The 144,179-nt window shown below is 36.8% G+C and overlaps 1 protein-coding gene across 1 annotated transcript; it reads right to left on the minus strand.

Moving 5' to 3' along the window:
• Window positions 1–20,908: 20,908 nt before the first annotated feature.
• On the minus strand, window positions 20,909–64,712 carry LOC143242921 (uncharacterized). Its single transcript, XM_076486532.1, has 8 exons — window positions 64,521–64,712; window positions 47,207–47,899; window positions 45,951–46,067; window positions 41,240–41,369; window positions 40,308–40,433; window positions 39,010–39,141; window positions 21,417–21,554; window positions 20,909–21,055 (listed from the first exon to the last, which is right to left on the minus strand). The coding sequence occupies exons 1-5, from the start codon at window positions 64,594–64,596 to the stop codon at window positions 40,421–40,423; spliced, it is 1,029 nt and encodes a 342-aa protein (XP_076342647.1). The 5' UTR covers window positions 64,597–64,712; the 3' UTR covers window positions 20,909–21,055; window positions 21,417–21,554; window positions 39,010–39,141; window positions 40,308–40,420.
• Window positions 64,713–144,179: the final 79,467 nt, after the last annotated feature.

Here is a 144,179-nt window from a genome sequence, read left to right on the forward strand (position 1 = left end):
ACCAGAGACCAGAAGCACAGAGAGCGGCAAACTGTGAAGCCGAAGCACAGACAGAGAGCGGCAAACTGTGACCGAAGCACAGAGAGCGGCAACTGTGACACACAGAGCGGCAAACTGTGCCCGAAGCACAGAGAGCGGCAAACCGTGACCGAAGCACAGAGAGCGGCAAGTGCCCGACACAGAGAGCGGCAAAGAGCTGTGACCGAAGCACAGAGAGCGGCAAACTGTTCCCGAAGCACAGAGAGCGGCAACCGTGACCGAAGCACAGAGAGCGGCAAACTGTGACCGAAGCACAGAGAGCGGCAAACCGTGACCGAAGCACAGAGAGCGGCAAACCGTGACCGAAGCACAGAGAGCGGCAAGCACTGTGAAACCGAACCGAAGCACAGAGAGCGGCAACCGTGACCGAAGCACAGAGAGCGGCAAACTGTGACCGAAGCACAGAGAGCGGCAAACTGTGACCGAAGCACAGAGAGCGGCAACCGTGCCCGAAGCACAGAGAGCGGCAAACTGTGACCGAAGCACAGAGAGCGGCAAACCTGCCGAAGCACAGAGAGCGGCAAACTGCCGAAGCACAGAGAGCGGCAACCGTGACCGAAGCACAGAGAGCGGCAAACTGTGACCGAAGCACAGAGAGCGGCAAACTGTGACCGAAGCACAGAGAGCGGCAAACTGTGACCGAAGCACAGAGAGCGGCAACCCGAAGCACCGAAGCACACAGAGAGCGGCAACCTGTGCCCGAAGCACAGAGAGCGGCAACCTGTGAAAGCACAGAGAGCGGCAAACTGTGCCCGAAGCACAGAGAGCGGCAAACCGTGACCGAAGCACAGAGAGCGGCAAACTGTGACCGAAGCACAGAGAGCGGCAAACAAGCACAGAGCGGCAAACCGTGACCGAAGCACAGAGAGCGGCAAACTGTGACCGAAGCACAAAGAGCGGCAAACTGTGACAGAAGCACACAGAGAGCGGCAAACCTGTGACCGAAGCACAGAGAGCGGCAAACTGTGACCGAAGCACAGAGAGCGGCAAACTGTGACCGAAGCACAGAGAGCGGCAAACTGTGACCGAAGCACAGAGAGCGGCAAACCGTGACCGAAGCACAGAGAGCGGCAAACTGTGACCGAAGCACAGAGAGCGGCAAACTGTGACCGAAGCACAGAGAGCGGCAAACTGTGCCCGAAGCACAGAGAGCGGCAAACTGTGACCGAAGCACAGAGAGCGGCAAACTGTGACCGAAGCACAGAGACAGAGAGCGGCAAACTGTGACCGAAGCACAGAGAGCGGCAAAGTGTGCCCGAAGCACAGAGAGCGGCAAACTGTGACCGAAGCACAGAGAGCGGCAAACTGTGCCCGAAGCACAGAGAGCGGCAAACTGTGACCGAAGCACAGAGAGCGGCAACCGTGACCGAAGCACAGAGAGCGGCAAACTGTGACCGAAGCACAGAGAGCGGCAAACTGTGACCGAAGCACAGAGAGCGGCAAACTGTGACCGAAGCACAGAAAGCGGCAAACTGTGACCGAAGCACAGAGAGCGGCAAACTGTGACCGAAGCACAGAGAGCGGCAAACTGTGACCGAAGCACAGAGAGCGGCAACTGTGACCGAAGCACAGAGAGCGGCAAACTGTGACCGAAGCACAGAGAGCGGCAACCGTGACCGAAGCACAGAGAGCGGCAACCCGAAGCACAGAGAGCGGCAACCTGTGACCGAAGCACAGAGAGCGGCAAACTGTGACCGAAGCACAGAGAGCGGCAAACTGTGACCGAAGCACAGAGAGCGGCAAACTGTGACCGAAGCACAGAGAGCGGCAAACTGTGCCCGAAGCACAGAGAGCGGCAAACTGTGACCGAAGCACAGAGAGCCAACCGTGACCGAAGCACAGAGAGCGGCAAACTGTGACCGAAGCACAGAGAGCGGCAAACTGTGACCGAAGCACAGAGAGCGGCAAACCGTGACCGAAGCACAGAGAGCGGCAAACCTGACCGAAGCACAGAGAGCGGCAAACTGTGACCGAAGCACAGAGAGCGGCAAACTGTGACCGAAGCACAGAGAGCGGCAAACTGTGACCGAAGCACAGAGAGCGGCAAACTGTGACCGAAGCACAGAGAGCGGCAAACCGTGACCGAAGCACAGAGAGCGGCAAACGTGACCGAAGCACAGAGAGCGGCAAACTGTGACCGAAGCACAGAGAGCGGCAACTGTGACCGAAGCACAGAGAGCGGCAACCTGTGACCGAAGCACAGAGAGCGGCAAACCAGACCGAAGCACAGAGAGCGGCAACCGTGACCGAAGCACAGAGAGCGGCAAACTGTGCCCGAAGCACAGAGAGCGGCAACCGTGACCGAAGCACAGAGAGCGGCAAAACGTGACCGAAGCACAAGCACAGAGAGCGCAGAGCGAAGCACAGAGAGCGGCAACCAGTGCCGTGACCGAAGCACAGAGAGCGGCAACCGTGACCGAAGCACAGAAAGCGGCAAACTGTGACCGAAGCACAGAGAGCGGCAACCTGACCGAAGCACAGAGAGCGGCAAACCACAGAAGCAAGCAGAGAAGCAAAGGCAAGCACTGTGACCGAAGCACAGAGAGCGGCAACCGTGACCGAAGCACAGAGAGCGGCAACCTGTGACCGAAGCACAGAGAGCGGCAACCGTGACCGAAGCACAGAGAGCGGCAAACGTGACCGAAGCACAGAGAGCGGCAAACTGTGACCGAAGCACAGAGAGCGGCAAACTGTGACCGAAGCACAGAGAGCGGCAAACCGTGAACGAAGCACAGAGAGCGGCAAACTGTGACCGAAGCACAGAGAGCGGCAAACTGTGCCGAAGCACAGAGAGCGGCAAACTGTGACCGAAGCACAGAGAGCGGCAACCTGACCGAAGCAGAGAGCGGCAAACCGTGACCGAAGCACAGAGAGCGGCAAACCGTGCCCGAAGCACAGAAAGCGGCAAACCGAAGCACAGAGAGCGGCAAACTGTGACCGAAGCACAGAGAGCGGCAAACCGTGACCGAAGCACAGAGAGCGGCAAACCGTGACCGAAGCACAGAGAGCGGCAAGAGCGGCAACCTGTGAACCGAAGCACAGAGAGCGGCAACCTGACCGAAGCACAGAGAGCGGCAAACTGTGACCGAAGCACAGAGAGCGGCAAACTGTGACCGAAGCACAGAGAGCGGCAAACTGTGACCGAAGCACAGAGAGCGGCAAACTGTGACCGAAGCACAGAGAGCGGCAAACTGTGACCGAAGCACAGAGAGCGGCAAACTGTGACCGAAGCACAGAGAGCGGCAACCAGACCGAAGCACAGAGAGCGGCAAACTGTGACCGAAGCACAGAGAGCGGCAACCGTGACCGAAGCACAGAGAGCGGCAAACTGTGCCGAAGCACAGAGAGCGGCAACTGTGACCGAAGCAACCTGACAGAGAGCGGCAACCGTGACCGAAGCACAGAGAGCGGCAACCGTGACCGAAGCACAGAGAGCGGCAACCAGAGAAGCACAGAGAGCGGCAAACTGTGACCGAAGCACAGAGAGCGGCAAACTGTGCCCGAAGCACAGAGAGCGGCAACCGTGACCGAAGCACAGAGAGCGGCAACCGTGACCGAAGCACAGAGAGCGGCAAACTGTGACCGAAGCACAGAGAGCGGCAAACTGTGACCGAAGCACAGAGAGCGGCAAACTGTGACCGAAGCACAGAGAGCGGCAAACTGTGACCGAAGCACAGAGAGCGGCAAACTGTGACCGAAGCACAGAGAGCGGCAAACTGTGCCCGAAGCACAGAGAGCGGCAAACTGTGACCGAAGCACAGAGAGCGGCAAACTGTGACCGAAGCACAGAGAGCGGCAACTGTGACCGAAGCACAGAGAGCGGCAAACTGTGACCGAAGCACAGAGAGCGGCAACCGTGAAGCACAGAGCGGCAAACCGTGACCGAAGCACAGAGAGCGGCAAACTGTGACCGAAGCACAGAGAGCGGCAAACTGTGACCGAAGCACAGAGAGCGGCAAACTGTGACCGAAGCACAGAGAGCGGCAAACTGTGACCGAAGCACAGAGAGCGGCAAACTGTGACCGAAGCACAGAGAGCGGCAAACTGTGACCGAAGCACAGAGAGCGGCAAACTGTGACCGAAGCACAGAAAGCGGCAAACTGTGCCCGAAGCACAGAGAGCGGCAAACTGTGACCGAAGCACAGAGAGCGGCAAACTGTGACCGAAGCACAGAGAGCGGCAAACCAGTGACCGAAGCACAGAGAGCGGCAAACTGTGACCGAAGCACAGAGAGCGGCAAACTGTGACCGAAGCACAGAGAGCGGCAAACTGTGACCGAAGCACAGAGAGCGGCAAACTGTGACCGAAGCACAGAGAGCGGCAAACTGTGACCGAAGCACAGAGAGCGGCAAACTGTGCCCGAAGCACAGAGAGCGGCAACCTGTGACCGAAGCACAGAGAGCGGCAAACTGTGACCGAAGCACAGAGAGCGGCAAACCGTGCCCGAAGCACAGAGAGCGGCAAACTGTGACCGAAGCACAGAGAGCGGCAAACCGTGACCGAAGCACAGAGAGCGGCAAACTGTGACCGAAGCACAGAGAGCGGCAAACTGTGACCGAAGCACAGAGAGCGGCAAACTGTGACCGAAGCACAGAGAGCGGCAAACTGTGACCGAAGCACAGAGAGCGGCAAACTGTGACCGAAGCACAGAGAGCGGCAAACCGTGACCGAAGCACAGAGAGCGGCAAACTGTGACCGAAGCACAGAGAGCGGCAAACTGTGACCGAAGCACAGAGAGCGGCAAACCGTGACCGAAGCACAGAGAGCGGCAAACTGTGACCGAAGCACAGAGAGCGGCAAACTGTGACCGAAGCACAGAGAGCGGCAACTGTGACCGAAGCACAGAGAGCGGCAACCGTGCCCGAAGCACAGAGAGCGGCAAACCGTGACCGAAGCACAGAGAGCGGCAACCGTGACCGAAGCACAGAGAGCGGCAAACTGTGACCGAAGCACAGAGAGCGGCAAACTGTGACCGAAGCACAGAGAGCGGCAAACTGTGACCGAAGCACAGAGAGCGGCAAACCGTGACCGAAGCACAGAGAGCGGCAAACTGTGACCGAAGCACAGAGAGCGGCAAACCGTGACCGAAGCACAGAGAGCGGCAACTGTGACCGAAGCACAGAGAGCGGCAAACTGTGACCGAAGCACAGAGAGCGGCAAACTGTGACCGAAGCACAGAGAGCGGCAAACTGTGACCGAAGCACAGAGAGCGGCAAACTGTGACCGAAGCACAGAGAGCGGCAAACTGTGACCGAAGCACAGAGAGCGGCAAACTGTGACCGAAGCACAGAGAGCGGCAAACTGTGACCGAAGCACAGAGAGCGGCAAACTGTGACCGAAGCACAGAGAGCGGCAAACTGTGACCGAAGCACAGAGAGCGGCAAACCGTGACCGAAGCACAGAGAGCGGCAAACTGTGACCGAAGCACAGAGAGCGGCAAACTGTGACCGAAGCACAGAGAGCGGCAAACTGTGACCGAAGCACAGAGAGCGGCAAACTGTGACCGAAGCACAGAGAGCGGCAAACTGTGACCGAAGCACAGAGAGCGGCAAACTGTGACCGAAGCACAGAGAGCGGCAAACTGTGACCGAAGCACAGAGAGCGGCAAACCGTGACCGAAGCACAGAGAGCGGCAACTGTGACCGAAGCACAGAGAGCGGCAACCACCGAAGCACAGAGAGCGGCAAACCGTGACCGAAGCACAGAGAGCGGCAAACTGTGACCGAAGCAAGCACAGAGAGCGGCAAACTGTGACCGAAGCACAGAGAGCGGCAAACCGTGACCGAAGCACAGAGAGCGGCAAACTGTGACCGAAGCACAGAGAGCAAACACCGAAGCACAGAGAGCGGCAAACCGTGACCGAAGCACAGAGAGCGGCAAACCAGCGGAAGCACAGAGAGCGGCAAACTGTGACCGAAGCACAGAGAGCGGCAAACTGTGACCGAAGCACAGAGAGCGGCAACCTGTGACAAGCACAGAGAGCGGCAACCTGTGACCGAAGCACACAGAGCGGCAAACCGTGACCGAAGCACAGAAAGCGGCAAACTGTGCCCGAAGCACAGAGAGCGGCAAACTGTGACCGAAGCACAGAGAGCGGCAAACTGTGACCGAAGCACAGAGAGCGGCAAACTGTGACCGAAGCACAGAAAGCGGCAAACCGTGACCGAAGCACAGAGAGCGGCAAACTGTGCCCGAAGCACAGAGAGCGCGGCAAACTGTGACCGAAGCACAGAGAGCGGCAAACTGCCGAAGCAAGAGAGCGGCAAACTGTGTGCCCGAAGCACAGAGAGCGGCAAACTGTGACCGAAGCACAGAGAGCGGCAAACTGTGACCGAAGCACAGAGAGCGGCAAACCGTGACCGAAGCACAGAGAGCGGCAACCGTGACCGAAGCACAGAGAGCGGCAAACCGTGACCGAAGCACAGAGAGCGGCAAACTGTGACCGAAGCACAGAGAGCGGCAAACTGTGACCGAAGCACAGAGAGCGGCAAACCGTGAACCGAAGCACAGAGAGGCAAACCGTGACCGAAGCACAGAGAGCGGCAAACGTGACCGAAGCACAGAGAGCGGCAAACTGTGACCGAAGCACAGAGAGCGGCAAACTGTGACCGAAGCACAGAGAGCGGCAAACTGTGACCGATGCACAGAGATCGTCAAACTGTGACCGAAGCACAGAGAGCGGCAACCGTGACCGAAGCACAGAGAGCGGCAAACCGTGACCGAAGCACAGAGAGCGGCAAACCGTGAAGCACAGAGAGCGGCAAACTGTGAAGCACAGAGAGCGGCAAACTGTGACCGAAGCACAGAGAGCGGCAAACTGTGACCGAAGCACAGAGAGCGGCAAACAAGCACAGAGAGCGGCAAACTGTGCCCGAAGCACAGAGAGCGGCAACCGTGACCGAAGCACAGAGAGCGGCAAACTGTGCCCGAAGCACAGAGAGCGGCAAACGTGCCGAAGCACAGAGAGCCGAAAGCACAGAGAGCGGCAAACTGTGACCGAAGCACAGAGAGCGGCAAACTGTGCCCGAAGCACAGAGAGCGGCAAACTGTGACCGAAGCACAGAGAGCGGCAAACCGTGACCGAAGCACAGAGAGCGGCAAACTGTGCCGGCAGAGAGCGGCAACCGTGACCGAAGCACAGAGAGCGGCAAACTGTGGCCAAAGCACACAGAGCGGCAAACCGTGACCGAAGCACAGAGAGCGGCAAACTGTGACCGAAGCACAGAGAGCGGCAAACTGTGACCGAAGCACAGAGATCGGCAAACCAGACCGAAGCACAGAGAGCGGCAAACTGTGACCGAAGCACAGAGAGCGGCAAACTGTGACCGAAGCACAGAGAGCGGCAAACTGTGCCCGAAGCACAGAGAGCGGCAAACTGTGACCGAAGCACAGAGAGCGGCAAACTGTGCCCGAAGCACAGAGAGCGGCAAACCGTGACCGAAGCACAGAGAGCGGCAAACTGTGACCGAAGCACAGAGAGCGGCAAACTGTGACCGAAGCACAGAGAGCGGCAACCAGACCGAAGCACAGAGAGCGGCAAACTGTGACCGAAGCACAGAGAGCGGCAAACTGTGACCGAAGCACAGAGAGCGGCAAACCGTGACCGAAGCACAGAGAGCGGCAAACTGTGACCGAAGCACAGAGAGCGGCAACCGTGACCGAAGCACAGAGAGCGGCAAACTGTGACCGAAGCACAGAGAGCGGCAAACTGTGACCGAAGCACAAAGAGCGGCAAACCGTGACCGAAGCACAGAGAGCGGCAAACTGTGACCGAAGCAACAGAGAGCGGCAACTGTGACCGAAGCACAGAGAGCGGCAAACTGTGACCGAAGCACAGAGAGCGGCAACCGTGACCGAAGCACAGAGAGCGGCAAACTGTGACCGAAGCACAGAGAGCGGCAAACTGTGACCGAAGCACAGAGAGCGGCAAACCAGACCGAAGCACAGAGAGCGGCAAACTGTGACCGAAGCACAGAGAGCGGCAAACCGTGACCGAAGCACAGAGAGCGGCAAACTGTGACCGAAGCACAGAGAGCGGCAAACTGTGACCGAAGCACAGAGAGCGGCAAACTGTGACCGAAGCACAGAGAGCGGCAAACTGTGACCGAAGCACAGAGAGCGGCAAACTGTGACCGAAGCACAGAGAGCGGCAAACTGTGACCGAAGCACAGAGAGCGGCAAACTGTGACCGAAGCACAGAGAGCGGCAAACTGTGACCGAAGCACAGAGAGCGGCAAACTGTGACCGAAGCACAGAGAGCGGCAAACTGTGCCCGAAGCACAGAGAGCGGCAAACCGTGACCGAAGCACAGAGAGCGGCAACCGTGACCGAAGCACAGAGAGCGGCAAACTGTGACCGAAGCACAGAGAGCGGCAACCGTGACCGAAGCACAGAGAGCGGCAAACTGTGACCGAAGCACAGAGAGCGGCAAACTGTGCCCGAAGCACAGAGAGCGGCAAACTGTGACCGAAGCACAGAGAGCGGCAAACTGTGACCGAAGCACAGAGAGCGGCAAACTGTGACCGAAGCACAGAGAGCGGCAAACTGTGACCGAAGCACAGAGAGCGGCAAACTGTGACCGAAGCACAGAGAGCGGCAAACCGTGACCGAAGCACAGAGAGCGGCAAACCGTGACCGAAGCACAGAGAGCGGCAAACTGTGACCGAAGCACAGAGAGCGGCAAACTGTGCCCGAAGCACAGAGAGCGGCAAACTGTGACCGAAGCACAGAGAGCGGCAACCGTGACCGAAGCACAGAGAGCGGCAAACTGTGACCGAAGCACAGAGAGCGGCAAACTGTGACCGAAGCACAGAGAGCGGCAAACTGTGACCGAAGCACAGAGAGCGGCAAACTGTGACCGAAGCACAGAGAGCGGCAAACTGTGACCGAAGCACAGAGAGCGGCAAACTGTGACCGAAGCACAGAGAGCGGCAAACGAAGCACAGAGAGCGGCAAACCGTGACCGAAGCACAGAGAGCGGCAAACCGTGACCGAAGCACAGAGAGCGGCAACCGTGACCGAAGCACAACCTGTGAAGCAGAGAGCGGCAAACTGTGACCGAAGCACAGAGAGCGGCAAACCGTGACCGAAGCACAGAGAGCGGCAAACTGTGACCGAAGCACAGAGAGCGGCAAACTGTGACCGAAGCACAGAGAGCGGCAAACTGTGCCGAAGCACAGAGAGCGGCAAGCCAGAGCGACAGAGAGCGGCAAACTGTGACCGAAGCTCAGAGAGCGGCAAACTGTGTCCGAAGCACAGAGAGCGGCAAACTGTGCCCGAAGACAGAGAGCGGCAAACCGTGACCGAAGCACAGAGAGCGGCAAACTGTGTGACCGAAGCACAGAAGCACAAGCACAGAGCGGCAAACTGTGACCGAAGCACAGAGAGCGGCAAACTGTGACCGAAGCACAGAGAGCGGCAAACTGTGACCGAAGCACAGAGAGCGGCAAACTGTGACCGAAGCACAGAGAGCGGCAAACTGTGCCCGAAGCACAGAGAGCGGCAAACTGTGACCGAAGCACAGAGAGCGGCAAACCGTGACCGAAGCACAGAGAGCGGCAAACTGTGCCGAAGCACAGAGAGCGGCAAACTGTGACCGAAGCACAGAGAGCGGCAAACTGTGACCGAAGCACAGAGAGCGGCAAACTGTGACCGAAGCACAGAGCGCGGCAAACTGTGCCCGAAGCACAGAGAGCGGCAAACTGTGACCGAAGCACAGAGAGCGGCAAACTGTGACCGAAGCACAGAGAGCGGCAAACTGTGCCCGAAGCACAGAGAGCGGCAAACTGTGACCGAAGCACAGAGAGCGGCAAACTGTGCCCGAAGCACAGAGAGCGGCAAACCGTGACCGAAGCACAGAGAGCGGCAAACTGTGACCGAAGCACAGAGAGCGGCAAACTGTGACCGAAGCACAGAAGCAGAGAGCGGCAAACTGTGACCGAACCACAAAGAGCGGCAAAGTGTGCCCGAAGCACACAGAGCGGCAAATGTACCCGAAGCACAGAGAGCGGCAAACTGTGACCGAAGCACAGAGAGCGGCAAACCGAAGCACAGAGAGCGGCAAACTGTGACCGAAGCACAGAGAGCGGCAAACTGTGACCGAAGCACAGAGAGCGGCAAACTGTGACCGAAGCACAAAGAGCGGCAAAGTGTGCCCAAAGCAAGCAGAGCGGCAAACCGTGACCGAAGCACAGAGAGCGGCAAAGTGTGACCGAAGCACAGAGAGCGGCAAACTGTGCCGAAGCACAGAGAGCGGCAAACTGTGACCGAAGCACAGAGAGCGGCAAACCGTGACCGAAGCACAGAGAGCGGCAAACCGTGCCGAAGCACAGAGAGCGGCAAACCGTGACCGAAGCACAGAAGCGGCAAACTGTGACCGAAGCACAGAGAGCGGCAACCGTGACCGAAGCACAGAGAGCGGCAAACTGTGACCGAAGCACAGAGAGCGGCAAACTGTGACCGAAGCACAGAGAGCGGCAAACTGTGACCGAAGCACAGAGAGCGGCAAACTGTGACCGAAGCACAGAGAGCGGCAAACTGTTGCCGAAGCACAGAGAGCGGCAACCGTGACCGAAGCACAGAGAGCGGCAAACCGTGACCGAAGCACAGAGAGCGGCAAACACAGTGAGCCAAACCAGAAGCACAGAGAGCGGCAAACTGTGACCGAAGCACAGAGAGCGGCAACCGTGCCCGAAGCACAGAGAGCGACCGAAGCACAGAGAGCGGCAAACTGTGACACAGAGAGCAAACTGAGAAGCACAGAGAGCGGCAAAGAGCTGTGACCGAAACAGAGAGCGGCAAACCGAACCGACCGAAGCACAGAGAGCGGCAACCGTGACCGAAGCACAGAGAGCGGCAAACTGTGACCGAAGCACAGAGAGCGGCAAACCGTGACCGCACAGAGAGCGGCAAACTGAGAGCGGCAAACCGTGACCGAAGCACAGAGAGCGGCAACCGTGACCGAAGCACAGAGAGCGGCAAACCGTGACCGAAGCACAGAGAGCGGCAAACTGTGACCGAAGCACAGAGAGCGGCAAACTGTGACCGAAGCACAGAGAGCGGCAACCCGTGACCGAAGCACAGAGAGCGGCAAACCGTGACCGAAGCACAGAGAGCGTGCAAGCACAGAGTGGCAAACCGTGAAGCACAGAGAGCGGCAAACTGTGACCGAAGCACAGAGAGCGGCAACCTGTGACCGAAGCACAGAGAGCGGCAAACCGTGACCGAAGCACAGAGAGCGGCAAACTGTGACCGAAGCACAGAGAGCGGCAAACTGTGACCGAAGCACAGAGAGCGGCAAACTGTGACCGAAGCACAGAGAGCGGCAAACTGTGCCCGAAGCACAGAGAGCGGCAAACCGTGACCGAAGCACAGAGAGCGGCAAACCGTGACCGAAGCACAGAGAGCGGCAAACTGTGACCGAAGCACAGAGAGCGGCAAACTGTGACCGAAGCACAGAGAGCGGCAAACTGTGCCCGAAGCACAGAGAGCGGCAACCTGTGCCGAAGCACAGAGCGGCAAACTGTGACCGAAGCACAGAGAGCGGAGCGGCAAACTGTGACCGAAGCACAGAGAGCGGCAAACTGTGCCCGAAGCACAGAGAGCGGCAAACTGTGACCGAAGCACAGAGAGCGGCAAACCGTGACCGAAGCACAGAGAGCGGCAACCGTGACCGAAGCACAGAGAGCGGCAAACCGTGACCGAAGCACAGAGAGCGGCAAACTGTGACCGAAGCACAGAGAGCGGCAACCGTGACCGAAGCACAGAGAGCGGCAAACCGTGACCGAAGCACAGAGAGCGGCAAACCGTGACCGAAGCACAGAGAGCGGCAAACTGTGACCGAAGCACAGAGAGCGGCAAACTGTGACCGAAGCACAGAGAGCGGCAAACTGTGCCCGAAGCACAGAGAGCGGCAAACCGTGACCGAAGCACAGAGAGCGGCAAACCGTGACCGAAGCACAGAGAGCGGCAACCAGACCGAAGCACAGAGAGCGGCAACAGAAGCAGAGAGGCAAACCGTGACCGAAGCACAGAGAGCGGCAAACTGTGACCGAAGCACAGAGAGCGGCAAACTGTGACCGAAGCACAGAGAGCGGCAAACTGTGAACCGAAGCACAGAGAGCGGCAAACCGTGACGAAGCACAGAGAGCGGCAAACTGTGACCGAAGCACAGAGAAGCGGCAACCAGTGACCGAAGCACAGAGAGCGGCAAACTGTGACCGAAGCACAGAGAGCGGCAAACTGTGACCGAAGCACAGAGAGCGGCAAACCAGCCCGAAGCACAGAGAGCGGCAACCGTGACCGAAGCACAGAGAGCGGCAAACCGTGACCGAAGCACAGAGAGCGGCAAACTGTGCCCGAAGCACAGAGAGCGGCAAACCGTGACCGAAGCACAGAGAGCGGCAAACTGTGACCGAAGCACAGAGAGCGGCAAACCGTGACCGAAGCACAGAGAGCGGCAAACTGTGCCCGAAGCACAGAGAGCGGCAAACCGTGACCGAAGCACAGAGAGCGGCAAACTGTGACCGAAGCACAGAGAGCGGCAACCTGTGACCGAAGCACAGAGAGCGGCAAACTGTGCCCACAGAGAGCGGCAAACGTGACCGAAGCAGAGAGCGGCAAACCGTGACCGAAGCACAGAGAGCGGCAACCGTGACCGAAGCACAGAGAGCGGCAAACCAGACCGAAGCACAGAGAGCGGCAAACTGTGACCGAAGCACAGAGAGCGGCAAACCAGACCGAAGCACAGAGAGCGGCAAACTGTGACCGAAGCACAGAGAGCGGCAACCGTGACCGAAGCACAGAGAGCGGCAAACCGTGACCGAAGCACAGAGAGCGGCAAACTGTGACCGAAGCACAGAGAGCGGCAAACCTGTGACCGAAGCACAGAGAGCGGCAAACTGTGACCGAAGCACAGAGAGCGGCAAACCGTGACCGAAGCACAGAGAGCGGCAAACCGTGACCGAAGCACAGAGAGCGGCAAACTGTGACCGAAGCACAGAGAGCGGCAAACTGTGACCGAAGCACAGAGAGCGGCAAACCGTGACCGAAGCACAGAGAGCGGCAACCTGTGCCCGAAGCACAGAGCGGCAAACTGGCACAGAGAGCGGCAAACTGTGACCGAAGCACAGAGAGCGGCAAACCAGACCGAAGCACAGAGAGCGGCAAACCGTGACCGAAGCACAGAGAGCGGCAAACTGTGACCGAAGCACAGAGAGCGGCAACCGTGCCGAAGCACAGAGAGCGGCAACCTGAACCCGAAGCACAGAGAGCGGCAACCAGTGACCGAAGCACAGAGAGCGGCAAACTGTGACCGAAGCACAGAGAGCGGCAAACTGTGCAAGCAGAGAGCGGCAAACTGTGACCGAAGCACAGAGAGCGGCAAACTGTGACCGAAGCACAGAGAGCGGCAACCGTGACCGAAGCAGAGAGCGGCAAACCGTGACCGAAGCACAGAGAGCGGCAACCTGTGACCGAAGCACAGAGAGAGCGGCAACACAGTGAAACGAAGCACAGAGAGCGGCAAACTGTGACCGAAGCACAGAGAGCGGCAAACCGTGACCGAAGCACAGAGAGCGGCAAACCGTGACCGAAGCACAGAGAGCGGCAAACTGTGACCGAAGCACAGAGAGCGGCAAACTGTGACCGAAGCACAGAGAGCGGCAAACTGTGAACGAAGCACAGAGAGCGGCAAACTGTGACCGAAGCACAGAGAGCGGCAAACTGTGACCGAAGCACAGAGAGCGGCAAACTGTGAACGAAGCACAGAGAGCGGCAAACCAGAACGAAGCACAGAAGCGGCAAACTGTGACAGAGAGCGGCAAACTGTGACCGAAGCACAGAGAGCGGCAACCTGTGACCGAAGCACAGAGAGCGGCAAACCGTGACCGAAGCACAGAGAGCGGCAAACTGTGACCGAAGCACAGAGAGCGGCAAACTGTGACCGAAGCACAGAGAGCGGCAAACTGTGACCGAAGCACAGAGAGCGGCAAACTGTGACCGAAGCACAGAGAGCGGCAAACTGTGACCGAAGCACAGAGAGCGGCAAACGGCAACCAGACCGAAGCACAGAGAGCGGCAAACCGTGACCGAAGCACAGAGAGCGGCAAACTGTGCCGAAGCACAGAGAGCGGCAACCTGTGAGAGCACAGAGAGGCGGCAACCGAAGCACAGAGAGCGGCAAACCGTGACCGAAGCACAGAGAGCGGCAAATTGTGACCGAAGCACAGCGAGCGGCAAACCGTGACCGAAGCACAGAGAGCGGCAAACTGTGCCCGAAGCACAGAGAGCGGCAAACTGTGACCGAAGCACAGAGAGCGGCAAACCGTGACCGAAGCACAGAGAGCGGCAAACTGTGACCGAAGCACAGAGAGCGGCAAACCGTGACCGAAGCACAGAGAGCGGCAAACTGTGACCGAAGCACAGAGAGCGGCAAACTGTGACCGAAGCACAGAGAGCGGCAAACCGTGACCGAAGCACAGAGAGCGGCAACCAGTGACCGAAGCACAGAGAGCGGCAAACTGTGACCGAAGCACAGAGAGCGGCAAACCGTGACCGAAGCACAGAGAGCGGCAACCAAACTGTGACCGAAGCACAGAGAGCGGCAACCGTGACCGAAGCACAGAGAGCGGCAAACTGTGACCGAAGCACAGAGAGCGGCAAACTGTGACCGAAGCACAGAGAGCGGCAAACTGTGACCGAAGCACAGAGAGCGGCAAACGTGTGACCGAAGCACAGAGAGCGGCAAACCGTGACCGAAGCACAGAGAGCGGCAAACCGTGACCACAGAGAGCGGCAAACCGTGACCGAAGCACAGAGAGCGGCAAACCTGTGACCGAAGCACAGAGAGCGGCAAACTGTGACCGAAGCACAGAGAGCGGCAAACTGTGACCGAAGCACAGAGAGCGGCAAACTGTGACCGAAGCACAGAGAGCGGCAACCTGTGACCGAAGCACAGAGAGCGGCAAACCGTGACCGAAGCACAGAGAGCGGCAAACTGTGACCGAGAGCACCGGCAACCTGTGACCGAAGCACAGAGAGCGGCAACCTGTGACCGAAGCACAGAGAGCGGCAACCGTGACCGAAGCACAGAGAGCGGCAAACCGTGACCGAAGCACAGAGAGCGGCAAACTGTGACCGAAGCACAGAGAGCGGCAAACCGTGACCGAAGCACAGAGAGCGGCAAACCGTGACCGAAGCACAGAGAGCGGCAAACCGTGACCGAAGCACAGAGAGCGGCAAACCGTGACCGAAGCACAGAGAGCGGCAAACTGTGACCGAAGCACAGAGAGCGGCAACCGTGACCGAAGCACAGAGAGCGGCAAACCGTGACCGAAGCACAGAGAGCGGCAAACCTGACCGAAGCACAGAGAGCGGCAAACTGTGACCGAAGCACAGAGAGCGGCAACCAGACCGAAGCACAGAGAGCGGCAAACTGTGCCCGAAGCACAGAGAGCGGCAAACTGTGACCGAAGCACAGAGAGCGGCAAACTGTGACCGAAGCACAGAGAGCGGCAAACTGTGACCGAAGCACAGAGAGCGGCAAACTGTGACCGAAGCACAGAGAGCGGCAAACTGTGACCGAAGCACAGAGAGCGGCAAACCGTGACCGAAGCACAGAGAGCGGCAAACTGTGACCGAAGCACAGAGAGCGGCAAACCGTGACCGAAGCACAGAGAGCGGCAAACGTGACCGAAGCACAGAGAGCGGCAAACTGTGCCCGAAGCACAGAGAGCGGCAAACCGTGACCGAAGCACAGAGAGCGGCAACCTGTGACCGAAGCACAGAGCGGCAACTGTGCTGAAGCCAGAGAGAGCGGCAAACGCAAGCACAGAGAGCGGCAAACCGTGACCGAAGCACAGAGAGCGGCAAACTGTGACCGAAGCACAGAGAGCGGCAAACTGTGACCGAAGCACAGAGAGCGGCAAACTGTGACCGAAGCACAGAGAGCGGCAAACTGTGACCGAAGCACAGAGAGCGGCAAACTGTTCCCGAAGCACAGAGAGCGGCAAACTGTGACCGAAGCACAGAGAGCGGCAAACTGTGACCGAAGCACAGAGAGCGGCAAACTGTGCCCGAAGCACAGAGAGCGGCAAACTGTGACCGAAGCACAGAGAGCGGCAAACTGTGCCCGAAGCACAGAGAGCGGCAAACCGTGACCGAAGCACAGAGAGCGGCAAACTGTGACCGAAGCACAGAGAGCGGCAAACTGTGCCCGAAGCACAGAGAGCGGCAAACCGTGACCGAAGCACAGAGAGCGGCAAACTGTGACCGAAGCACAGAGAGCGGCAAACTGTGACCGAAGCACAGAGAGCGGCAACCTGTGACCGAAGCACAGAGAGCGGCAACCGTGAACGAAGCACAGAGAGCGGCAACCGTGACCGAAGCACAGAGAGCGGCAAACTGTGCCCGAAGCACAGAGAGCGGCAAACTGTGACCGAAGCACAGAGAGCGGCAAACTGTGAACGAAGCACAGAGAGCGGCAAGCTGTGAACGAAGCACAGAGAGCGGCAAACTGTGAACGAAGCACAGAGAGCGGCAAACTGTGACCGAAGCACAGAGAGCGGCAAACTGTGACCGAAGCACAGAGAGCGGCAAACTGTGACCGAAGCACAGAGAGCGGCAAACTGTGACCGAAGCACAGAGAGCGGCAAACTGTGACCGAAGCACAGAGAGCGGCAAACCTGTGACCGAAGCACAGAGAGCGGCAAACCGTGACCGAAGCACAGAGAGCGGCAAACTGTGACCGAAGCACAGAGAGCGGCAACCTGTGACCGAAGCACAGAGAGCGGCAAACTGTGACCGAAGCACAGAGAGCGGCAACCTGTGACCGAAGCACAGAGAGCGGCAACTGTGACCGTGACCGAAGCACAGAGAGCGGCAAACTGTGACCGAAGCACAGAGAGCGGCAAACCGTGACCGAAGCACAGAGAGCGGCAAACTGTGAACGAAGCACAGAAGCGGCAAACAGTGACCGAGCAGAGAGCGGCAACCGTGACCGAAGCACAGAGAGCGGCAAACCGTGACCGAAGCACAGAGAGCGGCAAACTGTGCCCGAAGCACAGAGAGCGGCAAACTGTGACCGAAGCACAGAGAGCGGCAAACCGTGACCGAAGCACAGAGAGCGGCAAACCGTGACCGAAGCACAGAGAGCGGCAAACTGTGCCCGAAGCACAGAGAGCGGCAAACTGTGACCGAAGCACAGAGAGCGGCAACCGTGAACAGAGAGCGGCAAGCACACAGAGAGCGGCAAACCGTGACCGAAGCACAGAGAGCGGCAAACTGTGACCGAAGCACAGAGAGCGGCAAACCAGACCGAAGCACAGAGAGCGGCAACCGTGACCGAAGCACAGAGAGCGGCAAACCGTGACCGAAGCACAGAGAGCGGCAAACTGTGACCGAAGCACAGAGAGCGGCAAACTGTGACCGAAGCACAGAGAGCGGCAAACTGTGACCGAAGCACAGAGAGCGGCAAACTGTGAACGAAGCACAGAGAGCGGCAAACTGTGAACGAAGCACAGAGAGCGGCAAACTGTGAACGAAGCACAGAGAGCGGCAAACTGTGAACGAAGCACAGAGAGCGGCAAACTGTGAACGAAGCACAGAGAGCGGCAAACTGTGAACGAAGCACAGAGAGCGGCAAACTGTGACCGAAGCACAGAGAGCGGCAAACTGTGACCGAAGCACAGAGAGCGGCAAACTGTGACCGAAGCACAGAGAGCGGCAAACTGTGACCGAAGCACAGAGAGCGGCAAACCGTGCCCGAAGCACAGAGAGCGGCAAACCGTGACCGAAGCACAGAGAGCGGCAAACTGTGCCCGAAGCACAGAGAGCGGCAAACTGTGACCGAAGCACAGAGAGGCAAACCGTGACCGAAGCACAGAGAGCGGCAAACGTGACCGAAGCACAGAGAGCGGCAACCGTGACCGAAGCACAGAGAGCGGCAACTGTGACCGAAGCACAGAGAGCGGCAAACCGTGAACGAAGCACAGAGAGCGGCAAACTGTGACCGAAGCACAGAGAGCGGCAAACTGTGCCCGAAGCACAGAGAGCGGCAAACTGTGAACGAAGCACAGAGAGCGGCAAACTGTGAACGAAGCACAGAGAGCGGCAAACTGTGAACGAAGCACAGAGAGCGGCAAACTGTGACCGAAGCACAGAGAGCGGCAAACTGTGACCGAAGCACAGAGAGCGGCAACCATGAACGAAGCACAGAGAGCGGCAAACCGTGAACCGAAGCACAGAGAGCGGCAAACCGTGACCGAAGCACAGAGAGCGGCAAACTGTGTCCGAAGCACAGAGAGCGGCAAACTGTGCCCGAAGCACACAGAGCGGCAAACCGTGACCGAAGCACAGAGAGCGGCAAAGTGTGCCCAAAGCACAGAGAGCGGCAAACCGTGGCCGAAGCACAGAGAGCGACAAACTGTTGCCGAAGCACAGAGAGCGGCAACCTGTGACCGAAGCACAGAGAGCGGCAACCGTGCCCGAAGCACAGAGAGCGGCAAACTGTGACCGAAGCACAGAGAGCGGCAAACTGTGAACGAAGCACAGAGAGCGGCAAACTGTGACCGAAGCACAGAGAGCGGCAAACTGTGACCGAAGCACAGAGAGCGGCAAACTGTGAACGAAGCACAGAGAGCGGCAAACTGTGAACGAAGCACAGAGAGCGGCAACCTGTGAACGAAGCACAGAGAGCGGCAAACCGTGAACCGAAGCACAGAGAGCGGCAAACCGTGAACGAAGCACAGAGAGCGGCAAACCGTGAGCCGAAGCACAGAGAGCGGCAAACTGTGACCGAAGCACAGAGAGCGGCAAACCGTGAACGAAGCACAGAGAGCGGCAAACCGTGACCGAAGCACAGAGAGCGGCAAACCGTGAACGAAGCACAGAGAGCGGCAAACTGTGACCGAAGCACAGAGAGCGGCAAACTGTGAACGAAGCACAGAGAGCGGCAAACTGTGACCGAAGCACAGAGAGCGGCAAACTGTGACCGAAGCACAGAGAGCGGCAAACTGTGCCCGAAGCACAGAGAGCGGCAAACTGTGAACGAAGCACAGAGAGCGGCAAACTGTGACCGAAGCACAGAGAGCGGCAAACTGTGACCGAAGCACAGAGAGCGGCAAACTGTGACCGAAGCACAGAGAGCGGCAAACCCTTGCCGAAGCACAGAGAGCGGCAAACTGTGACCGAAGCACAGAGAGCAAAGATGCAAACTGTGCCCGAAGCACAGAGAGCGGCAAACTGTGAACGAAGCACAGAGAGCGGCAAACTGTGACCGAAGCACAGAGAGCGGCAAACTGTGACCGAAGCACAGAGAGCGGCAAACTGTGACCGAAGCACAGAGAGCGGCAAACTGTGACCGAAGCACAGAGAGCGGCAAACTGTGCCCGAAGCACAGAGAGCGGCAACTGTGCCCGAAGCACAGAGAGCGGCAAACTGTGACCGAAGCACAGAGAGCGGCAAACTGTGACCGAAGCACAGAGAGCGGCAAACTGTGACCGAAGCACAGAGAGCGGCAAACTGTGAACGAAGCACAGAGAGCGGCAAACTGTGACCGAAGCACAGAGAGCGGCAAACTGTGCCGAAGCACAGAGAGCGGCAAACTGTGACCGAAGCACAGAGAGCGGCAAACTGTGACCGAAGCACAGAGATCGGCAAACTGTGAACGAAGCACAGAGAGCGGCAAACTGTGACCGAAGCACAGAGAGCTGCAAACTCTGACCGAAGCACAGAAAGCTTCAAACCGTGCCCGAAGCACAGAGAGCGGCAAACTGTGGCCGAAGCACAGAGAGCGGCAAACTGTGACCGAATCACAGAGAGCGGCAAACTGTGCTTGAAGTAGAGAGAGCGGCAAAGGATGCCCAAAGCACACAGATATTGGAGTTTGGAGTAGTGGAAACGAGTTCTCTGGAGTGATGAATCACGCTTCACTATCTGGCAGTCTGAAGAAGGAACTTGGGTTCGTCGGATGCCAGGAATTTGCATGAATGCATTGTACCAACTGTAATGTTTTGTAGAGGATGAATAATGGTATAGGACGTTTTTCTTATGGTTTGGGGTTTTAGTTCCACTGAAGGGAAATCTTAATGCTACAGCATACAATAACATTCATGTGCTTCCAACTTCGTAAGAACAGATTGGGTTAGGATCTTTTTTGTTTCAACGTGACAATGTCTCGTGCACAAAGCGAGGTCCATAAATACATGGTTTGCCGAGGTTGGTGTGAAAGAACTTGACTGGCTTGCACAGATTCTTCACCTCTACCCCATGGAACACCTTTGAGATAAATTGGGAGACCGTCTGCGAACCAGTTCTTCTCGCCCAACCTCACTGATGCTCTTATGACTGAATAGGAGAAAATCCCCGAAGTCACGTTCCAAAATCTCGTGAAAAGCCTTCCGAGAAGAGTAGTGTTTGTTACAGCAGCAAAGGGGGGAGGGGACGAACTCCATATTAATATCCATGGTTTCGGAATAAAATGTTTAAGAAGCATGGGTCTGATGACTGGGTGTCCACATACATTTGGCTATGTAGCGTATATACATATACACATACATATATATACATGTTGCATATTTACAGTATTCTATTCTGGTATATAATATTTCACCTATACTGTACTTTAAAATACAAATGTTAGGCTGTTCTACTCTTGACGTGTTTCAGTTTAAACTGATATAAGAAAGTCCACGTTTCGAGCCGCGATATATTATTAAACATGCACTGCGCTTATTAACGCCATCTGGATAACCGACTGATGAGCATTTTTAAATTAGGGAAGTATATTCCCGAACCTTAACGGTCTTTGACGTCATATGTTATACCAGGTGGCGTTTATACTGAAAATACCAAATATGATTTGTATCGTCACCTTCACATTTTCCACTTTCATCTTTCATTGTTCCGAAGCGACATCTACAACTGTAACCTTCAGTCGCAGATTCGTTCAACTCACATTCCGCATTCTGTTTGGTGCACGCGATATATCCCGTCTTACCCGGACTGCATAGCGGTTTCACTGTTATAGAGAAAACAAACAAATATTTATATTTGCATCAACGTAAAAACATGTCGTTTGGTAAGAAAAACTTCAGTAATTTGAAACAATAAAGAATTGTAGGTTTGTGGGAATATGTTTTAAAATTAGACGAAAAAAAATGTAATAGTCATTTTTCATTTAAACAAATCCAATAAAAAAACGTCTTATATTTTTGGAGAGATAAGGTTCGGCAAGTATCTGTAATTAAATCACGCTTTTATTGAATAAACTATAAATATCATGTGTCCGAAAGCATTACTCTAATAAAAATAAATGTTTAATAAGAAAAAAGTAACTGTGTTGATTTTTCACATAAATATTGAACGTTAACACTACTAACATTGGCAGCCAAAACCGTCTTGTTCCCAAATCCCGTCACACTTGCACTTGATACTTCCATCAGCAATCTCTTCGCACTGTTCATCCGGACAAACTTGTCGCAGTGGGTTATTTAGCCAAGAAGAACTTTTGCAGTATTCTATTAGAGAATAGTGAAGTGTTAATAACTACAGTAGGCCTAACAATATTCTATTAAAAAATAGTGAAGTGTTAACAAACACAACAGACCTAACGGTGTTCTATTAGAGAATAATGAAATGTTGTTAACAAACACAGCTGACTTAACGGTGTTCTATTAGAGAATAGTGAAGTGTTAACAAACACAGACCTAACGGTGTTCTATTAGAGAATAGTGAAGTGTTAACAAACACAGCAGACCTAACGGTGTTCTATTAGAGAATAGTGAAGTGTTAACAAACACAACAGACCTAACGGTGTTCTATTAGAGAATAGTGAAGTGTGTAACAAACACAACAGACCTAACGGTGTTCTATTAGAGAATAGTGAAGTGTTAACAAACACAGCAGACCTAACGGTGTTTTATAACGGTGTTCTATTAGAGAATAGTGAAGTGTTAACAAACAAAGCAGACCTAACGGTGTTCTATTAGAGAATAGTGAAGTGTTAACAAACACAGCAGACCTAACGGTGTTCTATTAGAGAATAGTGAAGTGTTAACAAACACAGCAGACCTAACGGTGTTCTATTAGAGAATAGTGAAGTGTTAACAAACACAGCAGACCTAACGGTGTTCTATTAGAGAATAGTGAAGTGTTAACAAACACAGCAGACCTAACGGTGTTCTATTAGAGAATAGTGAAGTGTTAACAAACACAGCAGACCTAACGGTGTTCTATTAGAGAATAGTGAAGTGTTAACAAACACAGCAGACCTAACGGTGTTCTATTAGAGAATAGTGAAGTGTTAACAAACACAGCAGACCTAACGGTGTTCTATTAGAGAATAGTGAAGTGTTAACAAACACAGCAGACCTAACGGTGTTCTATTAGAGAATAGTGAAGTGTTAACAAACACAGCAGACCTAACGGTGTTCTATTAGAGAATAGTGAAGTGTTAACAAACACAGCAGACCTAACGGTGTTCTATTAGAGAATAGTGAAGTGTTAACAAACACAGCAGACCTAACGGTGTTCTATTAGAGAATAGTGAAGTGTTAACAAACACAGCAGACCTAACGGTGTTCTATTAGAGAATAGTGAAGTGTTAACAAACACAGCAGACCTAACGGTGTTCTATTAGAGAATAGTGAAGTGTTAACAAACACAGCAGACCTAACGGTGTTCTATTAGAGAATAGTGAAGTGTTAACAAACACAGCAGACCTAACGGTGTTCTATTAGAGAATAGTGAAGTGTTAACAAACACAGCAGACCTAACGGTGTTCTATTAGAGAATAGTGAAGTGTTAACAAACACAGCAGACCTAACGGTGTTCTATTAGAGAATAGTGAAGTGTTAACAAACACAGCAGACCTAACGGTGTTCTATTAGAGAATAGTGAAGTGTTAACAAACACAGCAGACCTAACGGTGTTCTATTAGAGAATAGTGAAGTGTTAACAAACACAGCAGACCTAACGGTGTTCTATTAGAGAATAGTGAAGTGTTAACAAACACAGCAGACCTAACGGTGTTCTATTAGAGAATAGTGAAGTGTTAACAAACACAGCAGACCTAACGGTGTTCTATTAGAGAATAGTGAAGTGTTAACAAACACAGCAGACCTAACGGTGTTCTATTAGAGAATAGTGAAGTGTTAACAAACACAGCAGACCTAACGGTGTTCTATTAGAGAATAGTGAAGTGTTAACAAACACAGCAGACCTAACGGTGTTCTATTAGAGAATAGTGAAGTGTTAACAAACACAGCAGACCTAACGGTGTTCTATTAGAGAATAGTGAAGTGTTAACAAACACAGCAGACCTAACGGTGTTCTATTAGAGAATAGTGAAGTGTTAACAAACACAGCAGACCTAACGGTGTTCTATTAGAGAATAGTGAAGTGTTAACAAACACAGCAGACCTAACGGTGTTCTATTAGAGAATAGTGAAGTGTTAACAAACACAGCAGACCTAACGGTGTTCTATTAGAGAATAGTGAAGTGTTAACAAACACAGCAGACCTAACGGTGTTCTATTAGAGAATAGTGAAGTGTTAACAAACACAGCAGACCTAACGGTGTTCTATTAGAGAATAGTGAAGTGTTAACAAACACAGCAGACCTAACGGTGTTCTATTAGAGAATAGTGAAGTGTTAACAAACACAGCAGACCTAACGGTGTTCTATTAGAGAATAGTGAAGTGTTAACAAACAAAGACAGCAGACCTAACGGTGTTCTATTAGAGAATAGTGAAGTGTTAACAAACACAGCAGACCTAACGGTGTTCTATTAGAGAATAGTGAAGTGTTAACAAACACAGCAGACCTAACGGTGTTCTATTAGAGAATAGTGAAGTGTTAACAAACACAGCAGACCTAACGGTGTTCTATTAGAGAATAGTGAAGTGTTAACAAACAACAGCAGACCTAACGGTGTTCTATTAGAGAATAGTGAAGTGTTAACAAACACAGCAGACCTAACGGTGTTCTATTAGAGAATAGTGAAGTGTTAACAAACACAGCAGACCTAACGGTGTTCTATTAGAGAATAGTGAAGTGTTAACAAACACAGCAGACCTAACGGTGTTCTATTAGAGAATAGTGAAGTGTTAACAAACACAGCAGACCTAACGGTGTTCTATTAGAGAATAGTGAAGTGTTAACAAACACAGCAGACCTAACGGTGTTCTATTAGAGAATAGTGAAGTGTTAACAAACACAGCAGACCTAACGGTGTTCTATTAGAGAATAGTGAAGTGTTAACAAACACAGCAGACCTAACGGTGTTCTATTAGAGAATAGTGAAGTGTTAACAAACAGACCTAACGGTGTTCTATTAGAGAATAGTGAAGTGTTAACAGACCTAACGGTGTTCTATTAGAGAATAGTGAAGTGTTAACAAACACAGCAGACCTAACGGTGTTCTATTAGAGAATAGTGAAGTGTTAACAAACACAGCAGACCTAACGGTGTTCTATTAGAGAATAGTGAAGTGTTAACAAACACAAGCAGACCTAACGGTGTTCTATTAGAGAATAGTGAAGTGTTAACAAACACAGCAGACCTAACGGTGTTCTATTAGAGAATAGTGAAGTGTTAACAAACACAGCAGACCTAACGGTGTTCTATTAGAGAATAGTGAAGTGTTAACAAACACAGCAGACCTAACGGTGTTCTATTAGAGAATAGTGAAGTGTTAACAAACACAGCAGACCTAACGGTGTTCTATTAGAGAATAGTGAAGTGTTAACAAACACAGCAGACCTAACGGTGTTCTATTAGAGAATAGTGAAGTGTTAACAAACACAGCAGACCTAACGGTGTTCTATTAGAGAATAGTGAAGTGTTAACAAACACAGCAGACCTAACGGTGTTCTATTAGAGAATAGTGAAGTGTTAACAAACACAGCAGACCTAACGGTGTTCTATTAGAGAATAGTGAAGTGTTAACAAACACAGCAGACCTAACGGTGTTCTATTAGAGAATAGTGAAGTGTTAACAAACACAGCAGACCTAACGGTGTTCTATTAGAGAATAGTGAAGTGTTAACAAACACAGCAGACCTAACGGTGTTCTATTAGAGAATAGTGAAGTGTTAACAAACACAGCAGACCTAACGGTGTTCTATTAGAGAATAGTGAAGTGTTAACAAACACAGCAGACCTAACGGTGTTCTATTAGAGAATAGTGAAGTGTTAACAAACACAGCAGACCTAACGGTGTTCTATTAGAGAATAGTGAAGTGTTAACAAACACAGCAGACCTAACGGTGTTCTATTAGAGAATAGTGAAGTGTTAACAAACACAGCAGACCTAACGGTGTTCTATTAGAGAATAGTGAAGTGTTAACAAACACAGACCTAACGGTCTATTAGAGAATAGTGAAGTGTTAACAAACACAGCAGACCTAACGGTGTTCTATTAGAGAATAGTGAAGTGTTAACAAACACAGCAGACCTAACGGTGTTCTATTAGAGAATAGTGAAGTGTTAACAAACACAGCAGACCTAACGGTGTTCTATTAGAGAATAGTGAAGTGTTAACAAACACAGCAGACCTAACGGTGTTCTATTAGAGAATAGTGAAGTGTTAACAAACACAGCAGACCTAACGGTGTTCTATTAGAGAATAGTGAAGTGTTAACAAACACAGCAGACCTAACGGTGTTCTATTAGAGAATAGTGAAGTGTTAACAAACACAGCAGACCTAACGGTGTTCTATTAGAGAATAGTGAAGTGTTAACAAACACAGCAGACCTAACGGTGTTCTATTAGAGAATAGTGAAGTGTTAACAAACACAGCAGACCTAACGGTGTTCTATTAGAGAATAGTGAAGTGTTAACAAACACAGCAGACCTAACGGTGTTCTATTAGAGAATAGTGAAGTGTTAACAAACACAGCAGACCTAACGGTGTTCTATTAGAGAATAGTGAAGTGTTAACAAACACAGCAGACCTAACGGTGTTCTATTAGAGAATAGTGAAGTGTTAACAAACACAGCAGACCTAACGGTGTTCTATTAGAGAATAGTGAAGTGTTAACAAACACAGCAGACCTAACGGTGTTCTATTAGAGAATAGTGAAGTGTTAACAAACACAGCAGACCTAACGGTGTTCTATTAGAGAATAGTGAAGTGTTAACAAACACAGCAGACCTAACGGTGTTCTATTAGAGAATAGTGAAGTGTTAACAAACACAGCAGACCTAACGGTGTTCTATTAGAGAATAGTGAAGTGTTAACAAACACAGCAGACCTAACGGTGTTCTATTAGAGAATAGTGAAGTGTTAACAAACACAGCAGACCTAACGGTGTTCTATTAGAGAATAGTGAAGTGTTAACAAACACAGTGGTGTTCTATTAGAGAATAGTGAAGTGTTAACAAACACAGTAACGTTAACAAACACAGCAGACCTAACGGTGTTCTATTAGAGAATAGTGAAGTGTTAACAAACACAGCAGACCTAACGGTGTTCTATTAGAGAATAGTGAAGTGTTAACAAACACAGCAGACCTAACGGTGTTCTATTAGAGAATAGTGAAGTGTTAACAAACACAGCAGACCTAACGGTGTTCTAGAGAATTAGAGAATAGTGAAGTGTTAACAAACAGCACAGCAGACCTAACGGTGTTCTATTAGAGAATAGTGAAGTGTTAACAAACACAGCAGACCTAACGGTGTTCTATTAGAGAATAGTGTTAACAAACACAGCAGACACAGCATTAGAGAATAGTGAGTGTTAACAAACGGTGAAGAATAGTGAAGTGTTAACAAACACAGTTGTTCTATTAGAGAATAGTGAAGTGTTAACAAACACAGCAGACCTAACGGTGTTCTATTAGAGAATAGTGAAGTGTTAACAAACACAGCAGCAGACCTAACGGTGTTCTATTAGAGAATAGTGAAGTGTTAACAAACACAGCAGACCTAACGGTGTTCTATTAGAGAATAGTGAAGTGTTAACAAACACAGCAGACCTAACGGTGTTCTATTAGAGAATAGTGAAGTGTTAACAAACACAGCAGACCTAACGGTGTTCTATTAGAGAATAGTGAAGTGTTAACAAACACAGCAGACCTAACGGTGTTCTATTAGAGAATAGTGAAGTGTTAACAAACACAGCAGACCTAACGGTGTTCTATTAGAGAATAGTGAAGTGTTAACAAACACAGCAGACCTAACGGTGTTCTATTAGAGAATAGTGAAGTGTTAACAAACACAGCAGACCTAACGGTGTTCTATTAGAGAATAGTGAAGTGTTAACAAACACAGCAGACCTAACGGTGTTCTATTAGAGAATAGTGAAGTGTTAACAAACACAGCAGACCTAACGGTGTTCTATTAGAGAATAGTGAAGTGTTAACAAACACAGCAGACCTAACGGTGTTCTATTAGAGAATAGTGAAGTGTTAACAAACACAGCAGACCTAACGGTGTTCTATTAGAGAATAGTGAAGTGTTAACAAACACAGCAGACCTAACGGTGTTCTATTAGAGAATAGTGAAGTGTTAACAAACACAGCAGACCTAACGGTGTTCTATTAGAGAATAGTGAAGTGTTAACAAACACAGCAGACCTAACGGTGTTCTATTAGAGAATAGTGAAGTGTTAACAAACACAGCAGACCTAACGGTGTTCTATTAGAGAATAGTGAAGTGTTAACAAACACAGCAGACCTAACGGTGTTCTATTAGAGAATAGTGAAGTGTTAACAAACACAGCAGACCTAACGGTGTTCTATTAGAGAATAGTGAAGTGTTAACAAACACAGCAGACCTGTTCTATTAGAGAATAGTGAAGTGTTAACAAACACAGGACCTGGTGTTCTATTAGAGAATAGTGAAGTGTTAACAAACACAGCAGACCTGTTCTATTACAAACACAGGTGTTCTATTAGAGAATAGTGAAGTGTTAACAAACACAGCAGACCTAACGGTGTTCTATTAGAGAATAGTGAAGTGTTAACAAACACAGCAGACCTAACGGTGTTCTATTAGAGAATAGTGAAGTGTTAACAAACACAGCAGACCTAACGGTGTTCTATTAGAGAATAGTGAAGTGTTAACAAACACAGCAGACCTAACGGTGTTCTATTAGAGAATAGTGAAGTGTTAACAAACACAGCAGACCTAACGGTGTTCTATTAGAGAATAGTGAAGTGTTAACAAACACAGCAGACCTAACGGTGTTCTATTAGAGAATAGTGAAGTGTTAACAAACACAGCAGACCTAACGGTGTTCTATTAGAGAATAGTGAAGTGTTAACAAACACAGCAGACCTAACGGTGTTCTATTAGAGAATAGTGAAGTGTTAACAAACACAGCAGACCTAACGGTGTTCTATTAGAGAATAGTGAAGTGTTAACAAACACAGCAGACCTAACGGTGTTCTATTAGAGAATAGTGAAGTGTTAACAAACACAGCAGACCTAACGGTGTTCTATTAGAGAATAGTGAAGTGTTAACAAACACAGCAGACCTAACGGTGTTCTATTAGAGAATAGTGAAGTGTTAACAAACACAGCAGACCTAACGGTGTTCTATTAGAGAATAGTGAAGTGTTAACAAACACAGCAGACCTAACGGTGTTCTATTAGAGAATAGTGAAGTGTTAACAAACACAGCAGACCTAACGGTGTTCTATTAGAGAATAGTGAAGTGTTAACAAACACAGCAGACCTAACGGTGTTCTATTAGAGAATAGTGAAGTGTTAACAAACACAGCAGACCTAACGGTGTTCTATTAGAGAATAGTGAAGTGTTAACAAACACAGCAGACCTAACGGTGTTCTATTAGAGAATAGTGAAGTGTTAACAAACACAGCAGACCTAACGGTGTTCTATTAGAGAATAGTGAAGTGTTAACAAACACAGCAGACCTAACGGTGTTCTATTAGAGAATAGTGAAGTGTTAACAAACACAGCAGACCTAACGGTGTTCTATTAGAGAATAGTGAAGTGTTAACAAACACAGCAGACCTAACGGTGTTCTATTAGAGAATAGTGAAGTGTTAACAAACACAGCAGACCTAACGGTGTTCTATTAGAGAATAGTGAAGTGTTAACAAACACAGCAGACCTAACGGTGTTCTATTAGAGAATAGTGAAGTGTTAACAAACACAGCAGACCTAACGGTGTTCTATTAGAGAATAGTGAAGTGTTAACAAACACAGCAGACCTAACGGTGTTCTATTAGAGAATAGTGAAGTGTTAACAAACACAGCAGACCTAACGGTGTTCTATTAGAGAATAGTGAAGTGTTAACAAACACAGCAGACCTAACGGTGTTCTATTAGAGAATAGTGAAGTGTTAACAAACACAGCAGACCTAACGGTGTTCTATTAGAGAATAGTGAAGTGTTAACAAACACAGCAGACCTAACGGTGTTCTATTAGAGAATAGTGAAGTGTTAACAAACACAGCAGACCTAACGGTGTTCTATTAGAGAATAGTGAAGTGTTAACAAACACAGCAGACCTAACGGTGTTCTATTAGAGAATAGTGAAGTGTTAACAAACACAGCAGTGTAACGGTGTTCTATTAGAGAATAGTGAAGTGTTAACAAACACAGCAGACCTAACGGTGTTCTATTAGAGAATAGTGAAGTGTTAACAAACACAGCAGACCTAACGGTGTTCTATTAGAGAATAGTGAAGTGTTAACAAACACAGCAGACCTAACGGTGTTCTATTAGAGAATAGTGAAGTGTTAACAAACACAGCAGACCTAACGGTGTTCTATTAGAGAATAGTGAAGTGTTAACAAACACAGCAGACCTAACGGTGTTCTATTAGAGAATAGTGAAGTGTTAACAAACACAGCAGACCTAACGGTGTTCTATTAGAGAATAGTGAAGTGTTAACAAACACAGCAGACCTAACGGTGTTCTATTAGAGAATAGTGAAGTGTTAACAAACACAGCAGACCTAACGGTGTTCTATTAGAGAATAGTGAAGTGTTAACAAACACAGCAGACCTAACGGTGTTCTATTAGAGAATAGTGAAGTGTTAACAAACACAGCAGACCTAACGGTGTTCTATTAGAGAATAGTGAAGTGTTAACAAACACAGCAGACCTAACGGTGTTCTATTAGAGAATAGTGAAGTGTTAACAAACACAGCAGACCTAACGGTGTTCTATTAGAGAATAGTGAAGTGTTAACAAACACAGCAGACCTAACGGTGTTCTATTAGAGAATAGTGAAGTGTTAACAAACACAGCAGACCTAACGGTGTTCTATTAGAGAATAGTGAAGTGTTAACAAACACAGCAGACCTAACGGTGTTCTATTAGAGAATAGTGAAGTGTTAACAAACACAGCAGACCTAACGGTGTTCTATTAGAGAATAGTGAAGTGTTAACAAACACAGCAGACCTAACGGTGTTCTATTAGAGAATAGTGAAGTGTTAACAAACACAGCAGACCTAACGGTGTTCTATTAGAGAATAGTGAAGTGTTAACAAACACAGCAGACCTAACGGTGTTCTATTAGAGAATAGTGAAGTGTTAACAAACACAGCAGACCTAACGGTGTTCTATTAGAGAATAGTGAAGTGTTAACAAACACAGCAGACCTAACGGTGTTCTATTAGAGAATAGTGAAGTGTTAACAAACACAGCAGACCTAACGGTGTTCTATTAGAGAATAGTGAAGTGTTAACAAACACAGCAGACCTAACGGTGTTCTATTAGAGAATAGTGAAGTGTTAACAAACAGACCTAACGGTGTTCTATTAGAGAATAGTGAAGTGTTAACAAACACAGCAGACCTAACGGTGTTCTATTAGAGAATAGTGAAGTGTTAACAAACACAGCAGACCAAACACAGCAGACCTAACGGTGTTCTATTAGAGAATAGTGAAGTGTTAACAAACAACAGCAGACCTAACGGTGTTCTATTAGAGAATAGTGAAGTGTTAACAAACACAGCAGACCTAACGGTGTTCTATTAGAGAATAGTGAAGTGTTAACAAACACAGCAGACCTAACGGTGTTCTATTAGAGAATAGTGAAGTGTTAACAAACACAGCAGACCTAACGGTGTTCTATTAGAGAATAGTGAAGTGTTAACAAACACAGCAGACCTAACGGTGTTCTATTAGAGAATAGTGAAGTGTTAACAAACACAGCAGACCTAACGGTGTTCTATTAGAGAATAGTGAAGTGTTAACAAACACAGCAGACCTAACGGTGTTCTATTAGAGAATAGTGAAGTGTTAACAAACACAGCAGACCTAACGGTGTTCTATTAGAGAATAGTGAAGTGTTAACAAACACAGCAGACCTAACGGTGTTCTATTAGAGAATAGTGAATAGTGAAGTGTTTAACAAACACAGCAGACCTAACGGTGTTCTATTAGAGAATAGTAAGTGTTCTAAGTGTTAACAAACACAGCAGACCTAACGGTGTTCTATTAGAGAATAGTGAAGTGTTAACAAACACAGCAGACCTAACGGTGTTCTATTAGAGAATAGTGAAGTGTTAACAAACACAGCAGACCTAACGGTGTTCTATTAGAGAATAGTGAAGTGTTAACAAACACAGCAGACCTAACGGTGTTCTATTAGAGAATAGTGAAGTGTTAACAAACACAGCAGACCTAACGGTGTTCTATTAGAGAATAGTGAAGTGTTAACAAACACAGCAGACCTAACGGTGTTCTATTAGAGAATAGTGAAGTGTTAACAAACACAGCAGACCTAACGGTGTTCTATTAGAGAATAGTGAAGTGTTAACAAACACAGCAGACCTAACGGTGTTCTATTAGAGAATAGTGAAGTGTTAACAAACACAGCAGACCTAACGGTGTTCTATTAGAGAATAGTGAAGTGTTAACAAACACAGCAGACCTAACGGTGTTCTATTAGAGAATAGTGAAGTGTTAACAAACACAGCAGACCTAACGGTGTTCTATTAGAGAATAGTGAAGTGTTAACAAACACAGCAGACCTAACGGTGTTCTATTAGAGAATAGTTTAACAAACACAGCAGACCTAACGGTGTTCTATTAGAGAATAGTGAAGTGTTAACAAACACAGCAGACCTAACGGTGTTCTATTAGAGAATAGTGAAGTGTTAACAAACACAGCAGACCTAACGGTGTTCTATTAGAGAATAGTGAAGTGTTAACAAACACAGCAGACCTAACGGTGTTCTATTAGAGAATAGTGAAGTGTTAACAAACACAGCAGACCTAACGGTGTTCTATTAGAGAATAGTGAAGTGTTAACAAACACAGCAGACCTAACGGTGTTCTATTAGAGAATAGTGAAGTGTTAACAAACACAGCAGACCTAACGGTGTTCTATTAGAGAATAGTGAAGTGTTAACAAACACAGCAGACCTAACGGTGTTCTAGAGAATAGTGAAGTGTTAACAAACACAGCAGACAGACCTAACGGGTGTTCTATTAGAGAATAGTGAAGTGTTAACAAACACAGCAGACCTAACGGTGTTCTATTAGAGAATAGTGAAGTGTTAACAAACACAGCAGACCTAACGGTGTTCTATTAGAGAATAGTGAAGTGTTAACAAACACAGCAGACCTAACGGTGTTCTATTAGAGAATAGTGAAGTGTTAACAAACACAGCAGACCTAACGGTGTTCTATTAGAGAATAGTGAAGTGTTAACAAACACAGCAGACCTAACGGTGTTCTATTAGAGAATAGTGAAGTGTTAACAAACACAGCAGACCTAACGGTGTTCTATTAGAGAATAGTGAAGTGTTAACAAACACAGCAGACCTAACGGTGTTCTATTAGAGAATAGTGAAGTGTTAACAAACACAGCAGACCTAACGGTGTTCTATTAGAGAATAGTGAAGTGTTAACAAACACAGCAGACCTAACGGTGTTCTATTAGAGAATATTAGAGACCTAACGGTGTTCTATTAGAGAATAGTGAAGTGTTAACAAACACAGCAGACCTAACGGTGTTCTATTAGAGAATAGTGAAGTGTTAACAAACACAGCAGACCTAACGGTGTTCTATTAGAGAATAGTGAAGTGTTAACAAACACAGCAGACCTAACGGTGTTCTATTAGAGAATAGTGAAGTGTTAACAAACACAGCAGACCTAACGGTGTTCTATTAGAGAATAGTGAAGTGTTAACAAACACAGCAGACCTAACGGTGTTCTATTAGAGAATAGTGAAGTGTTAACAAACACAGACCTAACGGTGTTCTACCAGCAGACCTAACGGTGTTCTATTAGAGAATAGTGAAGTGTTAACAAACACAGCAGACCTAACGGTGTTCTATTAGAGAATAGTGAAGTGTTAACAAACACAGCAGACCTAACGGTGTTCTATTAGAGAATAGTGAAGTGCAGACCTTGTTCTATTACAAACACAGCAGACCTAACGGTGTTCTATTAGAGAATAGTGAAGTGTTAACAAACACACTAGACCTAACGGTGTTCTATTAGAGAATAGTGAAGTGTTAACAAACACAGCAGACCTAACGGTGTTCTATTAGAGAATAGTGAAGTGTTAACAAACACAGCAGACCTAACGGTGTTCTATTAGAGAATAGTGAAGTGTTAACAAACACAGCAGACCTAACGGTGTTCTATTAGAGAATAGTGAAGTGTTAACAAACACAGCAGACCTAACGGTGTTCTATTAGAGAATAGTGAAGTGTTAACAAACACAGCAGACCTAACGGTGTTCTATTAGAGAATAGTGAAGTGTTAACAAACACAGCAGACCTAACGGTGTTCTATTAGAGAATAGTGAAGTGTTAACAAACACAGCAGACCTAACGGTGTTCTATTAGAGAATAGTGAAGTGTTAACAAACACAGCAGACCTAACGGTGTTCTATTAGAGAATAGTGAAGTGTTAACAAACACAGCAGACCTAACGGTGTTCTATTAGAGAATAGTGAAGTGTTAACAAACACAGCAGACCTAACGGTGTTCTATTAGAGAATAGTGAAGTGTTAACAAACACAGCAGACCTAACGGTGTTCTATTAGAGAATAGGTGAAGTGTTAACAAACAAACACAGCAGCAGACCTAACGGTGTTCTATTAGAGAATAGTGAAGTGTTAACAAACACAGCAGACCTAACGGTGTTCTATTAGAGAATAGTGAAGTGTTAACAAACACAGCAGACCTAACGGTGTTCTATTAGAGAATAGTGAAGTGTTAACAAACACAGCAGACCTAACGGTGTTCTATTAGAGAATAGTGAAGTGTTAACAAACACAGCAGACCTAACGGTGTTCTATTAGAGAATAGTGAAGTGTTAACAGACCTAACGGTGTTCTATTAGAGAATAGTGAAGTGTTAACAAACACAGCAGACCTAACGGTGTTCTATTAGAGAATAGTGAAGTGTTAACAAACACAGCAGACCTAACGGTGTTCTATTAGAGAATAGTGAAGTGTTAACAAACACAGCAGACCTAACGGTGTTCTATTAGAGAATAGTGAAGTGTTAACAAACACAGCAGACCTAACGGTGTTCTATTAGAGAATAGTGAAGTGTTAACAAACACAGCAGACCTAACGGTGTTCTATTAGAGAATAGTGAAGTGTTAACAAACACAGCAGACCTAACGGTGTTCTATTAGAGAATAGTGAAGTGTTAACAAACACAGCAGACCTAACGGTGTTCTATTAGAGAATAGTGAAGTGTTAACAAACACAGCAGACCTAACGGTGTTCTATTAGAGAATAGTGAAGTGTTAACAAACACAGCAGACCTAACGGTGTTCTATTAGAGAATAGTGAAGTGTTAACAAACACAGCAGACCTAACGGTGTTCTATTAGAGAATAGTGAAGTGTTAACAAACACAGCAGACCTAACGGTGTTCTATTAGAGAATAGTGAAGTGTTAACAAACACAGCAGACCTAACGGTGTTCTATTAGAGAATAGTGAAGTGTTAACAAACACAGCAGACCTAACGGTGTTCTATTAGAGAATAGTGAAGTGTTAACAAACACAGCAGACCTAACGGTGTTCTATTAGAGAATAGTGAAGTGTTAACAAACAAACCAGACCTAACGGTGTTCTATTAGAGAATAGTGAAGTGTTAACAAACACAGCAGACCTAACGGTGTTCTATTAGAGAATAGTGAAGTGTTAACAAACACAGTGTTCTATTAGAGAATAGTGAAGTGTTAACAAACACAGCAGACCTAACGGTGTTCTATTAGAGAATAGTGAAGTGTTAACAAACACAGCAGCAGACCTAACGGTGTTCTATTAGAGAATAGTGAAGTGTTAACAAACACAGCAGACCTAACGGTGTTCTATTAGAGAATAGTGAAGTGTTAACAAACACAACAGACCTAACGGTGTTCTATTAGAGAATAGTGAAGTGTTAACAAACACAGCAGACCTAACGGTGTTCTATTAGAGAATAGTGAAGTGTTAACAAACACAGCAGACCTAACGGTGTTCTATTAGAGAATAGTGAAGTGTTAACAAACACAGCAGACCTAACGGTGTTCTATTAGAGAATAGTGAAGTGTTAACAAACACAGCAGACCTAACGGTGTTCTATTAGAGAATAGTGAAGTGTTAACAAACACAGCAGACCTAACGGTGTTCTATTAGAGAATAGTGAAGTGTTAACAAACAAAGACCTAACGGTGTTCTATTAGAGAATGTTCTATTAGAGAATAGTGAAGTGTTAACAAACACAGCAGACCTAACGGTGTTCTATTAGAGAATAGTGAAGTGTTAACAAACACAGCAGACCTAACGGTGTTCTATTAGAGAATAGTGAAGTGTTAACAAACACAGCAGACCTAACGGTGTTCTATTAGAGAATAGTGAAGTGTTAACAAACACAGCAGACCTAACGGTGTTAACTATTAGAGAATAGTGAATAGTGTGTTAACAAACACAGCAGACCTAACGGTGTTCTATTAGAGAATAGTGAAGTGTTAACAAACACAGCAGACCTAACGGTGTTCTATTAGAGAATAGTGAAGTGTTAACAAACACAGCAGACCTAACGGTGTTCTATTAGAGAATAGTGAAGTGTTAACAAACACAGCAGACCTAACGGTGTTCTATTAGAGAATAGTGAAGTGTTAACAAACACAGCAGACCTAACGGTGTTCTATTAGAGAATCTTTTCCTAGAATGCTTTATTTGGTTTACGCCAAACATGTCCTCTGTTTGGCAGGAGCACACCAAACTAAATATCTGAGTTTTAAATGGGACAAGCCTCATTCAAAATGCTGAGTAACGATCTTCTAATCATGTGCACCTGGTGTGATACACCTGTGTGTGAGTTGAGCCATTTTATGTGGATATAAATATGGGGTGTCCTAAATTTTTCCTCAGAATATGCATTTTTGTAGAATTACATTTACAGAAGATCTTGAAAAGTCTTTTCTTCAGTTTTAATTGTTTAGTTATATTCCTATAATCTCTCAGTATTGTTGAAATTGATATTAAATATCTATATATCCAAAAATGTTACACAAATACACAGGTTTTCATAGGGTGTCCTAACTTTTTCACGTGACTGTATATCTCAAACTTAAGTGTTCCATATAAAGCAGTGAGAACACTTAAATAATAACAATATAGTTACGTACTCTAAAATATTTAACTCCCTTTTCATAATCGTAATTAATAATTAAATAAATACTTTGATAACTAGTTTGAACTCTTTATAAAACGGTTATCACTCCTGGCTTTTTTTTAATTACAAGTTAAACTATTTATTAGCCAGTTATATAATTGTTTCCTTAATTATGGAACTAAATACATATATAATTTTAACTAGTTAATGCCTAAAATTTCAGTTTAAAATGTGTAATATAAAACAAATCTCCTAACTTATTAGCTTATTTAAAATTAAGTTGACCAGCGACAGTGATTTATGGTGTTATATCTTTACAGAGATCTTCACGCTTTGTTACTTGGAGAAATTGGACAGACGACAAACGAGCCAGAAAGCAGAACAGCGACAAGATGGCTTCTCAAAATCAGCGAATGTGGTGCGTATTTCTCGCACAGAAACAGTAGATGCAAAAATTGTGCAGATAAATAAAGTGCTGTTATTAATTTTTATCAAAATATTGAAGTGGAGACATCTGTTGACCAAAAGGTACTTAACTGCTCGAGCTTGCACTGGCACTTAAGTACCTCGCTTGTTTTTAGGATCAAAGTCAGTAAAATGTTTCTTGAAGCAAGGAGTGAAAACAAAACTGAAACAAACCGTGGTATAGTTCTAAGGCATGTTTGGTACAAACCCTGATAAAGTTCTAAACCATACAAATATTATAAACTATTGTACAGTTTTAAGATATGTATAGTTCAAACACTGATAAAGTTCTAACTCATATAAATGTTATAAACTATTCTACATATCTAACGTATGTATAGTACAAACCCTGATACAGTTATAAACCATACGAATATTATAAACTATTGTACAGTTTTAAGATATGTATAGTTCAAACCCTGAAAAAGTTCTAACTCATATAAATGTTATAAACTATTGTACATATCTAACGTATGTATAGTACAAACCCTGATACAGTTATAAACCATATAAATATTATAAACTATCGTACAGTTTTAAGATATGTATGTTACTATTATTGTTGGATGAAGGTCTGAGTCCGTGTTGATATTATTACTATTATTGTTGGAGAAAGGTCTGAGACTGTGTTGATATTATTACTATTATTGCTGGACTAAGGTCTGAGTCTGTGTTGATATTATTACTACTATTGTTGGATGAAAGTCTGAGTCTGTGTTGATATTGTTACTACTATTGTTGGATGAAGGTCTGAGTCTGTGTTGATATTATTACTACTATTGTTGGATGAAGGTCTAAGTCTGTGTTGATATTGTTACTATTATTGTTGGATGAAGGTTTGAGTCTGTGTTGATATTGTTACTATTATTGTTGGATGAAGGTCTGAGTCTGTGTTGATATTATTACTATTATTGTTGGATGAAGGTCTGAGTCTGTGTTGATATTGTTACTACTATTGTTGGATGAAGGTCTGAGTCTGTGTTGATATTATTACTATTGTTGGATGAAGGTCTGAGTCTGTGTTGATATTATTACTATTAATGTTGGATGAAGGTCTGAGTTTGTGTTGATATTATTACAATTATTGTTGGATAAAGGTCTGAGTCTGTGTTGATATTGTTACTACTATTGTTGGATGAAGGCCTGAGTCTGTGTTGATATTATTACTATTATTGTGGGATGAAGGTCTGAGTCTGTGTTGATATTATTACAATTATTGTTGGATGAAGGTTTAAGTCTGTGTTGATATTGTTACTATTATTGTTGGATGAAGGTCTGAGTCTGTGTTGATATTATTACTATTATTGTGGGATGAAGGTCTGAGTCTGTGTTGATATTATTACTATTATTATTGGATGAAGGTCTGAGTCTGTGTTGATATTATTACTACTTTTTTTGAATGAAGGTCTGAGTCTTTGTTGATATTATTACTATTATTGTTGGATGAAGGTCTGAGTCTGTGTTGATATTATTACTACTATTGTTGGATGAAGGTCTGAGTCTGTGTTGATATTATTACTATTATTGTTGGATAAAGATCTGAGTCTGTATTGATATTATTACTATTGTTGTTGGATGAAGGTCTGAGTCTGTGTTGATATTATTACTATTATTGTTGAATGAAGGTCTGAGTCAATGTTGATATTATTACTATTATTGTTGAATGAAGGTCTGAGTCTGTGTTGATATTGTTACTATTATTGTTGGATGAAGATCTGAGTCTGTGTTGATATTATTACTATTATTGTGGGATGAAGGTCTGAGTTTGTGTTGATATTATTACTATTATTGTTGGATAAAGATCTGAGTCTGTATTGATATTATTACTATTGTTGTTGGATGAACGTCTGTCTCTCTGTCTCAATATATTTTGAAGTTGCTATCTATCGCTTTAATATACTTAACGTCACTGAAATATATAATTCAACACATTTAATTTTTAAACTTACCCACGCACGTGTTATTATGTAGAATGTATCCCTTGTTGCATATGCACCATTCTTTATTTTCAACCTGTTTACATTGGCCACCTTTTCCACAGTTAAGGTTTGAGTTTGTACACTCACCTTCATTTTGCAGTCCTGAGAATGAAAATAATTATCCGAGTATGAAGACCGCGGAATGATACATAAAAAATATTGTTATGAGATATTAATATCAATGAAATTAGACAAAAACACAGTAGATGGCACTGTTGTTCTCTCTTTATAATTGCTATCAAATCAGATATTTCACATATCTGTGCTTTGAACGCTACAGTTAACATGTGATTAGAGTTATTGAACCAGCAACTGTTAAAACACATAACATGTGGTTGCGTCAAGAGAAACGAAACCTTTGAGTGACAGAGTGAAAACTAATTTTTCGTTAGGGTTAGACCTATATATTCATTGAGGTGTTTGTTTCTATTATAAGATAACCTTTAATGTGTTTATTATAAGATAATCATCAAAGTGTATGATTTTATTATGAGATAATAATGAAAGTGTTTGTTTTTATTATCAGATAACCTTTAAGGTTCTTGTCATATGTTAATCATCAGAGTGTTTGTTTATATTACAAGATAACCTTTAAGGTTCTTGTCATAAGATAATCATCAAAGTGTTTGTTTCTATTATAAGATAACCTTTAAGGTATTTATTATAAGATAATAATGAAAGTGTATGATTTTATTATAAGATCTTTAAGGTGTTATTATAAGATAATAATGAAAGTGTATGATTTTATTATAAGATCTTTAAGGTGTTTATTATAAAATAATAATGAAAGTGTATGATTTTATTATAAGATCTTTAAGGTGTTTATTATAAAATAATAATGAAAGTGTATGATTTTATTATAAGATCTTTAAGGTGTTATTATAAGATAATAATGAAAGTGTATGATTTTATTATAAGATCTTTAAGGTGTTTATTATAAGATAATAATGAAAGTGTATGATTTTATTATAAGATCTTTAAGGTGTTTATTATAAGATAATAATGAAAGTGTATGATTTTATTATAAGATCTTTAAGGTGTTTATTATAAAATAATAATGAAAGTGTACGATTTTATTATAAGATTTTTAAGGTGTTTATTATAAGATAATAATGAAAGTGTATGATTTTATTATAAGATCTTTAAGGTGTTTATTATAATATAATAATGAAAGTGTATGATTTTATTATAAGATCTTTAAGGTGTTTATTATAAGATAATAATGAAAGTGTATGATTTTATTATAAGATCTTTAAGGTGTTTATTACCACAGCTCTGATTTGTTACTGTGAATGGTTTTTCACACACACATGAGTAACCACTGCTCAAAGTCGAATTCTTCTTACATTGTTCATTCTTCGAACAGTTGTGGTTTCCACTTTCACAGAATGTTGCTGGAAATACAAATAATTCCCTAGTTATTGTTCAGTTCTCTGTAGTTTTCTACATAATTCACTAATTTTTACTATAATTATTGTGAATAATATGTTCAAGAAAACTGAAAATGATGACTTGACAAAAAGCACGCGCCAACATGAAAATTCTGATTTATACTTAAACCCTCTTTAAATCTGTTGAACTTCCTAAAGGATCTATAACTTTCTAGAAATCATGAATTAAAAAGGTAGGGAAAACAGGAAATGAGGTATACTTCCGGTCACCAAGTGGCTTTGAATATAATGTACATATTTGAACATTAAATGGTAACACTCATTCATTCAAACTAATAATAAATGTTAGTTTTTATGGCACCATGATGGATGCAACATTACTTTATAATTCGACAGAACTGAAGTCGTAGTAATGTGTCGCTGACGTTCAGCCACTGTTAAGGTCATGAGGCTAGGGCCCTTTAAAATTATTAATTGGCCACTAGGTGTATCTAGTTTTCACGAATTATGGAATTAGTGACAGAAACACGTGTTTTTTAATATTTGTTTTAATAGTATTATCTGTAAAATACATTTTAATTATTAGAAAGGTTTTGGGCGGATACTTTAGTATGTAAAATTAGGATGAACGTAAGTCGGCTGAAACTCGTTAGCTATTGTTAGGATTACGGCCACTAACATCACCAACAATCTATTAATTATCTACATTTATTGACTGGTCAGATATATTATTATTTTTAACAACATGCAACTTGTAAATACAAGGACATACAAAGAGTGTTTTGTGGCTGTTTCGAAATGAAACTTACCTTCGCAGTCTCCGTTTTGTTTTTGCGTAGTTTGTTACACACTTGCAGTCAATATTCTTTGGGTTATCTTCGGGTCCCCGCGTACAGACTGTATTTAAGCCTTTACAGTTTTCCGCACAAAAATCCTTAGCTGTTAAAAATAAGTTGATTTTTGTTGAGAATTTAAAAAGTGACAAACAAATCCAACAAACAAGAAGTTTCATTTTCGCTCTTTTTCCCCAACATATTTAGTTTGATGACTTAAAGGATTTTTACTAAAACGAACCAGTAAAATTATTAACACATTTATAAATAGAACTTGAAACAAATCTGTATAACTTAAGCTCTAATGAAGTTCGTTTGATTTCGTTTTCAACTTTAATTAGAAAGAATTCTTCTCAGTTTAAAAAATAATAACTGAAGTGAATGTTTTGATGTCCTTGTTTTCACTCCAGAAACAACACGTTTGTATTTGTTTAAGAAACACAAGTGAAATGAATGTTTTGATGTCTTTGTCTTCACTCCAGAAACAGCACGTGTGTATTTGTTTAAGAAAACAAGTGAAGTGAATGTTTTGATGTCCTTGTCTTCACTCCAGAAACAACACGTTTGTATTTCTTTAAGAAACACAAGTGAAGTGAATGTTTTGATGTCCTTGTTTTCACTCCAGAAACAACACGTGTGTATTTGTTTAAGATACACAAGTGAAGTGAATGTTTTGATGTCCTTGTTTTCACTCCAGAAACAACACGTGTGTATTTGTTTAAGAAACACAAGTGAAATGAATGTTTTGATGTCCTTGTCTTCACTCCAGAAACAACACGTTTGTATTTGTTTAAGATACACAAGTGAAGTGAATGTTTTGTGCCCTTGTTTTCACTCCAGAAACACCACGTTTGTATTTGTTTAAGAAACACAAGTGAAGTAAATGTTTTGATGTCCTTGTTTTCAGTCCAGAAAGAACACGTGTGTATTTGTTTAAGAAACACAAGTGAAGTGAATGTTTTGATGTCCTTGTTTTCAGTCCAGAAAGAACACGTGTGTATTTGTTTAAGAAACACAAGTGAAGTGAATGTTTTGATGTCCTTGTTTTCAGTCCAGAAACACCACGTTTGTATTTGTTTAAGAAACACAAGTGAAGTGAATGTTTTGATGTCCTTGTTTTCAGTCCAGAGAGAACACGTGTGTATTTGTTTAAGAAACACAAGTGAAGTGAATGTTTTGATGTCCTTGTTTTCAGTCCAGAGAAAACACGTGTGTATTTGTTTAAGAGACACAAGTGAAGTGAATGTTTTGATGTCCTTGTTTTCACTCCAGAAAGAACACGTGTGTATTTGTTTAGTTTTATTTTCAATGATTATTTAATGAAGTTAGACAATTATTTCGGGTGGAATACAACAACATGAAACTAGTGGTCTTTACCGTTAGAGACACAAGAATACAACAACATGAAACTAGTGGTCTTTACCGTTAGAGACACAAGAATACAACAACATGAAACCAGTGGTCTTTACCGTTAGAGACACAAGAATACAACAACATGAAACTAGTGGTCTTTACCGTTAGAGACACAAGAATACAACAACATGAAACTAGTGGTCTTTACCGATAGAGACACAAGAATACAACAACATGAAACTAGTGGTCTTTACCGTTAGAGACACAAGAATACAACAACATGAAACTAGTGGTCTTTACCGTTAGAGACACAAGAATACAACAACATGAAACTAGTGGTCTTTACCGTTAGAGACACAAGAATACAACAACATGAAACTAGTGGTCTTTACCGTTAGAGAACAAGAATACAACAACATGAAACCAGTGGTCTTTACCGTTAGAGACACAATAATACAACAACATGAAACCAGTGGTCTTTACCGTTAGAGACACAAGAATACAACAACATGAAACTAGTGGTCTTTATCGTTAGAGACACAATAATACAACAACATGAAACTAGTGGTCTTTACCGTTAGAGACACGAGAATACAACAACATGAAACCAGTGGTCTTTACCGTTAGAGACACAATAATACAACAACATGAAACCAGTGGTCTTTACCGTTAGAGACACAATAATACAACAACATGAAACCAGTGGTCTTTACCGTTAGAGACACAAGAATACAACAACATGAAACTAGTGGTCTTTATCGTTAGAGACACAATAATACAACAACATGAAACTAGTGGTCTTTACCGTTAGAGACACAATAATACAACAACATGAAACCAGTGGTCTTTACCGTTAGAGACACAATAATACAACAACATGAAACTAGTGGTCTTTACCGTTAGAGACACGAGAATACAACAACATGAAACCAGTGGTCTTTACCGTTAGAGACACAAGAATACAACAACATGAAACTAGTGATCTTTACCGTTAGAGACCCAAGAATACAACAACATGAAACTAGTGGTCTTTACCGTTAGAGACACAAGAATACAACAACATGAAACTAGTGGTCTTTATCGTTAGAGACACAATAATACAACAACATGAAACTAGTGGTCTTTACCGTTAGAGACACAATAATACAACAACATGAAACCAGTGGTCTTTACCGTTAGAGACACAATAATACAACAACATGAAACCAGTGGTCTTTACCGTTAGAGACACAATAATACAACAACATGAAACCAATGGTCTTTACCGTTAGAGACACAAGAATACAACAACATGAAACTAGTGGTCTTTATCGTTAGAGACACAATAATACAACAACATGAAACTAGTGGTCTTTACCGTTAGAGACACAATAATACAACAACATGAAACCAGTGGTCTTTACCGTTAGAGACACAATAATACAACAACATGAAACTAGTGGTCTTTACCGTTAGAGACACGAGAATACAACAACATGAAACCAGTGGTCTTTACCGTTAGAGACACGAGAATACAACAACATGAAACTAGTGGTCTTTACCGTTAAAGACCCAAGAATACAACAACATGAAACTAGTGGTCTTTACCGTTAGAGACACAAGAATACAACAACATGAAACTAGTGGTCTTTACCGTTAGAGACACAAGAATACAACAACATGAAACTAGTGGTCTTTACCGTTAGAGACACAAGAATACAACAACATGAAACTAGTGGTCTTTACCGTTAGAGACACAAGAATACAACAACATGAAACTAGTGGTCTTTACCGTTAGAGACCCAAGAATACAACAACATGAAACTAGTGGTCTTTACCGTTAGAGACACAAGAATACAACAACATGAAACCAGTGGTCTTTACCGTTAGAGACACAATAATACAACAACATGAAACCAGTGGTCTTTACCGTTAGAGACACAATAATACAACAACATGAAACCAGTGGTCTTTACCGTTAGAGACCCAAGAATACAACAACATGAAATTAGTGGTCTTTACCGTTAGAGACACAAGAATACAACAACATGAAACTAGTGGTCTTTACCGTTAGAGACCCAAGAATACAACAACATGAAACTAGTGGTCTTTACCGTTAGAGACACAATAATACAACAACATGAAACTAGTGGTCTTTACCGATAGAGACACAAGAATACAACAACATGAAACTAGTGGTCTTTACCGTTAGAGACACAAGAATACAACAACATGAAACTAGTGGTCTTTACCGTTAGAGACCCAAGAATACAACAACATGAAACTAGTGGTCTTTACCGTTAGAGACCCAAGAATACAACAACATGAAACTAGTGGTCTTTACCGTTAGAGACACAAGAATACAACAACATGAAACTAGTGGTCTTTACCGTTAGAGACACAAGAATACAACAACATGAAACTAGTGGTCTTTACCGTTAGAGACCCAAAAATACAACAACATGAAACTAGTGGTCTTTACCGTTAGAGACACAAGAATACAACAACATGAAACTAGTGGTCTTTACCGTTAAAGACACAAGAGTACAACAACATGAAACCAGTGGTCTTTACCGTTAGAGACACAATAATTTTCTTGCAGAAAGCTGTAAGAATTGTTGCAGCATAGTACAATATACTATGTACAATATACAATTACTGATTGTTAACCTGAAGATGACCTAAAGAGGTCGAAATGTTGTTCTTTGTTTGATTTGTAGAAGTGTTAATACCAGATGATCAGAGATACATTTTGATTTCAAGTAGGTTTCTCGTCATCAAGGACTACGATAAACATTGTTGTATCTATGTTTTATCATGATAACACTAAAACTGATCATTTGTGGCAGGTTTCGAGTGAAACCGATTATTCCTGCAGCTGTTTTTAATACTCGATTAACCCAGTAAAGTAAAATGAAATAATGTTTGGTATAGTCTTACTTTAAAACAAATAATGTGTCGAATGAATAAGTCATCAGAATACCTGCTTATATTTTCATGTATATTTGATATATTTGTATATTTACGTGTATATTTGTATATTTACGTGTATATTTGATATATTTGTATATTTACGTGTATATTTGTATATTTTCGTGTATATTTGTATATATTTGTATATTTACGTGTATATTTGTATATTTTCGTGTATATTTGTATATATTTGTATATTTACATGTATATTTGTATATTTTCGTGTATATTTGTGTATTTACGTGTATATTTGTATATTTTCGTGTATATTTATGTACTTACGTAAAGTATTGTCGTTTATTTATATCGTTTAATGTTCAGTTACAGACGGATCTGGTTCAGTTACAGACAGATCTGTTTGAAATAAGTTAGGTAGACTCACCTACACAACTGTTTGTGTCGTTGTGCTGGTAATCCTCCTTACAACGACATTCACCTGTCGTTGTATTACAGATCTCATGCTGTTTACAGATATCATTATATAAACATTCAGGTATTCCTGAAAAACAAAGTTCTGTAATTAAAGTTCAGAATTGAACTAGGACTTATATATATTATTAACAAACTAGTTCTTTTAAGCGCAAAGTTACGCATTGTTCATTTATATGTAAAAATGGATGGTATGGGTAGATAAAGCACTAGTAGAGGAGCGAACAACGTTTTGACCTTCTTCGGTCATCGTCAGATTTTGGTGTCTTTTTTTTGTCAACCTGACGATGACCAAAGAAGGTTGAAATATTGTTCGCTCCTCTACCTAGAGCTTTCTCTATCCATACCATCCGTTTTTAAATATATATTTTTCTCTACAAGTGGGTTTTCTCGTCGTCACGGATAACACTGCACAACAATTTCTTTGAAAAGTTTTGCTTCCTGAAAAGGTTTTTGCTGATTGTGACAGGTTCCTGGTGGGTATGCACAAATATAGGTTTGGTTTTGCTTCATCGCGTAGGAACTCCGAGAAATAGACAGTTAACTGTTTACCGGCAACAACGTATTTAATTGCGTTTATGTTGCTAATACGCTATTAAGTTCAACAAAATTAAAAGTGTTTTGCTCCTGATTTCCGTTTGTATTCACTGTCCGGTGCATCACGTTGCAGTGTCCAACAGTAATCAGCAAGCATTGGCGGATTCCAGTTGACCTGATATCGTTTTTCCATTGTAGTAAAACTGAAGATTTCGATGAAACGGCACGTGATGAGCAAATTTGGATGTGATTTTCGTGATCAGCAGCCAAAAATCTATAAGGAACATCCAACAGTGTTCAAGAAGCAAACACTTTGTTGTGCAGTGTAATTTGTTCAGTTTTGCGGTCCATAAACTTACCGCTGAACAATCTAAGGAAAGCATTTTAGATTTCGACAAAAAACAAACAATTTAAACAGTTTTATTTTTATATAAAATCTAGGAGGCAAATAGTAAGTCTGAGGAACTCGCCTAACAACATTAGCATTATAAAAATTAAAATAAAATTTAAAATATTTCATAACCCTATAAACTATATCAAGTTTTCTCTCAAATCGACTTATATAGGATGAATTTTTTAAGGTGAATTTAAGTACTTGTACTAATTGCATTGTATTATTTGATGAAACCGAAAACAAAGTGATAAATTACACCTTGAAATATAATTTCTTACCTTTACAACTGTTCTCGTTGTAGTCAAAGTAGTCGAGATCTTCAACACAAGAACAAATGAAAGACTCTGTTTTGTTGTCAGAAATACATATAGCATTGTTGTTATTACAATAATCGTCTCCTCTTGTACCATTAAGAGTGAAGTTACAGTAGTCCAGCTCTTTACAGTTCACATCAACAAACCCATAACGACAAGTACACGAATATTCATTGGTGCTAATTGCGTCACAAGTTCCACCATTCAGGCACGGATTTGGTGAGCAGGGATCAAACAGTTCTGTTGTGGTAGTTCTTTTCTCGGTCGTTGAAGGGCTAAAAAGTGTAGATTTTGTTAAATAACCTGTAAAATAGTCTGTTGAAAAACCAGCGGGGCTACTTGGTGTTGAAGAATCAGTGGAGGAATCTGTTATAGAACCACTAATCTTACCTGGTGTTGAAGAAAAACCAGCAGTGGACTTTATTATAGAATCAGTGGGGCTACTTGGTGTTGAAGAAACACCAGCAGTGGACTTTGATGTAGAATCAGTGGGGCTACTTGGTGTTGAAGAATCAGTGGAGGAATCTGTTGTAGAACCACTAATGTTACCTGGTGTTGAAGAAAAACCAGCAGTGGACTTTATTATAGAATCAGTGGGGCGACTTGGTGTTGAAGAAAAACCAGTTGTCGACGCTGTTGTAGAATTAGTAGAGATACCTAGTGCGGAATAAAAAGTAGATAATTTTACGAAAGAATAGAAGATAATTTACGTTAATATCGAATGATTTCAAAGCAGTTTCAATACTGTCATCACACTAACCTATCTACACCAACTTTCATTTATGGTGTAAATTTGAACGAAATTCGAAACAAACAAAGTTAAAGCCAGCAATAAGAAGTTGTCACTTTAAAATGCTATTTTAAAGTTGAACTTTGAATCCATCTTCTTTGGTAACACTAAACTCCATCCTTTACAACTACTTACTATACTAAGACTAAACTCCATTCTTTACAACCACCTACTGTAGTAAGACTAAACTCCATCCCTTACAACCACCTACTTTAGTAAGACTAAACTCCATCCTTTACAACCACCTACTTTGGTAAGACTAAACTCCATCCTTCACAACTACTTACTATACTAAGACTAAACTCCATTCTTTACAACTACTTACTATACTAAGACTAAACTCCATTCTTTACAACTACTTACTATACTAAGACTAAACTCCATTCTTTACAACTGCTTACTATACTAAGACTAAACTCCATTCTTTACAACTACTTACTATACTAAGACTAAACTCCATCCTTCACAACTACTTACTATACTAAGACTAAACTCCATTCTTTACAACTACTTACTATACTAAGACTAAACTCCATTCTTTACAACTACTTACTATACTAAGACTAAACTCCATTCTTTACAACAACCTACTTTAGTAAGACTAAACTCCATACTTTACAGCTACTTACTTTAGTAAGACTAAACTCTATCCTTCACAACTACTTACTATACTAAGACTAAACTCCATCCTTCACAACTACTTACTATACTAAGACTAAACTCCATCCTTCACAACTACTTACTATACTAAGACTAAACTCCATCCTTCACAACTACTTACTATACTAAGACTAAACTCCATCCTTCACAACTACTTACTTTAGTAAGACTAAACTCCTTCCTTTACAACCACTTACTTTAGTAAGACTAAACTCCATTCTTTACAACTACTTACTTTAGTAAGACTAAACTCCATCCTTTACAGCTACTTACTTTAGTAAGACTAAACTCCTTCCTTACAAACCACCTACCTTTAGTAAGACTAAACTCCATCCTTTACAGCTACTTACTTTAGTAAGACTAAACTCCATCCTTTACAACCACCTACCTTAGTAAGACTAAACTCCATCCTTCACAACTACTTACTATACTAAGACTAAACTCCATCCTTCACAACTACTTACTATACTAAGACTAAACTCCATCCTTTACAACCACCTACTTTAGTAAGACTAAACTCCATCCTTTACAGCTACTTACTTTAGTAAGACTAAACTCCTTCCTTTACAACCACTTACTTTAGTAAGACTAAACTCCATTCTTTACAACTACTTACTTTAGTAAGATTAAACTCCATCCTTTACAGCTACTTACTTTAGTAAGACTAAACTCCTTCCTTTACAACCACCTACCTTAGTAAGACTAAACTCCATCCTTTACAGCTACTTACTTTAGTAAGACTAAACTCCATCCTTTACAACCACCTACCTTAGTAAGACTAAACTCCATCCTTTACAGCTACTTACTTTAGTAAGACTAAACTCCATTCTTTACAACTACTTACTTTAGTAAGACTAAACTCCATCCTTTACAGCTACTTACTTTAGTAAGACTAAACTCCTTCCTTTACAACCACCTACCTTAGTAAGACTAAACTCCATCCTTTACAGCTACTTACTTTAGTAAGACTAAACTCCATCCTTTACAACCACCTACCTTAGTAAGACTAAACTCCATCCTTCACAACTACTTACTATACTAAGACTAAACTCCATCCTTCACAACTACTTACTATACTAAGACTAAACTCCATCCTTTACAACCACCTACTTTAGTAAGACTAAACTCCATCCTTTACAGCTACTTACTTTAGTAAGACTAAACTCCTTCCTTTACAACCACTTACTTTAGTAAGACTAAACTCCATTCTTTACAACTACTTACTTTAGTAAGATTAAACTCCATCCTTTACAGCTACTTACTTTAGTAAGACTAAACTCCTTCCTTTACAACCACCTACCTTAGTAAGACTAAACTCCATCCTTTACAGCTACTTACTTTAGTAAGACTAAACTCCATCCTTTACAACCACCTACCTTAGTAAGACTAAACTCCATCCTTTACAGCTACTTACTTTAGTAAGACTAAACTCCATCCTTTACAACTACTTACTTTAGTAAGACAAAACTCCTTCCTTTACAACCACCTACTATACTAAGACTAAACTCCATCCTTTACAACCACCTACTTTAGTAAGACTAAATTCCATCCTTTACAACCACCTACTTTAGTAAGACTAAACTCCATCCTTTACAGCTACTTACTTTAGTAAGACTAAACTCCTTCCTTACAACTACTTACTATACTAAGACTAAACTCCATTCTTTACAACCACCTACCTTAGTAAGACTAAACTCCATCCTTTACAACCACCTACTTTAGTAAGACTAAACTCCATCCTTTACAGCTACTTACTATACTAAGACTAAACTCCATTCTTTACAACCACCTACTTTAGTAAGACTAAACTCCATCCTTTACAGCTACTTACTATACTAAGACTAAACTCCATCCTTCACAACTACTTACTATACTAAGACTAAACTCCATTCTTTACAACCACCTACTTTAGTAAGACTAAACTCCATTCTTTACAACCACCTACTTTAGTAAGACTAAACTCCATTCTTTACAACCACCTACTTTAGTAAGACTAAACTCCATCCTTACAACCACCTACTTTAGTAAGACTAAACTCCATCCTTACAACTACTTACTTTAGTAAGACTAAACTCCATCCTTTACAACCACCTACTTTGGTAAGACTAAACTCCATCCTTTACAACCACTTACTTTGGTAAGACTAAACTCCATCCTTTACAACCACCTACTTTAGTAAGACTAAACTCCATCATTTACAACTATTTACTTTAGTAAGACTAAACTCCATCCTTTACAACCACCTACTTTAGTAAGACTAAACTCCATCCTTTACAGCTAGTTACTTTAGTAAGACTAAACTCCATCCTTCACAACTACTTACTATACTAAGACTAAACTCCATCCTTTACAACTACTTACTTTGGTAAGACTAAACTCCATCCTTTACAACTACTTACTATACTAAGACTAAACTCCATTCTTTACAACCACCTACTTTAGTAAGACTAAACTCCATCCTTTACAGCTAGTTACTTTAGTAAGACTAAACTCCATCCTTTACAACTACTTACTATACTAAGACTAAACTCCATCCTTTACAACTACTTACTTTGGTAAGACTAAACTCCATCCTTTACAGCTACTTACTATACTAAGACTAAACTCCATTCTTTACAACCACCTACTTTAGTAAGACTAAACTCCATCCTTTACAGCTAGTTACTTTAGTAAGACTAAACTCCATCCTTTACAACTACTTACTATGCTAAGACTAAACTCCATTCTTTACAACCACCTACTTTAGTAAGACTAAACTCCATCCTTTACAGCTAGTTACTTTAGTAAGACTAAACTCCATCCTTCACAACTACTTACTATACTAAGACTAAACTCCATCCTTTACAACTACTTACTTTGGTAAGACTAAACTCCATTCTTTACAACCACCTACCTTAGTAAGACTAAACTCCATCCTTTACAGCTACTTACTTTAGTAAGACTAAACTCCATCCTTTACAGCTACTTACCTTAGTAAGACTAAACTCCATCCTTTACAGCTACTAACTTTAGTAAGACTAAACTCCTTCCTTTACAACCACCTACTTTAGTAAGACTAAACTCCATCCTTTACAACCACCTACTTTAGTAAGACTAAACTCCTTCCTTTACAACCACTTACTTTAGTAAGACTAAACTCCTTCCTTTACAACCACCTACTTTAGTAAGACTAAACTCCTTCCTTTACAACCACTTACTTTAGTAAGACTAAACTCCATCCCTTACAACCACCTACTTTAGTAAGACTAAACTCCATCCTTTACAGCTACTTACTTTAGTAAGACTAAACTCCTTCCTTTACAACCACTTACTTTAGTAAGACTAAACTCCATTCTTTACAACTACTTACTTTAGTAAGACTAAACTCCATCCTTTACAGCTACTTACTTTAGTAAGACTAAACTCCTTCCTTTACAACCACCTACCTTAGTAAGACTAAACTCCATCCTTTACAGCTACTTACTTTAGTAAGACTAAACTCCATCCTTTACAACTACTTACTTTAGTAAGACTAAACTCCTTCCTTTACAACCACCTACTATACTAAGACTAAACTCCATCCTTTACAACCACCTACTTTAGTAAGACTAAATTCCATCCTTTACAACCACCTACTTTAGTAAGACTAAACTCCATCCTTTACAGCTACTTACTTTAGTAAGACTAAACTCCTTCCTTTACAACTACTTACTATACTAAGACTAAACTCCATTCTTTACAACCACCTACCTTAGTAAGACTAAACTCCATCCTTTACAACCACTAACTTTAGTAAGACTAACTCCATCCTTTACAGCTACTTACTATACTAAGACTAAACTCCATTCTTTACAACCACCTACTTTAGTAAGACTAAACTCCATCCTTTACAGCTACTTACTTTAGTAAGACTAAACTCCATCCTTCACAACTACTTACTATACTAAGACTAAACTCCATTCTTTACAACCACCTACTTTAGTAAGACTAAACTCCATTCTTTACAACCACCTACTTTAGTAAGACTAAACTCCATTCTTTACAACCACCTACTTTAGTAAGACTAAACTCCATCCTTTACAACCACCTACTTTAGTAAGACTAAACTCCATCCTTTACAACTACTTACTTTAGTAAGACTAAACTCCATCCTTTACAACCACTTACTTTGGTAAGACTAAACTCCATCCTTTACAACCACCTACTTTAGTAAGACTAAACTCCATCATTTACAACTATTTACTTTAGTAAGACTAAACTCCATCCTTTACAACCACCTACTTTAGTAAGACTAAACTCCATCCTTTACAGCTAGTTACTTTAGTAAGACTAAACTCCATCCTTCACAACTACTTACTATACTAAGACTAAACTCCATCCTTTACAACTACTTACTTTGGTAAGACTAAACTCCATCCTTTACAGCTACTTACTATACTAAGACTAAACTCCATTCTTTACAACCACCTACTTTAGTAAGACTAAACTCCATCCTTACAGCTAGTTACTTTAGTAAGACTAAACTCCATCCTTACAACTACTTACTATACTAAGACTAAACTCCATCCTTACAACTACTTACTTTGGTAAGACTAAACTCCATCCTTTACAGCTACTTACTATACTAAGACTAAACTCCATTCTTTACAACCACCTACTTTAGTAAGATAAACTCCATCCTTTACAGCTAGTTACTTTAGTAAGACTAAACTCCATCCTTTACAACTACTTACTATACTAAGACTAAACTCCATTCTTTACAACCACCTACTTTAGTAAGACTAAACTCCATCCTTTACAGCTAGTTACTTTAGTAAGACTAAACTCCATCCTTCACAACTACTTACTATACTAAGACTAAACTCCATCCTTTACAACTACTTACTTTGGTAAGACTGAACTCCATCCTTCACAACTACTTACTATACTAAGACTAAACTCCATCCTTTCAACTACTTACTTTGGTAAGACTAAACTCCATCCTTTACAACCACCTACTTTAGTAAGACTAAACTCCATCCTTTACAACTACTTACTTTAGTAAGACTAAACTCCATCCTTTACAACCACCTACTTTAGTAAGACTAAACTCCATCCTTTACAACTACTTACTTTAGTAAGACTAAACTCCATCCTTTACAACCACCTACTTTGGTAAGACTAAACTCCATCCTTTACAACCACTTACTTTGGTAAGACTAAACTCCACCCTTTACAACCACCTACTTTAGTAAGACTAAACTCCATCATTTACAACTATTTACTTTAGTAAGACTAAACTCCATCCTTTACAACCACCTACTTTAGTAAGACTAAACTCCATCCTTTACAGCTAGTTACTTTAGTAAGACTAAACTCCATCCTTCACAACTACTTACTATACTAAGACTAAACTCCATCCTTTACAACTACTTACTTTGGTAAGACTAAACTCCATCCTTACAGCTACTTTACTATACTAAGACTAAACTCCATTCTTACAACCACCTACTTTAGTAAGACTAAACTCCATCCTTACAGCTAGTTACTTTAGTAAGACTAAACTCCATCCTTTACAACTACTTACTATACTAAGACTAAACTCCATCCTTTACAACTACTTACTTTGGTAAGACTAAACTCCATCCTTTACAGCTACTTACTATACTAAGACTAAACTCCATTCTTTACAACCACCTACTTTAGTAAGACTAAACTCCATCCTTTACAGCTAGTTACTTTAGTAAGACTAAACTCCATCCTTTACAACTACTTACTATACTAAGACTAAACTCCATTCTTACAACCACCTACTTTAGTAAGACTAAACTCCATCCTTTACAGCTAGTTACTTTAGTAAGACTAAACTCCATCCTTCACAACTACTTACTATACTAAGACTAAACTCCATCCTTTACAACTACTTACTTTGGTAAGACTGAACTACATCCTTCACAACTACTTACTATACTAAGACTAAACTCCATTCTTTACAACCACCTACTTTAGTAAGACTAAACTCCATTCTTTACAACCACCTACTTTAGTAAGACTAAACTCCATCCTTTACAACCACCTACTTTAGTAAGACAAAACTCCATCCTTTACAACTACTTACTTTAGTAAGACTAAACTCAATCCTTTACAACCACCTACTTTGGTAAGACTAAACTCCATCCTTTACAACCACTTACTTTGGTAAGACTAAACTCCATCCTTTACAACCACCTACTTTAGTAAGACTAAACTCCATCATTTACAACTATTTACTTTAGTAAGACTAACCTCCATCCTTTACAACCACCTACTTTAGTAAGACTAAACTCCATCCTTTACAGCTAGTTACTTTAGTAAGACTAAACTCCATCCTTCACAACTACTTACTATACTAAGACTAAACTCCATCCTTTACAACTACTTACTTTGGTAAGACTAAACTCCATCCTTACAGCTACTTACTATACTAAGACTAAACTCCATTCTTTACAACCACCTACTTTAGTAAGACTAAACTCCATCCTTTACAGCTAGTTACTTTAGTAAGACTAAACTCCATCCTTACAACTACTTACTATACTAAGACTAAACTCCATCCTTTACAACTACTTACTTTGGTAAGACTAAACTCCATCCTTTACAGCTACTTACTATACTAAGACTAAACTCCATTCTTTACAACCACCTACTTTAGTAAGACTAAACTCCATCCTTTACAGCTAGTTACTTTAGTAAGACTAAACTCCATCCTTTACAACTACTTACTATGCTAAGACTAAACTCCATTCTTTACAACCACCTACTTTAGTAAGACTAAACTCCATCCTTTACAGCTAGTTACTTTAGTAAGACTAAACTCCATCTTTCACAACTACTTACTATACTAAGACTAAACTCCATCCTTTACAACTACTTACTTTGGTAAGACTAAACTCCATTCTTTACAACCACCTACCTTAGTAAGACTAAACTCCATCCTTTACAGCTACTTACTTTAGTAAGACTAAACTCCATCCTTTACAGCTACTTACCTTAGTAAGACTAAACTCCATCCTTTACAGCTACTAACTTTAGTAAGACTAAACTCCATCCTTTACAACTACTTACTTTAGTAAGACTAAACTCCTTCCTTTACAACCACCTACTTTAGTAAGACTAAACTCCATCCTTTACAACCACCTACTTTAGTAAGACTAAACTCCTTCCTTTACAACCACTTACTTTAGTAAGACTAAACTCCTTCCTTTACAACCACCTACTTTAGTAAGACTAAACTCCTTCCTTTACAACCACTTACTTTAGTAAGACTAAACTCCATCCTTTACAACCACCTACTTTAGTAAGACTAAACTCCATCCTTTACAGCTACTTACTTTAGTAAGACTAAACTCCTTCCTTTACAACCACTTACTTTAGTAAGACTAAACTCCATTCTTTACAACTACTTACTTTAGTAAGACTAAACTCCATCCTTTACAGGTACTTACTTTAGTAAGACTAAACTCCTTCCTTTACAACCACCTACCTTAGTAAGACTAAACTCCATCCTTTACAGCTACTTACTTTAGTAAGACTAAACTCCATCCTTTACAACCACCTACCTTAGTAAGACTAAACTCCATCCTTTACAGCTACTTACTTTAGTAAGACTAAACTCCATCCTTTACAACTACTTACTTTAGTAAGACTAAACTCCTTCCTTTACAACCACCTACTATACTAAGACTAAACTCCATCCTTTACAACCACCTACTTTAGTAAGACTAAATTCCATCCTTTACAACCACCTACTTTAGTAAGACTAAACTCCATCCTTTACAGCTACTTACTTTAGTAAGACTAAACTCCTTCCTTTACAACTACTTACTATACTAAGGCTAAACTCCATTCTTTACAACCACCTACCTTAGTAAGACTAAACTCCATCCTTTACAACCACCTACTTTAGTAAGACTAACTCCATCCTTTACAGCTACTTACTATACTAAGACTAAACTCCATTCTTTACAACCACCTACTTTAGTAAGACTAAACTCCATCCTTTACAGCTACTTACTTTAGTAAGACTAAACTCCATCCTTCACAACTACTTACTATACTAAGACTAAACTCCATTCTTTACAACCACCTACTTTAGTAAGACTAAACTCCATTCTTTACAACCACCTACTTTAGTAAGACTAAACTCCATTCTTTACAACCACCTACTTTAGTAAGACTAAACTCCATCCTTTACAACCACCTACTTTAGTAAGACTAAACTCCATCCTTTACAACTACTTACTTTAGTAAGACTAAACTCCATCCTTTACAACCACCTACTTTGGTAAGACTAAACTCCATCCTTTACAACCACTTACTTTGGTAAGACTAAACTCCATCCTTTACAACCATTTACTTTAGTAAGACTAAACTCCATCATTTACAACTATTTACTTTAGTAAGACTAAACTCCATCCTTTACAACCACCTACTTTAGTAAGACTAAACTCCATCCTTTACAGCTAGTTACTTTAGTAAGACTAAACTCCATCCTTCACAACTACTTACTATACTAAGACTAAACTCCATCCTTACAACTACTTACTTTGGTAAGACTAAACTCCATCCTTACAGCTACTTACTATACTAAGACTAAACTCCATTCTTACAACCACCTACTTTAGTAAGACTAAACTCCATCCTTTACAGCTAGTTACTTTAGTAAGACTAAACTCCATCCTTTACAACTACTTACTATACTAAGACTAAACTCCATCCTTTACAACTACTTACTTTGGTAAGACTAAACTCCATCCTTTACAGCTACTTACTATACTAAGACTAAACTCCATTCTTTACAACCACCTACTTTAGTAAGACTAAACTCCATCCTTTACAGCTAGTTACTTTAGTAAGACTAAACTCCATCCTTTACAACTACTTACTATACTAAGACTAAACTCCATTCTTTACAACCACCTACTTTAGTAAGACTAAACTCCATCCTTTACAGCTAGTTACTTTAGTAAGACTAAACTCCATCCTTCACAACTACTTACTATACTAAGACTAAACTCCATCCTTTACAACTACTTACTTTGGTAAGACTGAACTCCATCCTTCACAACTACTTACTATACTAAGACTAAACTCCATCCTTTACAACTACTTACTTTGGTAAGACTAAACTCCATCCTTTACAGCTACTTACTATACTAAGACTAAACTCCATTCTTTACAACCACCTACTTTAGTAAGACTAAACTCCATCCTTACAGCTAGTTACTTTAGTAAGACTAAACTCCATCCTTTACAACTACTTACTATACTAAGACTAAACTCCATTCTTTACAACCACCTACTTTAGTAAGACTAAACTCCATCCTTTACAACCACCTACTTTAGTAAGACTAAACTCCATCATTTACAACTATTTACTTTAGTAAGACTAAACTCCATCCTTTACAACCACCTACTTTAGTAAGACTAAACTCTATCATTTACAACTATTTACTTTAGTAAGACTAAACTCCATCCTTTACAACCACCTACTTTAGTAAGACTAAACTCCATCATTTACAACTATTTACTTTAGTAAGACTAAACTCCATCCTTTACAACCACCTGCTTTGGTAAGATGAAACACCAACCTGTTAGGCCACCCACTTCACTAAGACTAAACGCCGTCGTACCGTGACTTCAAAAATCCAGGTGTATATTCCTTATAACAACTCACAGAAATTAATTGTACATACCATCCTTAAATCTGAACTGACACACAAGAGAAGAGGCAGATAGTCAACAGGTCTTGAGCTACTCTTCACAGGCAAAAACAGAAGTATTTGACTGTTTATCTTATAATGCATTAAAGTTTAGGGGACCACCAAAAATTATTTGAATATTTTAACTATTTTATTTCCTAGATTTTCATCAAAGTTTCATTATTATCAAATCAACATTGTAACTATTACTTTTGGTGGTTTCATCTTAATTAAATATTGTAATTATTAATTTTGGGGGTTTTCATCTTAATTAAATATTGTAACTATTACTTTTGGGGGTTTCATCTTAATTAAATATTGTAACTATTACTTTTGGAGGTTTTCATCTAAATTAAATATTGTAACTATTACTTTGGTGGGTTTCATCTTAATCAAATATTGTAACTATTACTTTGGTGAGCTTCATCTTAATTCAATATTGTAACTATTACTTTTGGGGGTTTCATCTTAATTAAATATTGTAACTATTATATTTGGGGGTTTCATCTTAATTGAATATTGTAACTATTACTTTGGTGGGTTTCATCTTAATCAAATATTGCAATTATTACTTTTGGGGGTTTCATTTTAATTAAATATTGCAATTATTACTTTGGTGAGCTTCATCTTAATTCAATATTGTACCTATTACTTTTGGGGGTTTCATCTTAATTAAATATTGTAACTATTACATTTGGGGGTTTTATCTTAATTAAATATTGTAACTATTACTTTGGTGGGTTTCATCTTAATCAAATATTGTAACTATTACTTTGGTGAGCTTCATCTTAATTCAATATTGTACCTATTACTTTTGGGGGTTTCATCTTAATTAAATATTGTAACTATTACATTTGGGGGTTTTATCTTAATTGAATATTGTAACTATTACTTTGGTGGGTTTCATCTTAATCAAATATTGTAACTATTACTTTGGTGAGCTTCATCTTAATTCAATATTGTAACTATTACTTTTGGGGGTTTCATCTTAATTAAATATTGTAACTATTATATTATGGGGGTTTCATCTTAATTAAATATTGCAATTATTACTTTTGGGGGTTTCATCTTAATTAAATATTGCAATTATTACTTTGGTGAGCTTCATCTTAATTCAATATTGTACCTATTATTGTTGGGGGTTTCATCTTAATTAAATATTGTAACTATTACATTTGGGGGTTTCATCTTAATGAAATATTGCAATTATTACTTTTGGAAGTTTCATCTCAGTTAAATATTGTAACTATTACTTTTGGGGGTTTTATATTAATTAAATATTGTAATTATTACTTTTGGGGGTTTTATATTAATTAAACTAAAATTTTACTTATTGCGCTTCTTTCTCTGAAATTGATTATTATCCAGTTAATATTCACGGTCATAAAACGTTTGGTTTCATCGTTATTGAAATATTATTTCAAAAATTTAATTTCTAAATATCATTATTATTAAATTTATATTTTAATTGAAACATTTTTTTATTTGTCGTTATCAAATTGTTATTTAAACTATTACACTTTCTAAGATATCATTATTGTTAAGTCTGTAATTAAACTGTTATGTTTTCCAGTTCTGTCAATATTAAATTGTTATTCTAACTATTACACTTTCTAAGTTATCATTATTGTTAAGTCTATATTTAAACTGTGACGTTTTCCAGTTTGTCGATATTATATTGTTATTCTAACTATTACACTGTCTAAGTTATCATTCTTCATAGTCTCAATTTAAACTGTTACGTTTTCTAGTTCTGTCAATATTAAATTGTTATTCCAACTATAACACTTTCTAAGTTATCATTACTGTTAAGTCTATATGTAAACTGTTATGTTTTCCAGTTCTGTCAATATTAAATTGTTATTCTAACTATTACACTTTCTAAGTTATCATTATTGTTAAGTCTATATTTAAACTGTTACGTTTCATAGTTCTGTAAATATTAAATTGTTATTCCACCTATTACACTTTCCAAATTATCATTATTGTTAAGTCTATATTTAACTGTTAGGTTTTCTAGTTCTGTCAATATTAAATTGTTATGCTAACTATTACACTTTCAAAGTTATCATTATTGTTAAGTCTATATTTAAACTCTTACGTTTTCTAGTTCTGTCAATATTAAATTGCTATTCTAACTATTACACTTTCTAAGTTATAATTATTGCTAAGTCTATATTTAAACTGTTACGTTTTCCTGTTTGTCGATATTATATTGTTATTCTAACTATTACACTGTCTGAGTTATCATTCTTCATAGTCTCAATTTAAACTGTTACGTTTTCTAGTTCTGTCAATATTAAATTGTTATTCCAACTATAACACTTTCTAAGTTATCATTACTGTTAAGTCTATATGTAAACTGTTATGTTTTCCAGTTCTGTCAATATTAAATTGTTATTCTAACTATTACACTTTCTAAGTTATCATTATTGTTAAGTCTATATTTAAACTCTTACGTTTCATAGTTCTGTAAATATTAAATTGTTATTCCAACTATTACACTTTCCAAATTATCATTATTGTTAAGTCTATATTTAACTGTTAGGTTTTCTAGTTCTGTCAATATTAAATTGTTATGCTAACTATTACACTTTCAAAGTTATCATTATTGTTAAGTCTATATTTAAACTCTTACGTTTTCTAGTTCTGTCAATATTAAATTGCTATTCTAACTATTACACTTTCTAAGTTATAATTATTGCTAAGTCTATATTTAAACTGTTACGTTTTCTAGTTCTGTCAATATTAAATTGTTATTCTAACTATTACACTTTCTAACTTATCATTATTGTTAAGTCTATATTTAAACTCTTACGTTTTCTAGTTCTGTCAATATTAAATTGTTATTCTAACTATTACACTTTCTGAGTTATCATTATTGTTAAGTTTATATTTAAACTGTTACGTTTTCCAGTTCTGTCAATATTAAATTATTATTCTAACTATTACACTTTCTATGTTATCATTATTCTTAAGACTATATTTTAACTGTTATATTTTCCTGTTCTGTCAATATTAAATTATTATTCTAACTATTACACTTTCTATGTTATCATTATTCTTAAGTCTATATTTTAACTGTTATATTTTCCAGTTCTGTCAATATTAAATTGTTATTCTAACTATTACACTTTCTAAGTTATCATTATTGTTAAGTCTATATTTAAACTGTGACGTTTTCCAGTTCTGTCAATATTAAATTGTTATTCTAACTATTACACTGTCTAAGTTATCATTATTGTTAAGTCTATATTTAAACTGTTACGTTTTCTAGTTCTGTCAATGTTAAATTGTTATTCCAACTATCACACTTTCTAAGTTATCATTACTGTTAAGTCTATATTTAAACTGTTATGTTTTCCAGTTCTGTCAATATTAAATTGTTATTCTAACTATTACACTGTCTAAGTTATCATTATTGTTAAGTCTATATTTAAACTGTTACGTTTTCTAGTTCTGTCAATATTAAATTGTTATTCCAACTATCACACTTTCTAACTTATCATTACTGTTAAGTCTATATTTAAACTGTTATGTTTTCCAGTTCTGTCAATATTAAATTGTTATTCTAACTATTACACTTTCTAAGTTATCATTATTGTTAAGTTTATATTTAAACTGTTACGTTTGATAGTTCTGTAAATATTAAATTGTTATTCCAACTATTACACTTTCCAAATTATCATTATTGTTAAGTCTATATTTATCTGTTAGGTTTTCTAGTTCTGTCAATATTAAATTGTTATTCTAACTATTACACTTTCTAAGTTATCATTATTGTTAAGTTTATATTTAAACTGTTACGTTTTCCTGTTCTGTCAATATTAAGTTGTTATTCTAACTATTGCACTTTCTAAGTTATCATTATTGTTAAGTTTATATTTAAACTGTTACATTTTCCAGTTCTGTCAATGTTAAATTGTTATTCTAACTATTACACTTTGTAAGTTATCATTATTGTCACGTCTATATTTAAATTGTTACGTTTTCCAATTATGTGAATATTAATATTTTTCTTTTAAAACTTTTCTTTTGTGTTGTGGATAATGAAATTTTTCCATATTCCAGAACATTCAAGGTTGTGCTGACTCGCTGGTATAGAATTTTTCAAACTTTCTAGAATGTTGTAATAGCCTCAAAGCTGAGCTGCTCCATAACGGGAATAAGTGTCCCTCTCGACCACTGGCTCATTCGGAAATACTTCAAAGAGGCATACAACAGCGTCAAGACCTTGCTAGAAGTCTTGAAGTATGATTAGTATGGCTGGGAGGTTATCGGAGACTTCAAAATAGTGGCATTCCTGATGGGTCTCCAAGGAGGTTTTACCAAGTTTCCCTGTTATCTTTGCGTATGGGCAGAGAGACACCGCAGTGCACTACAACAGGAAGCACTGGCCACGACTGACCGAGTTCTCTGTGGGGAGGCACAATGTTAAGTGTGAGCCACTAGTGGACCTCCAGAAGGTGTTGTTCCCACCATTGTACATAAAACTGGGTCTTATGAAACAACTTGTCACAGCTCTTGAAAAGGAGTCTTCAGGTACCTTCGAGACTTTTTCCCTAAACTGGTGTCTTCGTTGGACTACAAATAAAGAAGATCCTGGAGTGCACAGAGTTCCCCAAGAAGCTCAGTAGGGAGGAATAAAACGCTTGGGACAGCTTTGTCGCAGTGATTCTGGGCTTCTTGGACAATCACAAGGCCTAAAATTATGTGGAACTGGTTGAAGTTCTGGTGAAGAACTGTGGTAAAATTGGTTGCAGGATGTCCATGAAAGTCCATATCCTTGACGCTCATCTTGATAAATTCAAGGAGAACATGGGAGCATACTCAGAGGAGCAAGACGAGCGCTTCCAGCAAGAAAAACTGGACTTTGAACTTCGCCACCAAGGAGCGTATAATGAAAACATGATGGGACTATATTTGGTGGCTGATACGTGAAAGTGATTTACATTACAGTCACAAATCTCAAAAAACTACTCACTTCTAAACATGTTTGAATAACTTTAGTATAAATACATGTAAATCTTGATTCATATGTTGTTTTATTCAGACCTTATGTAAATGAAAATGTGCAAATTTGCCCGTTTTTACATGTAAAATAGGTTAATTTTTTAAATTTCATTATCCAGGTCACAAAAGCAAAGTTTGAAGGGAATAATGGTCATTTTCTGTACTTTAACAACACAAGCAATTAAGAAATAACACATACTATCCAGGAACAATATTTGTGTTACGAAATATTGTTGTGAAATCTATATTTTAACTGTTATGTTTTGTCGTTATTTAATAAGTGTTCTAATAAATTACATTTTCTACGTTTTTTTGTTAAATCTATATTTTAATTGTTACATTTTATAGTTTTGTCAGTATTTAATTTGTATTATAACTATTACATTTTCTACGTTTCATTATTGTTAAATCTATATTTTAAATGTTACGTTTTCCACATCTGTCGTTAATAATTTCGAATTATAACTATTACATTTTTACGTTTCATTATTGTTAAATCTACATTTTAAATGTTACGTTTTCTACATCTGTCGTTAATAATTTCGTATTATAACTATTACATTTTTACGTTTTATTATTGTTAAATCTATATTTTAAATATTACGTTTTCTACATCTGTCGTTAATAATTTCGTATTATAACTATCACAGGCCCAGCATGACCAGGTGGTTAAGCCAATCCGAGGTTCGTGGGTTCGAATGCCCGTCACACCAAACATGCTCGCTTTTTCAGCCGTGTGGGCTTCAAAATGTTCGGTCAATCCCACTATTCGTTGGTTAAAATGTAGCCCAATATTTGGTAGTGGTTGGTGATGACCAGCTGTCTTCCCTCTAGTTTTACACTGTTGAATTAGGGACGACTAGAGCAGTTAACCCTCGTGTAGCTTTGTGCGAAATTCAAAACAAAACAATCAACTCTCCCGTAATCACCTGTTCTAATTTCCGTCATCAACCGATGAGAATTAAAACAGTATAAAGTATTGAAGCATTTTAAAGGTATTTTAATCACAGATTCATTCCAAACAAATAAAGTCTTATATCAACAATTTCACGTTTCGTTAAACAATATATTATACGAGCTTGTAATAATGTCACAAATAAGACATATGCTAGCTTACCGTTAGCTGGAAAAACACCCATAGATAAGACAAGTAAGACGCGAAATTTCAAATGAAACTTTAGGAAGTGCCTCATTGTTCTGATTGGAACTATTAGACGTTTTATACGATCTCGAATGGACTAGTTTAATTATAAGACGTTTTCTGTACTCTCCAGCGCGTTTCTGTCTGATCCTGCCTGATTTGTTCATGTTTAATATATCTTTATCAGCTCTTATCGACAGTTGGTGTTGTTGAAACTTGAAACAATTGTGTGTTTTGTCAGACGTATATCACATTGTAAAGACCCGTATTTCTAGTGAAATCAGGGTGACATTGCTAAAGGATGTGTTGGATGACGTCACTGGAGATAATGTTTGTCTGAAATCCATAATACACAAAACTACAATTTGTATTACATAGTTATTTAGACGATATCAAATTAAAATTCAACTAAAGTGGCTAATCACAAAAAGCAGAGAAATTGTAAGCCACTTTTACAACATCAGTTTGTTTTGAATTTCGTGCAAAACTACTCGAGGTCTATCTGCGCGAGCCGTCCCTAATTAGAAACGTTGCGAATATATTTTATTTGAATACAAGTAGAAACGTTGCGAATATATTTTATTTGAATACAAGTAGAAACGTTGCGAATATATTTTATTTGAATATAAGTAGAAACGTTGCGAATATATTTTATTTGGCTATGGTTACACCTGTTAAGCTCGACTCCTGCATACTTGATTTGGTTAAACTTAAAAACCCTCCAGTGGCATAGCGGTAAGTCTAGGAACTTATAACACCGGAAATCGGTTTCGATACCCGTAATGAGTGCGGCACAGGTAATCCATTGTTTAACTTTTTGGCTAAACTGCAATCAAAACAAATAAAAACCTAAGCCTAACAACGTTAAGAGTTCTTAACCCCAACTTCGCGATATTAAACTTCTTAGATACCACCAAGTATTCTATTTGTTGCTTAAAGAGAGCAGGTGCACATGATAACAACCCTTTTAAGGTACCTGTCCGTTGTACCTGAGTATGTTGAGTTCTACTAGTTTGTGAGGAAAACAATCAGGTTGATTTAAACACAACGTCCCACGAATTCTACAGAAGCCAGGAATAGAAAGTCTGGTGGCTGTAAAGACCTGATACATATAACTACAGGTTCAAAGACCTAATACATATTACTACAGGTTCAAATACCAGAACACATACTAATGCAGGTTCAAAGACCTGAAAACAACTACCACATTTTCAAAAACATGAAAACTTAGTACTAAAGGTTACTAACTTGAAAACATACTTCTGCAGGTTCCAAGGCCTGAAAACATACTGCTACGTTTCAAATACCTGAAGACGTATTAGTACATGTTATTATTACATATTACTACATTCTATTACTCTATGTTATGAGAAGGCTACTTATATCATATTAATAAAGGTTATTACTATATATTATCAGAAGGCTACTTGTATCATATTAATAAAGGTTATTACTATATTTTATCAGAAGGCTACTTATATCATATTAATAAAGGTTATTACTATATATTATCAGAAGGCTACTTGTATCATATTAATAAAGGTTATTACTATATATTATGATAAACTACATATCACTACAGGTTATTTCTGCATATTAAAACAGGTTTTTACTACAATATATCACTACAGGTTACTACTACATACTACTACAGATTGTTACTAGAGGTTACTATTACATATTACAACAGGTTGTTACTACACATTAATATAGGTTACTACTACATATTACTACAAGTTATCCCTACAGATTACTACTACAGACTATTACTAGAGTTACTACTACATATTACAACAGGTTGTTACTACACATTACTATAGGTTATAACTACATATTACTACAAGTTATCACTACAGATTACTACTACAGACTATTACTAGAGGTTACTACTACATATTACTACAATATATCACTACAGGTTACTACTACATACTACTACAGATTGTTACTACAATATATCACTACAGATTACTACTACATACTACTACAGACTATTACTAGAGGTTACTACATATTACAACAGGTTGTTACTACATGTTACTGGAGGTTACTACTACATATTACAACAGGTTGTTACTACATGTTACTGGAGGTTACTACTACATATTACAACAGGTTGTTACTACACATTACTATAGGTTATAACTACATATTACATCAGGTTGTTACTGCACATTACTATAGGTTATCACTACATATTACTACAAGTTATCACTACATATTACTACAAGTTATCACTACATATTACTACACTTTCTGGGTATGTCTAAGCTCTTCTTAAATTCTGCTTTACATTTGGAAGGTTTATATCGATTCTCACGTTGGTCGTAAGGTGTCTTCGAATATAAAGTAGATTTACTTGTACATTAACCCCTGAATTGTGACTTTTATGTAAATTATTAGTTTGCCCTTCAAGTTATTTAGAAGTTGGTTTGTGTATTTCAACAACTTGGTGGTTAAAAGTGTTCTCGGTTGTTTTTTCTAGTTACTTTATATAAATATAATAAAGGTTTCATACCAACCAGTAAATTCTAGTATCATAAAACATTTCGAGAATCTATCATGTGTTTTTTATCTCTCAAAGTAACTGGCGTTTTGAAGAGGATTCAGTATTGGGGTAGAGGTGAAGATAAACAGTAGTGCACACTGGCCTTGGGTCTTCACGTGATATATATTCCTGTCTGGATTCTGTGAAACTGTTGCTGACACAGGTTTGCTACGTGAAACTGATTACAGGTACAAACAGTAACAATAAGTGTTCGAACTCATATAAGCGATAAGCTTTTGTTTCTTTGTCTTAACCTTTGAACTGTAATTGATAATGTAAACTCGATTATTTCGACAACTTATTTTATCGTAAGGGTTAGACTAAAATTAAACCAACAGTCTTGTTTTTTCAACCGAAACAAAGAAGTTCATAGAATGACTGGTGTTTTTCTTTTCAAGTACAAACTTTTAATTCATACCTCCGACATGTCTTGACCGCTTTGAGATCTAATTACTGTTTTGGACTCAGGATAATATTTATAGAATAATATTGATAATATTGAAAAGTATAGCTTTGTATACATGTATATAACACACATAACAAAACCTGTTTACTAAGACAAAACATACCGAAGTTACTGTACAATAACTATCGTCATTGTTTACATAGATCGCGAGTTACTCTCTAATAACTATCGTTACTGTTTACAGGGATCACAAGTTACTGTCTAATAACTATCGTCATTGTTTACATAGATCGCGAGTTACTCTCTAATAACTATCGTCATTGTTTACATAGATCGCGAGTTACTCTCTAATAACTATCGTTACTGTTTACAGGGATCACAAGTTACTGTCTAGTAACTATCATCATTGTTTACATAGATCACAAGTTACTGTCTAATAACTATCGTCATTGTTTACATAGATCACAAGTTACTGTCTAATAACTAACGTTATTGTTTACATAGATCACAAGTTACTGTCTAATAACTAACGTTATTGTTTACAGGGATCACAAGTTACTGTCTAATAACTAACGTTATTGTTTACAGGGATCACAAGTTACTGTCTAATAACTAACGTTATTGTTTACAGGGATCACAAGTTACTGTCTAATAACTAACGTTATTGTTTACAGGGATCACAAGTTACTGTCTAATAACTATCGTTATTGTTTACATAGATTGCGAGTTACTGTGTAATAACTATAGTTATTGTTTACAGGGATGACAAGTTACTGTCTAATAACTATCGTTATTGTTTACAGGGATCACAAGTTACTGTCTAATAACTATCGTTATTGTTTACAGGGATCACAAATTACTATCTAATAACTATGGTTATTGTTTACAGGGATCACAAGTTACTGTCCAATAACTATCGTTATTGTTTACAGGGATCACAAGTTACTGTCCAATAACTATCGTTATTGTTTACAGGGATCACAAATTACTGTCTAATAACTATCGTTATTGTTTACAGGGATCACAAGTTACTGTCTAATAACTATCGTTATTGTTTACAGGGATCACAAGTTACTGTCTAATAACTATCGTTATTGTTTACATAGATTGCGAGTTACTGTGTAATAACTATAGTTATTGTTTACAGGGATGACAAGTTACTGTCTAATAACTATCGTTATTGTTTACAGGGATCACAAGTTACTGTCTAATAACTATCGTTATTGTTTACAGGGATCACAAGTTACTGTCCAATAACTATCGTTATTGTTTACAGGGATCACAAGTTACTGCCTAATAACTATCGTTATTGTTTACAGGGATCACAAGTTACTGTCCAATAACTATCGTTATTGTTTACAGGGATCACAAATTACTGTCTAATAACTATCGTTATTGTTTACAGGGATCACAAGTTACTGTCTAATAACTATCGTTATTGTTTACAGGGATCACAAGTTACTGTCCAATAACTATCGTTATTGGTTACAGGGATCACAAGTAACCGTCTAATAACTATCGTTATTGTTTACATAGATCACCAGTTACTGTCTAATAACTATCGTTATTGTTTACAGGGATCACAAGTTACTGTCCAATAACTATCGTTATTGGTTACAGGGATCACAAGTAACCGTCTAATAACTATCATTATTGTTTACATAGATCACCAGTTACTGTTTACAAACAAGTGCTATTGTTTATAAGAACAGCTGTTCCTCACAACTTTTGTATTTTAAAAGTCTATGATACCAAAGTCTAAAGACATACGCTACAGATGTGATTTTGATCTACCGTGTGTTTATTAGGTTAATGGTGTAAGTTGATAATGACTACTTAACCGAAAAATCTGTTCAAAAGAGCCATGATGTGATAAATATTAGAAACCATTTTGAAAGTAAAAACGTCAAGGTTCTTGTTATAAAACGTCGGTATATTCTACTGTTCCATTCGACATACTAGGGTTAATAAGACCTACTAAATGTTGTTCACTTAACATCGTAATGTTAGAAAAACGTTAGAATGTTAAACTGTTCAGTACGATATGTTAAGCTACATTAACACGTCCTACTAAATGTTATGGACTTAATACTGTAACATTATAAAAACGTTAGAATGTTAAACTGTTCAGTACGATGTGTTAAGCTACATTAACACGTCCTACTGAATGTTATGGACTTAATACTGTAACATTATAAAAACGTTAGAATGTTAAACTGATCAGTACGATATGTTAAGCTACATTAACACGTCCTACTAAATGTTATGGACTTAATACTGTAATATTATAAAAACGTTAGAATGTTAAACTGTTCAGTACGATGTGTTAAGCTACATTAACACGTCCTACTAAATGTTATGGACTTAATACTGTAACATTATAAAAACGTTAGAATGTTAAACTGATCAGTACGATATGTTAAGCTACATTAACACGTCCTACTAAATGTTATGGACTTAATACTGTAACATTATAAAAACGTTAAAATGTTAAACTGCTCAGTACGATGTGTTAAGCTACATTAACACGTCCTACTTAATTTTTTTTAACAATGTAACATTAAAACACAGTTTAATCAGTTAATAAAAGTCTGTTAAAAGTTATTTTTGAAGTGAGTGTACTTTATGGTGTGTTTACACCATGAATGGTGAGCACAAGAATATTAAAACACCAAAACAGTCATTTCGTGGAAAGAGAGATAAGAAATGGACAGAAACATATTTCAGGTGGTTGATCAATTTTTAATATGTTGTTTTGTATTCTGTGTGCTAAACAAACACTGTACTTCAAAGTTACGGGTCTATTTATCATAGTTCAGATAACAAATGTCAGAGTGCGTGTGTCTAAACCGAATTTACTAGTTTCACATTAATCACTTCCTATTTATAGAGTGTCATGTTTTCCCAACACAGATATCGAAACCCAGTTTACACCTTTACATTTACTAAAGTGGAGACAACACATTCAGAATCTTTCAAATGTGTTTGTTTAAGAGCAAAACCTCATTTGTTTATTTGCCATGTTTATCGCAAAGAATCGAACCCTGGAATTTAGTGATCCAAGTCCATGAAGTTACAGCTGTTCCCACGGGGAGGGGATAATACATTTTAAACGTCTCATAAATTTGTTCAAACAAGTTCAAAAGGTGGAAATAAGGAAAGAAAAGAGATTCTTCCTTCATGGCGAGAAAATTAAACATGGGATAATTAAGTATACTATGTTTGTTTAAGTTAAACGGTTCAGAATAATTTTTCCCGTCTTTGTGCCAACCTTAGGACTTGTCTAGGGCTTACATGTCTGCTATCATGACTACGTGACTTAGTTACAAGCGACCAACCACTTAGGGTTACAGTATAATATTGTAGGATAAACGAAATTTGAAATAAGTTAAATAAATAAACATCAATATATATGTCTGTGTGTCTGTTCCTTATACGTTTCCATATTTCTTGATCAATCAGCACCACACCTGGCTCAGTGACACCAAATTTAATGAAGAAGGTGGTGAAGAGGGTTTGAACCCCCTTATTTTATTTCATATTTAATTCTGGAGCAACTTCCAACGTTGCATATCTCTCAATTTCAGAATGAACTGTGTAGCCGCTACTGTTAGAATTATTGGAAACAGTATGTATTTCTTTTCAGCACTGATATCTTTATAAAAGCACAATTTCCTTTCCTTTAGCGCAAACAAGTTTTTATCCCACCCATCCAACAGACTGGTACTCCAGCTAGCATATGTATATGTGATATATATTATTGATAAATAACAAATATTTCGAACTATTCGTACCAAATTTCCAAACCAAGACGTCTTTGTTTCTTTGTTTGCTAAGAATTTTTACGCAAAGCTACACAAGGGCTATCTGCGCTTGCCATCTCTCATCGAGCAGCGTAAGATTAGAAGAAAGGCAGCTAGTCATTACCAGCCTCCACCAACTCTCGGGCTACTCTTTTACCAACGAATAGTGGGATCCACCGTTACAACGACTCCACGTCTGAAATGCAAAAATATTTTATGTGACATGGATTCGAATCCCAACTCTTATATTACCAGTCGAGATGCCTAATCACGTGGTCATATGGAGATAGACATCTTGGAATTATTATTTTTATTTATTTTTCGTTTAGTTTCCTCCACACACACCAGAGGGCAACAGTGAGTTTATGACCAACTACGTTAAAATCCGGGGCTCGATTCTATACAGTGGACAAAATGCAGATAACCCAGAAATAATCATACCCCTCTTCTTGCTCTTAAGCCCCTAAAACCCGGTTTCGATACCTGTCGTGGGCACCAGCTCATTGTGTAGTTTTGTTTGTTTGTTTTGAACTTCGCGCAAAGTTACTCGAAAGCTATCTGTGCTAGCTGTCCCTAATTTAGCAGTGTAAAACTGGAGGGAAGGCATCTAGTCATCACCACCCACCGCCAAGTCTTGGGATACTCTTTTACCAACGAATAGTAGGATTGATCGTAACATTATAACGCCCCCACGGCTGAAAGGGCAAGCATGTTTGGTGTGATCGGGATTCGAACCCGAAACTCTCGGATTATGAGTCGAACGCCTCAACACGCTTGGTCATTTATACTTTATTCAAGTGTAGTTTTGTATTTGAAACGAAATGTGAAATATATGTAGTCAGACCGGAATGTTACTTTTATGTTTCATCGTTTCAGAAGAGGTTTAAATGTATTAGAGAATACAGTAATAAACAGAGGGAAAACAAAAACTCAGCTTTCTCTAAGGTTCTATCGTAATAAATTTTAATAAACTTGTAATGTAATCCTAGAAGATGAATAATTACGTTAAAATATAAATATATTAGAGTAAAGCAAAAAATATTGTGTTCATTTGTTCTGAGCGATCAAAACAATATTTATATTGTATACCAGTTGGATTGTCCGTCCTCTGGACGAAAGTTATGTAAATTCATGATTAATGAAAGGTTATGTTAGGACATGTAAAGTTGCTTCCCTTATGTAATTGTAAAAAACGAAACAATGACCATACAAAATTGGAAAACACAAAACAATAACTGATACTTTGTTTGTAACCCTCCAAAAGAACCCGCGGATCAAACTTGGTGAAGATGTATCAATATGGGGCGAAATAGTGGTAAAAAAAAAACCCATAAAAACCGCAAAATGCAAAACTGTAAAATTTGAATGTATCGTCCCCATAGACTCAAACAACGTTTATGCCATGTTCAGTGAGGATCCACTACAAAAGTGGTAAAAAAAGGTCCATGAAAACCGCAAAACGCAAAATTTGTATGGACCTCCGCATGGGCCACATGAACCTCATGACCAGTTTTAGTAAAGATCCATCAGCAGGGGGCAAAGTAGTAATATGGACATACAATGGACTACTGTAAACTAACGTTTAGTAACTCTATAACATTCTGTACTCAAAAGTACTTCAGAGAGTGATTAAAACTATGAGTGGCTTATCTGTACAAAGACCAATTAGATATTTTGACATACCGGATACAAGTAAATCAGATATTTTTTTGATAAACATATGTAGATTTATCATCCATAAGAATTTCAACACGGTTGTAGCTCAGAAATGTACAAGAAACGTTATGCATCACTAAGTCTCTGCAGGGTTTACTTGAACCTGGACAATGGCTGATAAACATTTATTTCCCGTTGATGGACTTCTGTAGAAACTAATTCCGTTTCGTGAAATTCGATTAAAAAAGAAAGACAAACTATTGTGCCCCCCGCTAGTACAGCGGTATGTCTCCGGATTTACAACGCTAAAATCAGGGATTCAATTCACCTCGGTGGGCTGAGTGGATAGCCCGATGTGGCTTTGCTATAAGAAAAACACCAACACCAAACACCAACAAACTATTGTGGTAGTTTCGAAACTGAACAGTACTTTTTCTGAGTGAGTTGTTTTTGTCTCTTTGAACGAAGTCTTTTTCCATAATCTTTTATATTTCTGTACAAACATTTTTGTTAACGTCTCTCAGCAAGTGTCATTGATCAAGTTCGCAATAGAACAAGACCATCACGGAACTTACACAGAGTAGCTTTCAAAATTAATTAACATTTAAGATTGATTTCTCAAACCACATGGACAAATATAAGAACATCAATTTCCATATCTTCCTAACAGAGTCTATCAAAAAAAACAAAACATAGAATCATCCATCAAGAACTTTGTCCACGCCCTGTTAGGTCAATCGACTTCTAATCCGTGGGTCAAGGGATCAAATCCTGGTATCGAATATGTTCACTCTCTCAACTTAAAGCACACACACAATGTGACGTCAATGCCACTGTTTGCTGGCAAAGAGAATCTCACGTGTTTATTTCTTCTAACCTGTTACTTCACAATTAGGGACAATTAGCATAGATGGTCCTTGATTATTTTTGCGTGGCTAACTAATGCAGATAGCCACGAGTATCTTTGGGTGTATAGTTAACGCAGATAGTCTTGTAGTATCTTTAGGCGGATAGCTAATGCATGTAACCACGTGTATCTTTAGGCGGATAGCTAACACAGACAGTCTTCGAGTATCTTTGAGTGGATGGTTAACACAAATAGTCCTTGAGTATCTTTGGATGGATAGTAAACGCAGATAGTCCTCGAGTATCTTTGGATGGATAGTCAACACAAATAACCACGAGTATCTCAGTAAAGCTACATCAAACAATTTGCTGTGTCCACCGAGGGGAATCGAGCCTCTGATTCTTACGTTCTAACGGGTTATAAACCCGTAGACTTAACCGCTGGCTCAGATTGATAGAACAATCAGTTTTTACATCTGGTAATAAAAATAAAACTGATTCAGATTGTTAGAACGACCACTTCTCAGATTTAGTATGTAAATGGAAAAACTGTACTCCAGATTGGTAGAACGGCCAGCTATCATATCTGATAAACAGATGTTCCAGTTCTGGTTTGTTTAACATTCACATATTCAGTCCAAACAAAGGGTGTTGTATATAGAACAGTTTGTTTTTTATAAGAATCCAAATCAACAGATCGCACGTGTATACGTTTTAAGTGTTTTCGTAATAAATTCTAACAGAACTCACGATACATGCAGTGTTTGCCAAAAATTCCAAAAAATAAAAAGTGAACAAACATTGCATAATTCTTTGTAAACCGTACCGACTAATCTATTGAACTTCTGTGACTAGCAGTTATTCTAAACGTGATTTTACCAATTGTACTTCGCACTCTAAGCTGTGGATGCGTTATAAGAAAGGTCCGGCAAAGCCTAGTTGATAAGCCACTCGACTGGTAATCCGAGGGTTGTGGGTTCGCATCCCTGTCGCACCAAACATGCTCGCCTTTTCAGCCGTGGGGAGTTATTATGTGACGTTCAATCCCACTATTCGTTGGTAAAAAACTAGCCCAAGAGTTGGCGGTGGGTGGTGATGACTAGCTGCCTTCCCTCTAGTCTTACACTGCTAAATTAGGAACGGCTAGCACATATAGTCCTCATGTAGCTTATTGCGAAATTCAAGAACAAACAAAGCGTTATAAGAACAACAGTTAATTCCCAGTTCGATTAAGAGCAGTTGCTTTAAACAATGGATGTTACGGACTTCACGAATTACTTTCGGTCCAATTTTTAAATTCCTGTTCGTTCTGATTAAGACAAAAAACGTTACTGACTTTGTTGCTCAGCATATGTTCATATCCCCTCTAAAATTATTAGATATGTCTTAATATATCTCTTAGTTCATATCCACCTCTAACATTATTAGATATGTCTTAATATATGTCTTAGTTCATATCCCCCTCTAACATTATTAGATATGTCTTAATATATGTCTTAGTTCATATCTCCCTGTAACATTATTAGATATGTCTTAATATGTGTCTTAGTTCATATTTTCCTGTAACATTATTAGATATATCTGTATATATGTCCCAGTTCACATTTTTCTTTTCAAATTAATGTCATGACATTTTGTGAATTAATAGCTTGTAAGAAGTTAACTTCTAACGTGTAGTTTTAAACAGTTAACAACAGTAGAGATACTTCATTGTTAAAATAACTAAAGCAAAATATGTTTTTAAATTTATGTATTGATAATAACATGTTGTACCGATAACGATGGACAAGGTGAAGATTATTTATGATGTGCGTGGGATTATGTAACTTTCGGCGAGTTATAGAAGTAACAGTTAGTCCCGTTATTCGGTTCAAATAGGAGGTCCTTTGTGGGAATTGACTGGCCACCTTCTGGTCCGGTACTCGTAAATTCCAAAATGTTATACGTGAACTTCATGTTGCAGTTCGTTTTCGATTTTAAAAAATGCCTCGTTTAGTTTGTTTCACTTGCTTTAACTTTGTTATTAGTTACAGTATATGGACGAATTTTCAGATCTGATATATATTACACAGGCCTGGAATTTAAAGTTAATAAAAGTTGTTTTGGTTTTAGTAACGAATTTTCCATCACTTAGCGGATTTCAAAAACAATGTTCATTTTTTTTACAAAGTTAAAATAAAATATTTCTTAATTAAATAAAATTGTTCTTTCTTTTACCACAATGAACATTTTTTAATATTATATTTCTTACCAAAACTACAAAAAACTGAGGAAAAGTGAAGAATATTGATGTAGAACAAATACGTATCATCATTTTATTTGTGAAATCTACGTTTTTAGTCTCAAACTTCATGTTGTGGTCTTTCTTGTATTGCATCTGGAACAACTCATTCCAATGACCAACAATAATCAGCCATGATGCTGATGTTCCACTTTCCCTGACATTTCCTCTCCATTTCCCTGATGTCTTGATGAAACCTTTCCCTTTGCGATGTCAAACAAATACGTATCATCATTTTATTTGTGAAATCTACGTTTTTAGTCTCAAACTTCATGTTGTGGTCTTTCTTGTATTGCATCTGGAACAACTCATTCCAATGACCAACAATAATCAGCCATGATGCTGATGTTCCACTTTCCCTGAGACTTCCTCTTCATTTCCCTGATGTCTTGATGAAACCTTTCCTCTTGTGCTACGCTGAAATAGTCAACATGTGAGTGTGCTCATGTTACAATCTAACTCTTTGAATTTATCGTGCACGGTATTTACAATGTTTTCATAATTTTGGTTTTTAGTCTTTTCTGAAAATTTATACAAAATATTTGAAAGGCAATCCACGATTCTTTTCCATCTTTCTTCATTGTTCTGTTGAACTGTTTTCCAAAGTCAATTTCTTATTCTTTGGCCTAACAAAAATCTTTTCATTATATTTCATTTCTGGAAGAACCAGGAATTGTCTATATAGATACCTGAAATAGCCACCATCTTTATTTTAACAATCTGCTCCATCAAGCTCAGTTTTTATGTGAAGTGGGGGAAACAGGATTTTCTTTGCGTCAACCAAAAACATGGGAACATAACTGATCCAACAGCATCCAAAATACATTTAGATCTCCACAAAGTAGCCAACCATGTTATTTACATTTGACCTTAGTAGCCAACGATTTTATTTACATTTGACCTTAGTACCCAACCATGTTATTTACATTTGACCTAAGTAGCCAACCATGTTATTTACATTTGACCTTATTAAGAACAATTTCGTGATTTTCGTAAGTTTCCTTCAAGTGAAATAAATGACCAATAAGAAGAGACACGTCAATGTTACGATTGTGAAGAACACCTTTTGAGGGAACCAATGAAAAACTGTCACTCATTTGGTTTATTGACTGCATTTCTTGACACTGGTATTAACTCAGCAATGGTTCAGCTATAAACCAGTAAACGTTTGACAGAAACTGTTTACCATGATTTCGCCAATGGTCTAGAGAAATCTATAACCAGTGGTTGTCAACATTTTAAGCATAACAAAGTGTGACCTGATTTCAACGAAAATGGTTCATTTATATGAAAGTATATTTGACGGTTTATGAAAAACCTAAACGTGAATCAGACTACAGGGGTTACAGTAGAATATCAAATAGTTTCAAGGAAATATAACCATCACAAGCCTGTTTTATTTCATTGAAACTTATAATATTAAGATAATTCATTTTTATTTTAAACTGCTTATAGTTCTCTTGTATTCCACGTTTATCGAAATTTAAAGAGAAATTAGAGCTGCATAAGTGTAATTTTTCTAAATCATCAGTAATGTTCTAAACCAAACTTTATTTCTTTACGTGTTTAAACAGCCATCAGGTATGTTCTAAACTAACCTTTATTTCTTTACCTGTTTAAACATCCATCAGATATGTTCTAAACCAACCTTCATTTCTTTACCTGTTTAAACAGCCACCAGGTATGTTCTAAACTAACCTCCATTTCTTTACCTGTTTAAACATCCATCAGATATGTTCTAAACCAACCTTCATTTCTTTACCTGTTTAAACAGCCATCAGGTATGTTCTAAACTAACCTTCATTTCTTTACCTGTTTAAACAGCCATCAGATATGTTCTAAACCAACCTGCATTTCTCTACCTGTTTAAACAGCCACCAGGTATGTTCTAAACCATCTTTGTTATTTACACACAGCAGCCATATTGAGAATACATTTAACTGGGTTTTTCGTCATTATGAATCATTTTCTTTTCTTTATTAATTAATATTTATGTTCTCACTATTCACTACATTAACTTTAAAGTATTTGGTATATATGTATATTTTTACCAACTTGGAATTATTTGAAATTTTCGATTGTTTATTTAATAAAAATTTCTCAGAATATGACCAACTCTGGGAATACGGGGGAAAGCGAAACAGCTTTCCTTTAACTTTGTTGTCGAATTTTGGCAATAGATGGCGAGGTGTCCTAACGAGAGAACGAGCTATATGTATAACGCTGAGTTTCCTTTGAGTAGGGCGGAACGTACGTAAAGATTTCTCGGTTATTAACAACGTGTTTAACCACACTATCTAACCCTGCTATCGTATAGGGTTACGTAGACAAGATAATGTTGGTCGGTTAAAGCTGTCACACATTCTTTATTGTCTTCCAGCTATGTAACCACAGATTTTAGAAAATTATTTATAATTCTTTGTACTTTTACATCTTGGAGTTAATAACAGTCTACTTGAAAATTGAAACGAGAAGAAATGCATTGTTATTCGTTCCTTAGGCCTAACACAGTGACCTGCCATATTATTCACTACAGTTAGTTTGTAACCCTTTGACACAGTGACTCACTACTATAGTCACTATGCCAATCCGTGTGACGCATTATAATATATTTTTATGCCTTTGATACATTGACACATCTGTATGACACTCACTTTCGAATATTTGACACAGATACTCTTTACGTTTGTCACTTGCATGACTCACTCTAGTTTGCTTTATAGGCATCTCATAAAGTCATCACTATATTCTCCTATTACTAACCAGTATGACTTTATTTACTAATGTTGTCCAATGACTTTCAAAGTTCCTAGATATAGAGATAGTAGAACAAAAGTACAAAGAAACTTTTCCAGAAGTTTTACTTCGGGATTTGGAGTTCTTCAGTGGGAGAGATAAGGTTATTAAGTTATAAAGTGTAGACGAAGCCAGTAATATCCAGAACCTTCTAAATTGAATCGAACGTAGAACAAAGTTTTATAAAACTTAAAAAGCTGTTCTGTTAATCTTTACTGTACTACATTAATTTAAAGAATCAATAACAGTATGAGCTGGTAACAACAGAAGTACCTACCTCAGGTGAAGCTGGTAACAACAGAGGTACCTAGCTCACGTGGAAATTTATTAAACAGACCTGGGGAAGGGCATACAGGTACAGCAAGGCCAAACGTCCCTAAAGCTAACACCAACAAGCCACACCAGTTAGATATGTTGTATAGTATATAGTTATAACAAAACCAAACGTCCCTAAAGCTAACACCAACAGACCACAACAATTAGATCTATAGCGTAATATACAGTTACATCAAGGCCAAACATCCCTAAAGCTAACACCAACAGACCACAACAATTAGATATGTAGTATAATATATAGTTATAACAAAACCAAACATCCCTAAAGCTAACACCAACAGACCACACAAGTTAGATATGTGGAATAATATACAGTTACAACAAGGCCAAACATCCCTAAAGCTAACACCAACAGACCACACAAGTTAGATCTATAGCGTAATATACAGTTACAACAAGGCCAAATGTCCCTAAAGCTAACACCAACAGACCACAACAATTAGATCTATAGCGTAATATACAGTTACATCAAGACCAAACGTCCCTAAAGCTAACACCAACTGACCACACAAGATAGATATGTGGAATAATATACAGTTACAACAAGGCCAAATGTCCCTAAAGCTAACATCAACAGACCACAACAATTAGATCTATAGCGTAATATACAGTTACATCAAGACCAAACATCCCTAAAGCTAACACCAACAGACCACAACAATTAGATCTATAGCGTAATATACAGTTACATCAAGACCAAACATCCTAAAGCTAACACCAACAGACCACAACAATTAGATCTATAGCGTAATATACAGTTACATCAAGACCAAACATCCCTAAAGCTAACACCAACAGACCACAACAATTAGATCTATAGCGTAATATACAGTTACATCAAGACCAAACATCCCTAAAGCTAACACCAACAGACCACAACAATTAGATCTATAGCGTAATATACAGTTACAACAAGGCCAAACATCCCTAAAGCTAACACCAACAGACCACACAAGATAGATATGTAGTATAATATACAGTTACATCAAGGCCAAACGTCCCTAAAGCTAACACCAACAGACCACAACAATTAGATCTATAGCGTAATATACAGTTACATCAAGGCCAAACGTCCCTAAAGCTAACATCAACAGACCACAACAATTAGATCTATAGCGTAATATACAGTTACATCAAGACCAAACATCCCTAAAGCTAACACCAACAGACCACACAAGTTAGATATGTGGAATAATATACAGTTACAACAAGGCCAAATGTCCCTAAAGCTAACACCAACAGACCACAACAATTAGATATGTGGAATAATATACAGTTACAACAAGGCCAAATGTCCCTAAAGCTAACATCAACAGACCACAACAATTAGATCTATAGCGTAATATACAGTTACATCAAGACCAAACATCCCTAAAGCTAACATCAACAGACCACAACAATTAGATCTATAGCGTAATATACAGTTACATCAAGACCAAACATCCCTAAAGCTAACACCAACAGACCACAACAATTAGATCTATAGCGTAATATACAGTTACATCAAGACCAAACATCCCTAAAGCTAACACCAACAGACCACACAAGTTAGATATGTGGAATAATATACAGTTACAACAAGGCCAAATGTCCCTAAAGCTAACACCAACAGGCCACACCAGTTAGATATGTAGTATAATATATAGTTACAACAAGGCCAAATGTCCCTAAAGCTAACACCAACAGGCCACACCAGTTAGATATGTAGTATAATATATAGTTACAACAAGGCCAAATGTCCCTAAAGCTAACACCAACAGGCCACACCAGTTAGATATGTAGTATAATATATAGTTACAACAAGGCCAAATGTCCCTAAAGCTAACACCAACAGGCCACACCAGTTAGATATGTAGAATAATATACAGTTACAACAAGACCAAACGTCCCTAAAGCTAACACCAACAGATCACACAAGTTAGATATGTAGAATAATATACAGTTACAACAAGGCCAAACATCCCTAAAGCTAACACCAACAGGCCACACCAATTAGATCTATAGCGTAATATACAGTTACAACAAGGCCAAACATCCCTAAAGCTAACACCAACAGACCACAACAATTAGATCTATAGCGTAATATACAGTTACATCAAGACCAAACATCCCTAAAGCTAACACCAACAGGCCACACCAGTGAGTTTTATCTTATAATATGCTGGTAGTGCAAGGCTCAGGATACACAGTACTTAACAATCTATAGTGTGCTTTCTTCTGAAACCAAACTAATTTATTTATATATTTGAATACGTCTTCTGTGTTCTAGTAAACAATCTACAATACACACCAACAAAAATATCCTAAAACGTGACATGTTAGTCACGATATTTTGTTTACTACATTTCTACGTAACTTTGTGTTACGTAGTAAACATTAGACCACAATACTGAATCTTGTCTTGACGCATAAACGTATCTTTTGGGGAATTTTGAGCATCATCCAGGAAAGATGAACTGTTATTTTACTTGTACAGCCAATAGGGTTAGTTATTTTCTAGAACCTGCAGGACATTTTGATCGTTCTTGAATACACTATAAAATAAACTGTATAAACCACAGAAAACATTGATAGAGAAGTGACACAAATTCAATGTATTAATAACTTTAACCAGTTGTTTTTTTAGTAGGTTACAGAAACTAGTAAAATATTTCAAACAACACAGAGAAGAGGCGATTAGCAAACAAACAACGACAAAAGAAAACTAATTACTTATACCATCCCATATAAAGTAAATATTAGCGTATCTCGATCAAAATTTTAGAAAACTTTAGACGTTAAATATAACATCAACATAACGTCTGGATTCTTTTTCACCCTGGGTGAAAATTAAAAACACGTTAAGAAATGTAACGAACCCACACCACCAGGCAAACATTTATAAAATAAACTATAACACTTGCTCAAAATATAGTTGTAACATGAAATTTAAGTTAAAAGAACACTTAAAACATACCTGCCCAAGTCCGTGAGCACTCGAGTTAAAACAAACACAGTTTTCCTGAACAGAACGTCACAGTAGTAAAACATTTATTTCAAATGATAGTTACATAACTGAATAACACCTATCAACTCTAAAACTTAAATACATTGTTAAATGTTGATTTAAATACTAAAAAAAAATCTCTACTTTTAAAACCTGTTCGAAAATATAATGGTTTCTTATATAAAGTTCACACTTGTAATAACAATTACACGTAACAAAAAACGTTCCGAAGAATTGCGTTCAGGCAATGACATTTACGTCCTGTTGCTTGGCAACAAACGTATAACCTGATATTGTTGTTAAATAATTATTCCTAAATATCTATTACATTGTCGGACTTGACTATATTGTTTAACTTCACTATTACGTTCACGTCATGTAACATGGTTTTCATGTTTCTCTCGTGTTGAGTATACGTTTACTGTGATCCTCCCATCGCGTATGAAACTTTAATTTGTGTTAGTATTTGTTTGTTGACAAGAACTTCGAGTTTCTGAACCTGGCTTTGTCGTATATTAATATCCACGGCTCTTTATATAAGAAGTGTGTAGTTACAGGTCTACAGACTTTCGTAGACTGAAGACGAATTCCACCACGGATACTCTCAAGTAGAGAGAAGGAAGTTCATATATGAAAAGTATGTAATTACAGGCTTACAGACTTTCGTAGACTGAAGACAGAGTCGACGACGGATACTCTCAAGTAGAGAGAAGGAAATTCATATATGAAAAGTATGTAATTACAGGCCTACAGACTTTCGTAGACTGAAGACGGATTCGACCACGGATACTCTCAAGTAGAGAGAAGGAAGCTCATACATACACCTGATATTTCCAAACCTGAATCGGTTCAGGTCCATCCACCTGGAAGAGAATGTCTTATAAAGAACTTGTATACACACACACAAACACTAATAAACACAATATATCTTAAGCATATTTTAAATTAATGTTTATAAACGTAATTATGCACCTATTGCCCTCTAGGGTGATCACTTCTAATTCTAGGTATTTAAGCTAAGTTTCAAAACTTCACACTAAACTAAACAAAACACTCCTTGCTAACCGATTAATTATAAATCAGGTAGCACGTCAACAGTATTCACCAATAACCCTTAAGCTATCCTTGTCTGACCCTATAGAGATTCTAGTCTCATGTTGAGTAGTGAGAGACGTCAGATTCTAGTGTCATATTGAGTAATGTGAAATGTTGGGTTATAGTGTCACGTTGAGTAATGTGAAATGTTGAGTTACAGTGTCATATTGAGTAATGTGAAATGTTGGGTTATAGTGTCATGTTGAGTAATGTGAAATGTTGGGTTATAGTGTCGTATTGAGTAATGTGAAATGTTGGGTTATAGTGTCATGTTGAGTAATGTGAAATGTTGGGTTATAGTGTCATGTTGAAAAATGTGAAATGTTGGGTTATAGTGTCATATTGAGTAATGTGAAATGTTGGGTTATAGTGTCACGTTGAGTAATGTGGAATGTTGGGTTATAGTGTCACGTTGAGTAATGTGAAAATGTTGGATTATTGTGTCACGTTGAGTAATGTGAAATGTTGGAATTATAGTGTCATATTGAGTAATGTGAAATGTTGGAATTTATAGTGTCGTATTGAGTAATGTGAAATGTTGGGTTATAGTGTCGTATTGAGTAATGTGAAATGTTGGAATTATAGTGTCACGTTGAGTAATGTGAAATGTTGGAATTATAGTGTCACGTTGAGTAATGTGAAATGTTGGAATTGTTGTGTCACGTTGAGTAATGTGAAATGTTGGGTTATAGTGTCATGTTGAGTAATGTGAAATGTTGGAATTATAGTGTCGTATTGAGTAATGTGAAATGTTGGAATTTATAGTGTCGTATTGAGTAATGTGAAATGTTGGGTTATAGTGTCACGTTGAGTAATGTGAAATGTTGGGTTATAGTGTCACGTTGAGTAATGTGAAATGTTGGGTTATAGTGTCATGTTGAGTAATGTGAAATGTTGGGTTATAGTGTCATATTGAGTAATGTGAAATGTTGGGTTATAGTGTCACGTTGAGTAATGTGGAATGTTGGGTTATAGTGTCACGTTGAGTAATGTGAAATGTTGGAGTTGTGTGTCACGTTGAGTAATGTGAAATGTTGGGTTATAGTGTCCTGTTGAGTAATGTGAAATGTTGGGTTATAGTGTCGTATTGAGTAATGTGAAATGTTGGGTTATAGTGTCGTATTGAGTAATGTGAAATGTTGGGTTATAGTGTCACGTTGAGTAATGTGAAATGTTGGGTTATAGTGTCACGTTGAGTAATGTGAAATGTTGGGTTATAGTGTCATGTTGAGTAATGTGAAATGTTGGGTTATAGTGTCATGTTAAGTAATGTGAAATGTTGGGTTATAGTGTCGTATTGAGTAATGTGAAATGTTGGGTTATAGTGTCACGTTGAGTAATGTGGAATGTTGGGTTATAGTGTCACGTTGAGTAATGTGAAATGTTGGGTTATTGTGTCACGTTGAGTAATGTGAAATGTTGGGTTATAGTGTCATGTTGAGTAATGTGAAATGTTGGGTTATAGTGTCGTATTGAGTAATGTGAAATGTTGGGTTATAGTGTCATGTTGAGTAATGTGAAATGTTGGGTTATAGTGTCGTATTGAGTAATGTGAAATGTTGGGTTATAGTGTCGTATTGAGTAATGTGAAATGTTGGGTTATAGTGTCGTATTGAGTAATGTGAAATGTTGGGTTATAGTGTCGTATTGAGTAATGTGAAATGTTGGGTTATAGTGTCACGTTGAGTAATGTGAAATGTTGGGTTATAGTGTCACGTTGAGTAATGTGAAATGTTGGGTTATAGTGTCATGTTGAGTAATGTGAAATGTTGGGTTATAGTGTCATATTGAGTAATGTAAAATGTTGGAATTTATAGTGTCACGTTGAGTAATGTAAGAATGTTGGGTTATAGTGTCACGTTGAGTAATGTGAAATGTTGGGTTATTGTGTCACGTTGAGTAATGTGAAATGTTGGAATTATAGTGTCATGTTGAGTAATGTGAAATGTTGGGTTATAGTGTCGTATTGAGTAATGTAAAAATGTTGGAATTATATAGTGTCGTATTGAGTAATGTAGAAATATTGGATTATAGTGTCACGTTGAGTAATGTGAAATGTTGGATTTATAGTGTCACGTTGAGTAATGTGAAATGTTGGGTTATAGTGTCATGTTGAGTAATGTGAAATGTTGGAATTATAGTGTCATATTAAGTAATGTGAAATGTTGGGTTATAGTGTCGTATTGAGTAATGTGAAATGTTGGGTTATAGTGTCACGTTGAGTAATGTGGAATGTTGGGTTATAGTGTCACGTTGAGTAATGTGAAATGTTGGGTTATTGTGTCACGTTGAGTAATGTGAAATGTTGGGTTATAGTGTCATGTTGAGTAATGTGAAATGTTGGGTTATAGTGTCGTATTGAGTAATGTGAAATGTTGGGTTATAGTGTCATGTTGAGTAATGTGAAATGTTGGGTTATAGTGTCATGTTGATATCTAATGATGTTTTCAAAGGTTGGGCTTCAGAAGTAAAAACAATTTTTTAATCACCGAGAAAAGGTTCTGTCTCTGCTTTATGTTTTCCTTTAAGTTGTTTTATTAAGTTAACTTAGGCTTGTCGTTTCCCAGTGTAATGGTCAAACTATTAGAAACACGTTCCTTATTTTATAGACTAGAAAGCTGTTCTGACACATTGTTTTCTTGTTCATGTTACCCCAGAACTTCCACGTCGATTGTGATATATCAACCTCCAAGTCACTGGGGTCCACTACCGGTTATTAAAGTTAGTAAAAGAAGCACGATCCTTGCACGAGTTTGTGCCCGCGCTTTGCACGTTTCTCAACAGCTGGTGTAGGTGACCAAACCCTTGAGGGTAAAATTATTTCTGTTCAATGTTGGAATGTTATTTTGGTATATCCGCCAGTTTCACTATTGGCCTCGCTGCAGGTTACAACAAACATCCTAAAATTAAGGAAGATTACGTCACTCCACTGTCTAAACAACAACAGTAACGTACTTCATACGTCCTTATAACAACAACAGTAACGTACTTCATACGTCCTTACAACAACAGTAACGTACTTCATACGTCCTTACAACAACAACAGTAACGTACTTCATACGTCCTAACAACAACAGTAACGTACTTCATACGTCCTTATAACAACAACAGTAACGTACTTCATACGTCCTTACAACAACAGTAACGTACTTCATACGTCCTTACAACAACAACAGTAACGTACTTCATACGTCCTAACAACAACAGTAACGTACTTCATACGTCCTTATAACAACAACAGTAACGTACTTCATACGTCCTTACAACAACAACAGTAACGTACTTCATACGTCCTAACAACAACAGTAACGTACTTCATACGTCCTTATAACAACAACAGTAACGTACTTCATACGTCCTTACAACAACAGTCACGTACTTCATACGTCCTTACAACAACAGTAACGTACTTCATACGTCCTTACAACAACATGATCTGAAATCAGTTTAAGATGGAACAGATTATTAGTGGAAACAAACTATACGCAAACAGACTTACAACAACATGTTGTGAACCAAATATTTCCGCTATTGTCAAAAGAGAAATTTTCCTTTTTAGTTTACTCTGGCTTAAATAAAAATAAATAACGTATTTCGTATAGTTACGTATTTCGTATAGCTACGTATTTCGTACGATTACGACAAAACTAGACTTTAAATATGTTTGAAGTTATCTTGGTTTATAGACAGTTTAACAAACTCGTATGAAATAACATGTTATTCACAGAAAAGGTTAATCCGTAGACTTTACTGAAGCTCAGATAGTAAATAATATTCATATGTAATATTTGTTTTGTAAGATATCAGAAGCAGTAGATGTTTTGTTGTGATATTTATTTGATATTCATATTTCATAAACACTCCTGGTGGAGTTATGAGATAACAGTGTAAATCATATGTGTATATACGTTATATTTGCATGTTGATAAATAGCTGTCTCTAAATAATGGTGTACAGCTAACATATACTTGATGTAATGCAACCTATATGTTAATGATGTACATATATATGAATTATATTAGTTTGTTATAACTTTAAAAAAACAAGCCCCAAAAAAATAAATAAAAAACGCTGGACTAATTGAAAAGATTTACAGGTTTGGTGTGATGCAGGAACAGACTTGAACATTTACAAGTTTGGTGTGATGCAGGAACAGACTTGAACATTTACAAGTTTGGTGTGATGCAGTTACAGACTTGAACATTTACAGGTTTAGTGTGATGCAGGAACAGACTTGAACATTTACAGGTTTGGTGTGATATAGGAACAGACTTGAACATTTACAGGTTTAGTGTGATGCAGGAACAGACTTGAACATTTACAAGTTTGGTGTGATGCAGTAACAGACTTGAACATTTACAGGTTTAGTGTGATGCAGGAAGAGACTTAAACATTTACAGGTTTGGTGTGATATAGGAACAGACTTGGACATTTACAGGTCTGGTGTGATGCAGGAACAGACTTGAACATTTACATGTCTGGTGTGATGCAGGAACAGACTTGAACATTTACAGGTCCGGTGTGATGCAGGAATAGACTTGAACATTTACAAGTTTGGTGCAATGAAGAGAGACACAAGACAAATTCTGTAATAAATACAAACGATAACTTTGTTCCTACAAAGAAATTTGATTGTTTATTGTTTAATCTCGCGCAAAGCTACTCGAGAGTTATCTGCACTGACCGCATCTAAGTTAAAAGTAATAAACTTGCAGCTAGTTAAATCACTCAACGTCAACTATGGGGCTACTATTTAACAATGTATAGTGGGGCCGTGACGTTATATGTCTCCCTATCGGTAACTGAAAGAAATAAGCATGATATATTTACCTAATTCTTTAAGCTGTTCATATGGTAAAAAATGTATTCAATTTCCAACAGAGTTAGAAACAGCAGAAGAGATTCAAAAACAAGAAAATCGCTGTTTTGTGTGAAGGAATGTATAATTAAAGTCTCGAAACCTGTGAACAGAAATACATTGAGTGAAGGTGTTACGTGTCAGTTAGTCCTAGCTGAGGTATGGTTGGACATGATGATATGAAACTTATTTAAACGTAATTTACAGCTGATTATATCTCCTGTATTATTAATATCTGTGAATTATATAAGAAGAAAAGCGAGACATCATCAGGTATTAGTATGATCTCTAAACTATATCAGAAGACGCACCAGTCATAACCAGGTATTAGTATAATATTTAAACTATATCAGAAGACGCACCAGTCATAATCAGGTATTAGTATAATATTTAAACTATATCAGAAAACGCACCAGTCATAATCAGGTATAAGTATAATATTTAAACTATATCAGAAGACGCACCAGTCATAATCAGGTATTAGTATAATATTTAAACTATATCAGAAGACGCACCAGTCATAATCAGGTTTTAGTATAATATTTAAACTATATCAGAAAACGCGCCAGTCATAACCAGGTATTAGTATAATATTTAAACTATATCAGAAGACGCACCAGTTATAATCAGGTATTAGTATAATATTTAAACTATATCAGAAGACGCACCAGTCATAATTAGGTATTAGTATAATATTTAAACTATATCAGAAGACGCACCAGTCATAATCAGGTATTAGTATAATCTCTAAACTATATCAGAAGACGCACCAGTCATAATCAGGTATAAGTATAATATTTAAACTATATCAGAAGACGCACCAGTCATAATCAGGTATTAGTATAATATTTAAACTATATCAGAAGACGCACCAGTTATAATCAGGTATTAGTATAATATTTAAACTATATCAGAAGACGCACCAGTCATAATCAGGTATTAGTATAATATTTAAACTATACCAGAAGACGCACCAGTCATAATCAGGTATTAGTATAATATTTAAACTATATCAGAAGACGCACCAGTCATAATCAGGTATAAGTATAATATTTAAACTATATCAGAAGACGCACCAGTTATAATCAGGTATTAGTATAATATTTAAACTATATCAGAAGACGCACCAGTCATAATCAGGTATAAGTATAATATTTAAACTATATCAGAAGACGCACCAGTTATAATCAGGTATTAGTATAATATTTAAACTATATCAGAAGACGCACCAGTCATAATCAGGTATTAGTATAATATTTAAACTATATCAGAAGACGCACCAGTCATAACCAGGTATTAGTATTATATTTAAACTATATCAGAAGACGCACCAGTCATAACCAGGTATTAGTATAATATTTAAACTATATCAGAAGACGCACCAGTCATAATCAGGTATTAGTATAATATTTAAACTATATCAGAAGACGCACCAGTTATAATCAGGTATTAGTATAATATTTAAACTATATCAGAAGACGCACCAGTCATAATCAGGTATTAGTATAATATTTAAACTATATCAGAAGACGCACCAGTTATAATCAGGTATTAGTATAATATTTAAACTATATCAGAAGACGCACCAGTTATAATCAGGTATTAGTATAATATTTAAACTATATCAGAAGACGCACCAGTCATAACCAGGTATTAGTATTATATTTAAACTATATCAGAAGACGCACCAGTTATAATCAGGTATTAGTATAATATTTAAACTATATCAGAAGACGCACCAGTCATAATCAGGTATTAGTATAATATTTAAACTATATCAGAAGACGCACCAGTTATAATCAGGTATTAGTATAATATTTAAATATATCAGAAGACGCACCAGTTATAATCAGGTATTAGTATAATATTTAAACTATATCAGAAGACGCACCAGTTATAATCAGGTATTAGTATAATATTTAAACTATATCAGAAGACGCACCAGTTATAATCAGGTATTAGTATAATCCCTAAACTATATTGGAAGACGCACCAGTTATAATCAGGTATTAATATAATATCTAAACTATATTAGAAGACACACCAGTTATTCCATGAGATTTACTCAATGAAACGTTATTTGATTAGTAGTTTCTGTAAGTTAAATTAGAAACTATCTGAACAAACAGTAGAACTGATAAGTCCATCTGGTTTATTCGAGTTCAGCGGTATATTATACACATGTGGACTAACCTGTAATATCCGGAGTCCACATGGCTCAACACAAATATCCGTATTTTAGAATTACTGGACATAGTAGAGACATCCAATTAGTAAATAAAAGCAATGATAGTTATAACGTTAGGTAAACCCATAACAAAAAATATCACAGTTATAACGTTAGGTAAACCCATAACAAAAAACATCACAGTTATAACGTTAGGTAAACCCATAACAAAAAACATCACAGTTATAACGTTAGGTAAACCCATAACAAAAAATATCACAGTTATAACGTTAGATAAACCCATAACAAAAAACATCACAGTTATAACGTTAGGTAAACCCATAACAAAAAATATCACCGTTAAAACGTTAGATAAACCCATAACAAAAAATATCACAGTTATAACGTTAGATAAACCCATAACAAAAAACATCACAGTTATAACGTTAGGTAAACCCATAACAAAAAATATCACCGTTAAAACGTTAGATAAACTCACTACAAAAAATATCATAGTTATAACGTTAGGTAAACCCATAACAAAAAATATCACAATTATAACGTTAGATAAACTCACTACAAAAAATATCACAGTTATAACGTTAGGTAAACCCATAACAAAAAATATCACAGTTATAACGTTCTTAAAGTAACTATACCACAATTATAACGTTTTTAAATAAATATAACAATAAAAGCTATCACACTTATAACGTTCTTAAGTAGCTATACCACAATTATAACGTTTTTAAATAAATATAACAATTAAAGTTGTCACAGTTATAACGTTTTTAAATAAATATAATAATAAAACCTATCACAGATATAACGTTCTTAAAGTAACTATACATCAATGAAACCTATCACAGATATAACGTTCTTAAAGTAACTATACAACAATGAAACCGATCACAGATATAACGTTCTTAAAGTAACTATACAACAATGAAACCTATCACAGATATAACGTTCTTAAAGTAACTATACAACAATGAAACCTATCACAGATATAACGTTCTTAAAGTAACTATACAACAATGAAACCTATCACAGATATAACGTTCTTAAAGTAACTATACAACAATAAAACCTATCACAGATATAACGTTCTTAAAGTAACTATACAACAATGAAACATATCACAGATATAACGTTCTTAAAGTAACTATACAACAATAAAACCTATCACAGATATAACGTTCTTAAAGTAACTATACAACAATGATACCTATCACAGATATAACGTTCTTAAAGTAACTATACAACAATGAAACCTATCACAGATATAACGTTCTTAAAGTAACTATACAACAATAAAACCTATCACAGATATAACGTTCTTAAAGTAACTATACAACAATGAAACCGATCACAGATATAACGTTCTTAAAGTAACTATACAACAATGAAACCTATCACAGATATAACGTTCTTAAAGTAACTATACAACAATAAAACCTATCACAGATATAACGTTCTTAAAGTAACTATACAACAATGAAACCTATCACAGATATAACGTTCTTAAAGTAACTATACAACAATAAAACCTATCACAGATATAACGTTCTTAAAGTAACTATACAACAATGAAACCTATCACAGATATAACGTTCTTAAAGTAACTATACAACAATGAAACCTATCACAGATATAACGTTCTTAAAGTAACTATACAACAATGAAACCTATCACAGATATAACGTTCTTAAAGTAACTATACAACAATGAAACCTATCACAGATATAACGTTCTTAAAGTAACTATACAACAATGAAACCTATCACAGATATAACGTTCTTAAAGTAACTATACAACAATAAAACATATCACAGATATAACGTTCTTAAAGTAACTATACAACAATGAAACCGATCACAGATATAACGTTCTTAAAGTAACTATACAACAATGAAACCTATCACAGATATAACGTTCTTAAAGTAACTATACAACAATAAAACCTATCACAGATATAACGTTCTTAAAGTAACTATATCAACAAAGTAACTATACAATGAAATCACAGATATAACCTATCACAGATATAACGTTCTTAAAGTAACTATACAACAATAAAACCTATCACAGATATAACGTTCTTAAAGTAACTATACAACAATGAAACTTATCACAGATATAACGTTCTTAAAGTAACTATACAACAATAAAACCTATCACAGATATAACGTTCTTAAAGTAACTATACAACAATGATATAACGTTCTATAACTACAACAATAAAACCTATCACAGATATAACGTTCTTAAAGTAACTATACAACAATGAAACCTATCACAGATATAACGTTCTTAAAGTAACTATACAACAATAAAACCTATCACAGATATAACGTTCTTAAAGTAACTATACAACAATGAAACCTATCACAGATATAACGTTCTTAAAGTAACTATACAACAATAAAACCTATCACAGATATAACGTTCTTAAAGTAACTATACAACAATGAAACCTATCACAGATATAACGTTCTTAAAGTAACTATACAACAATAAAACCTATCACAGATATAACGTTCTTAAAGTAACTATACAACAATATAAACCTATCACAGATATAACGTTCTTAAAGTAACTATACAACAATAAAACCTATCACAGATATAACGTTCTTAAAGTAACTATACAACAATAAAACCTATCACAGATATAACGTTCTTAAAGTAACTATACAACAATGAAACCTATCACAGATATAACGTTCTTAAAGTAACTATACAACAATGAAACCTATCACAGATATAACGTTCTTAAAGTAACTATACAACAATAAAACCTATCACAGATATAACGTTCTTAAAGTAACTATACAACAATGAAACCTATCACAGATATAACGTTCTTAAAGTAACTATAAACAATAAAACCTATCACAGATATAACGTTCTTAAAAACCTATATCACAGATATAACGTTCTTAAAGTAACTATACATCAATGAAACCTATCACAGATATAACGTTCTTAAAGTAACTATACAACAATAAAACCTATCACAGATATAACGTTCTTAAAGTAACTATACAACAATAAAACCTATCACAGATATAACGTTCTTAAAGTAACTATACAACAATGAAACCTATCACAGATATAACGTTCTTAAAGTAACTATACAACAATAAAACCTATCACAGATATAACGTTCTTAAAGTAACTATACAACAATGAAACCGATCACAGATATAACGTTCTTAAAGTAACTATACAACAATGAAACCTATCACAGATATAACGTTCTTAAAGTAACTATACAACAATAAAACCTATCACAGATATAACGTTCTTAAAGTAACTATACAACAATGAAACCTATCACAGATATAACGTTCTTAAAGTAACTATACAACAATAAAACCTATCACAGATATAACGTTCTTAAAGTAACTATACAACAATGAAACCTATCACAGATATAACGTTCTTAAAGTAACTATACAACAATGAAACCTATCACAGATATAACGTTTTTAAATAAATATAATAATAAAACCTATCACAGATATAACGTTCTTAAAGTAACTATACATCAATGAAACCTATCACAGATATAACGTTCTTAAAGTAATTATACAACAATGAAACCGATCACAGTTATAACGTTCTTACAGTAACTATACCACAATTATAACGTTTTTAAATAAGTATAACAATAAAAGTTATCACAGTTATAACGTTTTTAAATAAATATAATAATAAAACCTATCACAGATATAACGTTCTTAAAGTAACTATACAACAATAAAACCTATCACAGATATAACGTTCTTAAAGTAACTATACAACAATAAAACCTATCACAGATATAACGTTCTTAAAGTAACTATACAACAATGAAACCTATCACAGATATAACGTTCTTAAAGTAACTATACAACAATGAAACCTATCACAGATATAACGTTCTTAAAGTAACTATACAACAATGAAACCTATCACAGATATAACGTTCTTAAAGTAACTATACAACAATGAAACCTATCACAGATATAACGTTCTTAAAGTAACTATACAACAATGAAACCTATCACAGATATAACGTTCTTAAAGTAACTATACAACAATGAAACCTATCACAGATAAACGTTCTTAAAGTAACTATACAACAATGAAACCTATCACAGATATAACGTTCTTAAAGTAACTATACAACAATGAAACCTATCACAGATATAACGTTCTTAAAGTAACTATACAACAATGAAACCTATCACAGTTATAACGTTCTTACAGTAACTATACCACAATTATAACGTTTTTAAATAAGTATAACAATAAAAGTTATCACAGTTATAACGTTTTTAAATAAATATAATAATAAAACCCATCACAGATATAACGTTCTTAAAGTAAATATACATCAATGAAACCTATCACAGATATAACGTTCTTAAAGTAACTATACAACAATGAAACCTATCACAGATATAACGTTCTTAAAGTAACTATACAACAATAAAACCTATCACATATATAACGTTCTTAAAGTAACTTAAAGATAACTTCTTATACAACAACAATAAAACCTATCACAGATATAACGTTCTTAAAGTAACTATACAACAATGAAACCTATCACAGATATAACGTTCTTAAAGTAACTATACAACAATAAAACCTATCACAGATATAACGTTCTTAAAGTAACTATACAACAATAAAACCTATCACAGATATAACGTTCTTAAAGTAACTATACAACAATGAAACCTATCACAGATATAACGTTCTTAAAGTAACTATACAACAATAAAACCTATCACAGATATAACGTTCTTAAAGTAACTATACAACAATGAAACCTATCACAGATATAACGTTCTTAAAGTAACTATACAACAATAAAACCTATCACAGATATAACGTTCTTAAAGTAACTATACAACAATAAACCTATCACAGATATAACGTTCTTAAAGTAACTATACAACAATAAAACCTATCACAGATATAACGTTCTTAAAGTAACTATACAACAATGAAACCTATCACAGATATAACGTTCTTAAAGTAACTATACAACAATAAAACCTATCACAGATATAACGTTCTTAAAGTAACTATACAACAATGAAACCTATCACAGATATAACGTTCTTAAAGTAACTATACAACAATAAAACCTATCACAGATATAACGTTCTTAAAGTAACTATACAACAATAAAACCTATCACAGATATAACGTTCTTAAAGTAACTATACAACAATGAAACCTATCACAGATATAACGTTCTTAAAGTAACTATACAACAATGAAACCTATCACAGATATAACGTTCTTAAAGTAACTATACAACAATAAAACCTATCACAGATATAACGTTCTTAAAGTAACTATACAACAATGAAACCTATCACAGATATAACGTTTTTAAATAAATATAATAATAAAACCTATCACAGATATAACGTTCTTAAAGTAACTATACATCAATGAAACCTATCACAGATATAACGTTCTTAAAGTAACTATACAACAATAAACCTATCACAGTATAACGTTCTTACAGTAACTATACCACAATTATAACGTTCAATTAAAGTAACGTAACTATACAACAATAAAACCTATCACAGATATAACGTTCTTAAAGTAACTATACAACAATGAAACCTATCACAGATATAACGTTCTTAAAGTAACTATACAACAATAAAACCTATCACAGATATAACGTTCTTAAAGTAACTATACAACAATGAAACCTATCACAGATATAACGTTCTTAAAGTAACTATACAACAATGAAACCTATCACAGATATAACGTTCTTAAAGTAACTATACAACAATGAAACCTATCACAGATATAACGTTCTTAAAGTAACTATACAACAATGAAACCTATCACAGATATAACGTTCTTAAAGTAACTATACAACAATAAAACCTATCACAGATATAACGTTCTTAAAGTAACTATACAACAATGAAACCTATCACAGATATAACGTTCTTAAAGTAACTATACAACAATGAAACCTATCACAGATATAACGTTCTTAAAGTAAATATAATAATAAACGTTCTTACCTATCACAGATATAACGTTCTTAAAGTAACTATACATCAATGAAACCTATCACAGATATAACGTTCTTAAAGTAACTATACAACAATGAAACCTATCACAGTTATAACGTTCTTAAACCGTTTTTTAAATAAGTATAACAATAAAAGTTATCACAGTTATAACGTTCTTACAGTATACTAATAAAACCCATCACAGATATAACGTTCTTAAAGTAAGTATACACAATAAAACCTATCACAGATATAACGTTCTTAAATAAATATACAACAATAAAACCTATCACAGATATAACGTTCTTAAAGTAACTATACAACAATAAAACCTATCACAGATATAACGTTCTTAAAGTAACTATACAACAATATAACAATAAAAGTTATCACAGATATAACGTTCTTAAAGTAACTATAATAATAAAACCTATCACAGATATAACGTTCTTAAAGTAACTATACAACAATGAAACCTATCACAGATATAACGTTCTTAAAGTAACTATACAACAATTATAACGTTTTTAAATAAGTATAACAATAAAAGTTACACAGATATAACGTTCTTAAAGTAACTATACAACAATGAAACCTATCACAGATATAACGTTCTTAAAGTAACTATACAACAATGAAACCTATCACAGATATAACGTTCTTAAAGTAACTATACAACAATGAAACCTATCACAGATATAACGTTCTTAAAGTAACTATACAACAATGAAACCTATCACAGATATAACGTTCTTAAAGTAACTATACAACAATGAAACCTATCACAGATATAACGTTCTTAAAGTAACTATACAACAATGAAACCTATCACAGTTATAACACAATTATAACAATTATAACGTTTTTAAATAAGTATAACAATAAAAGTTATCACAGTTATAACGTTTTTAAATAAATATAATAATAAAACCTATCACAGATATAACGTTCTTAAAGTAAATATACATCAATGAAACCTATCACAGATATAACGTTCTTAAAGTAACTATACAACAATAAAACCTATCACAGATATAACGTTCTTAAAGTAACTATACAACAATAAAATCTATCACAGATATAACGTTCTTAAAGTAACTATACCACAATTATAACGTTTTTAAATAAGTATAACAATAAAAGTTATCACAGTTATAACGTTTTTAAATAAATATAATAATAAAACCTATCACAGATATAACGTTCTTAAAGTAACTATACAACAATGAAACCGATCACAGTTATAACGTTCTTACAGTAACTATACCACAATTATAACGTTTTAAATAAGTATAACAATAAAAGTTACCACAGTTATAACGTTTTAAATAAATATAATAATAAAACCTATCACAGATATAACGTTCTTAAAGTAACTATACAACAATGAAACCTATCACAGATATAACGTTCTTAAAGTAACTATACAACAATGAAACCTATCACAGATATAACGTTTTTAAATAAATATAATAATAAAACCTATCACAGATATAACGTTCTTAAAGTAACTATACATCAATGAAACCTATCACAGATATAACGTTCTTAAAGTAACTATACAACAATGAAACCGATCACAGTTATAACGTTCTTACAGTAACTATACCACAATTATAACGTTTTTAAATAAGTATAACAATAAAAGTTATCACAGTTATAACGTTTTTAAATAAATATAATAATAAAACCTATCACAGATATAACGTTCTTAAAGTAACTATACAACAATAAAACCTATCACAGATATAACGTTCTTAAAGTAACTATACAACAATAAAACCTATCACAGATATAACGTTCTTAAAGTAACTATACAACAATGAAACCTATCACAGATATAACGTTCTTAAAGTAACTATACAACAATGAAACCTATCACAGATATAACGTTCTTAAAGTAACTATACAACAATGAAACCTATCACAGATATAACGTTCTTAAAGTAACTATACAACAATGAAACCTATCACAGATATAACGTTCTTAAAGTAACTATACAACAATGAAACCTATCACAGATATAACGTTCTTAAAGTAACTATACAACAATGAAACCTATCACAGATATAACGTTCTTAAAGTAACTATACAACAATGAAACCTATCACAGATATAACGTTCTTAAAGTAACTATACAACAATGAAACCTATCACAGATATAACGTTCTTAAAGTAACTATACAACAATGAAACCTATCACAGTTATAACGTTCTTACAGTAACTATACCACAATTATAACGTTTTTAAATAAGTATAACAATAAAAGTTATCACAGTTATAACGTTTTTAAATAAATATAATAATAAAACCTATCACAGATATAACGTTCTTAAAGTAACTATACAACAATGAAACCTATCACAGATATAACGTTCTTAAAGTAACTATACAACAATGAAACCTATCACAGATATAACGTTCTTAAAGTAACTATACAACAATAAAATCACAGATATAACGTTCTTAAAGTAACTATACAACAATAAACCTATCACAGATATAACGTTCTTAAAGTAACTATACAACAATGAAACCTATCACAGATATAACGTTCTTAAAGTAACTATACAACAATAAAACCTATCACAGATATAACGTTCTTAAAGTAACTATACAACAATGAAACCTATCACAGATATAACGTTCTTAAAGTAACTATACAACAATAAAACCTATCACAGATATAACGTTCTTAAAGTAACTATACAACAATGAAACCTATCACAGATATAACGTTCTTAAAGTAACTATACAACAATGAAACCTATCACAGATATAACGTTCTTAAAGTAACTATACAACAATAAAACCTATCACAGATATAACGTTCTTAAAGTAACTATACAACAATGAAACCTATCACAGATATAACGTTCTTAAAGTAACTATACAACAATAAAACCTATCACAGATATAACGTTCTTAAAGTAACTATACAACAATGATATAACGTTCTTAAAGTAACTATACAACAATAAAACCTATCACAGATATAACGTTCTTAAAGTAACTATACAACAATAAAACCTATCACAGATATAACGTTCTTAAAGTAACTATACAACAATGAAACCTATCACAGATATAACGTTCTTAAAGTAACTATACAACAATAAAACCTATCACAGATATAACGTTCTTAAAGTAACTATACAACAATAAAACCTATCACAGATATAACGTTCTTAAAGTAACTATACAACAATGAAACCTATCACAGATATAACGTTCTTAAAGTAACTATACAACAATGAAACCTATCACAGATATAACGTTCTTAAAGTAACTATACAACAATAAAACCTATCACAGATATAACGTTCTTAAAGTAACTATACAACAATGAAACCTATCACAGATATAACGTTTTTAAATAAATATAATAATAAAACCTATCACAGATATAACGTTCTTAAAGTAACTATACATCAATGAAACCTATCACAGATATAACGTTCTTAAAGTAACTATACAACAATAAAACCTATCACAGATATAACGTTCTTAAAGTAACTATACAACAATAAAACCTATCACAGATATAACGTTCTTAAAGTAACTATACAACAATGAAACCTATCACAGATATAACGTTCTTAAAGTAACTATACAACAATAAAACCTATCACAGATATAACGTTCTTAAAGTAACTATACAACAATGAAACCGATCACAGATATAACGTTCTTAAAGTAACTATACAACAATGAAACCTATCACAGATATAACGTTCTTAAAGTAACTATACAACAATAAAACCTATCACAGATATAACGTTCTTAAAGTAACTATACAACAATGAAACCTATCACAGATATAACGTTCTTAAAGTAACTATACAACAATAAAACCTATCACAGATATAACGTTCTTAAAGTAACTATACAACAATGAAACCTATCACAGATATAACGTTCTTAAAGTAACTATACAACAATGAAACCTATCACAGATATAACGTTCTTAAATAAATATAATAATAAAACCTATCACAGATATAACGTTCTTAAAGTAACTATACATCAATGAAACCTATCACAGATATAACGTTCTTAAAGTAACTATACAACAATGAAACCTATCACAGTTATAACGTTCTTACAGTAACTATACCACAATTATAACGTTTTTAAATAAGTATAACAATAAAAGTTATCACAGTTATAACGTTTTTAAATAAATATAATAATAAAACCTATCACAGATATAACGTTCTTAAAGTAACTATACAACAATAAAACCTATCACAGATATAACGTTCTTAAAGTAACTATACAACAATAAAACCTATCACAGATATAACGTTCTTAAAGTAACTATACAACAATGAAAACCTATCACAGATATAACGTTCTTAAAGTAACTATACAACAATGAAACCTATCACAGATATAACGTTCTTAAAGTAACTATACAACAATGAAACCTATCACAGATATAACGTTCTTAAAGTAACTATACAACAATGAAACCTATCACAGATATAACGTTCTTAAAGTAACTATACAACAATGAAACCTATCACAGATATAACGTTCTTAAAGTAACTATACAACAATGAAACCTATCACAGATAAACGTTCTTAAAGTAACTATACAACAATGAAACCTATCACAGATATAACGTTCTTAAAGTAACTATACAACAATGAAACCTATCACAGATATAACGTTCTTAAAGTAACTATACAACAATGAAACCTATCACAGTTATAACGTTCTTACAGTAACTATACCACAATTATAACGTTTTTAAATAAGTATAACAATAAAAGTTATCACCGTTATAACGTTTTTAAATAAATATAATAATAAAACCCATCACAGATATAACGTTCTTAAAGTAAATATACATCAATGAAACCTATCACAGATATAACGTTCTTAAAGTAACTATACAACAATAAAACCTATCACAGATATAACGTTCTTAAAGTAACTATACAACAATAAAATCTATCACAGATATAACGTTCTTACAGTAACTATACCACAATTATAACGTTTTTAAATAAGTATAACAATAAAAGTTATCACAGTTATAACGTTTTTAAATAAATATAATAATAAAACCTATCACAGATATAACGTTCTTAAAGTAACTATACAACAATGAAACCGATCACAGTTATAACGTTCTTACAGTAACTATACCACAATTATAACGTTTTTAAATAAGTATAACAATAAAAGTTACCACAGTTATAACGTTTTTAAATAAATATAATAATAAAACCTATCACAGATATAACGTTCTTAAAGTAACTATACAACAATAAAACCTATCACAGATATAACGTTCTTAAAGTAACTATACAACAATGAAACCTATCACAGATATAACGTTCTTGAAGTAACTATACAACAATGAAACCTATCACAGATATAACGTTCTTAAAGTAACTATACAACAATGAAACCTATCACAGATATAACGTTCTTAAAGTAACTATACAACAATGAAACCTATCACAGATATAACGTTCTTAAAGTAACTATACAACAATGAAACCTATCACAGATATAACGTTCTTAAAGTAACTATACAACAATGAAACCTATCACAGTTATAACGTTCTTACAGTAACTATACCACAATTATAACGTTTTTAAATAAGTATAACAATAAAAGTTATCACAGTTATAACGTTTTTAAATAAATATAATAATAAAACCTATCACAGATATAACGTTCTTAAAGTAACTATACAACAATGAAACCTATCACAGATATAACGTTCTTAAAGTAACTATACAACAATAAAACCTATCACAGATATAACGTTCTTAAAGTAACTATACAACAATAAAATATATCACAGATATAACGTTCTTACAGTAACTATACCACAATTATAACGTTTTTAAATAAGTATAACAATAAAAGTTATCACAGTTATAACGTTTTTAAATAAATATAATAATAAAACCTATCACAGATATAACGTTCTTAAAGTAACTATACAACAATGAATCCTATCACAGATATAACGTTCTTAAAGTAACTATACAACAATGAAACCTATCACAGATATAACGTTCTTAAAGTAACTATACAACAATAAAACCTATCACAGATATAACGTTCTTAAAGTAACTATACAACAATGAAACCTATCACAGATATAACGTTCTTAAAGTAACTATACAACAATGAAACCTATCACAGATATAACGTTCTTAAAGTAATTATACAACAATGAAACCTATCACAGATATAACGTTCTTAAAGTAACTATACAACAATAAAACCTATCACAGATATAACGTTCTTAAAGTAAATATTTGACGTCATAAATATCTGTTTATGAAATCATTTGCTGTTTTTCTTAGTTCAGTTACTTGTATAAACTGGTTCTCTATGACACAACAGAGTTGGTTTCGTGCTCTGTTGGTTTCACATAGATCTGATGTTTCTTTCTCAAGCTTGATTTTCATTTGGTTTTGAAACAGACAACGGTTATTTAATGTAGTCTAATTCGATGGAAAGCCACCATCAACTCGTGCATTATGAAGAGGTAATCAGGCGGTGTAGCTCTCACTATTAGGAGTTCACCCAGTTAATTCAGTCAGACAAACATATGCAAATGGTTCAGTGGTTATTAACTAATGATATCCGTGTCTTTCACCGACTCATGTTCATTACCAGTAGGAGGTACAGTTGACCGCAGGACATTTGGCTTTTGTCGTAACGTGCTACGAAAGACATAACGGTAATATGGTTGTGATTTTCTTTGTCTGATTGAACACTGAACAGAAGGTAGGGGTGGGTATAGAGGGCAGGTGAGGGGATGATTTATGTAGATAGATTTATCTACTTGCTTATTGACTGGATAAACGATACAATAGGTTTAGAAATTCCTATTTATATTCTTATTACTGATGTCAGACCACAGACTAGCTTTTGATTCAATAACGTGTGTAAGAGCTAGGAGAATCTACACATCAGAATACATGAAAAATATCAGTAAAACATTGTGTAACGAATAATGGAAGGATGTTAAATCTTCAATCACTGAATAAATTCGATTTTGTTTATTTATTTATCAGTCATACCATATTTTGAAACCAACACATCAACGACTATAAATCTTTTCTTCATTTTCCCAAGTTCTAATTTTAAAATTATCATTTGTTCGTCATTGGTCAGTCATGGTTTAAACAATGTTTGTACCGTAACAAATGGACAGAAGTACAAACAAAAACCCACAATGAATATAACGTTTCTTAGGGTTAACACATACCAACACTGCACATAATGTTTGTTAGTGTTAACACATACCCACAATGAACATAATGTTTGTTACTGTTAACACATACCCACACAGTACATAATGTTTGTTACTGCTAACATAACAATGTTAGTGTTAACACAAACCCACACTGTACATAATGTTTGTTAGTGTTATCACATACCCACACTGTACATAATGTTTGTTACTGCTAACACATACCAACACTGTGAATAATGTTTGTTAGTGTTAACACAAACCCACACTCTACATAATGTTTGTTAGTGTTAACACATACCCACACTGTACATAATGTTTGATAGTGTTAACACATACCCACAATGAACATAATGTTTGTTAGTGTTAACACATACCCACATTGTACGTAACGTTTGTTAGTGTTAACACATACCCACACTGTACGTAATGATTGTTAGTCTTAACACATACCCACAATGAACATAATGTTTGTTAGTGTTAACACATACCCACACAGTGAATAACGTTTGTTAGTGTTAACACATACCCACACTGCACATAACGTTTGTTAGTGTTAACACAAACACACACTGTACATAATGTTTGTTAGTGTTATCACATACCCACACTGTACATAATGTTTGTTACTGCTAACATAACAATGTTAGTGTTAACACAAACACACACTGTACATAATGTTTGTTAGTGTTATCACATACCCACACTGTACATAATATTTGTTACTGCTAACACATACCAACACTGTGAATAATGTTTGTTAGTGTTAACACAAACCCACACTCTACATAATGTTTGTTGGTGTTAACACATACCACACTGTACATAATGTTTGATGGTTTTAACACATACCCACAATGAACATAATGTTTGATGGTGTTAACACATACCCACAATGAACATAATGTTTCTTGGTGTTAACACATACCCACACTGTACGTAACGTTCGTTAATGTTAGCACATACCCACGCCGTACATAATGTTTGTTAGTGTTAACATATACCCACACTGTACAAAATGTTTGTTAGTGTTAACACATACCCTCACGGTACATAATGTTTCTTAGTGTTAACAGATACCCACACTGTACATAATGTTTGTTGGTGTTAACACATACACACACTATACGTAATGTTTGTTAATGTTAACACATACCCACACTGTACGTAATGTTTATTAGTGTTAACACATACCCACAATGAACATAATGTTTGTTACTGTTAACACATACCCACACAGTACATAATGTTTGTTACTGCTAACATAACAATGTTAGTGTTAACACAAACCCACACTGTACATAATGTTTGTTAGTGTTATCACATACCCACACTGTACATAATGTTTGTTACTGCTAACACATACCAACACTGTGAATAATGTTTGTTAGTGTTAACACAAACCCACACTCTACATAATGTTTGTTGGTGTTAACACATACCCACACTGTACATAATGTTTGATGGTGTTAACACATACCCACAATGAACATAATGTTTGTTGGTGTTAACACATACCCACATTGTATTGCGTAACGTTTGTTAGTGTTAACACATACCCACACTGTACGTAATGATTGTTAGTCTTAACACATACCCACAATGAACATAATGTTTGTTAGTGTTAACACATACCCACACAGTGAATAACGTTTGTTAGTGTTAACACATACCCACACTGCACATAACGTTTGTTAGTGTTAACACAAACCCACACTGTACATAATGTTTGTTAGTGTTAACACATACCCACACTGTACGTAATGATTGTTAGTCTTAACACATACCCACAATGAACATAATGTTTGTTAGTGTTAACACATACCCACACAGTGAATAACGTTTGTTAGTGTTAACACATACCCACACTGCACATAACGTTTGTTGGTGTTAACACAAACACACACTGTACATAATGTTTGTTGGTGTTATCACATACCCACACTGTACATAATGTTTGTTACTGCTAACATAACAATGTTAGTGTTAACACAAACCTACACTGTACATAATGTTTGTTAGTGATATCACATACCCACACTGTACATAATATTTGTTACTGCTAACACATACCAACACTGTGAATAATGTTTGTTGGTGTTAACACAAACCCACACTCTACATAATGTTTGTTGGTGTTAACACATACCCACACTGTACATAATGTTTGATAGTTTTAACACATACCCACAATGAACATAATGTTTGATAGTGTTAACACATACCCACAATGAACATAATGTTTCTTAGTGTTAACACATACCCACACTGTACGTAACGTTCGTTAATGTTAGCACATACCCACGCTGTACATAATGTTTGTTAGTGTTAACATATACCCACACTGTACATAATGTTTGTTAGTGTTAACACATACCCTCACGGTACATAATGTTTCTTAGTGTTAACACATACCCACACTGTACATAATGTTTGTTGGTGTTAACACATACACACACTATACGTAATGTTTGTTAATGTTAACACATACCCACACTGTGCGTAATGTTTATTAGTGTTAACACATACCCACAATGAACATAATGTTTGTTACTGTTAACACATACCCACACAGTACATAATGTTTGTTACTGCTAACATAACAATGTTAGTGTTAACACAAACCCACACTGTACATAATGTTTGTTAGTGTTATCACATACCCACACTGTACATAATGTTTGTTACTGCTAACACATACCAACACTGTGAATAATGTTTGTTAGTGTTAACACAAACCCACACTCTACATAATGTTTGTTAGTGTTAACACATACCCACACTGTACATAATCTTTGATAGTGTTAACACATACCCACAATGAACATAATGTTTGTTAGTGTTAACACATACCCACATTGTACGTAACGTTTGTTAGTGTTAACACATACCCACACTGTACGTAATGATTGTTGAGTCTTAACACATACCCACAATGAACATAATGTTTGTTAGTGTTAACACATACCCACACAGTGAATAACGTTTGTTAGTGTTAACACATACCCACACTGCACATAACGTTTGTTAGTGTTAACACAAACCCACACTGTACATAATGTTTGTTAGTGTTAACACATACCCACACTGTACGTAATGATTGTTAGTCTTAACACATACCCACAATGAACATAATGTTTGTTGGTGTTAACACATACCCACACAGTGAATAACGTTTGTTGGTGTTAACACATACCCACACTGCACATAACGTTTGTTAGTGTTAACACAAACACACACTGTACATAATGTTTGTTAGTGTTATCACATACCCACACTGTACATAATGTTTGTTACTGCTAACATAACAATGTTAGTGTTAACACAAACCTACACTGTACATAATGTTTGTTAGTGATATCACATACCCACACTGTACATAATATTTGTTACTGCTAACACATACCAACACTGTGAATAATGTTTGTTGGTGTTAACACAAACCCACACTCTACATAATGTTTGTTAGTGTTAACACATACCCACACTGTACATAATGTTTGATAGTGTTAACACATACCCACAATGAACATAATGTTTCTTAGTGTTAACACATACCCACACTGTACGTAACGTTCGTTAATGTTAGCACATACCCACGCTGTACATAATGTTTGTTAGTGTTAACATATACCCACACTGTACATAATGTTTGTTAGTGTTAACACATACCCTCACGGTACATAATGTTTCTTAGTGTTAACACATACCCACACTGTACATAATGTTTGTTAGTGTTAACACATACACACACTATACGTAATGTTTGTTAATGTTAACACATACCCACACTGTACGTAATGTTTATTAGTGTTAACACATACCCACAATGAACATAATGTTTGTTACTGTTAACACATACCCACACAGTACATAATGTTTGTTACTGCTAACATAACAATGTTAGTGTTAACACAAACCCACACTGTACATAATGTTTGTTAGTGTTATCACATACCCACACTGTACATAATGTTTGTTACTGCTAACACATACCAACACTGTGAATAATGTTTGTTAGTGTTAACACAAACCCACACTCTACATAATGTTTGTTAGTGTTAACACATACCCACACTGTACATAATGTTTGATAGTGTTAACACATACCCACAATGAACATAATGTTTGTTAGTGTTAACACATACCCACATTGTACGTAACGTTTGTTAGTGTTAACACATACCCACACTGTACGTAATGATTGTTAGTCTTAACACATACCCACAATGAACATAATGTTTGTTAGTGTTAACACATACCCACACAGTGAATAACGTTTGTTAGTGTTAACACATACCCACACTGCACATAACGTTTGTTAGTGTTAACACAAACCCACACTGTACATAATGTTTGTTAGTGTTATCACATACCCACACTGTACATAATGTTTGTTACTGCTAACATAACAATGTTGGTGTTAACACAAACCTACACTGCACATAATGTTTGTTAGTGATATCACATACCCACACTGTACATAATATTTGTTACTGCTAACACATACCAACACTGTGAATAATGTTTGTTAGTGTTAACACAAACCCACACTCTACATAATGTTTGTTGGTGTTAACACATACCCACACTGTACATAATGTTTGATAGTTTTAACACATACCCACAATGAACATAATGTTTGATAGTGTTAACACATACCCACAATGAACATAATGTTTCTTAGTGTTAACACATACCCACACTGTACGTAACGTTCGTTAATGTTAGCACATACCCACGCTGTACATAATGTTTGTTGGTGTTAACACATACCCACACTGTACGTAATGTTTATTAGTGTTAACACATACTCAAACTGTACATATTGTTTGTTAGTGTTAACTTATAACCACACGGTGCATAATGTTTCTTAGTGTTAACAAATACCCATACTGTGCATAACGTCTGTTGGTGTTAACACATACCCACACTGTGCATAATGTTTGTTAGTGTTAACACATACCCACACTGTACATAATGTTTGTTAGTGTTAACATATACACACACTGTACATAATGTTTGTTAGTGTTAACACATACCCACACTGTACATAATGTTTGTTAGTGTTAACATATACACACACTGTACATAATGTTTGTTATGTTAACACATACCCACTCTGTACATAATGTTTCTTAGTGTTAACATATACACACACTGTACATAATGTTTGTTACTGCTAATATAACAATGTTAGTGTTAACACATACCCACACTGTACGTAATGTTTATTAGTGTTAACACAAACCCACACTGTACATAATGTTTGTAAGTGTTAACACATACCCACAGTGTGCTTAATGTTTGTTGGTGTTAACACAAACCCACAATGTACATAATGTTTGTTAGTGTTAACACATATCCTCTCTGTAGTAAAGTTTGTTAGTGTTAACACAAACCCACACTCTACATAATGTTTGTTAGTGTTAACACATACCCACACTGTACATAATGTTTGATAGTTTTAACACATACCCACAATGAACATAATGTTTGATAGTGTTAACACATACCCACAATGAACATAATGTTTCTTAGTGTTAACACATACCCACACTGTACGTAACGTTCGTTAATGTTAGCACATACCCACGCTGTACATAATGTTTGTTAGTGTTAACACATACCCACACTGTACGTAATGTTTATTAGTGTTAACACATACCCAAACTGTACATATTGTTTGTTAGTGTTAACTTATAACCACACGGTGCATAATGTTTCTTAGTGTTAACAAATACCCATACTGTGCATAACGTCTGTTAGTGTTAACACATACCCACACTGTGCATAATGTTTGTTAGTGTTAACACATACCCACACTGTACATAATGTTTGTTAGTGTTAACACATACCCACACTGTACATAATGTTTGTTAGTGTTAACATATACACACACTGTACATAATGTTTGTTATGTTAACACATACCCACTCTGTACATAATGTTTCTTAGTGTTAACATATACACACACTGTACATAATGTTTGTTACTGCTAATATAACAATGTTAGTGTTAACACATACCCACACTGTACGTAATGTTTATTAGAGTTAACACAAACCCACACTGTACATAATGTTTGTAAGTGTTAACACATACCCACAGTGTGCTTAATGTTTGTTGGTGTTAACACAAACCCACAATGTACATAATGTTTGTTAGTGTTAACACATATCCTCTCTGTAGTAAAGTTTGTTAGTGTTAACACATACCCACACTACGTAATGTTTGTTAGTGTTAACACATACCCACATTGTACGTAACGTTTGTTAGTGTTAACACATACCCACACTGTACGTAATGATTGTTAGTCTTAACACATACCCACAATGAACATAATGTTTGTTAGTGTTAACACATACCCACACAGTGAATAACGTTTGTTAGTGTTAACACATACCCACACTGCACATAACGTTTGTTAGTGTTAACACAAACCCACACTGTACATAATGTTTGTTAGTGTTAACACATACCCACACTGTACGTAATGATTGTTAGTCTTAACACATACCCACAATGAACATAATGTTTGTTAGTGTTAACACATACCCACACAGTGAATAACGTTTGTTAGTGTTAACACATACCCACACTGCACATAACGTTTGTTAGTGTTAACACAAACACACACTGTACATAATGTTTGTTAGTGTTATCACATACCCACACTGTACATAATGTTTGTTACTGCTAACATAACAATGTTAGTGTTAACACAAACCTACACTGTACATAATGTTTGTTAGTGATATCACATACCCACACTGTACATAATATTTGTTACTGCTAACACATACCAACACTGTGAATAATGTTTGTTAGTGTTAACACAAACCCACACTCTACATAATGTTTGTTAGTGTTAACACATACCCACACTGTACATAATGTTTGATAGTTTTAACACATACCCACAATGAACATAATGTTTGATAGTGTTAACACATACCCACAATGAACATAATGTTTCTTAGTGTTAACACATACCCACACTGTACGTAACGTTCGTTAATGTTAGCACATACCCACGCTGTACATAATGTTTGTTAGTGTTAACATATACCCACACTGTACATAATGTTTGTTAGTGTTAACACATACCCTCACGGTACATAATGTTTCTTAGTGTTAACACATACCCACACTGTACATAATGTTTGTTAGTGTTAACACATACACACACTATACGTAATGTTTGTTAATGTTAACACATACCCACACTGTACGTAATGTTTATTAGTGTTAACACATACCCACAATGAACATAATGTTTGTTACTGTTAACACATACCCACACAGTACATAATGTTTGTTACTGCTAACATAACAATGTTAGTGTTAACACAAACCCACACTGTACATAATGTTTGTTAGTGTTATCACATACCCACACTGTACATAATGTTTGTTACTGCTAACACATACCAACACTGTGAATAATGTTTGTTGGTGTTAACACAAACCCACACTCTACATAATGTTTGTTAGTGTTAACACATACCCACACTGTACATAATGTTTGATGGTGTTAACACATACCCACAATGAACATAATGTTTGTTAGTGTTAACACATACCCACATTGTACGTAACGTTTGTTAGTGTTAACACATACCCACACTGTGCGTAATGATTGTTGGTCTTAACACATACCCACAATGAACATAATGTTTGTTGGTGTTAACACATACCCACACAGTGAATAACGTTTGTTGGTGTTAACACATACCCACACTGCACATAACGTTTGTTAGTGTTAACACAAACCCACACTGTACATAATGTTTGTTAGTGTTATCACATACCCACACTGTACATAATGTTTGTTACTGCTAACATAACAATGTTAGTGTTAACACAAACCTACACTGCACATAATGTTTGTTAGTGATATCACATACCCACACTGTACATAATATTTGTTACTGCTAACACATACCAACACTGTGAATAATGTTTGTTAGTGTTAACACAAACCCACACTCTACATAATGTTTGTTAGTGTTAACACATACCCACACTGTACATAATGTTTGATAGTTTTAACACATACCCACAATGAACATAATGTTTGATAGTGTTAACACATACCCACAATGAACATAATGTTTCTTAGTGTTAACACATACCCACACTGTACGTAACGTTCGTTAATGTTAGCACATACCCACGCTGTACATAATGTTTGTTAGTGTTAACACATACCCACACTGTACGTAATGTTTATTAGTGTTAACACATACCCTCACGGTACATAATGTTTCTTAGTGTTAACACATACCCACACTGTACATAATGTTTGTTAGTGTTAACACATACACACACTATACGTAATGTTTGTTAATGTTAACACATACCCACACTGTACGTAATGTTTGTTAGTGTTAACACATACCCACAATGAACATAATGTTTGTTACTGTTAACACATACCCACACAGTACATAATGTTTGTTACTGCTAACATAACAATGTTAGTGTTAACACAAACCCACACTGTACATAATGTTTGTTAGTGTTATCACATACCCACACTGTACATAATGTTTGTTACTGCTAACACATACCAACACTGTGAATAATGTTTGTTAGTGTTAACACAAACCCACACTCTACATAATGTTTGTTAGTGTTAACACATACCCACACTGTACATAATGTTTGATAGTGTTAACACATACCCACAATGAACATAATGTTTGTTAGTGTTAACACATACCCACATTGTACGTAACGTTTGTTAGTGTTAACACATACCCACACTGTACGTAATGATTGTTGAGTCTTAACACATACCCACAATGAACATAATGTTTGTTAGTGTTAACACATACCCACACAGTGAATAACGTTTGTTGGTGTTAACACATACCCACACTGCACATAACGTTTGTTGGTGTTAACACAAACCCACACTGTACATAATGTTTGTTGGTGTTATCACATACCCACACTGTACATAATGTTTGTTACTGCTAACATAACAATGTTAGTGTTAACACAAACCTACACTGCACATAATGTTTGTTAGTGATATCACATACCCACACTGTACATAATATTTGTTACTGCTAACACATACCAACACTGTGAATAATGTTTGTTAGTGTTAACACAAACCCACACTCTACATAATGTTTGTTAGTGTTAACACATACCCACACTGTACATAATGTTTGATAGTTTTAACACATACCCACAATGAACATAATGTTTGATAGTGTTAACACATACCCACAATGAACATAATGTTTCTTAGTGTTAACACATACCCACACTGTACGTAACGTTCGTTAATGTTAGCACATACCCACGCTGTACATAATGTTTGTTAGTGTTAACACATACCCACACTGTACGTAATGTTTATTAGTGTTAACACATACCCAAACTGTACATATTGTTTGTTAGTGTTAACTTATAACCACACGGTGCATAATGTTTCTTAGTGTTAACAAATACCCATACTGTGCATAACGTCTGTTAGTGTTAACACATACCCACACTGTGCATAATGTTTGTTAGTGTTAACACATACCCACACTGTACATAATGTTTGTTAGTGTTAACATATACACACACTGTACATAATGTTTGTTAGTGTTAACACATACCCACACTGTACATAATGTTTGTTAGTGTTAACATATACACACACTGTACATAATGTTTGTTATGTTAACACATACCCACTCTGTACATAATGTTTCTTAGTGTTAACATATACACACACTGTACATAATGTTTGTTACTGCTAATATAACAATGTTAGTGTTAACACATACCCACACTGTACGTAATGTTTATTAGTGTTAACACAAACCCACACTGTACATAATGTTTGTAAGTGTTAACACATACCCACAGTGTGCTTAATGTTTGTTGGTGTTAACACAAACCCACAATGTACATAATGTTTGTTAGTGTTAACACATATCCTCTCTGTAGTAAAGTTTGTTAGTGTTAACACATACCCACACTACGTAATGTTTGTTAGTGTTAACACATACCCACACTGTACATAATGTTTGTTAGTGTTAACACATACCCACACTGTACATAACGTTTGTTAGTGTTAAAACACACCAACACTGTACGCAATGTTTGTCAGTGTTAACACAAACACACAATGTACATAATGTTTGTTAGTGTTAACACATACCCTCACGGTACATAATGTTTCTTAGTGTTAACACATACCCACACTGTACATAATGTTTGTTAGTGTTAACACATACACACACTATACGTAATGTTTGTTAATGTTAACACATACCCACACTGTACGTAATGTTTATTAGTGTTAACACATACCCACAATGAACATAATGTTTGTTACTGTTAACACATACCCACACAGTACATAATGTTTGTTACTGCTAACATAACAATGTTAGTGTTAACACAAACCCACACTGTACATAATGTTTGTTAGTGTTATCACATACCCACACTGTACATAATGTTTGTTACTGCTAACACATACCAACACTGTGAATAATGTTTGTTAGTGTTAACACAAACCCACACTCTACATAATGTTTGTTAGTGTTAACACATACCCACACTGTACATAATGTTTGATTGTGTTAACACATACCCACAATGAACATAATGTTTGTTAGTGTTAACACATACCCACATTGTACGTAACGTTTGTTAGTGTTAACACATACCCACACTGTACGTAATGATTGTTAGTCTTAACACATACCCACAATGAACATAATGTTTGTTAGTGTTAACACATACCCACACAGTGAATAACGTTTGTTAGTGTTAACACATACCCACACTGCACATAACGTTTGTTAGTGTTAACACAAACCCACACTGTACATAATGTTTGTTAGTGTTAACACATACCCACATTGTACGTAATGATTGTTAGTCTTAACACATACCCACAATGAACATAATGTTTGTTAGTGTTAACACATACCCACACAGTGAATAACGTTTGTTAGTGTTAACACATACCCACACTGCACATAACGTTTGTTAGTGTTAACACAAACCACACTGTACATAATGTTTGTTAGTGTTATCACATACCCACACTGTACATAATGTTTGTTACTGCTAACATAACAATGTTAGTGTTAACACAAACCTACACTGTACATAATGTTTGTTGAGTGATATCACATACCCACACTGTACATAATATTTGTTACTGCTAACACATACCAACACTGTGAATAATGTTTGTTGGTGTTAACACAAACCCACACTCTACATAATGTTTGTTGGTGTTAACACATACCCACACTGTACATAATGTTTGATGGTTTTAACACATACCCACAATGAACATAATGTTTGATGGTGTTAACACATACCCACAATGAACATAATGTTTCTTAGTGTTAACACATACCCACACTGTACGTAACGTTCGTTAATGTTAACACATACCCACGCTGTACATAATGTTTGTAAGTGTTAACACATACCCACACTGTACGTAATGTTTATTAGTGTTAACACATACCCTCACGGTACATAATGTTTCTTAGTGTTAACACATACCCACACTGTACATAATGTTTGTTAGTGTTAACACATACACACACTATACGTAATGTTTGTTAATGTTAACACATACCCACACTGTACGTAATGTTTATTAGTGTTAACACATACCCACAATGAACATAATGTTTGTTACTGTTAACACATACCCACACAGTACATAATGTTTGTTACTGCTAACATAACAATGTTAGTGTTAACACAAACCCACACTGTACATAATGTTTGTTAGTGTTATCACATACCCACACTGTACATAATGTTTGTTACTGCTAACACATACCAACACTGTGAATAATGTTTGTTAGTGTTAACACAAACCCACACTCTACATAATGTTTGTTAGTGTTAACACATACCCACACTGTACATAATGTTTGATAGTGTTAACACATACCCACAATGAACATAATGTTTGTTAGTGTTAACACATACCCACATTGTACGTAACGTTTGTTAGTGTTAACACATACCCACACTGTACGTAATGATTGTTAGTCTTAACACATACCCACAATGAACATAATGTTTGTTAGTGTTAACACATACCCACACAGTGAATAACGTTTGTTAGTGTTAACACATACCCACACTGCACATAACGTTTGTTAGTGTTAACACAAACCCACACTGTACATAATGTTTGTTAGTGTTATCACATACCCACACTGTACATAATGTTTGTTACTGCTAACATAACAATGTTAGTGTTAACACAAACCTACACTGCACATAATGTTTGTTAGTGATATCACATACCCACACTGTACATAATATTTGTTACTGCTAACACATACCAACACTGTGAATAATGTTTGTTAGTGTTAACACAAACCCACACTCTACATAATGTTTGTTAGTGTTAACACATACCCACACTGTACATAATGTTTGATAGTTTTAACACATACCCACAATGAACATAATGTTTGATAGTGTTAACACATACCCACAATGAACATAATGTTTCTTAGTGTTAACACATACCCACACTGTACGTAACGTTCGTTAATGTTAGCACATACCCACGCTGTACATAATGTTTGTTAGTGTTAACACATACCCACACTGTACGTAATGTTTATTAGTGTTAACACATACCCAAACTGTACATATTGTTTGTTGGTGTTAACTTATAACCACACGGTGCATAATGTTTCTTAGTGTTAACAAATACCCATACTGTGCATAACGTCTGTTAGTGTTAACACATACCCACACTGTGCATAATGTTTGTTAGTGTTAACACATACCCACACTGTACATAATGTTTGTTAGTGTTAACATATACACACACTGTACATAATGTTTGTTAGTGTTAACACATACCCACACTGTACATAATGTTTGTTAGTGTTAACATATACACACACTGTACATAATGTTTGTTATGTTAACACATACCCACTCTGTACATAATGTTTCTTAGTGTTAACATATACACACACTGTACATAATGTTTGTTACTGCTAATATAACAATGTTAGTGTTAACACATACCCACACTGTACGTAATGTTTATTAGTGTTAACACAAACCCACACTGTACATAATGTTTGTAAGTGTTAACACATACCCACAGTGTGCTTAATGTTTGTTGGTGTTAACACAAACCCACAATGTACATAATGTTTGTTAGTGTTAACACATATCCTCTCTGTAGTAAAGTTTGTTAGTGTTAACACATACCCACACTACGTAATGTTTGTTAGTGTTAACACATACCCACACTGTACATAATGTTTGTTAGTGTTAACACATACCCACACTGTACATAACGTTTGTTAGTGTTAAAACACACCAACACTGTACGCAATGTTTGTCAGTGTTAACACAAACACACAATGTACATAATGTTTGTTAGTGTTAACACATACCCACACTGTACATAATGTTTCTTAGTGTTAACACATACCCACTCTGTACATAATGTTTGTTGGTGTTAACACAAACCCACAATGTACATAATGTTTGTTAGTGTCAACACATACCCACACTGCACGTAATGTTTCTTAGTGTTAACACATATCCACACTGTATATAATGTTTGTTAGTGTTAACACATACCCACACTATACATAATGTTTGTTAGTGTTAACACCTACCCACACTGTGCATAACGTTTGTTAGTGTTACCACATACCAACACTGTACATAATGTTTGTTAGTGTTAACACATACCCACACTGTACGTAATGTTTGTTAGTGTTAACACATACCCACACTGTACGTAATGTCATTTAGTGTTAACACAACCACACTGTACATAATGTTTGTTAGTGTTAACACATACCCACAATGAACGTAATGTTTGTTAGTGTTAACACATACCCACACTGTACGTAATGTTTGTTAGTGTTAACACATACCTACACTGTACATAATTTTTGTTAGTGTTAACCCAAACCCACACTGTACATAATGTTTGTCAGTGATAACAAAAACCAACACTGTGCATAACGTCTGTTAGTGTTAATACATACCCACACTGCACATAACGTTTGTTAGTGTTAACACAAACCCACATTCTACATAATGTTTATTAGTGTTAACACATACCCACACTGTACATAATGTTTGATAGTGTTAACACATACCCACAATGAACATAATGTTTGATAGTGTTAACACATTCCCACACTGTACATAATGTTTGTTAGTTTTAACACATACACTGTACATAATGTTTGTTAGTGCTAACATATCAACACTGTGAATAATGTTTGTTAGTGTTAACGCATACCCACACTGTACATAATGTTTGATAGTGTTAACACATACCCACAATGAACATAATGTTTGATAGTGTTAACACATACCCACAATGAACATAATGTTTGTTAGTGTTAACACATACCCACACTGTACATAATGTTTCTTAGTGCTAACATATCAACACTGTGAATAATGTTTGTTAGTGTTAACACATACCCACACTGCACATAATGTTTGTTAGTGTTAACACATACCCACACTGTGCATAATGTTTGTTAGTGTTAACACATACCCGCACTGTACATATTGTTTGATAGTGTTAACACATACCCACAATGAAGATAAAGTTTGATAGTGTTAACTTATACCCACACTGTGCATAATGTTTGTTAGTGTTAGCCCATACCCACACTCTACGTAAAGTTTGTTAGTGTTAACATATACACACACTGTACATAATGTTTGTTATGTTAACACATACCCACTCTGTACATAATGTTTCTTAGTGTTAACATATACACACACTGTACATAATGTTTGTTAGTGTTAACACATACCCACACTGTACATAATGTTTCTTAGTGTTAACATACACCCACATTGTACATAATGTTTGTTAGTGTTAACACATACCCACACAGTGAATAACGTTTGTTAGTATTAACACATACCCACACTGCACATAACGTTTGTTAGTGTTAACACAAACCCACACTCTACATAATGTTTATTAGTGTTAACACATACCCACACAAAACACAATGTTTGATAGTGTTAACACATACCCACAATGAACATAATGTTTAATAGTGTTAACACATTCCCACACTGTACATAATGTTTGTTAGTGTTAACACATACCCACACTGTACATAATGTTTGTTAGTGCTAACATATCAACACTGTGAATAATGTTTGTTAGTGTTAACACATACCCACACTGCACATAACGTTTGTTAGTGTTAACACAAACCCACACTCTACATAATGTTTATTAGTGTTAACACATATCCACACAGTACATAATGTTTGATAGTGTTAACACATTCCCACACTGTACATAATGCTTGTTAGTGTTAACACATACCCACACTGTACATAATGTTTGTTAGTGCTAACATATCAACACTGTGAATAATGTTTGTTAGTGTTAACACAAACCCACACTCTACATAATGTTTGTTAGTGTTAACACATACCCACACTGTACATAATGTTTGATAGTGTTAACACATACCCACAATGAACATAATGTTTGATAGTGTTAACACATACCCACACTGTACGTAAAGTTTGTTAGTGTTAACACATACCCACACTGTGCATAATGTTTGTTAGTGTTAACACATACCCGCACTGTACATAATGTTTGTTAGTGTTAACACATACCCTCACTGTACGTGATGTTTTTTAGTGTTAGCACATATCAACATTGTACATATTGTTTGTTTGGTGTTAACACATACCCACACTGTACATAATGTTTGTTAGTGTTAATACATACCCTCACTGTACGTAATGTTTCTTAGTGTTAGCCCATACCCACACTGTACATAATGTTTGTTAGTGTTAACACATACCCACACTGTGCATAATGTTTGTTAGTGTTAACACATACCCACACTGTACATAATGTTTGTTAGTGTTAACACATATTCACACTGTACATAATGTTTGTTAGTGTTAACACATACCCACACTGTACATAATTTTTGTTTGTGTTAACACATACCCACACTGTACGTAATGTTTGTTAGTGTTAACACATACCTACACTGTACATAATGTTTCTTAGTGTTAACACATACCTACACTGTACATAATGTTTGTTAGTGTTAACACACACCCTCACTGTACATAATGTTTGTTAGTGTTAACACATACCCTCACTGTACATAATGTTTGTTAGTGTTAACACATACCCACAACGAACATTTTGTAGGTGTAAACATTTGTTAAGTCGCTGTCTGAAACAGTGTGCAGCATTATGGTCGGTTACTTGAATAAAAAATTTTAAAAATTAAAAATACAAACATTTATATCATTTTATAGAATTAATACATACATACAGTTACATAGAATGATTACATACATACAGTTACATAGAATGATTACATACATACAGTTACATAGAAGGATTACTTACATACAGTTTCATAGAATTAATACATACAAACAGTTACATCGAATGATTACATACATACAGTTACATAGAATTAATACATTCATACAGTTACATAGAATGATTACATACATACAGTTACATAGAATGGTTACATACATACAGTTACATAGAATGGTTACATATATACAGTTACATAGAATGATTACATACATACAGTTACATAGAATGATTACATACATACAGTTACATAGAATGATTAGGCACATACAGTTACATAGAATGATTACAGACGTACAGTTTCATAAAATTAATACATACAAACAATTACATAGAATTAATACATACATACAGTTATATAGAATGATTACATACAAACAGTTACATAGAATGATTACATACATACAGTTACATAGAATGATTACATATATACAGTTATATAGAACAATTACATACATATAGTTTCATAGAATTAATACATACATACAGTTACATAGAATAATTACATACATACAGCTACATAGAATTATTACATACATACAGTTACATAGAATGATTAGATACATACAGTTACATCGAATGATTACATATGTATAGTTTCATAGAATTAATACATACATACAGTTACATAGAATGATTACATACATACAGCTACATAGAATAATTACATACATACAGTTACATAGAGTGATTACATACATACAGTTACATCGAATGATTACATACATACAGTTTCATAGAATTAATACATACAAACAGTTACATAGAATTAATACATACATACAGTTACATAAAATTAATACATACATACAGTTACATAGAATGATTACATACATACAGTTACATAGAACAATTACATACATATAGTTTCATAGAATTAATACATACATACAGTTACATAGAATAATTACATACATACAGTTACATAGAATAATTACATACATACAGCTACATAGAATGATTACATACATACTGTTACATCGAATGATTACATACACACAGTTTCATAGAATTAATACATACAAACAGTTTCATAGAATTAATACATACGTACAGTTACATAGATTTAATACATACATACAGTTTCATAGAATGATTACATACATACAGTTACATAGAATGATTAGATACATACAGTTACATCGAATGATTACATACATACAGTTTCATAGAATTAATACATACAAACAGTTACATAGAATTAATACATACATACAGTTACATAGAATGATTACATACATACAGTTACATAGAATTAATACATACAAACAGTTACATAGAATTAGTATATACATACATTTATATAGAATAATTACATACAAAGAGTTACATAGAATAATTACATACAAAGAGTTACATAGAATGATTACATACATACAGTTACATAGAATGATTAGATACATACAGTTACATAGAATGATTACAGTCATATAGTTTCATAGAATTAATACATACAAACAGTTACATAGAATTAATACATACATACAGTTATATAGAATAATTACATACAAAGAGTTACATAGAATGATTACATACATACAGTTACATAGAATGATTAGATACATACAGTTACATAGAATGATTACATACATACAGTTACATAGAATTAATACATACATACAGTTACATAGAATAATTACATACATACAGCTACATAGAATGATTACATACATACAGTTACATAGAATGATTACATACATACAGTTACATAGAATGATTACAGACATACAGTTTCATAGAATTAATGCATACAAACAATTTCATAGAATTAATACATACGTACAGTTACATAGAATTAATACATACATACAGTTTCATAGAATGATTACATACATACAGTTACATAGAATGATTAGATACATACAGTTACATCGAATGATTACATACATACAGTTTCATAGAATTAATACATACAAACAGTTACATAGAATAATTACATACATACAGTTTCATAGAATTAATACATACATACAGTTTCATAGAATTAATACATACATACAGCTACATAGAATGATTACATACATACAGTTACATAGAATGATTACATACATACAGTTACATAGAATGGTTACATATATACAGTTACATAGAATGATTACATACATACAGTTACATAGAATGATTACATACATACAGTTACATAGAATGATTAGGCACATACAGTTACATAGAATGATTACAGACGTACAGTTTCATAAAATTAATACATACAAACAATTACATAGAATTAATACATACATACAGTTATATAGAATGATTACATACATACAGTTACATAGAATGATTACATATATACAGTTATATAGAACAATTACATACATATAGTTTCATAGAATTAATACATACATACAGTTACATAGAATAATTACATACATACAGCTACATAGAATTATTACATACATACAGTTACATAGAATGATTAGATACATACAGTTACATCGAATGATTACATATATATAGTTTCATAGAATTAATACATACATACAGTTACATAGAATGATTACATACATACAGCTACATAGAATAATTACATACATACAGTTACATAGAGTGATTACATACATACAGTTACATCGAATGATTACATACATACAGTTTCATAGAATTAATACATACAAACAGTTACATAGAATTAATACATACATACAGTTACATAAAATTAATACATACATACAGTTACATAGAATGATTACATACATACAGTTACATAGAACAATTACATACATATAGTTTCATAGAATTAATACATACATACAGTTACATAGAATAATTACATACATACAGCTACATAGAATGATTACATACATACAGTTACATCGAATGATTACATACACACAGTTTCATAGAATTAATACATACAAACAGTTTCATAGAATTAATACATACATACAGTTACATAGATTTAATACATACATACAGTTTCATAGAATGATTACATACATACAGTTACATAGAATGATTAGATACATACAGTTACATCGAATTAGTATATACATACAGTTATATAGAATAATTACATACAAAGAGTTACATAGAATAATTACATACAAAGAGTTACATAGAATGATTACATACATACAGTTACATAGAATGATTAGATACATACAGTTACATAGAATGATTACAGTCATATAGTTTCATAGAATTAATACATACAAACAGTTACATAGAATTAATACATACATACAGTTATATAGAATAATTACATACAAAGAGTTACATAAAATGATTACATACATACAGTTACATAGAATGATTAGATACATACAGTTACATAGAATGATTACATACATACAGTTACATAGAATTAATACATACATACAGTTACATAGAATAATTACATACACACAGCTACATAGAATGATTACATACATACAGTTACATAGAATGATTACATACATACAGTTACATAGAATGATTACAGACATACAGTTTCATAGAATTAATACATACAAACAATTTCATAGAATTAATACATACGTACAGTTACATAGAATTAATACATACATACAGTTTCATAGAATGATTACATACATACAGTTACATAGAATGATTAGATACATACAGTTACATCGAATGATTACATACATACAGTTTCATAGAATTAATACATACAAACAGTTACATAGAATAATTACATACATACAGTTTCATAGAATTAATACATACATACAGTTTCATAGAATTAATACAAACATACAGCTACATAGAATGATTACATACATACAGTTACATAGAATGATTACATACATACAGTTACATAGAATGATTACAGACATACAGTTTCATAGAATTAATACATACAAGCAGTTACATAGAATTAGTATATACATACAGTTATATAGGATAATTACATACAAAGTGTTACATAGAATGATTACAGACTTACAGTTTCATATAATTAATACATACATACAGTTACATAGAATAATTACATACATACAGTTTCATAGAATTAATACATACAAACAGTTTCATAGAATTAATACATACGTACAGTTACATAGAATTAATACATACATACAGTTTCATAGAATGATTAGATACATACAGTTACATCGAATGATTACATACATACAGTTTCATAGAATTAATACATACAAACAGTTACATAGAATGATTACATACATACAGTTTCATAGAATTAATACATACGTACAGTTACATAGAATTAATACATACATACAGTTTCATAGAATGATTACATACATACAGTTACATAGAATGATTAGATACATACAGTTACATCGAATGATTACATACATACAGTTTCATAGAATTAATACATACAAACAGTTACATAGAATGATTACATACATACACTTACATAGAATTAATACATACAAACAGTTACATCGAATGATTACATACATAGAGTTTCATAGAATGATTACATACATACAGTTACATAGAATGATTTCAGACATACAGTTTCATAGAATTAATACATACAAACAGTTACATAGAATTAGTATATACATACAGTTATATAGAATAATTACATACAAACAGTTACATAGAATGATTACATACATACAGTTACATAGAATTAATACATACAAACAGTTGCATCGAATGATTACATACATAGAGTTTCATAGAATGATTACATACATACAGTTACATAGAATGATTAGATACATACAGTTACATAGAATGATTACAGACATATAGTTTCATAGAATTAATACATACAAACAGTTGCATAGAATTAATACATACATACAGTTATATAGAATAATTACATACAAAGAGTTACATAGAATTATTACATACATACAGTTACATAGAATGATTAGATATATACAGTTACATAGAATGATTACATACATACAGTTTCATGGAATGATTACATGGCTATCGTATTACAGAATTATTACATAATAACTTCAGAGCCCACGAGCTACATCTAGATACTACATACATAAGATTTAACAGAATCAGTTATTATTGCACATACATTCTTTACTGCTACACCTCTCACTCATGGCTCGATTAACGTATAGCTAAAAAGCCGGATTACCTGAAGCTTACTTACTCACAAAAGAGAGAGTATGTCTGGATTTTAATTAAGGTTATTTTGACTACTTAACGTTTTCGATTGTTTCGTTTGTTAACTAAACTCCAAACTCCAATTTGAATCGTTTCAAAAGTTTCAGGTTTTTAATTTCGTTCAGTGTTTCTAAAAGACTTGAACAGTCGAACACTAAAATGGACACTAGGAAACGTTCTGTACACTAATTATACTCCACAAGTGGATGTATATTATGTATTTCAACCAATTTCCGTATCGTATGCAGTTTAAATTTCCGAAACCGCTATTTAACTATAATTCAACTATACAGTATATTAAAAACATTCTGATAATTAATGCGAGATAAGTAGAGAATCATTAAACAGTGTATAAACATTCAACTAAACACAGTTAATTACCCGCGCAACAGCCCGATCGGTACTTTCAATGGAACATCCCTCGCGTCCTAATTCGACGTCTCGGCCCGCCCCGTCAACCAACACGAATCAATGAATACTGTTTGATGGATTTGATGAAACGCTCCTAATATTTGTTAGTAGCAGTAAAATAAAAGTTTAAAATGAAGAGACGAACGTTCATCTTTCAAATATCGTACACGGCCCAGTGAGCAACCAGTCGCAGATGTTTCCACCACTACAGACAACCCTATGGTTAAGCCTAACCATTGAATGAGGCAATGCATATACCCGAATTATGGACATTTGCTGTAATAACAGGCTATTTCAGTAATGCCTGAACGCTCATTTAACTAGGATACAGTCCGCCATAGCTACCTGGTTATTTAGCATACCTTGCTTTTCATTTCTGGACAGCCCCCAAGGCAAGACCGAGCACACCTGCGGTTTCCCAGCCAAGCGGTTCGGCCCCCTCAGCACTGTTCGGACGTGGAGGAGGTCTCTGTCGTCATTCTATGTTGTAGCATCATTGGAACCGCTGCAACAGATTTAGGTATCTCAGAAAAATCACTTACCGAGAAAGATTTCAACCTGTTCTTCCGAAATTGAAGTTATACTTAGATTACAAGCTTCAAGATAGTTCTTACAACAAACTAATTCATTCTATCGAGAAGCACTGCTAAAAATTCTTAACGCCCTCTGCTGATTTTCATTTGAAACTTTTCAGTAGAATATCACAAATTCGTCCTCCAAATTAAGAGAAACGTTGACGAAACACACGTTAAGTATGAATATTCATTTCAATGAAGGGAGTCGGGTGTTCTTTCCCTTCCAACCCCCACCCTCTTGGCAAACTTTTAAGAACAAACAGAAGCTGAGATAAAATCGTTTGGTAGTTAGAAAACTTGAGTTTGGAAAATGGCTCTGACATGGAGATGTCAACATCAGTTCTCGTAAAGTACTTCAGAAATAAATAACTTCAACATTTCTACATGTTTCCACACATTTATCTAATATTGCAAACTGGCGTCACTAATGGTCGTTTTTGGTGATGTTTTTTTTTGTAATTTTGACTATGATGATTTAATCCACAGTTTCCCAGTGGTTGGACTCTATTTATTAATGACGTCATCAGCTATCATATAGTTAGTTGTTTTTTTTTGTAATTTTGACTATGATGATTTAATCCACAGTTTCCCAGTGGTTGGACTCTATTTCTTAATGACGTCATCAGCTATCATATAGTTGTTGTTTTTTTTGTAATTTTCACTATGATGATTTAATCCACAGTTTCCCAGTGGTTGGACTCTATTTCTTAGTGACGTCATCAGCTATCATATAGTTAGTTGTTTTTTTTTGTAATTTTGACTATGATGATTTAATCCACAGTTTCCCAGTGGTTGGACTCTATTTCTTAGTGACGTCATCAGCTATCATATAGTTAGTTTGTTTTTTTTTGTAATTTTGACTATGATGATTTAATCCACAGTTTCCAAGTGGTTGGACTCTATTTCTTAGTGACGTCATCAGCTATCATATAGTTAGTTGGTTTTTTTGTAATTTTGACTATGATGATTTAATCCACAGTTTCCAAGTGGTTGGACTCTATTTCTTAGTGACGTCATCAGCTATCATATAGTTAGTTGTTTTTTTTTGTAATTTTGACTATGATGATTTAATCCACAGTTTCCCAGTGGTTGGACTCTATTTCTTAGTGACGTCATCAGCTATCATATAGTTGTTGTTTTTTTTGTAATTTTGACTATGATGATTTAATCCACAGTTTCCAAGTGGTTGGACTCTATTTCTTAGTGACGTCATCAGCTATCATATAGTTAGTTGTTTTTTTTGTAATTTTGACTATGATGATTTAATCCACAGTTTCAGAGTGGTTGGACTCTATTTCTTAGTGACGTCATCAGCTATCATATAGTTGTTGTTGTTTTTTAAAACTTATCTACAAGTTCGTTACAATATCATTTGTTGTTGTTTTTTCTTAATTTTGCGCAAAGGTACTCGAGGGCTATCTGCACTGGCCGTCCCTAAAGTAGTAGTGTAAGACTAGAGGGAAGGCAGCTAGTCATCATCACCCACCGCCAACTCTTGGGCTACTCTTTTACCAACGAATGGTGGAACTGACCGTCACATTGTAACGCCCCCATGGCTGAAGGGGCGAGCATGTTTGGTGTGACAGAGATTCGAACCTGCGACATTCAGATTACGAGTCGAGTGCCTTAACCACTTGGCTATGCCGGGTCTTGTTGAAAATTAGGCATAAATCTACACAATAGATAATTTATTTCCTGCCCATCATGTGTATCGAAAGCTCGTGTCTAGCCTTGGAAATCCGCAGACATGTCGCTGTATCACTGAGAGGATTATTTTATTCTAAGGACATTTGTAGAAACCTATTGAACTGCTACTGAGGATTCGAACCCGTGATCCTGAGATTACGAGTCAAGCGCCTTAACCACTTGGCCGGTTTTTCAAAAAACATATAACGTATATACAATTTCTCTGTTATACAAAATAAAGACAGTTTGTGTTTCAATCAAGTGTTGCTCAAGTGTTAAAACTAACGCAAGGATAACCGAAACAAAGTGTTCAGTATCACAGAACACATTGAACATGTCATTTATCTACATCTATCCATCTTTTCATCTGTCTATTGTAATACATAACAAATCGTTGTTTTCATAGCCATCAGTATCTAGAGAAATCATTTGAATAAATATTCAGGTAGTGGAGAAATAGACGTTTGTGCCCTGAACTTTCGAAACATATGAGATGATTATATACACACTGAATGAATAAGAAGTAGTCATAATTAGAGGCACCGAATAGTTCCAGTGTATCTGCAGATCAGTTTATTTCAAAACACAAGTAAAGAACTGATTTGTTTTGTTCTTTACAAGGAAAGTTTTATAAATGAAAAGGCTTAGCTCATGAATAAATCACGATCTCACCTCATGCAGTCTACTCTCGTGAAAAGTTGTTTTTAAATAAAATGATTCCTTCTTCTTTGTTAAATGTTGTTTGTTTGTTTGTTTTTTCTTCAGTAATAACGTCTAAGTATTGACTCCTGAAAAACACGTGTGTTGAGGCTTCTAAAAATGATCCAATATCTGGAAATCACTGGTTTGAAACTTACATTCAGGCCTTGTATTTTTCTTCTTCTTTAAAATTACTTTTTATTGAGGTTTTGTTTCCCAGACTCTTCTTGTAGAGTTTGTAAAAAAGAATAAAATGAACATTAATAAATCAAAATTACTACGAAAACGGGACATGCGTTGGTAATATATAAACGAAGAAATTCAGTTATTTGCATACTCAAATGTGGAGAAGTTACGGTTCATGGCGCCCTCTGTTTCTTTTGGTGAACATGAGTAAATCAGCAGCGCCCTCTCGCACATGCAGTCACACGCGTCTTTTCCCACAAGCGATAATGAATATGCGATGGAAACTGTTACGTGGGCTATTAGGGAGACACAACAATAGGACGATCTTACCTGCTTCAGTTAATTGTTCTAATTTTGCGGATCGATACAGATCCTATCGTTTGACAAGGAGTGAGCTTATTGTGGGGTGGGGACTCCTCGCGCCTCCTGCCGAACTTCCGGTGGGACAGTTTTTAGTGGTCCATTGTTGTCCGGATGATCTAATTGAAGCAACCTACTACGAAGCTCTGGAGGTGTCGATGGCACACCGGAGTGATTCCCAAGTCGTGATGGACCCTGCGGCGACGCCTACGCCATCTGGAGGAAATGAGGGCGGTACATTAAATCACGCGGAAACGTCAATGGGCGGTTAACATAAAAATGTTGACACAAACTTGATGTCACCAGGTGGAAAATGTCTAATACATGGTACTTTTATTTTCAAAGGAAAAATTTCCATTCTTATTTATGTGACTACTGATAATTAACAGAATTATTTTTCCAAGCTTTCAGGAAAACCCGAAACTATTAAATGTAAAAAAAAAACAACAACAAAAAACAACAACATAGTTTCAAAGAAATTTGTTACATGTGTCATACTAAAGTGAAAAGGCGGAATCAGAGACTCGGTTGAATTATAAACGCATCATGTAAAGCACCACTGAGACCACACATAATGGGTAACACGTCTTTTTGTTTCTTTCCACCCCTTTCAGGATTTATCCTTAAACCTCCGATAGGCGGAGCAACTTGGATCGGAAGCCTAAAAACAGTTCTTTTAAAAAATGACATATTTTACTTCGTTATTCTCTTAAGTTAAAAACTTCTATCTGCTGTTATCTAATGGAGAAAGTTTATTCCCTGGCAGGAAAAAAAAAAAAAAAAAACACAGGTCGATAATGTCGTGAAGAGAGAGGTTGAACTGCAGAAAGCATACGTTTACAGACAATTACAGCTCATATATCTGGCAAGGTAGCTAAATTCTAAAATCTATTGTACTGGGCGGATCAGCACAGTGTCTAGCAGAACGTAGTTATGTCTCTGATGTGAGAAACGAAGTAAGTTTGTAATCTTCCAGATAAACAACACGTATTTTACCTACGGTTCCGGTCACGAAAGGTACAAATGTTGATGAGTGTACAGTTTATAATGTGTGTGTGTGTATTAAATGAACGTTCTTTATAAGTTGTATTAATCGATGCTAGGAAAGCATACGACTTATGAACGAAGAAAAAAAAAAAACTCCTGGGCGCCACGTGCTCCGTCTCGTGCTGTATTGAGGGAGAAGCGTGACTTCGGGAACGAATCGGTGAGGATGGGAAATGTGATGAGCAGAGGCTTCCTCGGGTTATCAGTGCGCTCAGAACCCTGCTTGACCCTGTCACGCTAGCTCGCCACGTGAGTTTATTACATCTATCAGCCGTCAATTGACCATCAAACGTAATAATGGTCGAAATGAAAATCCCATTTCTCACATGTGGTTTAGTCCCCAGGGTCACGTGATCACTACCCCTTTATACCCGCGCTGCTAGTGACGTAGCTGACTCATAGCTACGATGAAGCTGTCTCTTCACTGTCCTCTTCCAACGACTCGAAAGATCTCAATAAACGTTATGTGGATAAACGATCTACCATTTGTTGTTGTTGCTTTATCAAATTCTTTTTGTTCACAGCAAATATCTATACGTTATATAAGTACTTTACGCTAATCATAAAATACAATCGACTTTTTTGTCACGACCGTACACCTGAAACTTCACTTATTTCAAACCTCGCAACTTTGTCCCGTCGCGCCAAACATGCTCGCCCTCCCAGCCGTGGGGGCGTTATAATGTTACGGTCAATCCCACTATTCGTTGGTAAAAGAGTAGCCCAAGAGTTGGCGGTGGGTGGTGATGACTAGCTGCCTTCCCTCTGGTCTTACACTGCTAAATTAGGGACGGCTAGCACAGATAGCCCTCGAGTAGCTTTGTGCGAAATTCCAAATAACAAACAAACAAACAATCGCAACTTTGTTGGGAATGTGGGACATAGAGCGTCTTCTATCGGCAGCGGCGATAATCATTTTAGAGTTTAAAAGGTAACTAATTAAAGGGAAAAGTATAAAAATTTGATTCTTGACAATCGACGCAAAATTTATTAACTAAAACTCAAATTATCTTCAAGAAAAACCTCGAATTTAAATTTGGAAACAAAGTACAATTAACCACGTAATACAGTGATTCAACAATGCAGAAATAACCACGTAACACAGTGACTCAACAATGCAGAAATAACCACGTAACACAGTGACTCAACACTGCAGAAATAACCACGTACAACAATGATTCAACAATGCAGAAATTCGACTGTTTTCGTCGACAGTGTTTCTATTGTTGGTTGAACATTGGCTGTTTGTAACCGTATTTAAACAAGAACCCAACAAGACCACAACTTTAAAAAGTAAAGTTTTTAAAAAGGATTTCGAGAACAACCTGGCGGCTCGTGCTGAAACTTGAAATTATGACTCAATTCATCTATTATACGTAAGCCCTCCGGTGGCTCAGCGGTCAGTGAGAGCTTATAATACTAAAAATCTGATTTCGATACGTGCGATGGGTAGGGCACAGATAGCCCATTGTGTAACTTCGAGCCCAACAATAAAGAAGTGAAACTATGTGCAGCCCTCTCTCCCAGTGGCATAGTCTGTGGACTGATGGCATTAGGAATCGGGTTTCGATACCCGTAGTGAGCCCAGCACAGATAGCCTATTGTGTAGATTTGTGTTCAACTTGGTACAAACATACATATGGGTGTATAGAAGGCCTTGCAGTGAAAAACGTGTATTTTTTGAAGTGAACTGATGGAAGATTCATATTGATACGTCATCACAACCGAATAAGAAAAACCAAAAATCAAATTCAAACAGAAATAATTTTAAAACAATGAAATGATAATAACACTTATTATTTAAAAAACATCTAGTTATAAAACACGTAATAAATACACGAAACACCAGGTGCCGCCAGATGTAATTAATGGATAAAATTATTAAAGGATTTCTTTATTGTTATTCTTTGTTTGTTTTTGAATTTCGCGCAAAGCTGCACGAGAGCTATCCGTACTAGTCGTCCATAATTCAGCAGTATAAGATCAGAGAAAAGGCAGCTAGTCATTATCACCCACCGCCAACTCTTGGGCTACTCTTTTACCAACGAATACTGGGATTGACTGTCATGCCATAACTTCCTCACGGCTGAAAGAGCGAACATGTTTGGTGGGACGAGGTTTCGAACCTGCGACCCTCAGATTGCGAATCGAGCGCCCTAACCAACTGGTCATGAAGGACCGGCCAACAATCACTAATAAAGATGGAACGTTACGTACGTAACAGCAAAAATCAAGATTTTATACCATTATACTGTGGCCTTGCGAGAAATGAATAAAACAAACAAAATACTTAGTTTTATTCCGTGTTGGCTTCCTTACCTTTGTGTGGTATTTCTCTCAGGTTACAAACTAACACTAAATCCTCTCACAAATCAGTCGGTTTCGTTTGTTGCTACGTATTATCATTCATTATTTTTTAAGTGGACCTGGTATGATTGCTGTCTATTGTGCTCGACTCGCTCACTATCTTCAATCTCTTAAATTGATTATAGTAATAGTAGAACTTGAATAGCTAGTTAGAGTAATATTAGAATTTAAACAGTTAGTTAAAGTAATAGTAGATTTTAAACAGTTATAGTAATAGTATAATTTAAACAGTTAGTTAAAGTAATAGTAGATTTTAAACAGTTAGTTAAAGTAATAGTATAATTTAAAGAGTTAATTAAAGTAATAGTAGATTTTAAACAGTTATAGTAATAGTATAATTTAAACAGTTAATTAAAGTAATAGTAGATTTTAAACAGTTATAGTAATAGTATAATTTAAACAGTTAGTTAAAGTAATAGTAGATTTTAAACAGTTATAGTAATTTGTTTTGTTTTGGAGTTTCGCACAAAGCTACTCGAGGGATATCTGTGCTAGCCGTCCCTAATTTAGCAGTGTAAGACTAGAGGGAAAGCAGCTAGTCATCACCACCCACCACCAACTCTTGGGCTACTCTTTTACCAACGAATAGTGGGATTGACCGTCACATTATACGCCCCACGGCTGGGAGGGCGAGCATGTTTAGCGGGCGCGAACCCGCGACCCTCGGATTACGACTCGCATGCCTTACGCGCTTGGCCATGCCAGGCCCAGTTATAATAATAGTATAATTTAAACAGTTAATTAAAGTAATAGTAGATTTTAAACAGTTATAGTAATAGTGTAATTTAAACAGTAAATGCAATACTGGAACTTAAGTAGTTAAAATAATAGTAGAAATTGTATCGTTAGTTGAATTAATAGCAGAATTTAAAGAACAAGTTGAATTAATAGCAGAATTTAAACAATTAGTTGATGTAATTATAGAACTTAAACAAAACTGAAAGTTGCAAAATAATTTAAACCATGTTTGATAAACCATGTCCTTGAACCGTGGAATTTTTTTATGTTTATTTTAATTAATATGATGTTTTTTTACAACTTTTGTATTTGCTGCTTGTGTGTATAACATACAAAGTAACAGCCACTCAGATGTTAGAAACACTTGAGTTGCACGGGATTCTTTAAGGCCACCATTGGCTGTGCTATTTCTATTATGTTGGATATTTCTATTATGGGTAACTAACAGGTGGAAAACAAGTATGAATATTTTTTGTTTCTTGAAAGTTTCAACCACAACAAGCCTAAAGCATTTTAAAAGCTTAATTAGATTTTTGTTTTCATTTGTTATTTTAATAATGAAGAACTTACATATAAATTACTAGACTATTTTGGTTTCAGTTTCGTTTTAGATTTCAAGCATGAAAACTTACGTCATAAACATAATCATAATTTTGTTTTCTTTCATAATCTGGTGATTTATAGTCCTAATTAGGTTTACTCCAAGACCGAGTGCTTTTCAAATAAACACAATATTATTTCATAAACTTAAATAATTCACGTGAAACTAATTGAAATATACATTTGCAGAAATTTAATAATTCTGAAAATACACGCGCGCACATGACTACCATATAAATACATCCAAAAAAATTCCATCTATCTTTATATAGTATAATTATATGGGGCTGTATAAGCCATAACTAAGTGCGTTGGCAGTTTTTATACCAACCAAATATAAAACTATAACAACAAGAATCGTTCATCTACATACAACAGAATGTAATGTTAATGGTTCATTACACTTCGTTCAACTTATATTTATTACAACAAAAATATTACTACTCTTGTTTCAGTCCACACTAATTTACTTATTTATTGTTGGATTGTTTTATTCACTATTTATCAACTAGATATTTTTTCCTTTCGTTCTTTTGCTTTTCCTAAAGACTTATTATCGCGAAATGTAAGATAATTTATTCGATTGTTAAGGGTTAATTTTTTCTTCACTTATCGTTTTATTGTTCCCTAATATATACGTTTATCTGATTCGTTCATTTCATTGTTATGAGTTCACCTAATTGTTGAATGACAAAATTATTTGATTGTTTTGCTTTTAAACACCTCTTTACGTAATCAATTTAACTCATTACTATCTTTGTTTCATGAACTGTTTAATTTATTGTTATGATTGTGCTTGTTACCTGAACAGTTTAACTTATTGTTATGATTGTGCTTGTTACCTGAACAGTTTAATTTATTGTTATGATTGTGCTTGTTACCTGAACAGTTTAACTTATTGTTATGATTGTGCTTGTTACCTGAACAGTTTAACTTATTGTTATGATTGTACTTGTCACCTAATTTATTGTTATGATTGTGCTGAACAGTTTAACTTATTGTTGTGATTTAAGTCAGTTGTTACCTGAACAGTTTAACTTGTTGTTGCGACTGAAGTCAGTTGTTACCTGAACAGTTTAACTTGTTGTTGCGACTGAAGTCAGTGGTTACCTTCAGTTGGTTTCACGACGCTAGTGCCTCCTGCTGGTTAAGTTTACAAACAAACTTGAATATGAAACTTTTCTTTCTATTTTCTTTTTAAATATTGAGAAACTTATGTACAACAGCTTGAAGTTTTCTCAGCATTCCATTTTTTATCAACTTTTACCGAATCAAATTGTTTGTTTGTTTGTTTGTTTTGGAATTTCGCACAAAGCTACTCGAGGGCTATCTGTGCTAGCCGTCCCTAATTTAGCAGTGTAAGACTAGAGGGAAGGCAGTCCTCTAGTCATCACCACCCACCGCCAACTCTTGGGCTACTCTTTTACTAACGAATAGTGGGATTGATCGTCACATTATACACCCTTACTGCTGGGAGGGCGAGCATGTTTAGCGCAACGCGGGCGCGAACCCGCGACCCTCGGATTACGAGTCGCACGCCTTACGCGCTTGGCCATGCCAGGCCTACCGAATCAAAAACCAGTTTTCAATCGTTTCTGTTAAACAACATATTTGCCTTAATTTTTTAATCGAAACTGATTTTGAAAAAAAATATCTTCATAAATACACATTTCCAAAATCTGATAGTAACTCAGGGGACGTTGACAAATAATCATTGTTATATAATGCGAACAACATTCTTTATAGCTCTTCGTTTGGTTTCGCTCACGACTCTTTCACTGCCACGTTCATAGATAAATAATTCTCCCCGTACAAGGTTTGTTTTTAGTTACACAATGAGAAACCAAAATTGTTCACGTTCTAATACTTATCTGAAAATATACATCAACTCTTTCTCTGTGTTAGTACAAACCTCCAAACTCGCACGTTATTAGTGTCAACGCTAAAACATCAAGTATATAATGTGTGGCCTGTAAGGTCAGATATCAAAGTTAGAGATAAACTGGCACAAAAACTAGCCACCTGACGGAAAAAAACTAAACTTTATTTTTGTAGAATATTTCTGAAATCTAATCTAAACATAAATCTAATAGCGGTATCTGTTGGTGTAACTACACCGTACGATGTGAATGGATACTCCCATTTTGAGGTGAATGTTCATTAGGTCCATGCAGGGGTGAAAACAAACTTTCAGTTCACCATTTTGCGAATTACGGTTTTTATGGGCTTTTTTTACCATAACTTCGCCCCCTGTCGATAAGCGGTCATCAAATTTGGTAGAAAGATTTGTTTGGTCCATACGAAGATAAATACAAACTTACGGTTTCACATTTCATGTTTTGTAGTTTTCAAGGGACGCAAGATTTCATGCCTTCAGATAAACTTTTATTAATCATGAGCTTACATAACTTTCGTTCAGGTGACGACAACTCCAACTAGTGATAAACAATTGTTAAAACGTAAATTTGTGGGAAAGCAGGATTTGGCCTTAGTGTTAATATTATTATTGTAATTAGTTTAGTTACTCATAAGCTATAGTTAGTAATAAAGTTATGGTATGAGGTGCGCAAAATAATAACTTATTTAAACTGTTGGAAGACCATCAAGGTGTTAAGCCTTTTATCTCTTTGTTTGCGTTTGAACTTCGCGCAAAGCGGCTCGAGGACTAACTGAGCTAGTTGTTCCTAATGAAGGGGTGATGGATTAGAGGAAAGGCAGCTAGTCAACACCACGAACCGCCAACTCTTGGGCTACTCTTTATAAACCAACAGTGGGTTGTACCATCTATTATAACGCACCCACGGCTGAAAGAATGAATATATTCAGTGACTAGATACAAACCTATAAACCGCAGACTGCGAGTTAGGTGCCCTAACCCTAATCATCAGGCCGTAAGACGCTACAGAGACTTCCTTAAGTCACGTTGCAATTTTAACACCACACGCAGTAAACGCGCGAGATTAGCGTTACCTTAAAGACAGTTTTCTGACTAGAAAGTTCAAGCGTTGATTTAAAAATAAATTACAACTCCTAATTTATTACAGTATTTCAAAATTATTTGCTACTGACTGATCAGTTTTCATTGAGATGTGTGAATAAATTATCAAGATATCCCATGAAACAATGCCAATACAGCACTTACCACCTTCCTTAGACCTTACACTTTGAATTTTCATAACGAACCTAGTCATTTAAATATGCGTGTTTTTCAACACTCATATCTAGAAATTCCTATATTTGTCATTGAGATTTTCTTTGTCAATTTCAATTGAGCGAATTCGGGTTTGGTTTTTTTTCCGTTGTTTTTTTTTTCTAAATTTTTCCACAAGTACTTACTCCTAAAATCTAGATTTTCTGGATTTTTTTTAGGACTATCTTTTTATTGCTAACCTCCCACAAAAATTTAATATTGTACAAACGTTTTGATGACAAAACAGTTTCGTAAGGTTTTTTTCTTAGAGAGATAAAGTGCCGTTAGTTAATACGTAGTTCATATAGGTTATTGAAAAACGATCTTAGACGGGGTTAAAGAAAAATTCCAATACTATCCCAAATTTACTTTCCCAGTCTTTGGACTCTAACCAATAGATTACCTCAACACGCTATTGTTTGCAACGAAAAGTTTACGAAAACTTTGTGAACAAAGTTTCGGTGGGAAGTGAGGACAGAGATTGTAATGAGGCACTAAGAAACAAAAAGACTTTTTACATCAACTCATTGGATGTTCTTCATTTTCCTTTTTTAATCTTCTGTTTTCTTCCCTGAAATGTCATTTAAACTTCATTTATTTTATTTTATTTTTCTTTGCCCGGCATGGCCAGGTGAGTTAAGGCCTTCGTTCGACTCGTAATTTGAGGGTCGCGGGTCCGAATCCTCGTCGCACCAAACATGATCGCCATTTCAGACGTGGGGGCGTTGTAATGTGACGGTCAATTCCACTATTCATTGGTAAAAGAGTAGCCCAAGAGTTGGCGGTGGGTGATTATGACTAGCCGCCTTCCCTCCAGTATTACATTGCTAAATTAGGAACGACTAGTGCAGATAGTGGCCCGGCATGCCCAGGTGGGTTAAGGGATTTGACTCGTAATCTGAGAGTCGCGGGTTCGCATCCCCGTCGCATTAAACATGCTCGCCCTCCCAGCCGAGGGGGCGTTATGATGTGACCGTCAATCTCACTATTCGTTGGTAAAATAGTAGCCCAAGAGTTGGCGGTGGGTGGTGATAACTATCTGCCTTCCCTCTGGTCTTACACTGCTAAATTAGGGATGGCTAGCGCAGATAGCCCTTGAGTAGCTTTGCGCGAAATTCAAAACAAACAAATAAACATACGTTAATGTCCAAACTGCATAGAGAAAATAACACAATAATAACTGTTGTACAGTAACAATGGCTTAGGTTTAGCATACTGAAAAAATAATATGCAATAATGATAGTTTTACCGTAACAATTGTTGTTGTTTTGAATTAAGGACAAAGCTACACAATGGGCTATATGTGCTCTTTTCATCACGGGTATCGAAATCCGGTTTTTAGCGTTGTAAGTCCGCAGACATGCCGCTGAGCCACTAGGAGGCTTACCGTAACACTGGCTTAGGTTTAGCATATTAGATAAATAATATACAATAATGATAGTTTTACCCTAACAGTGGCTTAGGTTTAACACATTAGATAGATAATATATAATAATGATAGTTTCACCCTAACGATGGCACAGGTTTATCATATTGAATAAATAATATACAATAATGATAGTTTTACTCTAACAATGGCTTAGGTTTAGCATTTTTTTTATAAATAATATACAATAATAATAGTTTTACTCTAACAATGGCTTAGGTTTAGCATTGTATATAAATAATATACAATAATGATAGTTTTACTCTAACAATGGCTTAGGTTTAGCATTTTATATAAATAATATACAATAATGATAGTTTTACTCTTACAATGGCTTAGGTTTAGCATATTAAATAAATAATATACAATAATGATAGTTTTATTCTTACAATGGATTAGATTTAGCATATTAAATAAAAAAATATTTAGCTTTCTTTTTTTTCTTTAAACGTCTTCTGTTAACCGAGTATTTTGAAAGTAGGTAAAAAAATAGTTTTTTTTTTATAAATAATTGGCATTTCAAAATACGAGTTTATCTGGATATGGGAACGTTATGTTGGAAATGCAGGCTCTTAAAATTAATTTTAACTTCTAATCAAAGGAAGCTACGTATTTAGCGGGAAATAAAAAATCCGCCATGTAATCAGTATAACCACATAAACCCATTTTCTTTCTTTTTACTTATAAATATTAACAGGCATTGTTTCGGTGCATTTACTGTTGACACTGTTTTCGGTCTAATCTGAAGATAACTTCAACCTTACCCTTTTGTAAAACTTACGTTTTCTTTACTTATTTACCTTGCATAATTTTTTGACACATGTCATGTATTATATATTTATCTTCTGATTTGAGTGCTATATTATCATTTATTAAATTTTCATAAACTTTATCACGAGTTTAATAATTTATCTACAAGAGATGACCCAGCACGGCCAGATGTGTTAAGGCGTTCGACTCCTAATCCGAGGGTCGCGGATTCGAATCCCCGTCGCACCAAACATGCTCGTCCTTTCAGCCGTGAGGGCATTATAAAGTGACGGTCAATCCCACTATTCGTTGGTAAAAGAGTAGCCCAAGAGTTGGCGGTGGGTGGTGATGACAACCTGCCTTCCCTCTAGTCTTACACTGCTAAATTATGGACGGCTAGCACAGATAGCTCTCGTATAGCTTTGCGCGAAAATAAAAAACAAACAAACTCTCATTTTTTCTCTCTCTCTCTGACGTACAGAACTATAAAATACATTTAAAAAGAGTTACGGTCTTATGTAAGTATCTGTAATAAATATCCATACAACAGCTTTCTTTATCCAGTTATCAACTCCTGGTGAGAGTCTCGAACCATTTGATGATTTTACAAATTATTATGAAAGTTTACAGTGTGATAACGGCAACTTGTGTTATAGCAACAGGACTATTGTCCACAAACAATATGCAAGGCACTTTTTCCCGAGCAAAAACAAATTTCGTATCTTAAAAAATGTGTGAAATTAAGTGTTTTTCAGTCAGGCCTCACTGTTTGTGTGTCTACCACTTAGCTGGGTGTGGCCTAATGGTTTACTGAACAACTTAGTTTAAATATTTAAAAACGCTTTACTGGAAACATGTGGATAGTTGAATAACCCCGTAAATCGGCTGAGAAAAACACGATTTAGGTTTTTCGTCATTTCATTAGAAGAGAGCGTTCGAATGTCGGAACATTGTAAATTGTCTACATTGTGCAAAATATAAGACGATTTTACCATTGGGTGAGTTATACTGTTGTGATGTTGTTTGTAAATCAACCACACACGCTCCAAGGCCTGCACTCATGTTGCTGTGAGACACCTCGCTTCTTGATCGCTTCGAATAAAAGTTATAGTTCAGTTTATTGAAACTTTGTAAATTATGCTAACTGGAGAGTAAACTAAAGTAGCAACAGTAAGTTTTTATTTATTTAGTAATATTATTCAAAATTTCGTGTTACAGATTACTGTTGTTGTTGTTTTAAATAGCATTCAATTGCAAGTTCATATGGAAACACAAAGGAAAGGCGTCACAGCTCCTCTAACGACATAAAACTTACCTAACAATATAAAACTTCCCTAACAATATAAAACCTCCATTAACAACATATAACTGTCTTCTTTAACAATATGAAAACTTTCCTAACAATATAAAACATATAACAACATATAACCTTCTTTAAGAACATAGAACCTCCGTTAACAATATAAAAACTTTCCTAATAACATAAAACCTTTTCTGGAAGTATTTTATTTACGTAGTGGTTCTATATTTACAGTATTTCAATAATGTAGAATATTCAGGCTACTAGTTATTTTTGTGAATTAAAACCGAAAATACGTTAGAATACTCTAAACTCAATATGAAGTCGTATCTGTCATTTGATTTACCATTACCACTTAGTTATACCACTCTCAAGTAACCCTGGATAAAAACAAATTGAAAGCATACGACTAGGCTTCATTATTTATCCTGTTTAAAATATTTAAAAAAAGAATTTGGAACGAATACTGTCACTCGATTTACCGGTTGTCACCGAGTTCTACTAGTTTCATCCATCACCATATTAAGTTTCAGAGGAATTCAACCATCACCATATTAAGTTTCAGAGGAATTCAACCATCACCATATTAAGTTTCAGAGGAATTCAACCATCACCATATTAAGTTTCAGAGGAATTCAACCATCACCATATTAAGTTTCAGAGAAATTCAACCATCACCATATTAAGTTTTAGAAGAATTCACCCATCACCATATTAAGTTTCAGAGAAATTCAACCATCACCATATTAAGTTTCAGAGGAATTCACCCATCACCACATTAAGTTTCAGAGAAATTCACCCAACACCATATTAAGTTTCAGAGTAATTCACCCATCACCATATTAAGTTTCAGAGAAATTCACCCATCACCAAATTAAGTTTCAGAGGAATTCAACCATCACCATATTAAGTTTCAGAGGAATTCACCCATCACCACATTAAGTTTCAGAGAAATTCACCCATCACCTTATTATATATATTGCTGTATAAAGTCTAGTTGTAGTATTTCCACTTACTCTGGTTATTGATAAGTAATTACCTGAAACTGTTATAACTCACATGTAAGGGATAACAGATTAGGCTTAACAATAATATTTTTATTAATATAAAAACTCTTCTCGTATTCTTTTTCTCCCTCACTGGTATAGTGGTAAGTCTGCGGATTTACAACACTAACATCAGGGGTTAGATTCCCCTCGGCGAGTTCACAACATAGTCCGATGTAGCTTTTCTATAAAAACACAAGTATGTATTTTTTTTTTGTAACTATTATCAATTTTAGCAAAGAAACGCAGTTAAATAAAAATACTGTTATAACTGTATTACTATTTGTTTCTTTGGTTTGTTTTATTTCGCGCAAAGCTACACAAGAGCTATCTGCGTTAGCCTTCCCTACTTTAGCAGTGTAAGACTAGAGGAAAGGCGGTTAGTCATCACCACCAACCGCCAACTCTTGGGCTATCTTTTACCAACGCATAGTGGGATTGACTGTAACATTATAACGCCCCCACGGCTGAAAGGGGAAGCATGTTTGGTGTGACGGGGATTCGAACCCGTGACCATGCCTGGCCTGTATTATTATTAAAATGAAAAGAACATTATAAAAGTAATAAATTTTCCTTCTTACGTCACAACATAAGCGCTGTGTATTTCAGGCCTAAAGTAGAATATAATCGTATTTGTCGGGTACGTTTATAAATTGCCCTGTCAAAAGCTTCTGGACACCCCTTAAATACATATGACATCTACTACGCAAAAAGAAACAGTTGTTTATTTGTTTTGAATTTTCCGCAAAGCTCCTTGAGGACTATCTGCGCTAGCCGTCCCTAAGTTTGCAGTATAAGCCTAGAGAGAAGGCAGTTAGTCATCACCACCCTCCACCAACTCTTGGGATACTCCTTTACAACGCATAGTGGGATTCAACGACACCTTATAACGCCCCCACGGCTGAAAATGACAGAGGAAGAGATAAGATAAAACAGTGTTTGTAATATATAAGACGTCATGGAGATGACAAGATTACAGGCTGTATGAAACAGTGTTTGTAAGATATAAGATGTAATGGGGATCACAGGATTACAGGCTGTATAAAATAGTGTTTGTAAGATATAAGACGTCACGGGATTATAGGATTGCAGGCTGTATGAAACAGTGTTTGTAAGATATAAGACGTCATGGGGTGATAAGATTACAGGCTGTATAAAATAATGTTTGTAAGATATAAGACGTCACGGGGATTATAGGATTACAGGCTGTATGAAACAGTTTTTGTAAGATATAAGACGTCATGGGGATGACAGGATTACAGGCTGTATGAAACAGTGTTTGTAAGATATAAGATGTAATGGGGATGGCAGGATTACAGGCTGTATAAAACAGTGTTTATAAGATATAAGACGTCATGGGGATGGCAGGATTACAGGCTGTATGAAACAGTGTTTGTAAGATATAAGACGTCATGGGGATGATAGGATTACAGGCTGTATGAAACAGTGTTTGTAAGATATAAGATGTAATGGGGATGACAGGATTACAGGCTGTATGAAACAGTGTTTGTAAGATATAAGACGTCATGTGGATGATAGGATTACAGGCTGTATGAAACAGTGTTTGTAAGATATAAGACGTCATGGAGATGATAGGATTACAGGCTGTATGAAACAGTGTTTGTAAGATATAAGACGTCATGGGGATGATAGGATTACAGGCTGTATGAAACAGTGTTTGTAAGATATAAGACGTCATGTGGATGATAGGATTACAGGCTGTATGAAACAGTGTTTGTAAGATATAAGATGTAATGGGGATCACAGGATTACAGGCTGTATGAAACAGTGTTTGTAAGATATAAGACGTCATGGGGATTATAGGATTACAGGCTGTATGAAACAGTGTTTATAAGATATAAGACGTCATGGGGATTACAGGATTACAGGCTGTATGAAACAGTGTTTGTAAGATATAAGACGTCATGTGGATGATAGGATTACAGGCTGTATGAAGCAGTGTTTGTAAGATATAAGACGTCGTGTGGATCACAGGATTACAGGCTGTATGAAACAGTGCTTATAAGATGTAAGATGTAATGGGGATTACAGGATTACAGGCTGTATGAAACAATGTTTGTAAGATATAAGACGTCATGTGGATGACAGGATTACAGGCTGTATGAAACAGTGTTTGTAAGATATAAGACATCATGGGGATTACAGGATTACAGGCTGTATGAAACAATGTTTGTAAGATATAAGACGTCATGGGGATTATAGGATTACAGGCTGTATGAAACAGTGTTTGTAAGATATAAGACGTCATGGGGATTACAGGATTACAGGCTGTATGAAACAATGTTTGTAAGATATAAGATGTAATGGGGATTATAGGATTACAGGCTGTATGAAACAGTGTTTGTAAGATATAAGATGTAATGGGGATTATAGGATTACAGGCTGTATGAAACAGTGTTTGTAAGATATAAGACGTCATGTGGATGATAGGATTACAGGCTGTATGAAAATCCCGAAATTCACACATTTATTTACAATTATGGTTGATATCAGATTTCAATTATTAATCAGAATGTCTCTTTTTCTGAGAACTCGTGAAATAATGGTAGTTGCTGAGTGCCTTGTTTGTTGAGTTTAACGTAAAAAAACTTTAATTTGTCGGTAAATTATTATTTTTATATTCATAAGAATTGAGACAAACTATTAGCAACGAAAATGTGTTAAATTATGACATAAAATGAGCCATCTTAAATAAACCTTGAAATAATGAATTTTTTAAATCAATAATCAATTCTGTA

This window comes from Tachypleus tridentatus, unplaced genomic scaffold, assembly GCF_004210375.1.
Source record: "Tachypleus tridentatus isolate NWPU-2018 unplaced genomic scaffold, ASM421037v1 Hic_cluster_2, whole genome shotgun sequence".
Taxonomy (NCBI): domain Eukaryota; kingdom Metazoa; phylum Arthropoda; class Merostomata; order Xiphosura; family Limulidae; genus Tachypleus; species Tachypleus tridentatus.

Coding starts and splice junctions, on each gene's coding strand:
- LOC143242921 (XM_076486532.1), bottom strand. CDS start 64,596: ATGAGGCACTTCCTAAAGTTTCATTTGAAATTTCGCGTCTTACTTGTC. Junction 46,068..47,206: donor CAACGAGAACAGTTGTAAAG/GTAAGAAATTAT, acceptor TTTGTTTTTCAG/GAATACCTGAATGTTTATAT. Junction 41,370..45,950: donor CGACACAAACAGTTGTGTAG/GTGAGTCTACCT, acceptor TATTTTTAACAG/CTAAGGATTTTTGTGCGGAA.